General features: G+C 42.8%; 1 protein-coding gene, 1 long non-coding RNA gene and 1 other non-coding gene across 3 annotated transcripts; 1 reads left to right on the forward strand and 2 right to left on the reverse strand.

The window, feature by feature from the left end:
- Positions 1–57,968: 57,968 nt before the first annotated feature.
- On the forward strand, positions 57,969–109,821 carry SETD7 (SET domain containing 7, histone lysine methyltransferase). Its single transcript, XM_032246524.1, has 8 exons — positions 57,969–58,634; positions 67,753–67,882; positions 82,915–83,116; positions 87,395–87,584; positions 91,723–91,804; positions 94,761–94,878; positions 97,791–97,948; positions 104,009–109,821. The coding sequence occupies exons 1-8, from the start codon at positions 58,595–58,597 to the stop codon at positions 104,187–104,189; spliced, it is 1,101 nt and encodes a 366-aa protein (XP_032102415.1). The 5' UTR covers positions 57,969–58,594; the 3' UTR covers positions 104,190–109,821.
- Positions 62,123–69,808, reverse strand: LOC116529026. The gene is made up of 3 exons (XR_004259342.1): positions 69,797–69,808; positions 69,459–69,461; positions 62,123–62,207 (listed from the first exon to the last, which is right to left on the reverse strand). It is a non-coding gene; the product is annotated as an uncharacterized LOC116529026 (long non-coding RNA).
- LOC116529078 lies at positions 72,895–73,001 on the reverse strand. The gene has a single exon (XR_004259370.1). It is a non-coding gene; the product is annotated as a U6 spliceosomal RNA (small nuclear RNA).
- Positions 109,822–134,142: the final 24,321 nt, after the last annotated feature.

Below are 134,142 nucleotides of genomic sequence, written 5' to 3' on the forward strand. Positions count from 1 at the left end.
CAATTTGAAAATCCCTAGTAAAAGAATTTTTTCCCAGCCCAAATGGATATATGGGTCAAACCTTGATTGATACGATGTACAGAAAAAATACCTTCATAAAAATTATCACTATTGCCTGATTTTTTACCTTCCAAAGATAGGCACTAGCATACTAGCAAAACAGTGAATTCATGTCACTCTCTGCAAGCACAAATGCCTCTTTCACAGTTGTCACAGTCAAAAAACAATTAGTATACATGCAGCACCAAAGTTAAACATTTGGTCCTTGCAGCAAAATCTCACGTTACCGTCCTCTATTCAAGTGCCACTCAATATATCTAACTTAAGGCAGCTAAATAAAAGAAATTCTTTCTTCTCTTTTTTCCTTTCTTTTTCTTCATTTATTTTTGGCTTTTAAAATTTATTTTCTTCTTTTTTCCTTTTTTGTACCTTCCTTTCTTTTTCTTTTTCACTGCAAACATAACGACAAATTTTCTTTCTTTTTTGCACCCTTGAATTCAACAAGTAAGTATTGAGCATCACCAAGACAAGCACATTCTCTGCCCACATGGAGCTTACAATTTCAGTGAAAGAAGAAAACAAAGTAGGTAGTTAGCTGAGATATTTATATATATTTTGTTTTTATGTTTGTTTTTGTTTTGAGACCCAGTCTCACTCTGTTGCCCAAGCTGGAGTGTAGTGGTGTAATCTTGGTTCACTGCAACCTCTACCTCCCAGGTTCTAGCGATTCTCCTGCCTCAGCCTCCTGGGTATCTGGGATTATAGGCATGCACTGCCACACCCAGCTAATTTTTGTATTTTTAGCCGAGATGGATTTTCACCATGTTGGCCAGGCTAGTCTTGAACTCCTGACCTCAAGTGATCCGCCTGCTTTGGCCTCCCAAAGTGCTGGGATTACAGGCATGAGCCACTGTACCCAGCCTTTATTTTATTTTATTTTTTAGATATTTATAAGTAGATGCCAGTTTAATTCCCTCTTTTTTGTAATAATTGACATATCAAAATATCTCGAAGTGAGGCATGGTGGCTCACACCTATAATCCCAACACTTTGGGAGGCCAAGGCAGGCAGATCACCTGAGGTCAGGAGTTCAAGACAAGCCTTCACAACATGGTGAAACCCCATCTCTACTAAAAATACAAAAATCAGTGGTAGGTGCCTGTAATGCCAGCTACTCGGGAGGCTGAGGCAGGAGAATTGCTTGAACCCAGGAGACGGAGGTTGTAGTGAGCCAAGATGGCACCAGTGTACTCCAGCCTGGGTGACAGAGTGAGATTTCATCTCAGAGAGAAAAAAAAAAAACCATATATATATATATATATATATATATATATATATATGGCAGCATATATCTATATCTATCTATCTGTCTATCTATCTATCTATCAGTTCAATGCATATTTTATGTCAAGATACCAGGCATCTAAAGTGAAAACAAATACAAAACAATATTTCCCATGTATTATTATGCTTTTTCACTGGAAGAGTTTTACACAACAATCAAGACCAGAGAAGAAATATGTGTTTGGCTTTACTTTTCAGTAACTTCTCTTCTAGTTCCCTAGGTCGGTTACCTATGATTGCTTATCTTTTCTTCTTCTTTTTTGGTAGAGATGGGGGTGTCAGTATGCTGTCCGGGCTGGTCTTGAACTCTTGGCCTCAAGTGATCCTCCCACCACAGTCTCCCAAAGCACTGGGATTACAAGTGTGAGCCACCGCGCCGGATCCTGATTGTTTATCTTCCCCTTTAGTGTTATAGATAGCCTTTGGATTGAGTCCACATACACACGTAAATCAGACATACTGGAGGCGGCGGGGAGGCACATCTCTGTCTTCACCTAATGTCCAAATAATTGAGACCAAGCTGTATATTATTGGTTACAGTTTTCAGTAACTTGATAATTTAAGTTTGGGTCCTCCGCTTAATAAAAATTTCAAGGAGCCTACAGATGGTACTGTAAGTACAACATCACCCTATAAATAGTAGGTAGCAGATATTATACTGGTGTAAATTTCACTGAGAAATTTTTACAAGTGTGGAAAAATAGGAATTGGATAAGAATCCAAAAACCTCCCTCTCCTCCATCAGTCGTTGTCCAAATGCCAGGCTCCCAATGAAGCCTACGTAGTTCCACTCCCAACCCCCATTCGCCTGCTCTCTTCCTTTCTTCCCCCACTGTACTTAACACCTTCTAACATATTTTATGATTAACTTAATATGTTTATATGTTATTACGTTTACTGCATTAATATGATTAGTATGTGGATTGTTGGTTATTGTCTTGGCCCCCCACTTCATCCCCACTGGAAAGTAAACCTCCAACAGAACAGGAAGTTTATCTGTCTTCCTTATTGATGTATACCAAGCCCAGTAAATTAACACCCTTATGGATTGATTGACTGATTGATTGATTGGATAAAAGAAGACTGCATCTATTGATTGTCTAGTATGATCCACAGTGCAAAGTGAGGGCTTTGGAATCAAACTGCCTGTGTTCAGCTCCCAGCAATTCTATTTATTATAATGCCCCAATGCCCCAGTTTCCTTAACAATAAAATAGGTACAATAATGATACCTAGTTCTTAAAGATGTTGTAAGAATTAATTCAAATAATTTTCCTGACCCAGCACATAATAAATTCTCAACACATGTTAGCTGTAATTAAGTGTGTACCTGGCATCTTCACATACCTTATTTAATGCAGGATCCCAACACTGTGGCAGTGGAGTGCCCCCAAGAATTTTATAAGGACTTTTGGCTGATCTGAATAGAACTCCCAATTTGGCGATCCTTGCTAAAACCAGAATAATTAGAGTGATCTTAGAATCACATGGAATTTTACGGGAAAATAGGAGGTACTGACTTTTCTTTCCTCCAAATAGCAAAGAATGAATTCACCAATCACTTCTCCTGCATACTAACTTCCCCAAATAGGGGCTCCAAAGTGAAATTCCTGTAGAGATCAGCAAGAATAAAGTTGCGAATACAAGGATAGGCTCTCTTATAGTAAAAAATAAGATGGTCAAGAGCACATCACAGAAATATTATCCTTTCACTCTCGGTTTAGATAATTAATGAGAAAATCACAGGTAACCAGCCTTTTTCCATTGACAATGGGCCAGTACTAAGAGAACCAAATGCTAACACTGTGCCAACTATGAACACATTTGGTGTAGGGGCTGAGCGAAATGGAAAGACTGTAATCATTTGTCAACTTTTTTTTTTTTTTTTTTGAGATGGGGTTTCATTCTGTCGCCCAGGCCAGAGTGCAGTAATGGGATTTTGACTCATGGACTGTAGCCTCCACCTCTACAGAGGGTTCAAGTCATCCTCTACCTCAGCCTCCCAAGTAGCTGGGACTACAGACACATGCCACCACACCTGGCTAATTTTTAAAAACTTTTTGGAGAGACAAAGTCTCGCTATGTTGTCCAGGCTGGTCTCAAACTCCTGGCCTCAAGTGATCCTCCCACCTTGGCCTCCCAAAGTGCTGACATTGCAGGCATGCGCCACCGCGCCCAACCTACCTGCCAACATTTTATGAAAGGGGAGGATACTCACCACTATACTAATGAGGAGGGCACTTCGCCAACATTTTAAAGTGTCAGAAATAAGACTTTGTATTTTGTTTTCTGTTGCCTGTATTTAAAATAGCACATTAAACAGCCCAACTTCAGGGTTTCCAGATAAATAACCTGTTCCAATATCTTAAATTTGTGTATAAAATATGAATATAAGTCATTAATCCAGTGTTTCACTCCATGCCCTATATTTCCTTACCAAGAATTGGCACAATGAGCACGTGGAGAGGCAGACCACCTGTGTTCCCCTGGGAATATGGATTACTGTGGCTTCATCAGAGCTCACTAGGGGAGAAAAGATACACACACTTTGACCAAGAATATATTTTTCATTTTCTTTTTTTTCATACTCAATTCCCTCTTCAGAGAAGACGAGGAATTTCATTTCTAGAATTTATTCTGAATATGTAATTTAAGATAGGTCCAATAAATTACCCACAAGAATATTTACTAGAACATTATGTATTTTAATTTTAAAAATGGAGACAGCTGGGTGCAGTAGTGCACATCTGTAATCCCAGCACCTTGGGAGGCTGAAGCGGGCAGATCACTTGAGTCCAGGAGTTTGAAACCAACCTAAGCAACATGGCAAAACCCCATCTCTACAAAAAATAAAAAGCTAGCTGGGCCCGGTGACACTCACTTGTGGTCCCAGCTACTCAGAAGGCTAAGGCAGGAGAATTGTTTGAGCCTGGGAGGTCAAAGCCAAGTTCATGCCACTGCACTCCAGCCTGGGTCACAGAGTGAGACCCTGTCTCAAAAAACAAACAAACAAACGAAAACACGAGAGACAAACTGATGTTGCAAAATTGGAGATACATTGATCAGGAGTCAGAAAACTATAGCCCATGGACCCAATCCAGCCTGCCTACTAGTTTTGTAAATAAACTTTTATTGGAACACAGGCACGCCCATTCACTTATGTCCTGTCTATAGCTGCTTTTGGTACAATAGCTGAATTAAGTAGTTGTAATAGAAATCACATCTATTTGTTTCCTATTGCTGCCATAACAAAGTACAACAAACTTAGTGGCTTAAATAATACACTTTATTCTCCTAAAGTTCTGGAAGTCAGATATCAAAAAATCAAGGTGTTGACAGGGCTGCATTTCTCCTGGAGGCTCTAAGGAAAAATCCATTTTGCCTTGTCTATTATAACATCTAGAGGTCACCTGCCTTCCTTGGCTCTGGGCCCCATCCTCTATCTTCAAAGGAAGTAGCACAGAATCTTATCATTTGTCTCTCTAATCCCTCTGTGTCCCTCTTATAAGGACCCTTTCAATTACATTGCACCCACTTCAATAATCCAAGATAAAATCTCATCTCAAAATCCCTAATTTACACACATCTACAAATCCTCTTTCGCCAAGTGAAGTTACACATTCTCAGGTTCCAGTGATTAGAAGGTGGACATTTTTTGGAGGGCCCATTTTTCAGCCTGCCATACCATACAGCCCACAAAGTCTAAAACATTTACTATCTGGCTCCTTAACAAAAGTGTTTACTGGCCCTGCCTTAGACCTTGGGACTGAGGCATCAGAGCAGCAACACATGGCCTGTGGAAAGAACTGCTCTGCCACGTAAACCCGGGAGAGCTCCCCTCTAAGTCACCCTCTTTGGAAACACTTACCCATAATTAACAATGAAAAACCTCAAAAACATACATAGCACTAGAAGAAAATCTAAATTTTTGATACATAAACAGGACCTTTTTTCTTCCCTTTGGCTAAACAGTGCCCTTTTTCTTGACTTAGACATCTATTTTTTTCTTCTCGATAATATTGGCAGACATAGCTAGTAGCTTAATCAGTATCCATTTTCCCCTTCTTTCTTACCAATGCAACGTCCATTTTTAACCAGATAGCAATATGCTCAGTTAATATTCATCTCTCCAGTCTTGCTTACAATTAGAGATGGCTCTGTGACTCATTTGATCAATGAGTTAAAAGCAGAAATCTGCAGAATGGAGACTCTGGGAATACTATTGTTTTCACAGCTTTAAAAAGAAATAGTGCTGACTCACTCAGTTAGTCCCTGCTGCCCTTCACCACACTGCACAACCCCGTCCTGCTGCCTGCACTACCCGCTTCTTGCCACTTCCATTCAATGTGGTACTGTAGGTTCCAGCCAGGGGAGTTCAACAAGGAAAAAAAAAAAAAAAGCATCCAGTTAGAAAGGAAGGAATAGTTGGCCAGGCATGGTGGCTCACACCTGTAATCCCAATACTTTGAGAGGCCAAAACGGACAGATCACCTGAGGTTGGGAGTTCAAGACCAGCTTGGCCATCACCAGATGTGACGGTTAAATCACATCTCTACTAAAAATACAAAATTAGCCAGGTGTGGTGGTGCACATCTGTAATCCCAGCTACTAAGGAGGCAGAGGCAAGAGAATCTCTGGTAGATGAAGGTTGCAGTGAGGCAAGATAGCGCCATTGCTCTTCAGCCTGGGCAACAAGAGCAAAACTCTGTCTCAAAAAAAAAAAAAGAAAGAAAGAAAGAAAGAAAAGAAAAAAGAAAGGAAGAAATAGTTACCTCTATTTGCAGATGATATACTCTTGTCTACAGAAAAATCCTGAATAATCTGCAAAAAAAAAAAAATTGATTACAGCTAATAAAGGAATTTGGCAAGGTTGCAGGATACAATATGAATGTATAAAAATCAATTCTATTTCTATACACTAACAATAAACAACCCCCAAATGAGAACAAATCCATTAATAATAGCATCAAAAAGAATGCTTCTGCTTTACTTGTTTCCAAAATTCTCACCATTCCCTTTACTCTCTCTCTCTCTCTGTCTATCCCAACCCCTACCCCACAGCCTCCCAGCCCTCCACCTTCCCTGCTTTACACACACACACACACGCACACGCACACGCACACACACACACACACACACACCCTGAATTTTTATCACAGCAGCAAACAATTTATTGAAAGCGTGGATTTGGATTTGGACTGACCTAACTTTGAACCCAGGTTTCACTTTTTGTTTGCTTGTGTAATGAGGCACGCACCTAAGCTCTCTAAGCTGTTTCCTTGTCCATAGAAAGGGGATAATAAAAATACTGACCTCATGGGGGCTTTGTGATGTTTAAATTAGATGTATGTAAGATGTTTAGCCCAGAACCTGGCACATGTGTTCTCACCTAACAGTGTATAGTAGCTGTGACTGCCACAACTCTCTAACCAACAGAGATGTTTGTAAAAACAAAACGAAACAAAACACCCATCCTGAACTGGTTTCATTCTGCTGAAGATCAGAGAAGAGACCTTGGCTTACCCATAAGTTGGCAAGAATTGTATCTGTAAATAATTAATAATAACTCCTTCTTCCAGTAGAAATTTTCCTAGACATAATACTCCACTGTTAAAGTACTGACCTGTCTTTAGATGATCTTAGTAAATACATGGTTCTATCAAATCTCTTGTTTCTTTATTTTTTCGTTTTTTTTTTTTTTTTTTTTTTTTTGAGATGGAGTCTTTCTCTGTCGCCAGGCTACAGTGCAGTGGCATGATCTCAGCTCACTGCAATCTCTGCTTCCCAGTTCAAGCGATTCTCCTGCCTCAGCCTCCTAGGTAGCTGTGATTACAGGCAACCGCCACCATGCCCAGCTAATTTTTGAATTTTTGTATTTTTAGTAGAGACGGGGTTTCACCATGTTGGCCAGGCTGGTCTTGATCTCCTGACCTCATGATCTGCCCGCCTCGGCCTCCCAAAGTGCTGGAATTACAGGCGTGAGTCACCGTGCCTAGCCCAAATCTGTTGTTTCTTAATAAGGAGATTTTTTGGCTTACATATAAAATTATTAAGGGGTAGAGAAATAGATACTCTGTGAAAGAGGTAACAGAAGCAGGATATGGCTTGGAAGAAAGAAGGCAGGATATGGAAAATTAACAATGGTCTTCAATAAGGATATTACAACCTATTATGAAGAGTACAGTGGTTGGTTCTGTTCCATTTCCACTAAAACAGAAATGAATTATGAGGCTTAACTTGCCATTTAAAGTAGAGATTTAGTGAAGTCTGGATTATACGCACTTAGAAAAGGGAGTCAAAGAACGGATAATGAGGACCAGTTTATAATGTAAAACTGTGTTTGGCCTTAAAGTGAAGTCACTGACATTTATTCAATAAATGTCTTTATGAGAACAACCATATTGACTGTTTTGAAGATTTTTTTCCTGTTGTACTTGCATTCATTTATTGCACAATTGATTAGATCACTCGGTAGATCATTCTCGATAATTTTTCATGCTAAGGCATCTGGTTAAGTAGGTTTTTATCATCATTTAAAAAAAAAAAAAGAAGAAGAAGAAACAGCCCATTCTTAGACTGGTTTGCAGACCACGGTCAGCCAAGGGTCACATTCCTGTACTCATCCCAGCCTCCTGGGACCAGAACTTCCTCACTCGCCTCAAAACTGCTCCATGTAGTCTTCCAGTGAAGATTCGGGCTCTAGCTTTGATCTTTTGCCTCCTCAAGTCCCATCAGCATCTTAGGTGATCTGAAGCCCCTACCTCAAGGACCCATCACACCTGAGCTCCCCACTTCTTTGCTTTTCTTTTCCCCTTCAGCTACCTATGAGTTAAAAGCACAAATCTGCAGAATGGAGCCTCTGGGAATACTATTGTTTTTATAACTTAAAAAGAAATAGTGCTGACCGGGGGTGGCTCGCGCCTGTAATCCCAGCACGTTTGGAGGCTGAGGCGGGTTGATCACAAGGTCAGGAGTTCAAGACCAGACTGGCCAACATGGTGAAACCCCGTCTCTACTAAAAAATACAAAAAAAGAATTATAATAATTAGCTGGGCTTGGTGGCTCATGCCTGTAATCCCAGCTACTTGAGAGGCTGAGGAAGGAGAATTGCTTGAACCGGGACCCGGGAGATGGAGGTTGCAGTGAGCCGAGATCATGCCACTGCACTCCATCCTGGGCTACAGAGCAAGACTTCATCTCAAAAAAAAAGAAAGAAAGAAAGAAAGAAAGAAAAGAAATAGTGCTGACTCACCCCCTGCTGCCCTTCACCACATTGCACTACCCCGTCCTGCTGCCTGCACTTCCCCCTTCTTGCCACTTCTTCTCAATATGGTACTATAGGTTCCAGCCAGGTAAGTTCAGCAAGAAAAATGAAAAAAAAAGGCATCCAATGAACACATCTTGACCTTGTTGTCCCAGATCCACTCCTCCTCTGAAATCAGAAAACTGGAACTTCTTAACCTTCCAAGCAGGCGACTCAGTTACTTCCCAGGCAGCATCTCTTTGACCCCTGCAGCCCCATCTATTTCTTGTCAACTCTCCTGATCTTCTACTTCAAGTCTCCCCCTTCAATTCTGTCACCGCTGCCACAGCCTCCCAGCAGATCACCCCACCCCATCAGAAGGAAACAGATGCTCCCAGAAAAGAAGACATGGAACACGTGCCGTCACATCTCCACACTGCTTCCGCCTTCTCCCTTCCCTTCCGATATGAGGTCGCTCATCTATCCTAACTCCTGGATGCTGGACCGCTCCTCAACTCCCTGCCAGGGAGAGACTAGCTCCTCATGTTATCATCAGTTTCTACCTTTCTGTAGACTTCTCCCAACAGCATTTAAACACATTTATTTTTTCCCAATTGTAAAAGTAAAATCAAAGCCCCTGTCAACCCCCGCTCTGACTCCTAAGCTGTCTCTTTCCTCTCCATGGAGGGGCGTCTCTTCTGTCCCTCTGCAGCCCTCCGGAGTCCCACAGCAGCTGGGTCTTCCTCTCTCCACTGCACCCAGAGCCACCCACTGACCCAAATAAAGTTCAATACAGTGAACACTCTCTGGTTTGTATCTGTTTTACCTCCATGCAACATTTGTGGCTACAGACTACTCCATGCTCTCTTCCTTTCTGTAATCCAAGTGCCCTCTAGGGCTCAGACTTAGTCTCCCGCCTAGACGCCTCTACCCTCGAATAATGTGTTTTGTGTTTTTCTTAAGGCTGTACCCTGCGTTCTCTTCTCTTCTCACTCTTCCAGCTCTCCCTGGCTATGCTTGCTTCCTCTCGAGGCTTCATTTACTGTCTGATGTCTGACAACCTTCAGTCCTTTTTCCCTAGGATAGACTTTTCTCCAGAGCTCCATGTAGCTAACTAACTACTGAACACCTCTTTTTGAAGCCAGCTCCTTTAAACAGCTCAACTCATCCTATTCCCAACAAGATCATCCTTAGCCCTTCCTTTCTCCCAACTCAGCCCTGCAGATGCCCTCGCTCCTAGTAATAACGCCACTGTTTACCCTGTTGCTCAGGCCACGAAGTTAGGAGTTACTCCTAAAGCCTCCCTCTCTTGACTCCTCAGATCCAGTCAATCAACAAGTCTTCAGTTCTCCACTCTACATATCTAGCTAGCTATTTCTATTCCCCACCAGCCCTTGCTTACGCATAGCAAAACCCTCCTAACTGGTCTCCCTGGTTCCTGCCTGGCTCTTGCACACAGCTTTGAATCTGTAAAATGTTAATCGATTGTGTCCTGCACTCCCTCCCCTTCATCTGAAACCCTCTAAGACTTAAGGGAAAATGCAGCCTCCCAAGAGGGCTCAGAGGACTCCCAGGGCTCTGCACAATCTGGCCTCCCTTATCCAAGCACCAGCCTGGCTCCTCTGCACTCTCTGCTGCACTGCACGCCTCACTCCAGGGCCTCACTGTGCTCCCCGCTCTCGTCTGGACAATCCTCCAGTACTCCTCTCCTTTCCCCAGCTAGGCTAACCCTTACTCAGGCTTCAAGTCTCAGCTTAAATGTCACTTCCTTGTGAAGCCTTCTGTAGTGAGTGGAATGATCCCCTTACTCCGCCCCTCCACAAAAGCTATTCCACATCCAGGCTGGGCACGGTGGCCCGCGTCTATAATCCAAGGCAGGCGGATCGCTTGAGGTCAGGAGTTCAAGACCAGCCTGGCCAACACGGTGAAACCCCATCTCTACTAAAAATACACAGATTTGCCAGATGTGGTAGTGGGCACCTGTAGTCCCAGCTACTCAGGAGGCTGAGGCAGGAGAATCGCTTGAACCTGGGAGGCAGAGGTTGCAGTAAACCAAGATTGAGCCATTGCATTCAGAGTGAGGCTCTGTCTCAAAAAAATAAATAAGTAAATAAATAAAGACTGGGTGCTGTGGCCCATGTCTGTAATCCCAGCACTTTGGGAGGCCAAGGTGGGCGGATCATCTGAGGTCAGGAGTTCGAGACCAGCTTGGCCAACTTGGTGAAACCCCACCTTTAAAAAAAAAAAAGCTAGCCCACATCCTAATCCCTGGAGCCTGTGACTATCATCTGATATGGCAAAAGACATGATTAAACTAAAGATCTTGAGAGGAAAAGCTTTTCCTGGCATGTCTGGGTGGGTCCTGTCTCAGCCCGCTTTACAGAATACCACAGATAGTGTGGCTTAAACAACAGAAATTTTGTCCTCTTGTTTCTGGAGTCTGGAGGTCCAGCATCAGGGAGCTGTTGGGACTGGCTTCAGGTGAGGCCACACGTATTGGCTTACCTTTTCTCTGTCTCCTCACATGGTCTTTCCTCAGTGCGTACACAGTGGGAGGAGAGATCTCTGGTGTCTTCCTCTTCCTGTAAGGGCACCAGTCCTATTGGATTAAGGCCCCACCCTTGTGACCACGTTTTCCTCCTTGAAGGCCCTGTCTCCAACTGCAGGCACACTGGGGGTTAGGGCTTCAATGTATGGATTTGAGGGGGACGTGATTCAGTCCACAACAAGTCCTAGATACAATCCCACGTATCCTTATTGTGTAGACACATGAAGAAGAAGGCACACAGAGAAAAGGAGGCAGTGATGTGACAGCACAGGCAGAGAGTGGCATGATACAGCCACAGGGTGAGAGTGCTTGGAGCTACCCAGTAAGAGAGACGGAAGGAAACGATTCCAGGAGCCTTCCAGGGGAGTGCAGCCTGCCAACATCTTATTTCAGAATTCTGGCCTCCAGACTGTGAAAAAGTAGCTTTTTGTTGTTTTTAGCCCTCCAGTTTGTGATAATTTGGGTTTGTTTGTTTTTTGAGACAGAGTTTTGCTCTGTCGCCAGGCTGGAGTGCAGTGGCACAATCTTGACTCACTGCAACCTCTACCTCCTGGGCTCAAGCAATTCCCCTGCCTCAGCCTCCCGAGTAGCTGGGATACAGGCATGCACTCTGTGGGGTACAGGATACCGGCTAACTTTTTGTACTTTAGCACAGACAGGATTTCACCATGTTGGCCAGGATGGTCTCGATCTCCTGACCTCGTGATCCTCCCGCCTTGGCCTCCCAAAGTGCAGGGATTACAGGCATAACCCACTGCACCTGGCCATGTGATTTGTTACAGAAGCCACAGGAAGCCAACACACTTCCATGACCTCATGGACAAGATTAGGTCCCCTGCTAGCTGCTCCCAGGGTCCCAATACCGTTCTTTCCATCATCCTCATGACACTCGATGTTTAAAGTCAGTCTCAACCTCTAGACTTTAAAGGGAGGACAGGGAATTTGCCTTTTTGCCACCACTGCTTCCCCAAGGCTTGGTACATAGTAGGTGCTCAATAAATATATATGAGATAGATGAATTCATGAGCTGATATTGAGAAGTTCTTGGCTGGGAAAGTATTAAATAACTGAATAACCTATGAAAACAAGCTAGGAAAGTTCTTTCCTGTAGAAGACATGCTCAGTCCTTTGAAATAATTAGATGAGGTCTTATCTGCAGACCACAGGAATGACCATTCAGGGATTTTTCTAGTCCCTGATGCTGTGATCCTGTGGTTTTCAGTTTTCCTAGCAGCTTGAGCTTTGGTGCCCTCTGGTGACAGAAATTACTTGTCTCTTGGTCTCTTGTTCTACATCTAAGATTGACACAAATCTAATTACCTGTTGCTGTACAGAATTTTCTCATTGTGGAGAAACTGAATCGTGTCTGTACACTTACAAGAAATCTGCTAGAACTGTGTGATTAACCAGTCTGTAAAAGTTTCATAAAGCACATAACCTCCAAAGAACTTACAGATGCCCATTAGAACGTTTCCTTTTGAATATTAAGATTTTCTGGTGAAATACAATGTTTCAGATTATGTTTGCTACCATATTTTTCTCCTCCAATAGCTATGTGTTTTTATATCAAATTTAATTATCATTTAGAAAACCAGCATCGGAGTTAAGCGGCTGCTTACAATCACCGGAGGCTTACAGTGCCTTCCAATGCCTTTCAACATTTATTGTGATTGAAAAGCAATTGTGTGTGTGTGCTGTTTGTCAATGAGAAGTTATGGGTCTGGCTGCCTGTCTGTAAACAGACTTGCTTTATCTCCCGAGCTCATGCAAAGGCTGACAGCTCCACTGTCTTCTGATTTTAATTCTGTGAGTTGCGATCCAGACTGTTCCACATGGCAACTGCGGGCACAAGTGTGCTTGGCTTCACACCAAAGACGTGTGTGTTTCTCAACGTGTCATTTCAAGATGATTTGAGAGGAGGGAGTAAACACAATTTTCTTTCCTCACCGATGACGTAATCCTCTTAGCAAGAATTTACCATAATTTCTCATTGATCTTTAAAGGGACAAATTGGTTTGCAAATATTTCAGTTTGAGGGTTTTCTGACCCCAATCATTTAGTCAAATAAATAAGCTCCTATTTCCAGGAATTCAACATTGGTTTCTTTACTAAACTGAAGAATCCGTTTATAATGTAAACAACCACCCTCTCATTTTGTTTGCATATTCCCAGTTTCACTTTCTTATTTATACCGCTGTACCTACCCACAAGACACTGACGTTCCCAGTCTGCTTCTTTCAAAGAAGCAGGGCTAGGCAGGCCTCACAATGCAACTGCTTCTGGAAAATGCACCTGTATGCATGGTGAATCGTCAGCTGGTGAGTTATTACAGGCTTCTTTTTAAATTTTTCTAGAGAGAAATGGGTTAAGGACCCCGAGATGCAGATGTTGCAGTGAGCTCAGATTGTGCCACTGCACTCCAGCCTGGGTGACAGAGCGAGACTCTGTCTCAAAAAAAAATGTGTGTGTGTGTGTGTGTGTGTGCGCGTGTGCGTGTATCCTATATTATATATATATATAATCCTCCCTCAGTTACTAAACAGCCTTCCCTGGACCTGACTATCAGCAATGAGACTTGTTCTTTGCCCAATTTCTCTCCTTCTGCCTAAGCTAAGAATCACTTCTCCTGGAGAGAGATTCATTATGAAAGGACCTTAATTCTGGTCTGACAGACTGCTTGATGTCAGAGTGAATTCTCGAGGCTTATCAAATCATCTCACGGAATGACGAGTTGACTTGCACCCACTAAAATGAGGGCAAATCTCCTTCAGAAGATCATGCCAAAGACTGTCTGGAAAGGCTATGTGGCAGGGAAACGGCTTGCTCTAGCCTAGAAGCTGCAAGGTCCCCTCCGTAACCCCAGCAGCAGGCCCAAGTTCATTAAGGCCAGCAAAGCCAAATGACACCACAGAAACAGAGCTCATGGGACACCCTGTGACACGAGGTTTTCAACCTCATTGCTTCCCTCTTATGTCAAGTTTAGTTACCTGTGTGGTGCTGGACCAGCCATGGGCGTAATGAGGGAACTGGATCACTCCAGGGGAGCCCAGGTGGAATTCCTTCCTTTTTAAGTTGAAAGCCATACTTCTGAGGTATGGCTCAAGTAAAGCCATACCTCAGAAGTATGGCTTTCAACTTAAAAAGGAAGGAAAGTCTGATACATACTATATGGATGAAAATTGAGGGTACGATGCTAAGTGACAGTCACAAAAAGACAAATATTGTATGAGATTCTATTTATATGAGGTACTTAGAGTGGTCACATTTATAGAAACTGAAAGCAGAAGGGAGGATGGTTGCCAAGGGCTGGAGAATAGAGAGAATGAGGAGCTGCTGTGTAATGGGTATATTTCAGTTCTCCTAGATGAAGAAGTTCTGGAATTTAGTTACACAACAATGTGAATGCACTTACTACTAAGTTTCGGACTGAAAAATGGTTAGGATGGGCCAAGCATGGTGGCTCACGCCTGTAATCCCAACACTTTGGGAGACCAAGGTGGGCAGATCACTTGACGTCAGGAGTTCAAGACCAGCCTGGCCAACGTGATGAAACCCATCTCTACTAAAAATACAAAAAAATTAGCCAGTTGTGTGGTGCATGCCTGTAATCCCAGCTACTCGGGAGGCTGAGGAATGAGAAACACTTGAACCCAGGAGGCAGAGGTTACAGTGAACTGAAATCACGCCACTGCACTCCAGCCTGGATGGCAGAGCAAGACTCTATCTCAAAAAGAAAAAAACAAGTTAGGATGGTAAATTTAATGTTATGCGTACTTTTCCACAATTGTTAATTAATTTTTTTAAAGTGCAACTTTTGATGACACACATATCTCTCCCTCTTCTTTGTCTCCAGAACATGAGAGAGAGCAGGAGACAGCAGACAGGATGTGTCATCTTGTTGCATTTATTCCTGTAGACCACAAATTGAGGCTGTCTGACCTTCAATTATTCATTAAAAAAATATTTACTGAATTGAGTACTTACTATGTACCAAGCACTGTTGCAGAGGCTGGAGTTACAGCAGTAAACAGAAAAAGATCTCCCCAATTCCCTACCCATAGGGGTCTTACCTTCTAGCAGGTGGAGAAAAACAATAAATAAATAAGCAAGTAAGATATATGGTATCTACATGGCAATAAGAGCCATAGAAAAAAATAAAGCAAAGAAGTGGGATGAAGTGGGTTTCAGGGTTGTATTTTTAAATAAGGTGGTCAGGGAAGACCTCACTGAGAGGATGATATTTGAGTAAGACTTGAATGAGATTAGGGAGTTAGCTATGTGAGTATCGGCAGGAAGAGTGTTTCAGATAAAATAAAAAGTCAGTGCAAAGGCCCTGAGGCAGAAACATGACTTGTGTGTATAAGGAAGAGCAAAGGGGTCGTGGTGGCTGGAAATGTAAGCAGCAGGGAGACGGTTTAAGATGAGTTTAGAAACATCATAGAGGCAGCCCAGATTGTGAAGGTTGAGATGGAGCCTCGCTCCATCACCCAGGCTGGAGTGCAGTAGCACAATCTCAGCTCGCTGCAACCTCGGCCTCCCAGGTTCCAGGGATTCTCCTGCTGTGCCTCCTGAGTGGAAGGGACTATAGGTGCCTGCCACCATTCCCAGCTAGGTTATTTTTTTAATTTTTAATTTTGGCCAGGCCGGTCTCTAACTCCTAACTGCAAATGATCTGCCTGCCTTGCCCTTCCAAAGTACTGGGATCACAAGCATGAGCCACAGCGTCTGGGCCCATTGTTTGTAAGACTTTGACTCCCATTCTGAGATAGTAACTAAGGGAATGATATGATCCAACTTCCATGTTAAAAGCTGTAATCCCAGCTACTGGGGGTTGGGGGTCTGGGTGTCAAGGGCAGAGTCAGGAAGACTAGTAGGATTGCAATACTCCAGGCAAGAGATGCTGAGAGCTCAGCCCAGGCAGGTAGCAGTGGAGGAGGTAAGATGTGGGCAGATTCTGGGTATAGTTTGAAGATAGGGCCAACAGGATTTACTGAGACTGGAGGTAAGTCTCCACAGAAAGAGAAGAATAGAAACACTATTAAAGATGACCATCTCAGTTTCCTGGGGCTGCTGTAACACATCACCACAAACTCGGTGGGTTAAAACAATAAAAATTTATTTTCTCACAGTTCTAGGGCCAGGAAGTCTGAGATTAAGGGGTTCTTGCTTCCAGGGGCTCTAGAGCAGCAGACCTCGTCCTTTCCGGTACCAGGGACTGGTTTCATGAAGGCAACGTTTCCACGGGCAGGGGCAGGCGTGTTGGGGGAGAGAGGCAGCGGGGTGGTGGGTGTGTGTGTGGATGGTTTTGGGATGAAACTGTTCCACCTCAGATCATCAGGCATTAGTTAGATTCTCCTAAGAGCATGCAACCTAGATCCCCCATGTGTGTGGTCTGTAATAGGGTCCAAGTTCCTATGAGAATCGAATGGCACTGATCTGACGGGAGATGGAGCTCAGGTGGTAATGCTCACGGGGCTGCTCACCTCCTGCTGTGCAGCCCAGCTCACAACAGGCCATGGACTAGTACCATCACTGCCCAGGGCCTGGAGACCTCTGTTGTAGAGGATACTCTATTCCTTGTCTCTTCCAGCTTCTGATGGATCCAGGAGTTCCTTGGCTTGGGGTTAGATGACCCTAGTCTCTACCTTCTCCTCTTTTCTGGGTCATCTGTCTCTCGTAAGGACAACTGTCATTGGATTTAGGACCCACTCAGATAATCCAGGATGATTTCACCATGAAATACTTAACTTCATTAGATCTGCAAAGACCCCTTTTCTGCCTGGTGTGGTGGCTCACACCTGTAATCCCAGCACTTTAGGAGGCCAAGGCGGGCGGGTTATCTGAGGTCAGGAGTTCAAGACCAGCCATGGCCAACATGGCAAAACCCCGTCTCTACTAAAAATACAAAAATTAGCCGTATGTGGTGGCACGCACCTGTAATCCCAACTACTTAGAAGGCTGAGGCAGGAGAAGGCGCTTGAACCTGGGAGGTGGAGGTTGCAGTGAGCTGACATCATGCCACTGCACTCCAGACTGAGAGCCAGTGAGACTCCGTCTAAAAAAAAAAAGACCAGGCCACGCGTGGTGGCTTACGCCTGTAATCACAGCACTTTGGGAGACCGAGGCAGGTGGATCACGAGGTCAAGAGATCGAGACCATCCTGGTCAACATGGTGAAACCCCGTCTTTACTAAAAATACAAAAAATCAGCTGGGCATGGTGGTGTGTGCCTGTAATCCCAGCTACTCAGGAGGCTGAGACAGGAGAATTGCCTGAACCCAGGAGGCAGAGGTTGCGGTGAGCCGAGATCGCGCCATTGCACTCCAGCCTGGGTAACAAGAGCGAAACTCTGTCTCAAAAAAAAAAAAAAAAAACAACCATTTTTCCAAATGAGGTCACATTCTCAGGGCCTAGGGTTAGGATGTGTACATATCTTTTTGTGAGCCACCATTCAGCTCACCACAATGATCTAAGTTATCTTAATCTGAGCAGCTGTAAGGATGAACTTGCCATTAACTGACATGGGGAAGAATACTGGTTTGGGAGAGGAGTCCAGGAGCACAGTGATGGACATGTTAGGGTTGAGATGCTTGTCTGACATCCAGTGGAGCTGCTGAGTAGGCAGCTGGGTGAATAAGCCTGAAGCTCGGGACCGAGGTATAGGTTGGAGATGGAAATACGAAGGTTCCCAGATGTGGACAGCATCTAAAGCCACAGACCCATGATCTCAACCAGGGGAAGAGTGTGAACAGAGGAGAAAAGTATCAGGGAACCAGCCCCAGGGCAAGCCAGGGTTCAGAGGACCCAGGCAAGAGACTGAGAAGGAACAGCCCGAAAGAGAGGAGGCAAAACAGGAGAGGGTGAGGTCCTAGAAGGCAAGTGAGAAAACTGCTTTCAGGAGGCAGGAGCGATCAACTCACAGCTGCAAATTTTCAGATCTGGGTGTTCAGGTAAAAGTTGAAATTTCCTCTGCAGCCTCCTGTAACAAGATTGTGCACTTTTCACACCATTCCCCTCTTAGGATGTGGAAAAGCCATGACATCTGCTTAAAATCATCACTAATACCCTTATGTTATAACGAAGCATATTTTCAAAGTGTGTTATTACCTTTTCATCAGCAAAGCCTTTCCCTTGGTTCCCCGTTGTGTGTCTACGACTCAGAAGGGAAAGAAAGACACACGTCTCAACCCCACGTGGGATCAGAAGAAGCTGTGGAGACTGAGTTCTGAGCTACTGCTGCCTGGAGTCACACCATTTTCCTGATTTTTAGTTCCTTTTGTTCTTAACAGCACTGGTGGTTGTGTGAGGAAAGTCAATCAGTGAAACTGTTTTAAAAGGTTTTAAATGATTACCAGGGCATAGTATAATCACTTCAGGAACGAAGACAACAATTTGACAATTGGAAAACTCCCCAAATTCTACTGGCTTGACCGAAAGCCTGTTACAAAAAACAAACATCTGACAGATCAATCAATCTAGTTTAAACATCCAAACCAAGTGGTCTGTCACTGAGTAAGGGAGAAGCAGCACTGAGATGACCGGGTGGCATTTCTGCCACATGGATACCCAGAAAAGACAACTTAGATCTTGAGCTGTTTGGGACTTTTTTAGTGAATGGTAATGAATGGTTACAGGACTGAGTGGTAAATCCTGAATAATAAACATATCTTGTGGAAATTGTTTTTGTGTCTCTGCAGCCGAAATATCTCAGGCTTCATTAGTCCATGACCACAAATGCAACCGCCTCAATATTAATATCCAAATCTCTGACTCACAGCCTCCACCAGCTCAACTTCAAAATTCCCCTCCCTTAAGTGTATTCAGAAATCCTCAGGGTGTGTACCCTATTTATAGTGTCCCTAAGCTTGCATGCTTGGCCAAGAAGGGACTCAGCCCCAACCCCAGAGAAGCCTGTCCAAGCTGGTGGCCTCTAGTGGCCTCTCTGCCCACCTGGAGCCACGTGTCCACCTGGGCTCCCACAGGGCTTGGTCTCACACCTGATGCCTGCAGAGCTGGGATGGCTCTGAAACTCTACCTAGGAGACAAGCCTCATCTTTCTTGCGAAGTAAGAATACTTCCTGATTACTCCCAGTTGGAGGGTTAACAACGAAAGGTCTCTTGAGCCTCGAATGTCACAGCCTTAGTCACAAGCTCTTTCAATTCAGGCACAAAGCCCTTTTTTCTCCCCAGGCATGAAGTTGTGCTGCCTGGGTGGAAAGCAGGTCTGGAAATAGCCCTCTTGCAAGCCCTGCTACTTGAGTCTGCCTCATGACAGCAGGTTCCCCTCTTTCTCCAAAGACATCTTACCTCTCAGATATATCAGTAGTTGTGAATAGATTGATGAGAGGAGGCTATCACCTAACTTTACTTTCCAGTAAAAAAAAAAATGGACCCTTAACTTGACTCTCTGAGTCTCCACTGTCTCCAGCTGGGACTCTTTTTTTTTTTTTTTTTGAGACAGGGTTTTGCTCTTGTTGCCCACACTAGAGGCAGTGGGGCTCTTGGCTCACTGCAACCTCCACCTGCCGGGTTCAAGTGATTCTCCTGCCTCAGCCTCCGGAGTAGCTGGGATTACAGGCATGTGCCACCACACCCAGCTAATTTTGTATTTTTAGTAGACATGAGGTTTCTCCATGTTGGTCAGGTTGGTCTCGATCTCCCAGCCTCAGGTAATCTGCCTTTTTAGAAAGTCTTTTGTCTTTTAAAAAAAAATTTTTATTGTCATGTAATCATTGTACATATTTATGGGGTACAACACGATGTTTCAATACATGTATAAATTATGTAGTGGCCAAATCAGGATAATTAGCATATCCATAACTTTAAACATGTAACATTTCTATGTTATGAGAATATTCAAAAACCTCTTTTGTAGCTGTTTTGAAATATATAATACATTATTGTTCATTCTAGCCAACCTATTACGCAAGAAAAAATTGTATTAAGGATTGAAAATGTTCTGTCTATAATGATAGCCCAGTAGACTATTTCCAATTCCAGCAAAAGACAGAAATTGTGGGGAAACAGGAGCAGCCATCAGAGACTTTTGGAAGAGATCCTCTCTTCCTGTTCCTCTGCAGGCCTCCACGCTCTGAGGGAAAATCCATGGCTTGCTTACAGCAGAGCTGGGGACACCAGTGGAATTTTTCCAGCCTTCACCCAGTCTCCAAGAACCCAAGTAAAGACAGGGACTCCTTAAGTGGAGACCAGAAGTATTTCTTCACCCAACTCCCTCAGATACACACTATTTGGGTTATTTTGCAGAGAGGAAAGGATTCAACAATCCAGAGCTTTTCAATAATCGGTCAAATTTACAATAGTAGTGTTAATAAGAAGCAATTTAATTTCTTTGAATATTTACTATATACCAGGCACTGTGCTAAACATCACACACGCACGCACACACACACACACACATACACACACACACACACACACACACACATACACACACACACCCCCACACATCTCTCTTATTTAATCTACACACCAAGATTATGACGTAGATTTATTATCCCAATTTTGCAGGAAAGTAAATTGAAATTCAGAGAATTTTCATCATCAAGGCCACACAGCTGATAAGCTGAATTGAGAAGCTCAATCCAGTAGAACTTCAAAGCCTGATACACAATACCGTATTTGCGCTTGACATGCAGATGTAAATATCAATTCAAACTCTGGCTGGAAAAAAAAAGCCCTTCATAAAACACCATTTTATTAAAAAAAATTTTTTTTGTAGAGATAGGGTCTCACTATGTTGTCCAGGCCGGTCTCAAACTCCTGGGCTCAAGTGATCCTTCCCCACTTCACCTCCCGAAGGATTGCAAGCACATGTCTCTGACCCTATACATAAAACACAATTTTATCAAAGAGTTCCTTTGGACATTGCTGCAGTTTTGTCTATGCTCCATGAAGACTAGCATGAGTGAGAGAAAATCACCCACCCTGGGGCAGATCTTTGCATGTTGTGATGCTAGGAGGCCTTGGGAGATCTCATTTCCCTGAAGCCTCCATATCTCCAATGGCTGAAAAACGTGAAGCTGCTTGGTGTACGATTCTCTAAGGAGGGCCATGTGTGGGGCAGAGATCTTCCCCAAAGTCTGGAGGCTCTGGTTTTACTTGATTCAGTGGCTGTGTGTCCTCAGAAAAGTGTTGGCACCTCTCAGGGCTTTCTCACCCCGTAACTACAAGGTCAGCCAAGTAGCAGGCAAGGTAATGCTCCCACCGCCAGCCCCGAGGGAATGTGCAGGAGGCTGGGTAAGGCTGCTGAGAGAAGGGTTCTATATCGCCAGAGGATGATGCTTTCTGTTATTTCAGAAACCAATGAATTTTCTCTCTCAGGCTATCACTCTGGTTCTGTTCACCACCAAGTAATTTCACTAAAAATGAACTCAGAAATGAAAAATAAAATGGTCATTAAAAATTTTATTACTGTACATGCCCGGTGGCTATTTTAAAATAAAATCCCTTTGAAATTTTATTATTTACATTTTTTCCATCAAATGGTTGGGATTGATGGATTAAGTGAAACTCCGCTTTCGAATTATGTTGCTTTTTAACTGTCAAGAAAAAATGAGGTATTCGTTTTTAACTCTGCTTCTCATCCAAATGGAACATCAAATTCAAGTCCAGAGAAAAGCAATTGTGACAAGTTCCTTCTTTTCTTCAACATAATTGTATAAGCCTTTTTAATAAATCAGTTCAGTTACTAATCTTCAAGAAATGAGGCAAATAATAAAAACTAGGGTGGCGGCTCGGTGCAGTGGCTCACACCTGTAATCCCAGCACTTTCGGAAGGCTGAGGTGGGTGGATCACCTGGGGTCGGGAGTTCAAGACCAGCCTTGCCAATGTGGTGAAACCGCATCTCTACTAAAAATACAAAAATTAGCTGCGTGTGGTAGCGGGCACCTGTAATCCCAGCTACTCAGGGTGGCGGAAGTTGCAGTGAGCCAAGATTGCGCCACTGCACTTTAGCCTGGTCAACAGAGTAAGATTCCATCTCAAAAAAAAAAAAAAAAAAAAACACTAGGATGGCAACCGAGACTCACAAAAACATGGAAGGGAATCCTTGCAGGAACTGTAGGTTGAGGCTCTGTGATAAAATGCACCGAAAGAACCAATTCATTTGCATTGCATTTTATAGGATACTAAGTAGAAAAGCTGGTGTCATAATTTTATTATCTTTGTCCCTCATGTATTCTGCGATATGAATTAGTGTAGTAATGCAGCATTGAAATCAGCCTGAAAGGAGTAAATATGAAGCTCAGAGCATCCTACTCTAAGATACATCAATTCTGTCAACTAAAATTTACCGTCATTGTGTTATCTCACTCTCTTGCTGTAACCTAATGACATCAGAAGCACTGAATCTGGAAACTGAAGTGACAGGACTTGCCTCTGTGTTGCATGTAATACTTAGGAGAAGTAAACAACTGGAAAGAAAACCCGCCCCTTGGGAAATGGACAGCCAATGGGAGGTTGCTTTGGTGATGTAATGCCCTTGCTCCCTGGTGTGTCCTTGGTTAAACAGAAACAAAGATAACAGTAATGTACTCCAAGAGTTTGTGAATTCCTTCTGCCTGAGCAACTCCTGGCACTTTGCAGTCATCTCATTGGCCTCAGGAGGTGAGCATGATCACTATTTAGGGAATGGCAAGGCTTTAATACGTGGTAACAGGCGAAAGCCCAAAACGACAGATGGGCCACAGCTGCCCCAGAACAGTAACACGACGCTCTCTATCCCTAGAATGTGCCAGTCTCTCTGGGCTGGGTGGCACTACCTGCGTTTTTCAGTGATGGCGGGCAAGAACTGCTCCAGCTGATGGCAACCCTCTGAGAGTGAAGATGGGCTCCAGGGCATGGCTCTAGCAGCTGGTTGCACTGCCTCCAGTCTCTCCCACCTTAGCCAATCCAGGCTAGCTCCAATTCACAGCACTGACCACATCTCTCTCCTGCTCCAAATAAAGTTCTGGCATCACCACTGCAATCTTGTCTTTGCAAATTTAGTACCAACTACTCTCTACCCACACTCCTGCTCCAGCCCAGCCCAACTCTTCCCTCACTCACACCTGCGCTTTCCCACCTCTGAGCCTTTTTCACACTGTTCTCTCTGCCTGCAGTGCTCTTCTCTCTCATGTGTATCCATGTCCTATCCAGTTCCACGTGACACCATCTTTCATGTTTGTCCCCATCCACATTTTCCTGCGAGGGGAAAAAACCTCTCTTGAGTCTAAGAAGTAAAGAGGTGCAGTATGGTGTAGTGGTACTCAAACATTTTTGCTTGTATATTCCTCAAATAATTTTCTTGTAAGGCCAGAAATGTGTAAGGAGACCAAAATGTGTCTCCTTACACATTTTTAATTAACATAAAAATATTTTCTTTATCAGTTTAAATAGCTGCAAAATACGTAATTCTTGATGCAGTAGTTTTCAAACGTCAACGTATATCAGAATCACCTGGAGGGCTTGTTAAAGCCCACCAGTTCTCAGAGTTTCTGATTCAGTGGGTCTGGGTAGGGCCTGAGAATCTGCATTTCTATAAAGTTCCCAAGTGATGTCAAGGCTGCTGGCTCAGGGACCACACTTTGAGAACTGCTTGCCTGGTATATTGTAAATATTGACATTTTTAAAATGTCATATCACTTCTTTAAATATATCCAGTGGAATCTAAAAACCATAGGAATCTGAGAGCCACCGTGATTTATTTTTAAAAATACAAAAATTGGCTGGGTCACGCCTGTAATCCCAGCACTTTGGGAGGCCGAAGCGGGCAGATCACCTGAGGTCAGGAGTTTGAGACCAGCCTGGCCAACATGGTAAAACCCCATCTCTACTAAAAATACAAAAACTAGCATGCCTGTAATCCCGACTACTCAGGAAGCTGAGGCAGGAGAATCGCTTGAACCTGAGAGGGGGAGGTTGCAGTGAGCCGTGATTGCGCCACTGCACTCCAGCCTCGGTGATAACAGTGAGACTCAATTAATTAATTAATTAATTAAAATAAGCTCTGCTTGACAATAGAAAATTTTAATTCTTTTTTCTTTTTGAACTTTTATTTCTATTCTACTACTCCAGCAAAATGTTATGCTAATATATTTTATTCACAATTTTATCGATTGCTTTCTCACATATCTCTGCTGCAAATATGTATAGAAATTGAAATAGAAATTTATTTAAATCTCCTGTGACTATTAGGCCCTAAGTGTTTAAAAATTTTACTCTGAATTGAGTTATCATGACAATTAGTAGTAGTAGACTATTGAAAAGCTAACATAAATATAAACAAATTTTGTGAAATCATTATTTTAAAAAGTAAAATTTTATTTAAAATATATCTTAATAAGATAGGACTGGTTTTTATTCCAAATACTTCTGCTGTGCTTTGTTTGTTTGTTCATGTTTTTGGTTAATATTACTAATTACTAGAATGAGACAGGCTTCTATGTGAATGCTGTTCCTATTTTCATTTTTTTATAGACATAAGCAAAGAATATTGTTGACATAAGTAAGTAGAAATGAATTTTGTAATTGCAATTTTACTTAATTTTCTGAATCCCTTCCAAGTTCTGGATCAACAACCACAGTGATCTGATATCCAAAATTATTGTTAAAGATCTACCAGCTAAAAACTTGATGAGATTCTCCTTTAATACAGTTGAAAGCAGATAATTAGAAACCACCTGGCTTGCAAAAGATTCTGTTACCCAAACCTGTGAGTCATCCTCTATTTCACTACTACCATCATTTCAAATTGTCCTATGGTTGCTGCACTGGAGGTTTTGCTCTGTTTGTTTGCTGCTTTGGGCTTTTTGTTGTTGATGTTTGCCTTTTTAATTACACAAGACAGGGGTTAGCAAACTAAAGCCAGTTTGTGCTGATCAAAGCCTGCCTGGCCTGCTTTCACGCAGCTCTCAGGTTAAGAATGGTTTCCATATTTTTGAAAAGACTGTAAAATATGCATGCACGCCCGCCTCCCCAACACACACAGGAGACAGCATATAGCCCACAATTCTAAAATATGTACTATCTAGCCCTTTCCAGGTAAAGTTTTCTGACCCCTGATCTAGGACAAGGAAGCCTGGCAGAAGCCAGCTAGGGTGGGGACACACCTTTACTTTGAAAAATGAAAAAATAGCCTTTATGAAAGGCACTGTCTTGATCCCAGCTTCCTATCATGATCAATTTTAGAAGAGAATCTATAGAGGATTAGAATCTGGAAAACGACCACCTATCTATTGCTGCATAGCAAACAACCCCAAACTTAGTAGCCTAAAATAATCACAGTCATTTACTCTGCTCACAGTTCTATAATTTGGGCAGGGTTCAGTGAGCAAAGCCTGTCTCTGCTCCACGTGGTGTCAGCAGATGTGGCTCAACCACGGATGGGGGAGTCTGACTCCCAGGTGGCTCCATCTTACAGATGGCACATTGTTGCCTGCTGTCAACTAGGATCTCAGTCAGGATGGAGGCCAGAGACTCTGGGCCCTGTGCAGAGAAGAATTAAATAGCAAGTCTGATTGCTATCCTTAGAAAGACCTGTTTGGTCTTTGGCTGGTATTTAGGAATGGGAATCTGGGGAGGATTCGCACCAGCCTATCAGTGGTTCACTGTGCTTAAACTACTTCTACCAAAAATGTGCTAGGCAAGGAGTACCTACATGACTAGACCACAATAAGAACCTCAGGCACTGTGCCACTAAGCCCTTTCCTGATAGACAACATTTCACACATGTGGTTTTATATGGTTTCACTGTGTCCTCACCCAAATCTCATCTTGAATTGTAGCTCCCATAATTCCCACATGTTGTGGGAGAGAGCTGGTGGAAATCACAGGAGCAGTTTCCCCCATACTATTCTTGGGGTGGTGAATGAGTCTCATGAGATCTGATGGGTTTTTTTTTTTTTTTTTTTGAGACTATGGAGTCTCACCCTATCACCCAGTATCACCCAGGCTGGAATGCAGTGACTTAATCTTGGCTCACTGCAACCTCTGCAGCCTGGATTCAAGCAATTCTCCTGCCTCAGCCTCCTGAGTAGCTGGGATTACAGGCGCCTACCACTGAGCCTGGCTAACTTTTGTATTTTCAGTAGAGACGGGGTTTCACCATCTTGGCCAGACTGGTCTTGAACTCCTGACCTCATGATCCACCCACCTTGGCCTCCCAAAGTGCTGGGATTATAGGCGTGAGCCACCGCACCCGGCCAATCTGACGGTTTTATAAGGGGAAACCCCTTTCACTTGGCTCTCAATCTCTCGTCTACGACCATATCAGACGTGTCTTTCGCCTTCTGCAGTGATTGTGAGGCGTCCCCAGCTACGTGAAACTGAGTCCATTAAACCCCTTTTTCTTTATAAATTACCCAGTCTTGGGTATGTCTGTATCAGCAGCATGAAAACGGACTAATACATGGTTACAACTGGTTGCTGGAGAGATTAAATGTGTCCTCTGGGACTGCCCTGGGAAAGAGCTATTAGCTTTTGTCTTGTTTCCTCCTGACTTTGCCGTGTGCCTTTTCCCTTTGCTGATTTTCCCTTACATCATTTCACTGTAATAAATAAACCACAACCACACACTGAGTCCTGTGAGTCCCCCTAATGAATCGTCAAACCTGGAGTGGTGTTGTGGGCCCCCAACACAGGGCCTTCATGTGGGCCTCCCATGATGCCTGGGCTTCCTAAGTACAGTGTGACTGGGCTCCAAAAGCAAGCATCCTGAGAGCGAACCAGAAGCCAGGTGTATTGCCTGTATGACCTCACCTCAGAAGCCACGCAGCTCCACTCTGCCAACTCAGTTAACATGTTTCAGAGGCTCACCCAGCGTCAAGGGGAAGAGACACAGACTCCTCCTTCCAAGGGGCGAGACAAGATACCAGAAAAGCAAAAGCAAGTGGATGGGAAACAATGTTTAAGCCATGTTTGGAAGACAAAGTTGACCATATCCTTAAAACTATCTGTGCCCACATACCCTTTGAAATATCTTTGAATACATCTGGATTAGGTTCCCCAGTTTAAGAACACTGGTACAGGGACTAAAACATTGGCTTTTTTGTTTTGTTTTTGAGACGCAGTCTCACTCTGCCGCCCAGGCTAGAGTGCAGTGGTGCAATCTCAGCTCACTACAACCTCCACCTCCCAGGTTTAAGCAATTATCCTGCCTCAGCCTCCCAAATAGCTGGAATTACAAGCATGTGCCACCACACCCAGCTACTTTTTATTTTATTTCATTTTTTAACTTTTAATAGAGATGAAGTTTTGCCATGTTGGCCAGGCTGGTCTTGAACTCCTGGCCTCAGGTGATTCACCCACCTCAACCTCCCAAAGTACTGGGATACAGGCATGAGTCACCACGCCCAACCTAAAACATGGGCTTTTGAGGTGGAAATACTGGATTGGAATCCTGGCTCTGCCATTTCCTGCCTATGTGATCTGGAATGGGATGCCACTTGCTATCCCTAAACTTCAGTGTCCTTTATTATTATAAGTATCCATCTTAAGGTTGTTTGGGGAATTGCATGAAGTTATTTCTGTGAACCTGTCTATGGGGCAAGGATGAGCACAAATCAGTTTCTCTTTCCGGTTTCCCCACCCCCAGCATTCTATCTTTGTCTCTGCTGTAGCACTTATAACCCTTAACTTGGCCCTGTAGTTTTTTATATACAAGTCTAACCTTTCCTACTAGATCATTACTCCTCAAGGGCATCAGCTGGCTTTTCCATTTTCAGTCCTACCACCTGGCCCCTCCCCGCAAATACACACATACACAACTCCTAGCCCAACATCTTAGGCACTTTAATCATTTGGCAAATCTATGAGTGCAAATGCATGAACATTTTCTACTGAGCTCAGTTTAGTGTGGATCACAAAGATTGCACGATCAGTGCTTATTGCCTGGCTCATTGCTGCAAGTCCCCCCCCAAGTCACCACCTTGAATTGCACTGAGGAGAATGTCAGAGCTGCGTGCTCCCCATGAGTGCATAAGCACATGGTTGCACGCTGCACAAGCGCCCAGTAGAAAGGCCACGTGGCCCTCTGTTGTAGCCTATGACTGGGAAAAGGTAGAGTGTGTCTGCACCCCTTAGCCTGAGGGAGTACCGACTTTGGAGTCACACAGTACTTCTCTGATCACCGACTTTTCCCTTACCTACCTCTTTACCTAAATGTTCTCTTCTGCCCAGTTCCAGTCTCTGTGTCCCAATTCTCTTAATTTCCCTTACCAAAGACTTCAACTTCTCAAATACAACAAGGACACAAAGTTAGCTCACAGCCATCAAGGGCTGGTGGCCTTTCCATGGGGCCCTCTGTGAGCCCTGGATAGTAGGGCTTGGAGTAGACCAGCTAGCCAGATAGAGAAAGTGGTGAGAAGCCCACGCTTGAATTAGGACGGGACGTACAGACAAAACGTAGCCACTTTATTTTGTCTATAATTAGTCTGATCTTCTTCCAAGGCCCTGACACTGGATACGTCAGAAGAAAATCTACTTGAGTCCTACCATGTTTAAGTCTGTTTCAATCTAATCACTTTGTGGGTTAATTTGGGGCTCAATCTTTCTTGGATAAAAATGCACACTCCTTCAGGACTGACAACTGCTATAGTGGTGGAAATGTTCTACATCTTGATTGAGGTGGTGGTTACACAAGTATGTTTGCCAAAATTCAAACTATACACTTAAAATCTAAGATTTTATTGTATGTAAATATCTCAGTAATATGATTATAAAAAAGAAAAAACAAACTCTTTCAGGTAGCCCTTCCCATCCCTGTGTCTCTCCTAAAATGGCTCCTGGTGTATGGGAAAAGGGGCCTCCGTGTCCCTGGTCATCTGAAATGGGGAGTCTAGCCAGTTCTCCAACAGAAGAGGAATGAAGAATCCAGAAAGACAAGGAAATGGGTGAGATCCGTGTTTGCCTCCCCAGGAGAATTGAGATAAGATTTTCCAGCTTCGTGTGATCCAAGTAGCACAATCAGGCACGTTTCCCCTGGACTGTCCCAGTGTAGCTGGGGTCCAGAGTTCTTTCTTTGTGGTCATCCATTCCCTTATCAATGACCATCTTCACCTGTACCATGACAGGGTAACCAGCCAGTTTAGAAACTTGTTTGGCATCCTTCTGATGTGTTGATGGATGCGTGAGTATGTGTTTGACTGTTCTCATGGTGCTGGGTAGAGGGTGTGACCTTGGCTTGGTTCTTGTCTCTGGATGCAATCTGCTGGTCTCTGGACAATGCTCCCCTTCACCCTGGTGCTGCTGGCTTCCAGTGCTGAAACTGGCAACTACCAGTTCAGCAACTTCAAGGCAGGCAGTGGTGAATCATGGCAGGGGTGGGGATGGGGAATTCCTCTCTTACCAACCCTGCCTCATTTCAGTTCTTGCTGCAGAAGCTTGGACTTCTCACCACTTTCTCCATCTGGCTAGCTGGTCTGCTCTAAGCACACTGTGGGACCACTCATCCAGGGCTCACAGAAGGCCCCATGGTAAGACCAGTGGCTCTTGATGCAGCTTCTGAACAATTGGGACCTGAGGACAGCTCAGGAAACGTAACTCAGGGCCTCCTTTTTCCTTACCATACTGTTTTACTCTGCTGTGGCTGTGTAAAAGACTGAACGGGACAGAGAGAAACACCAGGAGAGAAACACCCATTAGAATTTCCCAAGTATGCACACACATTATAGGTTCTGAGGGCTTAGGAACAGTTGTTTGAGGTCCAGAGTTTGATCACGAAGCTGGAGAGTTTACTAATTGATGCATTTGTTGAATATTTAGCATCTTTTGCAAGTTGGTACTGTGTGAGTGCTACACTTGGGTCAACAATGGTGAGCAAATCTGACACAGTCCTCATGGATCTTACATAAGAGGAAAAAACTGACAACCAAATGATCACACAAATGAGTAACTACACAGCATGCAACACTCTACGAGAGGAGGGACGAGGTGCCATCTCCATGAGATTATAAGCACCACACAGTGGTTTTTTAAATTTTGTTCATTGATGTACCTAGAATGGGGCCTCACACATATTCAGTGCTAAATAAGTATTTGTTGAATGAATGAATGAATAAATGAATGCATGAAAGCTATGAGATTACTTCTGAGAGGCTGGGAATGAATTCCTGAGGAAGTGCCATTTTGGCTGATGTTAAAGAGAAAAAAAACAATTTTCTTAGTTCAAATTCTACTAGATAAATTTATATTAAGCAAACTCTCAGAGGACTAATTTATACACCGGGAAATATTTATTATTTTGTAGTGGAAGATATAGCTGATTTAATATTTCCCTAGAGAATATCCCCCCAAAGTGCCAAGGGGAACTATCTTTGGTATTATTGAAATTCTGCAGAGTTGAGCAGTACTTAGAGACCTCTCAGGAAGCCCAGTTAATTATCAGAACACTAATTTAGAAGAACTTGGAATTAGCAAAATGGTAAATAAACAGATTAAAGAGATATTCATACAAGTCATTTATATAACTGACATGAAGCCACTTTCCCACTCGGGCATTCCTGAGTCATCACAGCTCTCAGTCTTTGGGTTGTGATGGGAAATCACATTTCCTGTCCTAGATTACAAGTGAGGAACTGCATTTACACCAAATTCCAGGGCCTTATTATTTTGCTTTTGGCTGTCCATGACTTATTCTCATCAGGACAAGGCAGTTTTCTCCTTCTTGAGCTTGTGCCTATTTTACCTTTCTCCTAGTTCCTGGCATTCTTTCTTTTTTCTTTTCTCTAGACGGAGCCTTGCTCTGTCGCCCAAGCTGGAGTGCATGGCATGATCTCGGCTCACTGCAACCTCTGTCCCCTGGGTTCAAGAAGTTCCCCTGCCTCAGCCTTCCAAGTGGCTGGGATTACAGACACACGCCAGGCTAATTTTTTGTATTTTTAGTAGAGACAGGGTTTCACCATGTTGGCCAGGCTGCTCTCGAACCCCAGACCTCATGATGCACCTGCCTCAGCCTCCCAAAGTGCTGGGATTACAGGAGTGACCCGCCGTGCCCGGTCTGGCATTCTTTTAACTCAACAGCCATGAGGGCTTTCATGTGCCTACTACAGGAACACCCCCATGCATCCATCTGCTTTCTCTAGGTAATATGTCTGTTTCTCTATGGCTGTGTGTGTGTTTCTGTGTGGCTCTCTCAGCATCTGCATGAATGGGCATTTAAACATGTGGTTGTAGTCTGACCACAATGTCTTGCCCCCGCCTTTACAAGCCCATGTGAGCGTCAGTCTCACTTGTGAGGCACGTTGCCCAGAGGTGGATACGTGCAGTACACACCAGGGTGTGGAAAGTGTGCATACATGGATTCACTCTCACAGGTCCTCCAGGCACTTTGAAGGCTGCTAGCTCTCCTGAAGTGATAATCTGTTTAAACCAAATGAAAGCCAAGTCAAGAAAGAGTCTAGAAGGCTGGGCTCCAGTTGGACTCCAGAAAATCCATCATTTGCTGAGCATAGAGAAAAGAAGAGAATGAGTTAATGTGAGTGCTGGCAGATCTCAGCAGAGTATTTTGCTCACAAAAAACTGAAAATAGCATGTGGAAGTAGGACATTTGAGCTGTATGGAAAAGAATTAAAGGATATTTTGTAACAAAATGCTGTTTGGAAGGTAGGGGATCTCTACAGCAGGATCTATGCATTCTGGATCCAAAGGGTCATTTTTAGCTCATGAAACATAATAAAGCTAAATTCTTAAAAATGAAGATTGCTCCGATCTGCCTTAAAAAAAAGTTGTTAATCATCAACTTCCATATCAACAATAGAACAAATTATTTCTTTCAAGCAGCAATGCTGTGGAACTCTTATGGACACCTAGTTCCTTATAATTTCCCCCACTAGATTTGGGAAGCAAGTATCAACAGAGCAGTGAGGAAAGAGTAAGAAGTTGTGGTTGTCTCAAATGGTCCACCCTAAGGCCCGGCGTGATGGCTCACACCTGTAATCCCAGCACTTTGGGAGTCCGAGGCGGGCAGATTACTTGAGGTCAGGAGTTCAAGACCACCTTGGCCAACACGGTGAAGCCTGTTTCGTCTCTACTAAAACTATACAAATTAGCCAGGTGTGGTGGCACCCACCTGTAATCTCAGCTACTTGAAAGGCAGAGGCAAGAGAATCACTTGAACCTGGGAGGCGGAGGTTGCAGTAAGCTGAGATCACATCACTGCACTCCAGCCTGGGCAACAGAGCCAGACTCCATCTCAAAAAAAAAAGAAAGAAAAAGAAAAGGTTCACCCTAAGACCTCCAAGGTCAATGTGTTGGCTTCTCTGAACTACCACCAGTAGCACTCTCATGAGTGCTGAATTATCTTAAATTTAACATTTCATTTTTTAAAAATGCACTTTCCTCATGATGGACTGTTAAGTTTAGCCTAAACCTTCCTCCTTACATAGTCAAGTTCGGCCTAAACGTTTTTCTGTACATCGTAAACTATAACAAGTGGAGGTGTAAACGAACTATAGCCCACACCTGTGCCACTCACTGAGTTTTGGCCAATCAAATGTAACCAACTGTTCCAACTGTGTTCAAATAAGACAAACACGGAGCTAGAACCAGTCCAGCTCTTTCTGTACCTCACTTCCGTTTCCCATATGTCACTTTCCTTTTCTTCTTCCACAATGTGGCTGTGCTGGAGTCTCTTTCAGTCTGCTGTGATTCTGGGGGCTGCCTGATGAGCAGCCTGATTAGCAAATTGTTCATTGCTTAATTAAACTCCTTTAAATTTAATTCCGCTGAAGTTTTTTTCTCTTTTCTTTTTTTTTGAGACCAAGTCTTGCTCTATTGCCCAGGCTGGAGTGCAATGGGGTGATCTCAGCTCACTGCAGCCTCTGCCTCCCGGGTTCAAGAAATTCTCCTGCCTCAGCCTCCCGAGCAGCTGGGATTATAGGCACCTGCCACCGCACCTAGCTAATTTTTTGTATTTTTAGCAGAGACAGAGTTTCAACATGTTGGCCAGGCTGGTCACGAACTCCTGACCTCAGGTGATCCTCCCGCCTCTGCCTCCCAAAGTTCTGGGATTACAGGTGTGAGCCACCACCCCCGGCCAAAGTTTTTCTTTTAGCAGTGTTAGTTACCTCCTCAGAGAGAGTCATATTATATCAGGGCTGCTGCCAGGCCACATGGGACTTTTGGACAAATTAGAAGAGGTGGCCCTTACGCTTTATCTTCATCTGTTGAAAAATTGTCATAATATACTGATTCTGTTTGAGTAAGACCCTTTAGCACCATCTGCAGGAAAATCATCTGTGATGTTTAGGATGTGAATAGGGCTCTCTTAGAGTTAAAATCATGTGGCTTAGGAACCAAACAATTTGAATTCAGCCTCTAGCTCTGCATCTTCCAGCAGCTGACCTTGGGCAAATGGCTTAAGTTTTCCGAGCACCAGGTTTCCCTACTGGCAAAATGGGAATAATATATGTAACTATCAATCTTGTAATCAGAATTAAATGAGATAATGTAAAGTATTTAGCATGATGCTCATCAAATACTATGGACTGTGTAGAAAGGACAGAAATACACACATTAGCAGAGCTCATGATGTATATTAAAAATAGGGAAAATGAGCAGAGAAGTAACAGGGTGTTCATTAGGCTCTGAGGTCCCCTTATTCCTAGAGAGAGCCCCCAGCACAGGGGACAGACACACCATGGAAAGATCCCAAGAGAGGGAAACCACTTTTGTAAAAATTGTAACCTAACCAACTCCATCTTGCTTCTAACCTTTAAACTGTCCTTGTTCATCCTTGGGTGGTAGGCCGAACTAACCTTGGGAAGAAATTTAGATAATGGTTTGACTCTGAAACAAAATTGTTAATAGCCCTTTCTTCATAAGATTCCCTTCTTGCCTGGGAACTGGTCAGCCATTGTAGGACTAACAAATTAGCTACAAGATTAAAAATTGTGGTTTAGGGGTCAGGCAGCTTCTGGCTGCAAGAGTCTGAACCTCTCCCAAATTGTTCCTGGGGTATAACATCACCACTGTAAAACCTTAGATCAGTGCTTGAGATATTCTGCAGACCCTGCACTGGATGGATCCCACCCAAACTGGTAATCTGCCTCAACCAGTTCTGTGATTCCACCCAGGAACAGAAGACACAAGAAAACTTGACTTCAACCCCGCTATGATTCCATCTCCAACTTGACCAATCAGCACTCCCCATTCCCAAGGCCCTACCCGCCAAATTGTCTTTAAAAACTCTGATCCTAGAATGCTCAGGGAGAGTGGTTTGAATAATAATAAAACTCCAGTCTCCTGCACAGCTGGCTCTTCATGAATCACTCTTTCTCCATTGCAATTCCCGCCTTGATAAATTGGCTCTGTCTGGGCAGCAGGCAAAGTGAACCCCCTGGGCTGTTACAAGACGGGCAGGACCCTGTCATGCTGCACACACAGGAAGAGAAAAAAGCAGGGTGATATGGTTTAGCTGTGTCCCCACCCAAATCACCCTGAATTGTAATAACTTCACGTGTCATGGGTGAGGCCAGGTGGAGGTTACTGAATCATGGGGGGTAGTTTCCCCCATATTGTTCTCATGGTAGTGAATAAGTCTCACAAGATCTGATGGTTCCCTCTCAGATGGTTCCTGCCCAGCCTCAGCGGTTCACGCCTGTAATCTCAGCACTTTGGGAGGCTGAGGGGAGCAGATCAATTGAGGTCAGGAGTTCAAGACCAGCCTGGCCAACATGGTGAAACCCCATCTCTGCTAAAAATACAAAAATTAGCTGGGCACAGTAGCACACACCCATGATCCCAGCTACTCAGGAGGCTGAAACACAAGAATCACTTGAACTCAGAAACAGAGGTTACAACCAATCTGATGGGAAGTTCCCCTGCACAAGCTCTCTTGCCTGCCACCAGGTAAGACATGACTTTGCTTCTCATTCACCTTCTGCCATGATTGTGAGGTCTCCCCAGCCATGTGGAACTGTGAGTCAATTACACCTCTTTCCTTTATAAATTACCTGGTCTAGGGTATGTCTTTATTAGCAGCGTGAGAACTAATACTCAGATGACCATCTAGCTAACGCTGTAGTGCTAGAGCTTCTCAAGCCAGGAAACAGCCTTGGTAGAAAGGATAGGCTGCAGAGCTCAGTCTCTGCCATCAGCTTCTTTGTCCCTTTAGCTAACCCAGGCAAGATGCCACCAAAGGGGAGGAAATGAGCCCCTAATGCCATGTGGATTTTTCTCTCCTCTGTGAGAGTCACAAAAGAAAACGTGAGGAAATGGAAGCATTTGCTCACCCACAGCATGGGTTGAACTCAGCTTCACCGGTTTTCTATGGCCATGCTGCCTCAACTAACAAGTCAGCCTAGAAATCATTAAACCAGTTTAATTGAAATTAGTTCAAAATCCCCTAGAGTCATAAATTGAAAAGGACTTCAGAGATAATGAAGTTCAAGCCTACATTTGTAAACAAAAGTGAGACTCAAAGTGGGTTATGTATTTGGTTACCAGCGCAAAGTGGCAGAGTCAGGACTTGAACTTTTATCTTCCAAATTCCATTTCCTCCTAAATTGCAGTGAAGTACAATTAAACACAAAAGTCACAGAGATCCTGTTAAAGGGCTTTATAGCTTTAATCTACAAACCTCTTAGGAAACGAAAGTAGCTTCCAGAGCAAACCAAGAGAGCATGGGAATCTCAAGATGATTGATTAATTTTGTTTAAAACCTTTGACTGCTGCTCAGCCTCAGCGGTTCACGCCTGTAATCCCAGCACTTTGGGAGGCTGAGGCGAGCAGATCATCTGAGGTCAGGAGTTCAAGACCAGCCTGGCCAACATGGTGAAACCCCATCTCTGCTAAAAATACAAAAATTAGCTGGGCACAGTAGCACACACCCATGATCCCAGCTACTCAGGAGGCTGAAACACAAGAATCACTTGAACTCAGAAACAGAGGTTGCAATGAGCTGAGATCATGCCACTGCACTCTAGCCTGGGTGACAGAGAGCGACTCTGTCTAAACAAATAAATAAATGAAACCTTGACTTCCATAAATAACAGGGAAAAGCTAGATAATTTAGCAAGTAATGATAAGGAAAACACTACTTATTAAACCTTATGAGATGTAGTCAAATATTCGGTCAAAGAAAAAGTCACAACCTTAAAATCACTTTAGCTTAAGTGCAATGAAGGTGAAGGAAGTAATTATTCAACTCAAGAAAACAGAAAAATATTTTTTAAAATATAAGGAAAGTAAAAGGAAGAAACTAAAAATGAAAGAATATAATTGGTTTGAAAACAGTGTCCAAGACCAGCCTTAGGCAACATGGTAAGACCCCTATGTCTACAGAAAAATTTAAAAAGTTAGCCAGGCATGGTGGCATGTGCCCATAGCCCTAGCTACTCAGGAGGCTGAGGCAGGAGGATCACTGAAGCCCAGGAGTTCAAGGCTGCAGTGAGCTAGGACTGCACCACACTCAGGCTGAGCAACAGAATGAGATCCAGAAAGAAAAAGAAGGAAGGAAGGAAGGAGGAAGTAGAAAGGAAGGAAAGAAAAAGGAAGAAAGAGAGACAAAATCAGTGGGATTGATTGTTGGGAGACAGTTCTCCAGCATCTCTTGGTTCCTGCATACCTCAGGACAGGGGCAGGGGCAGAGGCACTGGCTGCCTTTCTTGTGGACCATTTTTTCAGGGAGGTTTGTATAGCAGACAAACAGCTTTGCAAGACAAAGAGAGTGTCTTTACCCAGAACGAAGCACCCAGCTTACTGTCTAGTATAAAAGATTCCAGTTCCCTAAATTTAGGACTTAAATTCCTCTCCTGTACCTCACTACGTGTGCAGACATCATGAGACTTTCGTGGTGGTAGGTGGAACTGGGGTTAGGGAACTGGCACAAACCTCTCACCTAGGAGATCACTGGCAGACTAACTTGTTAGCTTGCAAGTAGGAGAAAAAAAAATCTGGGGTCCTTTGCAGTTCTTCATATGGATAAAGAAATCCAAGAGCTGGTTCACTGAGGTGAAAAAAAAACAACCAGCAACAATAATAAATAATCCATTAGCTGGTCTTGAACAGTGCAAGAAAATAGCTTCAACTCCCTGTGGTTTCATCTCTGACCTGACTCCCCACTCCCCAACCACCAAATTTTCCTTAAAAACTCTGATCTTCGAATGCTCAGGGAGACTGATTTGAGTAATAATAAAACAACTCTGGCCAGGCATGATGGCTCATGCCTGTAATCCCAGCACTTTGGGAGGCCAAGGCAGGCAGATCACGAGGTCAGGAGATCGAGACCATCCTGGCCAACATGGTGAAATCCGATCTCTACTAAAATACAAAAAATTAGCCAGGTGTGGTGGTGGGCGCCTGTAGTCCCAGCTACTCAGGAGGCTGAGACAGGGGAATTGTTTGAACCAAGAGGCAGAGGTTGCAGTGAGCCGAGATCAGGCCACTGCACTCCAGCCTGGCGATCGAGCAAAACTCCATCTCAAAAAATAAAAAATAAAGCAAAATAAAACAACTCCGCTCTCCCACACAGCCGGTTCTGTGTTAATTACTCTTTCTCTATTGCAATTCCCCTGTCTTGATAAATCAACTCTGTCTAGGTAGTGGGCAAAGTGAAACTGTTGGCTGGTTACAGTCTAATTTTTTAAAATAGGGGGAAATACAAATAGATTAACCTATATACAGGAAACTATAATTCTTATAAAAGAATTATTTGCACAACTATAGTTTAAAAATCAGAGTCAAATGGACAATTTTTGAGGAATATGTAAAATATCAAAATTCGATCTAAAAGAAAAACCTGAACCAAAGGTTTTTCTGAACAGGCCAACCTCATGCAAGAAACTGAGAAGTCAAAGCTAAGGTCTTGGTCTACTCAGCAGATAAGCCACATTCTTCCAGGGCGCACCCGCTTGCTTTCCCCTGGCTCTTAATCAAAGACCGAGGCAGCCTCATTAGCCCTGAGACTCATGCTAGACTCTGCTGGGAGTTGAAAGAGGAGGTCAAGTTTGCCAGCCTTGACTCCAAACACTATAATGTCATCAAATGATCAAATTAACTGCATTTTTCACTGGAGCAAGAAGAAAGATAAATAAAAATAGTTTTTATTAAATTATGTGGATATATATTCCTTATGAGTCCTAACCTTTACATTTTGTGAAGTTTTCTTTATTTATAAAATGAGGGCTTTGCCCTGGAAATGCTGGCCCAAAAACAAGTGATTTTGATTTGACAGTCAGTAAGATCACCAGAGTCTTTTGGTGCATGTCAATGCATTCTTTTGGTTCAATCTGCTGCTATATACAACGACTCTTCCCCGTACAATCCACTCGTTAAAATAGAGCGGTGGGCCAGGCGAGGTGGCTCATACCTGTAATTCCAGCACTTTGGGAGGTGAGGCGGGCAGATCACCTGAGGTCAGGAGTTTGAGACCAGCCTGACCAACATGGAGAAACCTCATCTCCACTAAAAATACAAAAAAATCAGCCGGGCATGGTGGCATGTGCCTGTAATCCCAGCCACTTGAAAGATTGAGATAGGAGAATCACTTGAATTCAGGAGGCAGAGGTTGCAATGAGCCAAGATTGCCCCACTGCACCCCAGCCTGGGTGACAGAGCGAGATCCTGTCACAAAAGAAAAAAAAGAGCAGCAGTTCTTAAAGTATGGTCTCTGAACAAGCAACATCAGCACATTTTGGGGCCATTCACTGCTGTATTGGACTGAATGTCTGTGTCTCCCACAAAGATAATTTTCATGATTATCTTACCCCAAGTTCACCCTGTTCATCTCCTTAAGCTGATGATGGTACTAGGAGGTGGGGCCTTTTCAAGGTGATTGGTTCACGAGGACAGATTTCTCATGAATAGGATCAGTGCCCTTGTAAAAGAAGCCCTAGGGAGCTCTCACACCCCTTCTGCCATGCGAGAACATAGTGAGGAAGGCATTGTCTATAAACCAAAAACAGGCCCTCATCAAACAGCAAATCTGCCAGCGTCTTGATCTTGGGCATCTCAACCTCCTGAACTGTGCGAAATAAATGTTTGTTGTTTAAGTCACCTGGTCTGTGGTACTTTGTTTTAGTAGCCCAAACTAAGATACACAGTGAATCAGGAACTCTGGGGGTGGGGCCACACCATCTGTCTTTCAGCAAGCACCCCCAGGTGATTCTGAAGCACGCTGGAGTATGAGAGGTACTGTCATAGGCTATATATATCCATGTGATCTCCTTTAGTATCCATCAGAGCCCACTTCCTGTTGGTTGCATCCACCCTACTCAGAAGGAAAAAATTCCATTCCTTCGCAGCCCCCCACCCGCTATAAATAGTGAACACTTGCTCACCAGCAGCTGGAGTTCCGGCCCATCCTTGCTGGAGCTCTCCAGGCTCTGTGAGGCAGCTGCTGCAGAATACCAATCGCTGAAAGAACAAGGATATTCACATGTGCTGAAAATTTGACAATCTCTTAGGCCTTGCTCAGTAGAGTTATAGTTTTGCCTTATAGGAAAGCAAGTATTCCCCCACCTCTTTTTTTTTTTTTTTTCAAGTGATGGAGCCAATTCACACCTATGGCTCCCAATTCTAGCTAAATGTGGGATTTAAAGAGGCAGCAAGATCCGTAGCTGAGGCAACAAAACTAGAAGGAACAGAAACCAGAATCCTTTCTCTGTCTCTGTTTCTAATTCACCATATGACCTTGGGAACATTAGTTAAGCTTTTAATTGTTTAATATTCCTGTATGTGAAATATGAGAGATAATAACCCCTTTTTCCTTTACCACGGACTGGTATTTAGATTCATTACATGATCTAGAAAAACAGGTTTTAAAAAGAGCCATGGGCAGCACTGGCCCTAAAGTACCTTGGTGTAGTCTCTACCCACCTGCTCCCAAACTCAGGAAAAGACTGGAAGGGGCTGGTATTTTAAAGACTCCCTCACTCATACACACGCACGCATGACATGCACTGTTAACCCAGCACCAAAGTCACCATCAAGACATAGTGGGCCCTGGCGTGTCCCTCTGATGTCAGGGGTATGAGGGAGGTATAGGATGCATTTTCACGATTATCTAACCCCATGTTCACCCTGATCAAAATTTTTGAGCCCAAAATAGGGGCACATAGCCTAACAAATGGAGGCTACCTATGGAGAAACTAGGCAGGATTTTTTAAATCAAAGGGCATAGATTGCAATCCTCTCACCTGGAAAAATCTCCCAGCACTCATCCTTCCAAGAGGTCTTGTGGTCTGCCTCCACCTGCCTTGCCTTGGGAGCACTTTCAGAACTGAGTCTTTTCTTCACTGTTTGTTCATGCATTCTGGGTGCTCAGTACGTGTTTGCTGAGTGAAAAGAGTGTCTGGATGGATTCTTGCCCTCTGAGGGAGCACTTGATGCACATGTTAGCCACTTTCACTTGCTTTTTACAGCTGGCTGCACACTGCTCTGTGTTAATCCCCAACCACAGACACCTGGGGCCATTGCTTCTCAAGATGTAGGGTTTGATGACAATCAGAAGCCTTAGCTGTTGCTCCTACAACCTTCTTTCACATGATAAACCAAGGCTTAGAGAAAAGAAATGACCTGGATTTATACTTTGTCTAGAAATCTCATTGTTAATGCATTAAGTTATTGGGTGACAATCATTGTATCAAAAACTTGGAAAGCTTCAGAAGCTATTAATGGATTTGGGATATAAAGGACATCTGGATGTTGTCTTTGAGGGATGAGGAACATACTCACATGCAATTCTGCACTTACCCTCACTGCACTACAACTCAACTAATTCAGCTACAATCACAAAGAGCAAAAGATAACGCTTTTGAAAGTAGGGCTGATGCAGTTTGGATCCCACAGACCTGCCTGAGTCCTTTCCAGGATTACAGACTGCCCCTTCCAAAGCTCCAGGCAAGAGGGAATGTGCCCTCAAAGGTTTCTTAATATGTCCCTCAAGGAACACATTCAAGACTTTTATAGTTGCTCTTGATCTATTGCTTACGTGTTCCAATCAGTTTATGCGGGGGGGGGGCCTGGGTTTTAAGCATCTTTGTGTTGAAGAAGCAGGCACTTGGAGAGGAGCTTCCTGCCAGAGTAGAGGAATCATAATTAGGGAAGGAATTCAAAGTTTAAAATGAAGGGCTGGGCGCAGTGGCTCACGTCTGTAATCCCAGCACTTTGGGAGGCTGAGGAAGGCGGATCATAAGGTCGGGAGTTTGAGACCAGCCTGGCCAGCCCCATCTCTACTAAAAATACAAAAATTAGCCAGGCGTGGTAGCTGGCACCTGTAATCCCAGGTATTCAGGAGGAGGGAGAATCACTTGAACCTGGAAGGTGGAGGTTGCAGTGAGCCAAGATCACGCCACTGCACTCTAGCCTGGGCGACAGAGCGAGACTCCATCTCAAAAAAAAATGTTTAAATAAAGTTTAAAATGAAGTCTACCCAGTAGGGCAGGCCTGGGCGGAATTTTAAGAGGCAGGAGACAGCCCTGTCTTCAGCATCTCCGCCGTCCTCTGCTCATGCTTGCTCTGCTTCCTTCATGGAGGCTGTCTCCTCCACCTCAAGCCTGCCTAACACCTCAGTGTCCCCCTGGCCCCACCACCTCTGGCCTGACACCAGGGTCGTCTCCAGACCCACTCCTGCCTTTGCACTCCAAGCCCTAAACTTAACGTTCTCTCCCAAAGGAAAGTTGCTTCTCTTCTGCATTGATCTCATTTGTGCATAGTAATGTGTTGCTATTTCAGATCAGAAAGGCGGATAGATAGCCAGAGACAATACCTCCTCCTTTGACAGCAAAGTCAATACCTCCTCCTTTGACACTTCTGTGTGTTTAAGACCCAAAGGCCACATTCAAATTATACCTTTTTCTCTGCTGATATGAGATAAAGGCCCACTGTTCTGACCTTGGAAGGATATGTACAGAAGGCCTCAAACAAGTGATAGAAAAGGTCCCACAAATTTCCCCAAACGTTATTCTCCCATGATAATAGCACCACGATTTGCAGACTGACTACCAGGCATTAGGCACTCCAGACCTCACCACCAGCCCACGAGGTGTTATCTATCACCCTCATGTTACAGTTGAGACAACTGAGGCTGAGACATTAGCATACTAACTGGCTGTCGGTGACAGAGCTTGAATCTGAACCCAGGTCTGCTTGACTTCAACGAGTAAAACAGGACCTTGCTGTCTGGTGAAGGCCAGAAACCATGAGGATAAATTCTGATGTCCCTTTGAAATCAAGACCCAGTGAGAGGCTCTGCTGCCAGCAAGAGCGGCCAGGAGCGTTGTCTTGTGCTTGTGTGGGTGGAAGGCAGTGAAGAGTTCACTGGAAATGAGACAGTTTGTAACATGTTCTTGACAGAGTCCTGCCTGAAAGAATGCTTCCCTCTTTAAACAAAGCAAAGAATTTGTTTTCAAGTTTACTCACAAACAACCAACTTGAGTTTAAGTTTTTGTATCCAAACATTCTTGATAAGCAATAAACTCTGATCATAACATCTGGCAGGGAAGAGACTTTAGATAGCAAAATGTAAAACACTTTTCTTACTTTGGAGAAAGTTTGAGAAAAAGAATTGTTACTGTTATGGGTTCAATGGTGTCCAAACCCTAACCCCAAAACCTCGGAATGTGATCTCATTTAGAAATACAGGCTTTGGCCAAGCACAATGGCTCATGCTTATAATCTGAGGTGGGAGGACTGCTTGAAGCCAGGAGTTCGAGACCAGCCTGGGCAACATGGTGAAACCCCATCTCTAGGAAAAAAAAAAGAAATAAAAATTAGCCAGGCATGGTGGTGTTGCATTGGAGTGAGCACAGAAAATCAACACCAAGACAAAAGTATGCCAAATTGCAGGGTCTTTATTGCCAGCAGCCACGGAGGACTCATGTGTCTTCAACCTGTGGCCCTGAGTTCAGGGGCAGCAAAGCATTTAAGCTGCAAAACCACATCCTTGTTCAGGGGGGCACAGGGGTGTGCAAGGCAAGCTGTCTGTACAGAAGCTAAAGTCAGCGGTTTGTTGTAAGGGGAGGGGGGTAGCAGCGGAAATTTTTACCCTTAACACTTCTGAGAATTGGTGTACATTAACAGTTCTGAGAACTACACCTCTGCCCAGGGCCCAAGTGGCTTCTCTATAAGATGGCAGTGCTTAGGCTTCTGTGTTAGCCCCTATCTCAGTGGCATATGCATTTAGTCCCAGCTACTTGAGAGGCTGAGATGGGAGGATTGCTTAAGCCCAGGAGACTGAGGCTGCAGTGAGCCAATATCGTGCCATTTAACCTTGAACAAAGGAAGGAAGGAAGGAAGGAAGGAAGGAAGGAAGGAAGGAAGGAAGGAGGGAGGGAGGGAGGGAAGGAGAGAAAGGAAGAAAGAAAGAAAGAAAGACAAGCTATCCAGAGGTAATCAAATTGAAATCAGGTGATTAGGCTGGGCCCTAATCCAATATGATTAGTGTCATATTGAGGAAAGTTAGACACAGAGACAGGTGTGCACACAAGGATGGTGATGTGAAGACACAGGAAGAAGATGACCATGTGCCACCGGGCGTGCTGGCTCACGCCTGTAATCCCATCACTTTGGGAGGCAAAGGCAGTTGATCACTTGAAGTCAAGAGTTCAAGGCCAGCCTGGCCAACATGATGAAACCTATCTCTATTAAAAATACAAAAAAATTAGCCAGACGTGGTGGTGCATGCCTGTAATTCCAACTACTGGGAGGATGAGGCACGAGAATCGCTTGAACCCAGGAGGAGGAGGTTGCAGTGAGCCGAGATAGCACCACTGCACTCCAGCTTGGGCGACGGAGCGTGACTCTGCTTCAAAAAAAGAAAAAAGAAAGAAAAAAAAGAAGATGGCCACGTGACTAGAGTGTGGCATCTGCAAGCTGAGGAAATGCTGGAAACTTAGAAGAAGCAAGAAAGGATTCCCTGTTACCCGTTTCAATGGGAGCACGGCCCTGCTGACACCTTGATTTCAGACCTCCAGCCTCTTGACCTGCAAGATAATACTTTTCTGCTATTTAAGTGACTCAGTTTGTGGTGCTTTCTCTAGATGCAATCACCAACCTAGATTTTAAAATAATAACAACAACAACAGAAGCAATAATGGCGTGCAGTAACACATGTCCTGATTTAATCCTCTCTTTAAGTAAACCAAGGAAGTAGGTATTATTATTTTCCCCATTTTAGAAAGAGGCAGGCAGGCACAGCTAAGGAAGGTTGAGAAATGTGCTAAAAAGGGATGGAGCTTTGATTTGACCCTGGGCCACCTGGCCTGGAAGCCTTCTATGTCGTACTCCTGCTGACACTACAGGTTCTTTGGAAAACCCCAACTGCCTTCAAAGGAAACCCACACAACCCCCAACCAGGGAGGCCAATATTTATGGCCTTGTCTTATTATTACAGTTAAAGTAAAATTGTAAGTAGCCACAAGATGTAAGTGCTCCAAACACATTACTAAGTAAAATAAAGTGGTTTTAAATTAGTAATCATTTGGGATTATCCAGACCCTGCTTCCCACTATTAGTATAAATTAGTCATTAATTGAGTCTCTGTATTTATAATAGAGATAATAAAAGAAGTATGTAAGAAGTGTGACTGTTTCCATTTTTTTTCCGTTTGATAAAACTGAAATGTGGAGAGACAACTGACTTGTCCAGAGGACGTGGCTCCAACAATAAATCCAGAACTAGAGCCTGGATCTTCTTATCGTACTACTCTTTTTTTTTTTTTTTTTTTTTTTTGAGATGGAGTCCCGTTCTGTCACCAGGGCTGGAGTGCAGAGGTACCATTTCGACTCACCACAACCTCTGCCTCCCGGGTTTAAGCAATGTTCCTGTCTCAGCCTCCTGAGTAGCTGGGATTACAGGTGCACACCACATCACCCGGCTAATTTCCATATTTTTTGTAGAGTCAGGGTTTCATCATGTTGGCCAGGCCAGTCTTGAAATCCTGACCTCAAGTGACCTGCCTGCCTCAGTATCCCAAAGTGCTGGGATTACAGGTGTAAGCCACCACAGCAGGCTTTGTCATACTTAGTCCAGTATGCGCTGCCTCTTTTAGAAGCAAACTTGTACTGATGCAGTCCACGTAGGCCTGAAGACAAATAGGGGACATATGTAATTCGATGCTTCTTTTTCCAATGAGATTCCCCCTTCCCCCAAATTAGCCTAACTGGATATATAAACTATTAGGATGTAGAAAAGATTTACATATCTATAATATTTCAGAGATTAATTTGGTTGCACACATATATTACTTTATTTTTAATTGACACATAATTGTATATATTTATGAGGGACAGAACGATACTCTAATACACATATACCACGTACAATAATCAATTCAGGTTAATTAGCATACCATCACCTCAAATATTTATCATTTATTTGTGTTGGGAACATTCAAAATCTCTCTTATAGTCATTTGAAAATATGTAGCACATTACTGCAAACTATAATCCTAAAATGCTATAAAATAGTAGAGCTTATTCTTCCTCTCTAGCTGTAATTTTCTTTCTTTCTTTTTTTTTTTTTTTTTTGAGACAGGGTCTCATTCTGTTGCTCAGGTTGGAGTGCAGTGGCACGATCTCAGCTCACAGCAACTTCTGCCTGCCGGGTTCAAGCGATTCTCCTGCCTCAGCGTCCCAGGTAGTTGGGATTACAAGTGTGTGTCATCAAACTTGGCTAATTTTTGTATTTTCAGTAGAGATGGGGTTTCGCCATGTTGGCCAGGCTGGTCTCGAACTCCTGACCTTAAGTGATCCACCCACCTTGGCCTTCCAAAGTGCTGGGGTTACAGGTGTGAGCCATCTCGCCTGACCTCTAGCTGTAATTTTGTATGTTAATCAATCTCTCCCTATTCTCCCACTATTCTACTCTTTGCTTCTGTGAGCTTATAGGAGTGAGAGCATGTAATCTTTATCCTTCTGTGGTTGCACATATATTTAAATGGCACATTACATAAAACAATACCTTAAGAAATACAGCTTTTTAGGCCGGGCACGGTGACTCATGCCTGTAATGCCAGCACTTTGGGAAATCAAGGCAGGCAGATCACCTGAGGTCAGGAGTTCCAGACCAGCCTGGCCAACATGGCAAAACCCCATCTCTACTAAAAATACAAAAATTAGCTGGATGTGGTGATGTGTCCCTGTAATCTCAGCTACTCAAGAGGCTGAGGCAGGAGAATCGCTTGAACCCAGGAGGTGGAGGTTGCAGTGAGCGGAGATCTTGCCATTGCACTCCAGCCTGGGCGCCGCAGTTAAGGCACCGTCTCAAAAAAAAGAAAAAGAAAAAAGAAAAGAAATATAGCTTTTTAAACATTTGTATAAATTTATGAGGTACAAGTGTAATTTTGTTACATGCATAGAAATATTGCTATCTCCAATCTCACATTTCATGAAATAATTTTGTTCAAACTCTTCACATACATCTTTGACATTAATGTCTTCCTCATCACTAGAGCCCCTTCTGGAATCATCCCGTATAATTTTCAAGAGCATACTCTTTTTTCTGCCTAAGCACTTAAAATTTCCTAAGAACTCTTGTTGGAAATGTTACCCCATTTTGTAATTTGTCCTCTAAATTTAGATTTGACATCTAAAATATAACTATTTACTGCTATTGCTTTTAAGTGGTCTTTAGGAGTTCATTTACTTGACATAAAACATTTAACAACTGTGAAGTACTCTTTGCAAGAGTAATTCCTGTGTCTTCAATTTCTTTGCTTCCTTCTTTACCAGTTCTGCTGGGGTACTCTTTCCACAAGCATCCAAAATTAGGCTCGATTTCGGGATAACGGGTCTTTCCCAAATAGAATACTTTCTTATTCAAAATAGGAGAAATTTCGAATTCTGGAAGCACATGAGAAGACCTCCCCTATAAGGAAATGGCCCCTACTTTCGGGGAGCCTCAAAGTAGCAGCACAAAGATCAAATATGAGGGGGGGAATGTCTGAAATTACCTTGTAGTAAACACCTATTAAACCAAAACTGAGCACATTATTTTTTTAAGATGTAGTATCATGTTTATACTCACATCGCCCAGGAGGCAGAAGCTCTCCGAGGAACTCCATGAGGCCCGGGAGCCACCCCTGTCATATACTCCAATTTTGGCTTCATGGAAGAATTCCTATAGGTTGACTCCAGCCTCCAGAATTCACTGGGGAGAAGTGTCTGCGTCAGCCCCGCCTGCCCTCTGTGTGGTGTGGATCTGCAGGAATCTGCAGGAGTGCCCAGACCGGCCCAGGCCCAGCTGCTCCAGGACAAGCTCGGCTTGGGTCCACAGCCCTGTCTGATGTAGAGCTGCAGCTTGGCCATAATGGCTGGGCTTCCACTCTGCTCCCGGAATCTTCCACACCCCTGACCTCTGCTGCTTCACTCTTCTTTGTTGGAAGCTGCTTTTCACCAAGCACTAATACTCAGCATAAACACTTAAACCCTTAAATTGTATTTCTTCCTCATTTTCCCTGTTGTATTTCCTAGAATTTCAGTGCATTTTGTTTTCTACTTAGCATAGTGGGTTAAATAGGCTTTTGTGGGCTAGTCTGGGAACATTGTTTCCAGTGAAAAATGCATTCTGTGTTGGAAACAAACAACATACACAAAGAAACTTTCCGAACACAACCTCTTTGTAGAGTGGGGCCTGCCTGTCCTGCCTCCTATATCAGAATTCAAGCCTGCAAAGGTTCTCTTTTCAAATCTGGGCAGCCTTAAAAACAACAACAAATGCAATCTGGGATGGAAAGGTAAGAATCCAGCCACATCCGAAGGCTCATGAGAAACAGATGATTTTTTTTTTTTTTTGTTTTGAGACGAAGTCTTGCTCTGTTGCCCAGGCTGGAGTGCAATGGCATGCTCTCAGCTCACTGCAACCTCCACCTCCCCGTTTCAAGCGATTCTCCTGCCTCAGCCTCCTGAGTAGCTGATGTTACAGGCACCTGCTACCAGACCTGGCTAATTTCTGTATTTTTAGTAGAAATGGGGTTTCACCATGTTTGCCGGGCTGTTCTCGAACTCCTGACCTCAGGTGATCTGCCCGCCTCAGCCTCCCAAAGTGCTGGGATTACAGGTGTGAGCCACCATGCCTAGCCTTCTTTTTCCTTTTTAAATCATCCTTTTTCTAATTGGGGATAGTGGTGGAGGGTGGAGTCTGTAGAAATAAAGTGACATAATTGCCCTCTGCCTCCTTAGAAAAACACCAGCCCTCTACGAAGGTGGTGGGAGGTGATTAAACCGTTCAGTCACTTGACAAAGATAATCTAATTAATTAACTAAAGGATTTAACACCTATGTCTGGAGCATCTGCAATGTGCTAGACATGGTTCTGGATGTGCCCAGACAGCTCTGACATGACAAACAAGGTCTGTGGAGAAATGGAGACTACGTAACAGAATAAAACAGGTAAACAAGAACGTGTAAGGTGGTGACAAACGCTATGATGAAAATTAAGCAAGGGAAGTATTAAACCAGAGAAGTATTCAATAAAAGTGCGTCTGGATAGCTACCCTTGGTTGGGTGGTCAGGGAAGGCGTCTTTGAGGAGGTGACTTTTATGCTAAGACCAAAAAACAGCTAACAGAAGATAGGGGGAGGGAATCCCAGGTAAGGTGGAATGGCGAGTGCAAAGGCCCTGAGGTAGGATAGAACAAAGCAGCCTCACAAAGTGCTAGGATTACAGGTGTGAGCCACCTCGCCTGGCTACGCTGCAAGGCTTTAAGCAGGGCAAAGCCTTAATGTGATCTGACTTGAATTCCCAGCACTTTGGGATTCAAGGCCCAGGCAGGGGGTCACCTGAGGTCAGGAGTTTGAGACCAGCCTGGCCAATGTGATGAAACCTCATCACTACTAAAAATACAAAAAAAAAAAAAAAAAAAAAAATCAGCCGGGCATGGTGGCAGACATCTGTAATCCCAGCTACTTGGGAGGCTGAGGCAGGAAAATCACTTGAACCTGGGAGGCAGACATTGCAGTGAGCCAAGACCTCACCATTGCACTCCATCCTTGGCAACAAGAGCAAGTTCTGTCTCAAAAATAAATAAAAATTAATGAAGTTCTTGCAAAAAGCATCTTTCCATGTCCACAGCTCAAAAGTCATCTGTCAGCTGTAACTAGCTCCTAAGATGGTCACCCTTAGCCATGGCCAGCCAGCCTGCTCACAATGGCTTGTCTGCAGTGTGCCCCCAATGGTAAAACAGTTATTCCTGGCAATATGCTTGCCAAATCTCCTGGACACCTGTACGTCCAGCAGCATGCTAGGCACTGTGAAGGATAGCACATCTGCTGCAGAAGGAATCTCTACCCTCCACTCAGCCGCCAGAACCAGAAAAACAAACAACTGGGCAACTTGAACAAAGGAAGTATATCATCTCTTATATGGGGGGGGTCACTTGGGACACGTCCACAAGAGCATACCCCTAGAGACAAGGCCAAAGCTCTCTTCTGCCATTAGAGGCCAGCCATGTATATGCTTTTGTGATTTTGTCATTTCCCCTATGGTGTAGTCCCCTCCCAAATCTCAGGTTGAAATATAACCCCCAATATTGGAGGTGGGGTCTGGTGGGAAGTGGTTGACTCATGGGGGTGGATTTCTTATGAATGGTTTAGCACCATCCCCTTGGTGCTAATTGTGGTGCTGTCCTCAAGATAGTGAGTTTTCAAGAGATGTGGTCGTGGCTGGGCGCAGTGGCTCATGCCTGTAATCTCAGCACTTTGGGAGGCCAAGGCAGGCGGATCACAAGGTCAAGAGATCAAGATCATCCTGGCCAACACAGTGAAACACTGTATCTATTAAAAATACAAAAAATTAACTGGGTGTGGTGGAATACACCTGTAGTACCAGCTGCTTGGAAAGCTGAGAACCCGGGAGGCAGAGGTTACAGTGAGTGATCGTGCCACTGCACTCTAGCCTGGTGACAGAGCAAGGCTCTGTCTCAAAAAAAAAAAATAAATAAATAAAAGATGTGGTCGTTTCAAAGTGTCTGGCACCTTCTGCTTCTCTCTTGTTCCTGCTCTGTCCATGTGACTGCCTGCTCCTCCTTCACCTTCTGCCATGATTGTAAGTTTTCTGAGGCCTCCCCAGAAGCTGAACAGATGCCATCATGCTCACTGTACAACCTGCAGAACCGTGAGCCAATTAAATCTCTTTTCTTTCTAAATTACCTGGTCTTGGGTATTTCTTTATAGCAATGTGAGAACGGGTTAATACACCCCATAAGTCCATCTTGTATGGCACCATAAAATTGATGTAGAACTTCTTTAAGAACCGTTCCTTTACTCAATAATCTTCTAGAATTGTTTCTCCACAGCTGTCCTGTTACAGTACTTCCATTTCCTCTATCTGTGCCTTTTCATGGTTTGTGCGGCTCTGATTTCAATCCCACTCTCACTAGTTATGTGACTCCAGACAAGTTATTTGAACTCACAGTCTTGGATTCCCTCATCTATAAATGGAGATCATATTCCATAAGGTCATTTTCAGGATGAAATACAATGATATGACTCAGTCTCCTGGGAAACAGCAGACTGTCTCTAAATGCCACCTCTTGTCATTTCACCCCTGGCCTCTGCTGTCCACCCTCTGAAGAGTCTTGCTGTTCTGCATGAAGTGTGAGGTATGGCCGAAGACCCGATAGGTCCTGATTTGAGCCTCATTTGGCCATATTTCAGCTGCGGGATCCTGGGTGAGTCCTTAAATGTCTCTGGTCTTGTGAATGAATTATTGCGAGATGCTAATGAGATCAGAGATGCCAAACTACTTTCCATTCAGAATAAACCTTTGCAAATACTTGAAAGGTATATGACAGCAATAAAAATAGCCCCTTAGATGCAAATGAGCCTATAAACTAGATGATTGTACTTGGATATAACCAACCTCACAATTCTCAATGTACATTTTCAGAAGGACTATTAGGAAATATTAAGGAAAGTTAGTTGCAGATATTTCAAATTCTATAGGATTGGTGGGAAGGGAGAGAGAATTGACTTGCCCCTCTCTCTTACCTCGTCTACAACTGAAAGTGGACCTGACATGGTTCAAATCACAACCTTTGCCACACCCTCTTGGGGGAGAGCACAGGGGAGGGTGCACAGGCCAGGTGGAGGTGCCAAGACTTTATAGCTGAGTAGTAATCAGGCTTCCTGCTCTGCTGAAGAACTCATGCTATCTCAGACTTGATGCATTCCTCACGTGCCAGGTTGGGAAGTGACGCTTAAAACTTGCAGAAGACCTACTCTCACTGCAGGGCTGTTCAACTGGCATTTTTCTCCAAGGAGACGGTATAAGGCTTACCATAGGGCTGCTTTTAGTTCCTCTATCTTGAGCACTGGAGCATTTGAGCAGGGCTCTTTAAAGTTGTCTGAAAGACATTCCAAAAGTTGGCCACAGCATCTTTTCCTAGGAATTAATCTATGGACTCAGCAAGGAGGATCAATAAGACCTTGAATGACCTAAAAGGACACTTCAGATCCAAAGAGTCTGACTGCAAGACAGGGTTCCAGCAAATACATAGAGAAAGGGATGGCTTAGCATCATGCCCCTCCAGGTGAGGGCTGCCTGTAGATCGAGGGCTGTCATTTCAACGCCAGCTCCCAGAAACACTTTAATCAACCTGTCTTTGTTTGTGACTGAGTCAGGAGGACCACATGGATATTTTCATTTCTGGATATTGGATTCAAATTCAGTGTCTCATTTGGACAATGAAGAGGACACTTTGCACCTTCCATCTATGTTATAGTAGATGGCATCTGTATCCTCAAGGTGCCATTCCATTGCCTAAGTCATCACAGCAAAGAACTAACCTCTCCACTCCTGCACAGAAGAAAAATATCTTTGAGGTTGAGTGCCCAGGGAAATGTGGACGGCTCTATCACAGGACAGGCCACATGGGTCTTAATATGTCTGGTTTATTTTTCAGAAATCCGTGGTAGCCTAAGAAGGTTAGGCCACTGTTGATGGTTCATGAAGCAGAAATGAGGTGCTTCCCCAAGAACCTGAGAACCAGGTTGTGCTCAGAAGTTAGATTACCAAAATCTGCATACCCAATGGATTTGGCTAAAGTTCAGTGGGCATAAATCAACAGAGTGACCCAATGTGTGACTGAAAAGTTTGAGGATTACCTCAAATTCCCATTAAAGTGACTTGGCTGTAATGCCAGGAAGATAGAGAATGCGATTATGACTTAGAAAGTGTAAATCCGCCTAGGGGGCTGTATAGGACGCTGTGTGGAGAAACAGGTTTGAAGAAACTAGAGCACAGAGAAAGAAGCTTGAAGCCTCAGAAGCCACAGGGTCATCTATGCAGGGGCGAGTGGATGGGTGGCAGCCTCATTCTTTCAGAACACTGTGTCAGGAGTATTTGTCTTGTGGACCACACAACTGTCATTCATTCTACTCCAGTTAACTAAGCAAACTTTTGGATGGAATTTGTCTTCTCAAGTGCATTTATTTACGCAGAGAGACCTTTTGCCCCGACATTGTGAATATTCTAATCTGTCCATCATAATTCAGGCATACACCTCAGTCTCTGGGGGTCTGGTTAATGTGAGTCCCTTTGAGGAAGGTCAAGAGCTGACCTTTGACGAATGTTGTGGCATTTGTAGTAAATTGGTCAGCTGGAAACACTCCTCTGTTCATCTTGGGTATGGTAGTGTCAAAACAGTATACCATGCACCTGTCCTCTGCAATGTCTTTTTTGCAGAGGACCAATTACAGAACCCAATAATCTTAATTATAGCCCAGTAAAATAAATTTTCAAAACCAATTAAAGAAAATAATATCGAAGAAAACACATTTGGTTTTGTTGGTGGTTGTCTTTATTTTTCAAATTTCTGCAATGCTATTGTTTTTCTGAAGTAATTTCTAAAACAGACGCCCCTTTGAAAACTATTTCCAATTTTTCTTTCTTTTTTTTTCTTTTTTTCTTTTTTCTTTGAGTGGAGTCTTACTCTGTGGCCCAGGTTGGAGTGCAGTGATGTGATCTCGGCTCATTGCAACCTTCGCCTTCTGGATTTAAGTGATTCTCCTCCCTCAGCCTCCCGAGTAACTAGAACTACAGGTGTGCAACACCAATTTTTGTATTTTTTAATTTCTGTATTTTTAGTAGAGACGGCATTTCATCATGTTGGCCAGGCTGGTATCGAACTCCTGACCTCAGGTGATCCACTCGCCTTGGTCTCCCAAAGTGCTGGGATTACAGACAGGCATGCGCCACTATGCCTGGCCTCATTTTTTTTTTTTAATCATTTCACTCAGCAGCTTCACCAGGCCCAAGCCTGACATAAGAGTTTTCATATCCCATAAGGCAAAAAACCCCAAGCACTTTGTGAAGGAACAGTATTGGGCCAGAGTCGACCCAAACAGGGAGATCTGGGCTGCATCTTCCCTTCCCCCTGCCCCAGAAAGTCTAAATTTAGTTTATCTGGATATACTGCAATGACATTAACATGTTGCAAGAACAAGAATCAAGCGAAAGAGGAAGCTTAATGCGCCATGAGGTATTTTAATACCATGGCAACTGTGGTGTCTTCTCTATTATTTAATTTACTTCCTTAGGTCAGGTTATTCTGCCCTCTCTCTCCTGCACTTCCCGTTGCTGTAATCAAATCAGGTCACCCTGAATCCGTAAGTCTTCTTCCTGACTGCAGTCATGTCTATTTCCAGCAGAATAAATTTTCTCCATTTCTTTCTTTGCTCCCTGGACCTTTATTTGGTGCCCTTGATGTCCCTGCTCTTCCCAATGCTCCACAAGCTGCAAACGCTTCCCTTTCATCCTCATCTCCTCCCCCACCCGTCTCCTCCTCGATACTCCTCTCCCAGTCCCTCCCACCAGCTTCTGCAATTGTCACTAACACAGTTAGCCACTTGATTAGTGACTCAGTGATTCAGAATCCAGGAACTTTGGTTCTCCTAAAACTTCCATGCTTCCCTTCCTGATGTCAAGATAAAGGTTCTCCCCTCAACCCCCCTGCCCAGATAGAGCCATTACGGTGAGAGGACTTGAATACTCAGTTCGCTAGAGTTGCCCTGGCTGCTTCTTCCCATTTCCTTTTTCTGTGCCTTTCCCTGGGACTCCTCAGGCTCTATTTACCTTTTCCCCAGAAAAGGTGGACAGAGAAGGTTTGAGGTTTGAATTTATGTAGCCCAACTCCTTATTTACAGATGGGAAAACGAAGGCCCCCGAGAACTGAATTGCCCAGTTGCTTGGCTAGCTCTTGGTGGAACCAAAACAAAGTGAAAACTCAATCAAACTGGCTAATTTGGTGGGGAAAAAAAATCTTGTTAAGGAGTGAGCAGTGCCAAAATGAGACTTGATGATTATTTAAGAGTTCCTTCATTCTATGCTTGTCTTCCTGCCCGCGATATAAGCAAGTGGTGGAAAACAGAGCTAGGCCACCAACCATAAAGCCACCAGGGCACCTGGAGAGGCTCTGATGCGACTTCCTACCACTGAGGTCTTAGAGGCTCCTCCCTCCCAAACACATTGAGACCCAGAAGACTGTTGGGCCCCTCCATTCCCTGCCAGCGGGCAGGATGAGGAATCAGTAACAGCCAACAGTAGTGAATCCCACACAAGTTCCACATTCACTACTTGCTTCACAATTTGCTTAGCATGCAAAGCAGCGAATTGACAGAATTGTTTCCCCTAAATGTAGGAAGGTGCATAAAATACAAGAAGCTTGTAAAAATATATTTATTGCAAAAGTTATATCAGTCTTGTATGTAAGCACCAGCCTTCTCCCGGGAAAGACAGGGGTGGTAGAATGAATAAAATTAACTCAGTATTTTGACTGCTTGCTGCAGTGGAAGAGGGACTTATGTTTCCCAAGCTGGGTATGAAGAGAAGGAATATAGCCATGGAGACAATGGAAACTAAGCCAGAGCAGCTTAGAAAAGTCGCCCGAGGCCGGGCACAGTGGCTCATGCCTGTGTAATGCAGCACTTTGGGAGGCTGAGACAGGTGGATCGCAAGGTCAGATGGAGGCCATCCTGGCTAACACGGTGAAACTCCGTCTCTACCAAAAATACAAAAATTAGCTAGACATGGTGGCAAGTGCCTGTAGTCGCAGCTACTTGGGAGGCTGAGGCAGGAGAATCACTTGAACCTGGGAGGCGGAGGTTGCAGTGAGTCAAGCTCGAGCCATTGTACTTCAGCCTGGGCGACAGAGCAAGACTTGGTCTCAAAAAAAAAAAAAAAAAAAAAAAAGGTCATCCCTCCTCCTGATTCAAGACCAGAGAAGCAGAGATAGGAAATATAAAAGTCACTCCTCAGTGTGAACATGAAAGCAAATCTCACCCGGCCTAGATGCTGGATGTCCTGTGCAGTCGCATTCCTCCCTGGTAGAGCTTGTTCCGCCTCACTGGGATCTGCCAAGTTAGGAGCTGAGCCACAGTGCTGCTGCTGCTGCTGCTGCACATTGTTTGTGATTAAGAGTTGTATTGATTTTCTAGCCCACGACCACATTGGTGGGGAAAGAGTATGACAGGGGAAACTGGTAGAGAGCCAAGTAGAAAGAGGGTTTATGAAATCAGCTCTCAATGAAGCAAACTGTGGGAAAGAATGTGATGGAAGCAGATTTGGGGCCAGTCGATGTGGGAAAGTGGAACAACTCAAAAATGCTCTTCAGATTTGAACTGAAACAAAGCACTTTGCCAAAACACAGGAGAAGAATCCAGTCTGTGAGAAATACTCAGCACTGTTTATATAAAACAGAATATTCCTATCTGCAAAATCATTGCTGACAATGCTTAACCCACATTCTGTACCAGGCACTGTGTTGTGTTCTAGGACCATAAATAAGAATCAGTCGGTCTAGAGAAGGAGACTCGAAACATACACAACGTGATTTGTAAAGACACAAGTGGATCTTAAGAAAGTCATAAAAACATTTTGCCCCAGCTTTGGGCCCAGAGCCAGCAGGAATGAATGATGGGGGAAAAGGGATGGGACTGTGTCCCTGCTGCCGCCTGCCTCATGTGCAGATCTGGTGAAGGTTCTCTGGTAGTTTTCACCCCTCATCACTACTGAGTCTGCTAGAAAGACCATGCTCATTTCCTGTCCCTGCCTCCTGCAAGTCCAGAGGACCCCTGCTTCACCAATGGGGGCCATGGGCAGGGTTTCAGGTGTTCTCAAGGTAGTAGGTAGAAAGGGAGTGCTTGACAGTTTGGGTGCTTAGTACAGGCTGGGAAAACCTCGCAGCACTAAGGGGGCAGGTAGACACTTGCAACTTGATTCCTCCCCTCTCCCTCACCCCTCCTCATACCCACCCACTATGAACCTGTGTCTTCCATCTGTCTTGAGAGGAGATTTCTTCCAGCCTCCCAGCCCTACCTCACTCCTCTTGAGTAAGAGAATAAAGTCTTGTTGCCGCTTCCTTGAGCTTTCAGCATCGTTTTTGCCCCTGAACATCAACTGGAAACTGGGGAAGATGAGTACTTGGTATGTTCTAGTGCACCAGTATAATATGCAAAGGAGGAAGTGATATGTAAAAAGGGAAAATAAGAAAAAAAATCATATAATTCAAAACCAGCGAGTGACTGAGCTCAGTAAATGATGGCTTTTAAAAAATCAGATATGAAATCCTGTTTCCGTGGTTCGTGTTTGAAAATGATGTAACCTAAAGTGGCTCTTTCATCATCCACTGCAGGAACACCTCCGTTTAGCCTTGGACTCCCAGTATCTGCGCTGGAGGACTTTAAGGAAGTCAGACCTAAGCCAGGAGACTTCAGAGAGGTCTAGACTAAGCTAGAGGGTGTCTTGCTTGAACCAGAAAAGCCTCAGAGTGGTCTAGCCTAAGCCCCAAGGACCTTATGTCAACAGCCTAAACCTCTAATCTGGAGGAATTCAGGCTGCCTGGCTAAGCTCCCAAGACACCTCTGCAGGTGAGTAGCGCCAGGACTCAAGTCTCCTAACTTCTGGTCCAGGGCTCTCCCATCTAAAACAATCAAAGGGGCTGACATTCCTGGAAGTATGTGGGTCTAATGTCCCTAGAATCGTTCTCTTTTTCATAGAGGAAAAGCTGACTTTAAAAAAGAAGCCGGCAATACTTCATAAAAATATCTACTGTTTAAGCACAGAGCCAAAAGCAAGGAGTAGTCTCCCGGGCGCTGGAAGTATTTTGAAATCCCCAAAGTCTCATTCATTGTTCAGAAAACAAAATGGAACTACTTTTTTTTGTTTTGCTCCATCCTCCCCTCCATGCAGTAGCTGTTCTTGGCAGGTGCCCAGAGCGGCACCGGTAATTCCACGGTACATTGTGTACATTTGCATCTGTTTAATCGGCTATTTACAGGCGCCCTTTACCGCCACCTGTAAGAGGCAGCGCCATCATGACACTAAGTGGCTGGGCCGGAAGCCGGGTGCCCAGTGGTTTTCTCCACTTGACGACGCCTGAATCTGTGAAGTGGCTGGCACTTGGAGAAACAGGGAGACAGCTGGGGACATCACACGTAGAGGGCGGGAGGCGCTGGAAGGAGGCGCGCCAGACGGAGGGTCCTTCCTTCCTAGTTAGCTCCACTCGGCGGCTCCTTTTCCACGACCACAGCCGCGAGGAGGGACCTGCCGAGCCTTCGGTGCGGTTTGTTTCCTGCCTGACAAAGAGCCCGCTGCCATTTGGATCTGATGAATTTCTGAATCACCCGAGAGCCTGGCGACCCGAAGGAGGGAGGGGACTGGGGGCGCTGTGGTGGACCCGTCACCCTGCGGAATCCGGGCCAGAGAACAGCTCCCGAGCCTGGGAAATCGTCTTGCGGATGTGATGCGGGACCGCGAGGACACCTGCGCTCCTGTGCGTGCCGCACTCGTGCAGCTCCCGGTGGCGAACGGGGTGAAGCGAGGGCGAGGGTGAGAGGAAGTCCAGGCGCCAGAGCGGCAGAAACGCTTCCTTAGTTTCCCTGCCACTTTGGAGGTTGTGGGGCACGGACAGTGCACGGCGGACTTTCAAGTTGCTCCCGGCACAACCGGAGATCGGGAGCTGGGAGCCCCCATGGGCGGTCCAAGTGTCCGCGAGAAGCCCGCGGCGCCCAGGACCGCGTGGCGCGCTCGGGGCGAGCCAACCCGCACCTAAGCAAACGAGAAACGCTGACCGGCCGGAGGGGGGTTGGCCAGGACGCGGAATACGCGCGGCCTCGGAGCGCCTTTCGTTTTAAGGAGCCTTACTTCAGGAAAGGGACAGGGAACTGTCAATCAGCGAGGGAGGGAGCGCACCGGCGCTGGGTGATGTCAGCGGATCAGCTGCTCGATAACAAAGAGGGGGTATTACAGGAGAAAGTTGCAGCGGCGGCGGCGGCCAAGGCGGCACCCCAGAGCCTCCGAGGCGAGGGGCAAGTGGGCGAAGGGAGGGGGGACGGCTGCTGCCGCAGAAGCTGAAGGCCAAGGAATTGAAAGGGTTGTAGGGGGAGGCAGCGCGAGCCAGCCCCGACTGCTCCTCCTCTTCCTCCTCCTCCAAACTCGCGAGCCCCAGAGCTCGCTCAGCCGCCGGGAGCACCCGGAGGGACGGGAGGCAGCCGCGCAGCCCCGAGCTGGGCAGGTTCCCCAGCCGCCATGGATAGCGACGACGAGATGGTGGAGGAGGCGGTGGAAGGTACAAGCATTTCTCTGGGGCCCGGGGAGGGTGTGCAGAGGGCCCGGAGCGCGGAAGGAGTGGCGGGCAGCGAGCGGCGCGGCGCCGGGCCCCGAGGCCGCCACTGTCCCCTACACGGGTGGCCGGCTGCCCGGCTAGAGCGGGGGCCCGACAGCCACGGTCACGCCGCCGGGAGCGCGCACTGCGCGGCGGGGCGCAGGCCGAGAATGGGGCTCCGCCAGGCTGGGGGCGCTGGAAAGGCACGGCCGCCCCATCCCGCCCGGCCACTGCCTGCATCCGCCCTCGGAGTTGCGAAACCTGCCCTGAGCTCTGGCCTTTCCCCTTTCGGGCGCGGAGGGTGGGTGCAGTCCGCAGGGCAGCCCTTTGAGGCCGGCGGACTCCACGGAGCAATCCCCTAGCCCAGTTCGGCCACCCGGATCCCCTCTCCGGCCGCCAGCCCTTCCCTTCCGCTGCTTCTGCGCCCGCGGCCGCGTCCGGGTAGGTCCCCGGGCGCAGCGCACGGGGCCGGACCAGGCACTTGGCAGCTGCGGCCCAAGACGGTCGCTATTCGGAAAAGATGAAATCATTGCCGGGCGACGGACGAGGCTCCCGACCCGGGACTCGAACGCGCGTCATCCGAGAAGCGGGCGGCCCTCCCCTCCGCTGCCCCCGAGCGAACTCAGTCAGGCCGTTCCCCTCCCCCTTCCGGCATCCAAGCCGGGGTGCCGCCGCCACGCTGTGCAGGCGCGCCGCGAGCCCGCACCGAAATTGCTTGGTGACACTTAACTTTCTGAATTCCATGCCGTGGCTGTGGGTGATATCACCGCCTCGGTGTCGTGTTTCTCCGCCCCTTCTCTTCTAGCGCCCCTCCTCTTCTAGCGCCCCTCCTCTTCTAGCGCCCCTCCCCCGACTTTTCTTGCCACTTTGTTTTGCTGAGTTTCTCCACCTCTTTTTTTTTTTTTTTTTTTTTTTTCTCCCCAGTTCTAAAAAAACGATGTGGGGACGTTATACAATCTCGCTGTTTGTATCATGGGATATTATGATTTTGTAACAGCGAATACTAATACCCTTTGGCGTATTTATCTGGTTCCATTACACATAGTACGTCGTGATGTTTTTCAGTGTGGTGTGGTATGATACCGGAATGTTTTAAACCAAGCATGTATAAGTAAATAATTTTTAGCTGTTGGTTGAATCTGGTTTCTGTCTGATTTGTATAAACACAAGTTCTGACGAAGGGTAAAGAAAAAAAAGTGGGGACACTACAAATGCATAAGGATACATGGTTCTTGTAACATTGGGAAAAAACAGTTTTAATGTTTTCATAAACATAACTCTCTTTACAGTGCTTCTGAGGTCTTAAGGGGAGATTAAGCAGACTAATATTTCTGAACTCTTGAAAAATATCCAATGTAATGTCAATATTAAAACTTATTTCTTCGTCTAACTTCGAAGCCAATTAAAGAATGTGTGGTTTTTGTTAAGAAAATTTTCAGCATGTTGTGAACTCACAGAGCTATTTGTCTCTCTATAAAGCCAATGTTGGGGCTTACTGGGGCCCCGATACATTGATTGAATTGATCCACAGGAAACCTTCTAAGAAGTTAAAAGTTAGTGACTTCTGCCTCCGTGTTGTGAAACAAAAAGGAAAAATGACCTCGGATTGTCAGGGCTTGCTCTCTTTCTTCAACACTGACTTTTACTTGTAAAAATTAAATACAAATCCTTGATAGCTGGTAGTGTTCTCTGTGTTAAACCACATTCATTCCCTTTTGATGCTGTTTACAAACATACATCCAGTTGTCTATGGTCCTCAGGCTCCTTTGCAGACTGTGACTAAGAGCTTTAGAAATGTATCAGTATTGTTTTTTGAGACAGTCCACTGGATTTGAAACAGGGAAGTTTATATAAAGAGGGATGGTTTTGTTTTATACGGTGATCATCTATATTATTGTCCAAAATCAGTACCCCCTTGAGAATGAAAGGGCACACTGTTAATAATGATGCTGGGACAAGTAGCTTAAGGCTTGAGTGTCTGGGACAATCTGGGACACATGGTCACTCAGCTTTAGCTAACTAAACAATTAGAGCAGCACGGAATCTTTAAAAGCCCCTAGAAGCACCTCAGGCTCAAACTTGCACAGTGCTGGGAATGTGTGTGTGCACATGCAGTCAGCTGTACCTGTGTGTGTGCTATTCTCCAGCCATTCTTGGCCTTTTCAGTGCTGTTTGCAATGGTCTTTACATAACATCTAACACTGGCATGGGAGACTGGTATAAACTGCTTCTGCTCTTTCCCAAAGAGAAGCTAGTCTGAATATCTTGGTGTTTAAGTACCAACTAATCTACCTCTTTCCATAAACAGAGCCTCTGTTCTCAGTAGTTTCATTGTCATAGCTATTATTATCATTGCTATAATTGTTTAGTTCTTATTAAGTGCAGGCTCTGTGCTGAGTGTTTCACAGACATTATCCATTCAGTCTTATGCAGTCTGATGAGGTGGGTACTAATATTATCCTAATTTTACAGAGGCGGGAACTGAGGCCTACAGAAGTTAAGAACTAATCCAAGAACACTCAGTGAGGGTGGAGAGACTGGCTTGGGCTTCCAGAGTCCCCTCCACCAGACCAAACTGTCTTCCCACATTTTTTATTTTTAATGAGTTAGTCAAATTTATGAAACACTTGATAACTGAGTTTGGAAGCAACAGTTAAATGTTATGTCAGTGCCATTTTTAATCAGTGTAACTCTGTAGAGGTTGGTTCTGCTAGAGTTCAGTAACTTTCAGAAAAACGTATTTGGGGAAAAAGAATTTAACCTGTGTCTTCTGCAATAGATAATCTTTTTTCTTCTTCGTTAGAGATTTACTCTGGGGAAGAAATGAATCTCTTCAGGACTTGAGTTTAAATGTCTGATATATCATGTACATTTGGTTATCTCTCAGGGTATGATTGTAACTCTGGGGGAGTTCTGAACTCAGGGTGGACAAATCCCTGAGGTGAGGGGAGTGGCTGAGGTATGTCAGGAGAAAGTGTTCTGTGTACTGTGTTGGCTGGGCTCCTGTGGGAATGCAGCAAGCCCTGGGCCTCAGAGGGCCTCAGAGCTCCACCTGAGCTCTGGGGTGGCTTTTGGAAAATACTTTAAGACACACTGGTTCAGTGGAGAGTGATGTTTAGTTTTCCAGTGTTATTCCTCTGGGCTTCTGGAAAAATAAGTTTATTACAGCTTCTGTTTCTTTGTCTACCCATGGATACAAAGATGAATATGATGTGGTCTCTAATATAATTTCAAATAAATATATTTATACAGATGAATTGTGATGGTTGAAAGGAACTAAAAATTACTTCCAGCTTAGGAAAGTCAAAGGGGAAAGATTTTTCCAGAAGGGGTGCCATAGAGCTGAGTCAGGTTGAGAGGGGAACTTTGAGTGAAGACACGGAGGCATGGAATTCTGCAGGTGCAGAAAACAGTCATTTGCTTTTGCTGCAACATAGAGCTTACAAGGAGAAAAGTGGAGGGCGAGACAGGGAAGGGAGGCTGGGTGGCAGGCTGAGAGCATGAACTGTGTGCTGGAAGCCATGGAAGCCGTGGGAGCTCTTTAGAGAAGGGAATGACAGGATCAGAGCTCTGCTCTGGGAAGAAGAACATGCAGTGGCCAGCAGGATAGTCAGAGGGGCTGACGCAGCAGGTGAGGTACCTTAAGGTCTCTTTGCAGTAGTTCAGATGTGCAGTTGTGAGGGCAGGAAAAACAGAAGGACCTGGAAATGTGTAGGAGACATGGAGGAAGAATGTTCAAAAAGGAGAAATATCGGAACAGGGGGCCAGAATGAAAATAAGCAGCTCAGTGTGCCACTGCCACAACCCCCTCAAAATATTAAGAATATTTTTTAACACTCTCCCGAATATCAGATTCTGCCTGTCTCTAATAAGATTGCTCATGTCCTGTATCTAGGAAAAATGCATACAAAGTGTATTGTTAGCACCCTTTCTGTGTGGGCCACACATTAAAATTATGACCCTCACAACTAATAGTTGAGTCCTTGCAAACAATTACCCTTAAAAATAAAAGTATCCAGGTAACAAACTTGCAAGTGTACCCCTGAATCTAAAATAAAAGTTGAAATAATTTTTTGAAAACCTAAAACAAATTAAAAAATTTTAAGAAGACCAAAACATCAAGCTATGTATTTAACAGTCAGTGATTAATGCATCACCAGGAGGGCACGTTTGCATTAAACAGAATAAGCTTGCCTTTTATCATTACTGGATTTTTGTTTTTCCATTTGTTTATTTATTTTCTTTTTTTATGAGATGAGGTCTCACTGTGTTGCCCAGGCTGATTTCCTGGGCTCAAGAGATCCACCTACCTTGGCCTCCCAAAGTGCTGGGATTACAGGCATGAGCCACCACACCCAGCCTATTACTGTTGTTTTTTAAAGCAATGTTCTAGTCTACAAGACCAACAGTATGTGTGTAAGGGTCTCTGGTTGTAAGGGAAATACTTGGACGCCACTCTCAGATCTCTTGTGAGCAAGCCTGAGGTGTTTAGCAGCTGGGTGTCTAATCCAGAGGGCATTTACTTTGCTGAGACTGAGATGTACATTGCTGCTTAGAATATCGGCCTGGCTCTTAGATTCAGGAAGAAGCTCCTTCAGAAGTAACTGGAGGGGAAAATTTTAACTTTGTATCTGTTCAGTAGATGATAATCTTAGAACAAAGTGACAAAGTAGACTTGTGAACTGATACTTTTTTTCCTGTAACTTCTGTAAGTATTTAAAATCATGCTACAGACAGATACACAGAACATTAGTTCGGGGAAGCTTGTAAACACAGAGCAGTCATTCAAGTTAATTTTCCCTGTTGCTTGGGCCTGGTATTCACCCTCTGTTTAGCGGGAACTTGCCTGGAAGGCTGTTGGCTGACTTGGCGAATTTTACAAATTGACCTCAAGTAGAGCAAGGAGGTCTAGTGTTTCCCTTCAAGTTAGGTAACACTTGGAAGAGATAGGACTTTGCAACCAGGATATGCTGTTGGAAATCTGATGCTTCTATGTGAATGACCTTAACCAGAAAGCCTTCCACTTCCCTGCCAGCGACCTGGGAGTTCTTGCCTTTTTAGAGGTACCTTCTTACCATCAGCAAGGAAGAGTGAGTTTGCCAGTGTCTAGAGTGGGAATTAAAGGATTTGGAGAAGGAGCTTTCAGTATTCATCAGCACACTCAGAGTGGTAATGTCTTTCGGGCAAGTCTTATAAAGCACTGGTGTCCTCATCTGTAAGATGAGAATATGGGAGACTGTTTTGAGCCTTAAATTTGATAACAGGAAAGCATATAACCTAATGCCAGGTCATAGTAGGTTCATACACCTTTTTTTCGCCGCTGTGCTGTTTTTCAGTACACCTGTGCATTAAATTGACTTACTCACATGACAAAGTATTACATGATGTTATTGTCCAAAGAGTACATGATCTTATCGGCGTTTGAAAAAAGAGTTATGTCAGACCCTAACACTAATGTTGAAACAGGATGTGAGTGCTCTGCAACCTGTCTCTTTCTTTCTTATGGAAAATCTCTGCTATTGTTTTGGTTGTAGCTGCTGTTTTAGATATAAAGTTCTACTACGAGGGAAACTACTCCGGGATATTGAACATTCAGAGTGGAAGTCTCAAATGATCACAACCCTTAATCGTTAGTTCTTTTAATTATAACACTAGAAGGATGTAAAGAAAACAAAATGAGCCAGGAAGGGGCCCCTGCTGTGGTCTGATAGATTTCAGAACTCTCTCAAAACCAGCAACCTAAAAGCCTTTAGAATGACAAGAAGGGGTCACATGTCCAAGCACCTCCTTAATGTGCAAGGTCACCTGAGTAATGGCCATCATTTGGTAGCTCTCCCCCGTCCCTGTTTCTCCCAAGAGCTTAAGAGGGTAATAGGGCTCTTCATTATCTGCCTGTTGAAAGGCATTGAGGCCAGGTGTGGTGGCTCATGCCTGTAATTCCAGCACCCAAAGTGGGTGGATGGCTTAAGCCCTGGAGCTTGAGACCAGCCTGGGCAACACAGTGAGACCCTGTCTCTACAAATTTTTTTTTTTTTTTAGCTAGTTGTGGTCGTATGACCTCTAGTCCCAGCTACATGGGAGGGTGAGGCAGAAGGATCACTTGAGCCCACGAATTTGAGGTTACAATGAGCTTTGGTCTTATCACTGCACTCCAGCCTGAGTAAAAGTGAGACCCTGTCTCTGCAAAAGAAAGGAAGGAGGAAGAGAAGGAGGGAAGGAGGGAGTGAGGTAAGGAAGGAAAAAAAGGAAGGAGGGAGAAAGGGAGGGAGGGAGGAAGGAAAGGAGGAAGGAAGGAAGGAAGGAAGGAAAGGAAGGAAGGAAGGAAGGAAGGAAGGAAGGATCAATCCTTCATGGAATACAGTTGACAACTGGGATCAGTACTATCCTCCAAGGGCTTATAGTATGTTATATGACACTTTCAATTTTCCCTCATATCTAAATTCCATTGCTGAGGGTGCACTGTCAGTGTTTTATTCAGAAATAGGACAGGGTTGAAGAAAGGTGAAAGTTAATTTATATTGGAAAATTGTTTTCCCTAGTGTTCAGATTTATGGTAATTTCTCTCAGTCTAAAGTGGAATAACAAATTTTATCAAACACAAGCTTTTAAAACTCTGAAATATGTGAACTGTTTTCTATGATGAAAGCATTTTCAGCAAGTTAGTAAATACTCTAGTTTGAGGCTAAACTGATTATTTGGTTATTAATACCCAAATCAAAAAAGTAGGACACTGAATTTATATGCCTAAATTTAACTTGATCACAACAACATTTCACTAAAAAAAAAAGCTCTTAGCAATACACTGAGTGGCTTTTATTTAATGAAAAGAAAAAAAGCAAATTTATTTCAATGAGAGAAATGGTATCAGATATTTAGAAAATAAGTGATTTCATATAACTCAGATGTCATTGCATTATGTCATGTTCAGTTAGTTTTTGGGCAAGAGGAAAACAATTACGGCCTCATTCCCTTCTGACCATTAATTTCCTGGTCCTTTCCTCTTTTGTGTTAAGAGAAAGGAATCCATATTGATTATGATTTTTTTTTTTTTTTTGAGACGGAGTTTCACTCATGTTACCCAGGCTGGAGTGCAATCGCGCGATCTCCACTCACCGCAACCTCTGCTTCCTGGGTTCAGGCAATTCTCCTGCCTCAGCCTCCTGGGTAGCTTGGATTACAGGCACGCACCACCATGCCCAGCTAATTTTTTGTATTTTTAGTAGAGACGGGGTTTCACCATGTTGACCAGGATGGTCTCGATCTCTTGACCTCGTGATCCACCCGCCTCGGCCTCCCAAAGTGCTGGGATTACAGGCTTAAGCCACCGCGCCCGGCCTGATTATGATTTATTTATTTAAGTAGATGTGTTTTATTGTAAGATGTTCTAGGTAACCCATTGAATACAGAGTCAGATGTAGCAATAAAACACTGTATTTGTTTACAGTTATTTTATGTTTATGTAAATATAAATGCAAATAAAGAGCATTTTTTTTTTTTTGAGATGCAGTTTTGCTCTTGTTGCCCACACTGGAGTGCAGTGGTGCAATCTCGGCTCACCGCCACAACCTCTGTCTCCCAGGTTCAAGAGATTCTCCTGCCTCAGCCTCCTGAGTAGCTGGGATTAAAGGTGCCCACCACCATGCCCGGCTATTTTTTTTTTTTTTTTTTTGTATTTTTAGTAAAGATGGGGTTTCACTGTGTTGGCGAGGCTGGTCTCAAACTCCTGACCTCAGGTGATCCGCCTCCTTTAGCCTCCCAAAGCGGTGGGATTACAGGTGTGAACCACTGCACCCGCCCGCATATCTATTCTTTATAAGAGTGTGTATTTACCATGTCTTCCAAGGACTAATATTATTTTATCATGTTAGAATAAATTATTTTAGGAGACTGAAGCTTTCATTGTGGTAGTATGGTTTGTGTTTCCTTTTATGTCTGTGAGCCTTCTGGAAGCTACATTTCAATGTTTAATGTCCCTGCATTAGACACAGTGTTTAATATTTTCATACCTTTTTTATCCATGACCCAGGTTGTTACCTCAGGGAAAATGCCAGTAGAATAACTACTGCCTTCATTTGACCATTCTGGTGAGCTTTGCAAAATCAGCTCACCAGAATGATTGGGAAGATACCAATAAGGTGATTCCTGGGTTTTGTAAAACATGTAGATAGTAATAAAAAGCCTAAACATTGGCTTTAAATATCAACATTAGACTATACCAGCATTTGACCTCGGAAGAACCAGTGACTTAAAGGTCCATGTAATAACTTCTGCTGATGTTCTCTTTACCTCTGGCTCCAGATAAAATACAAGCCCTTGACACACAATGGCAGAGGGTAGATGATAAGCTTATTTCTAAACATTCACAGCTGAAAGATTTTGTAAGTAAAGCAATAGGTTTAAGGTTAAACTTCAGTTTAAGGGGAGAAGGACTCTGGGTTTCTGTGTTTGTACAATGAGATGTATAAATCTTAGGGTTGTTTTAAAGACATGGCTATGTCCCTCATGCAAATATAACAATCACAGCGAGATTTTCAGACTGGCTAGCAGTCCTCCACATCATATTACAGAATGATGTATAAAATCATATTGCATGCTTAATATTCTAGAATTAGATAATTTATTGCAAAGACCATGTATGTGGCAATTGACTATGGAACAGTGGAATCTCAACTACACTTCAGTTAAGCATGAGAGACCGGAGGCATCAATTCCGGATATGAGAAGGACTATAAGGGGAGCACTTGGTAGATTGTGACATGCCCTGCAGAGGATATGACTGATAGTGAGTCTCAGTTCCAGGTAAAAAGCAAGCTTATGTAAAATTCACATTCTGGAATGTGTCTAAGAATGTGTTCTGGACCTGTCAGTTCACAAAGTGTATGTAAAATCAATTTGGTACTGCTGGCGCCAATGAGGTGAGAAACCTTTGCATGCTGACTATCCCTTCATGCCAGGGAGGGGACTCTTTGGCAGCTGGAGGGGAGTTGAGGGGGGACTTGTCTGGCAGCATCTGAGTGCTTAGGCATCAGATGGGAGGAGCACTGAAGATGTTAAGGTTTGCCTTGTGGTTCCCTTTCTGCAGGGCACCTGGATGATGACGGATTACCACACGGGTTCTGCACAGTCACCTACTCCTCCACAGACAGATTTGAGGGGAACTTTGTTCATGGAGAAAAGAACGGACGGGGAAAGTTCTTCTTCTTTGATGGCAGGTAGCACTCACAGTTTTATTTTGTTCTTTGGGGGTACTGAATTATTTTATGTAAAGGATAATACAAATGAAAGAACTCAAGTGGAAGTTTTTCTACAGTTTATACAATGGGTATAATTAACCCCTACCTGTAGTCACTGCTTTGGTGACTGGGGAAGTCACCCTGTGGTTATGGGGAAGCCAGCCTAAGGCTTAGATCTTATCATCACTGTCTCCCAGAGTGTGCTTGGCCAAAAGATACTAGATTCGGGGTCCCCCATCTTGCATAAGTTGGTTACATGGTCACCCAGTTCTTTAAGGGATTTCACTTGATCATTCCGGTATAGTTTCTCACTAAAGTCACACAAGTGGGGATAGTTTTTGTCAGTGGCCAGTTTGCACAGTTCCGGTAGAGTCAGGTCCATGCCTTTTTCCAAGGGTCACACACACTCCATTGCGTTCAGCATCCTTTCCCAGTTGTCACTGTCTGGCTTCTTAGCACCCTCAAGGAAGATTCTGCCACCTTGTTGGTTTTTCTGCTTCATCGGTTTCTCAGCCTATTGCCTCTCCTCATGAGACTTATGAAAAAATACTTGGCAAAGTTCTTCAAAGCCACATTATTGCAGTCTCAGTAATAAGACATAAACAGGTACACGCAGGAGGAGACTTCAGTTTTTCACATGCCTGTCTTTGAGATAATTGGTCTTTTTGTGTGATAATTTAACACTAATGTCAGAACTATGATTTTCCACAGTCTACCTCTAGTTAAAGTATTTTTCACATCAGGATTTCTTTTTTTTTTTTTTAAGACAGAATTTCACTCTTGTTGCCCAGGCTGGAGTGTAGTGGCGCTATCTCGGCTCACTGCAGCCTCCAACTTCAGGGTTCAAGCAATTCTCCTGCCTCAGCTGGGATTATAGGCATAAGCCACCACACCTGGCTAATTTTGTATTTTTAGTAGAGATGGGGTTTCTCCATGTTGGTCAGGTTAGTCTTGAACTCCTGATCTCAGATGATCCGCCTGCCTCAGCCTCCCAAAGTGCTGGGATTACAGGTGTGAGCCACCGCGCCTGGCCAGGATTTCTTTTATTTTACTCTCATCCCCATCTGAGGACGCTGAGAGGCAGAGGCTCCTTACCTGCTTGTGATAGATAGGAATGACTGTAGGACATTTTTCTTTCAAGGAGAGATGGGGTTGCCCTGGCCCAGCTTGCCAACAGTGACTTTTAAGCCCTGTCAGCTTCAGGAACAAAGAGTGACCACGTGAATTTCTCAAGCGTTCAGTGGAATTCAGAGCCACAAAAGGGCCAGCTATTTTCAGACCTGTTGATCAGGTAAAACAAAAACGGACTTTACCAAAGCAGGCTAGAGATTCTGTGGGATATACACACCACTTACTAAACTCCAGACATTGGTAATAGGCCAAAGGTTCCTTTGGGAAAGAAACTGTCTAAGCTGACAACTAAAGGGTGATCACAGGGACGGGTTTGTGACCTAGAATCTCTTTTCTGTAGGCGAAGTGGGTTGTTTTAAAGGGGGTAACATTTCTCAGGCTCTCAGTGATCTGATACAATGAAGGGTGAGAAAAGCAATAAAACCCACTAAATAACTTTTGTAAAACTGCATTTGAATTATGATTCCAGCCTTCTTTTTCCCATTACCCCTAACTCCACCTTTTTGTAAAGCAGAGTTTTGCTTACAAACTGTAAATTTTAAATTGTCAGATATTTTACTTCCTTTCTTTTGCCTGGGTGGATACTTGAGAGCCATAGAGGCCCCTTTCAATATGTTGGTATTGGCCTGGGCATGTTGGCTCACGTCTGTAATCCCAGCACTTCGGCAGGCTGAGGTAGGAGGATTGCTTGAGCCCGGGAGTTTGAGAACTGGCCAAGGCAACATAGTGAGACCCTGTCTCTACCACCAGATGTAGAGACACTGGGACCTGTGGTCGCAGCTGCTGGGGAGGCTGAGGCGGGATGATCGCTTGAGCACACCAGCCTGGATTACAGAGCAAGACACTGTTTCCAAAAAAAAAAAAATGTTGTTATCAGTGCTTTCCTCTCCTATGACTCCTTTAACCTATCCAGAGGAAAACTCTCCCTGCCCCATTTCCACTGCAATTTTTATAGCTCTTTTTTTCTGAAAAGTGTCACTTTTAACCTGATTCTGCAAATTTTTTAAAATTCATTCAACAGGTACATATTTATGTTAATGTCTCCTTCATCTTCAAGGGCAGAGGTTTCCTTGAGGGCAAATTCTGTGTCTGTTACATCTTTTATGCTTCACAGCACTTTGTCTTAATTTGATGCTAAAAAGAAGTCCTTGCTAAAGGAGAGTGGGAGCTGAAAGGGAGGGTAGAATTCACCCAAAACACCCCCCCCCCCCCACACACACACACACACACACACACACTTTGAATCTGGTATTTTGATGACAATAGCCAGTAACTGATGGACTCTTTGGGAAAACAGTCCAGCAGATTTGTTTGAATTTGGTGTTGGTTACCTGCTTGCTTCATGGGGCTGATACACAGAGTACTGATGAGCTAGACTAAGCCTCTGAACTAGTGTGCCGAGAATGTTAGCTCCAAGATGCTGATCCCCTCAGCCCTAGGGTAAGATAGCCAAGTGGAGCCTGAGACTTCCTGAGCACCTGTCTTCACATGTCCAGCTAGTCACTTCTAGCCCCAAAGAGCTTCATCTGCTTACCCCAGTGTGTCATACAAAGGCATTAATTTGCAGGTGTGTCATGACATGAACAAACTGAACCACCAGGCCAAGTTGAAGCACTAGCCCGGTAACTATCTATAGGCTAGAAATACATTCATTGATTTTTTTTTCCTTTTGAGGCACTAATTCACTAATTTTCTTTTAATTTTTTTAAGATGGGGTCTCACTCCATTGCCCAGGCTGGAGTGTAGTGCCGTGATCATGGCTCACTGCAGCCTCAACCTCCCTGGGCTCCGGTGGTCCTCCTACCTCAGCTTCCTGAGTAGCTGTGACTACAGGTGCATGCCACCATGCCAGGCTAATTTGTTTTGTATTTTTTGTAGAGATGGGGTTTTGCCATGTTGCCCAGGCTGATCTCAAACTCCTGAACTCAAGCGATCCACCCTCCTCAGCCTCCCAAGTGCTGGAGTTACAGGTGTAAGCTATTGTGCCCAGTCTAATCAATTCATTGATTTTTATATCTACCACTCAAACACCTGTGGAGATGTTGATTAAATAGTAGAATCAAGGAATGATAGTGTTAGCAAGGACCTCGAGAGACTATCTTGGTTATCTTCATATAGATGGGAGTTAATACCTTGGGGGAAAATTTCAGTATCATTGGTTTTATTACACATGATAGAGCAGTGTGGTGACAGGATCTCAAAAGGTCATCATCATCTTTCTTAAACCCAAATACTGATCATGTTACAAGACATCTGCTAAAAGGATTTGCTGTAAAAATTAGGGAGATAGTCTTGTAACTGATAAAAAGGCCAAGAATAACTTATAACTAAAAAAAAGGGCCAGGAATCTACCAGGGCTTTCTAAGGGAGATGTGGGATTTGATTATGGAGAAGGCAGTTGTTTCTACGCGAGCAGATTTTTTTGTTTGTTTTTTGTTTTTTGTTTTCCATTTATTTATTTTATTGCATTTTAGGTTTTGGGGTACATGTGAAGAACATACAAGATTGTTGCATAGGTACACATGTGGCAGTGTGATTTGCTGCCTTCCGCCCCATCACCTACATCTGGCATCTCTCCCCTTGCTATCTCTCCCCAACTCCCCACCCCCCACCATCCCTCCCCTATTTCCCCCAACTGACCCCAGTGTGTAGTACTCCCCTCCCTGTGTCCATGTGTTCTCATTGTTCAACACCCGCCTATGAGTGAGAACATGCGGTGTTTGATCTGCTCTTCTGTCAGTTTGCTGAGAATGATGGTTTCCAGGTTCATCCATGTCCCTACAAAGGACACAAACTCATCGTTTTTGATGGCTGCATAATATTCCATGGTTTATATGTGCCACATTTTCCCTATACAGTCTATCGTCGATGGGCATTTGGGTTGATTCCAGGTCTTTGCTATTGTAAACAGTGCTGCAATGAACATTCGTGTGCACGTGTCCTTATAGTAGAACGATTTGTAATCCTTTGGATATATACCCAGTAATGGGATTGCTGGGTCAAATGGAATTTCTATATCTAGGTCCTTGAGGAATGGCCACACTGTCTTCCACAATGGTTGAACTAATTTACACTCCCACCAACAGTGTAAAAGTGTTCCTATTCCTCCACATCCTCTCCAGCATCTGTTGTCTCCAGATTTTTTAATGATCACCATTCTAACTGGCATGAGATGGTATCTCAATGTAGTTTTGATTTGCATTTCTCTGATGACCAGTGATGATGAGCATTTTTTCATATGTTTGTTGGCCTCATGTATGCCTTCTTTTTTAAAGTATCTGTTCATATCCTTTGCCCACTTTTGAATGGGCTTGTTTGTTTTTTTCTTGTAAATCTGTTTTAGTTCTTTGTAAATTCTGGAAACCAGCCCTTTGTCAGATGGGTAAACTGCAAAAATTTTTTCCCATTCTGTTGGTTGCCGATTCACTCTAATGACTGTTTCTTTTGCCGTGCAGAAGCTGTGGAGTTTGATTAGGTTCCATTTGTCTATTTTGGCTTTTGTTGTCAATGCTTTTTGGTGTTTTGGTCATGAAGTCCTTGCTTACACCTATGTCCTGAATGGTTTTGCCTAGATTTTCTTCTAGGGTTTTTATGGTGTTAGGTCTTAAGTTTAAGTCTTTAATCCATCTGGAGTTAATTTTAGTGTAAGGTGTCAGGAAGAGGTCCAGTTTCTGCTTTCTGCACATGGCTAGCCAGTTTTCCCAACACTATTAAACAGGGAATCCTTTCCCCATTGCTTGTCTTTGTCTGGTTTGTCAAAGATCAGATGACTGTAGATATGTTGTGTTGCCTCCGAGACCTCTGTTCTGTTCCATTGGTCTATATCTCTGTTTTGGTACCAGTACCATGCTGTTTTGATTAAAAATATGGAACGCTTCACGAATTGGCGTGTCATCCTTGTGCAGGGGCCATGCTAATCTTCTCCGTATCATTCCAATTTTAGCATATGTGCTGCCGAAGCGAGCTCGCGAAGCAGTTTTTATTTGTATTTGTCTACTGGTTTTTCTCCCTGTTCCCACCCCAGGTTTTTAGAGTGTGATGTATTAGGTAAAATTAAGTGGGAACCCTTTGACTTTACAGTCACCAACCTTTGGTCTGCAAAAATTCCTTAAAAACGGCTGACATTAGGTTTTGAAATAACAAGCAAGGAGAGACACAAACTTGTTATTGAAGAAAGTTGCTGAAACCTGTTATGCTGGTTTATGTCCCCATCAAAGAGTTCATCTGCAGTTGCAGAAACCCATGTTTGGAAAGAGACAAGGAAAATCACAGTGTAGTAACAGAAGACTTGGCCCAGCGTTTTCTAATCTTATATGAAAACTGAGCCCCAGTATATGATTTATGAGAAGTATCCAAACAAGTATAAACGTATTAAGAAAACTCTAAAATCAGTTTTTCCCTGGACAGCGAATGAGATAAATCTGAATAAAAATTTCAAATATCCAGATAACCAGGAAAAATGGCCCTGTGAAATTTTAAAACCAAATTCGTAAATAGAAGCAAAATATTTTATTTTATTTTTTAAATTGCGAGCATAACAAATGCTTAGTGGAATTTTAAAAATTCAAGAAATACCGAAATGCAAAAACTGGAAGTGCTCCCCCACTCTTTTTTTAAACCCCAACCCATGCCATAGAAGTAATTACTGTTGGCAGAGAATGTGTGCATCTTAACTAAGTATATTCAAGGTAAAATACAGAAATGGGTATTTTTAAAAAGTTTTAATTTAATTGACACATAATAATTGTACATTTTTCTGGGGTAAAGTGTGATGTTTTGATACATAAATACATTCGTTATGTAATGATAAATCAGGGTAATTAGCATATCCATCACCTCAAAGATTAATCATTTCTTTGTGATGAGAACATTCAAAATCCCCTCTTCTAGCTATTTTGAAGTATACAATACATTGTTGTTGACTATAGTCACCCTATTATGTAATAGAACACCAGAACTTATTCCTGCTATCTAACTGTAACTTTGTACCTGTTGTCCAACCTCTCCCCATCCTTCCCTCCTGCCTTCTTTTCCCCCAGCCTCTGTTAACCACTGTTCTATTCTCTACTTCTGTAAGATCAACTTTTTCAGATTCCCCACATACAAGTGAGATCATGCAGTGTTTGTCCTTTTGTGCTTGGCTTATTTGACTTTACACGATGTTCTCTAGGATCATTCATATTGTCACAAATGACAGGATTTGATTTTGTTTTTATGCTGAATCGTATACCATTGTGTTTGTATATGCCACATTTTCTTTATCCATTCATCCGTTAATGGAAACCTGGGTGGAGTTCATATCTTGGCTATTGTGAATAGTGCTGCAGTAAACATGGGAGTGCAGATACCTCTTCAACATACGGAAGAAATAGCTATTTCTAAATCAGTGTAAATAGCCAAAATGTACATTGTTTACCTGTTCACAACTGTCTCAGATTCAGAATGTTGGCTAGTTTTGAGATCGTAATAGAGACTTAAGTCATTTCTTCATTATATGACAAAATGCGGAACAGAAAATCTAGGTTACTACAACCAGCTTATTAAATCAGAAACCTAAAGTCAGAATTCTCATGCTTTACCAGATGGTTTACCCTACAAATGAGGAATGAATGAGAATATAACCTTGTTTTAAAATATTGTTCTTTAAGCAGTTATTGTGTCCATTCCCCGCCTCCTCTATTAAAAGGGAAGAAGAAAATTATCCTGAGCTTCAGTAACTGGGACTGCTTAACGTCCACTCTGGGCCCGAGATAAAGGAATTTATGCAGCATCGGGACAGGAATCTTGAGGCTTTATTGGTGTGGATCTGGAATCTGTCTGGCACCAGTGGATTTGCTGGAGTACCATGGGTGTGTTGAAAACATGCAGTGTTCAAAATATTTTGATATGCACATCTCTAATTTTTATACTAATCTTCAATTCTGGATGTTTATTTTCAGATATTTTTTCTTAATTGTTCTTATTTTGACCATGATTTATGGACCTAAAGGCAAGACTTTTCTCAATCCTAGAATGGTAACAAGAAAGAGAGATTTCTTCAGATTGGCTTTGTAGGGGCTGTGGAATATTAGGGTCATGTGGTTTTTAATCTAATTATGGAATGGAGATGAGGTGATTCATTGAGATGTGTTTGTTTATATTGTTGATACCTCTTCTTCACATGCCAATTAGATTTTAAAGGATTTGCTACTCTATGGCTTCATTCTCCTATGCCCAAGTCTTTTCTGATGTTGCTTGGCTACATTGGCCAAGAGGGCTTCTTGTGGTTTATAACTGGCCAAATAACCTAAGCAAGGTCATCCATCTGATGAGCCACTGAAAAAGGATGGCATTCTCCAGGTGTCAAGTCTATGAAGGATTTCTCAGTTTCAGTTTTCAGAAAGTGCTTGATTGCAATTCACAGAAATTGGAGTTGCACTGGACTTCTGAAGTCATGTATTCCAACGTCCCACACGAGGCAAAAGTTCCTTTCATGTCCCTCACAGTCCTCTAGCTTTTGTTGGAACCAGACTTGGCAAATACATTCATCTGTATTCCAACAAACAGTTCTGATTGAGGCAAAAAAAAAAAAAATTGTGACATGCAAGAAGAAAGAGAGTGGAAACGAAATGTGTAATGCTGAATATCTACCATTTGTTCAACACTGGACACATGGTCTTCCTAACAATCTGGGAGGTTGGTTTTATAATCCCATTTGACATATGAAGAAACTAAGGCACAGAGTGACTGAGTGACTTGCCCCAGGTGACCTAGTTAAAAATGATTGGAGTTGAGACTCACACCAAGTAGAATTCAATTCTAGATCCAACCTTCTTTTTCACTACATCTGCTACCACCTTCCAACTGGAGGCAGGGAATAGCTGTGGGCCTGACTGCCTTTCTTCCACGCTTTAATTTTCCTTGAAGTTACTCATCAGCTATAGTTGCGAAATGTTAAAAGGAATCCTGGGGTGAATTCAGTTATGCTCTTGTAGGGCCCTTACAACTTGAGAGGAGCTTGGAAGATTGACAGAAGGGTTTCCTGGGGAATGAATTCTTAGAAGAATTCTGTTCTAGCTATTTGGTCTTCCCGAACTTCTGTTTTCTTATTTGAAAAATGGAGATCATTATACCTGCTTTTCAGGATTGTTGTGATTGAATGAGAAATTCTGTTAAGACCCTTAAAGTGTGGGACGCTTAGTAGGTGCTTGGGAAAGAATGGATTATTATTATCTTTTATCATTATTCTTACTATTATTATTAATTAATAATTATTAGGAGAGTGTCTGAGTCAGTTTGGGCTTCTATAACAAATTCCATAGACTGGGTGGCTTACATAACAGAAATTTATTTCTCACAGTTCTGGAGGCTGGGAAGTCCAAGATCAGGGTACCGGTACATTTTGTGTCTGTTGAGGGCCCGCTTCCTGGTTTGCAGATGTCCATCTTCTCATGATATCATCACATGGTGGAGAGTAAAAGGAGAGAAAACAAGCTTTCTGATGTATTTTTGTAAGGGCATTAATACCATCCAAGAGGGCTCTGCCCTTGGGACCAAATCACCTCCCAAATGCCCCATCTCTGAATGTCATCTCATTGGGTGTTAGGATTTCAACATAGGAATTTGGGAGGGACACAAACATTTAGTCCATAGTGGAAAGTTTTCTTGAGGTTTATTTTTAGAAAGCAAAAGTAAATTTCATTATTTGCTCTTCAAATGTTTTACTGTTATATAGAGGCTTTGTAATAATTGGGTCTATAGTAGACTCATAGATCTTCTCTTAAAGGGTTAAAAAAAAAAAAAGAAAACCTTAAAAGATAGACAGTGCATTATATTATATGGAAGCATTAGAGTTCTCCATCAAACTTGCTTCAATACCTTGGAAGAAGTTGAAGTTTCTAGCCAGAAATAGCTCTTGCAGATGGGTTGGATCTCCTTGTTGCTGTTTGCAGTGTTTAAAGATAATATATGTTGTCATATAGAAGAATTCCTAAAATAATGTTTTAATACTAAGGGTCACAATTCAATTTGGTTAGAGATGGGAATTTAAGAAGTGATGATTCATTTTTTAAATTCCCTCTTGGTTATTGTATTGCAATGGCTGACAAAAGGAAGGGAACACAGTGGAAGGAAGGGAACATAATTTAGGCCCCAGAGGTGGAAAGTTCAAAACCTTCTAGACTCCAGAACCGTGAAGAAAAGCCAACACTATGAAGTCTCTAAGAACACTTTTCTATATTCAGATATTAGCAGGAAGTTTTAATGAAAATACAGAAATATTTGAATAAAATGCAGATGTGTCTAAGAAAACAATTATAAAATTTCTCCATTTCTTTGTAAGTTAGATTTCTTAATTTAATTGATTTCTCAGAATTTAACTCTTAACTACAAGAGCTTTGATAAAAACAGCCAAAATTGGTCTATTTGCAGGAAAGAAATTTAATTAAAATTTATGTTTTAATTTTCTCAACATTTTCCAGTTGTTTGATTCAGATGATGGTACCAGAAAAATCAAACAACTGAAAGACCATTTTTGTAATTTCTTCACATATTAAAGAATCTGCCAAGATGTTGAGAGGAACTTTAAGAAAATACAAGTTAAGCAGGTTAATAACATTATGTATAGTATGATTCCATTTTTATTAAAATAACAAAAACAAAAGGTAGGAAAATGCATGGTATAGAGGAAAAAGGGGCCTGGCATGGTGGCTCACACCTGTAATCCCAGCACTTTGGGAGGCTGAGGCAGGTATGTTACTTGAGGTCAGGAGTTCAAGACCAGCTTGGCCAACATGGTGAAACCCCATCTCTACTAAAAATACAAAAATTAACCAGGCATGGTTAATTACACCTGTAATTCCAGCTACTCGGGAGGCTGAGACAGGAGAAATGCTTGAACCCAGGAGGCAGAGGTTGCAGTGAGCTGAGATCACCTCACTGCATTCCAGCCTAGGCAACAGAGTGAGGCTCCATCTTAAAAAAAAGAAATGAAAAAAGTCTTAAATACTGTGTGTCAAATTTGGGAAAAGGACTGAGAATTTCTACTTTCTGCATCTTAGTACTGGCTTGAGTTGCTTTTTCTGTGTTTGTTTTACAATGAATACATATTACTTTTTTTTAACTTAAAGAGGCATTTATTTCATTCTTCTTCCAGTCAATTGAATCACTCATAAATTATTGCAGGTAGAAATCTTTCTTGCTTGTTCTTTTTTTTTTTCTTTTTTGTTTCTTTTTTTTTTTTTTTTTTGAGATGGTTTCGCTCTTGTTGCCCAGGCTGGAGTGCAATGACTCAATCTCAGCTCACCGCAATCTCTGCCTCCTGAATTCAAGCGATTCTCCTGCCTCAGCCTCCTGAATAGCTGGGATTACAGGCTTGCTTGTTCTTTAAAAATAGATTTAATGCAGTTTTACAAATTTCTTTCTCTATTTCAGTGTTTCATAACTGTTTCTTTGATGATGCTTTTTAAATCCAGTTTTTTAGTGGAAAGCTTGCCATCATACACATGAATATGCATGTTTAATAATAATAGCTGTTCTTCATTTAAGCAGTCACTTTGTGCCAGACCATATTCTAAGCATTTGATATATATTAGCCCACTTAACCCTTAAGACAACCCTCTGAGTAGCCCCGTTTTACAAATGAAGAAATGAAGCGTAGAAAGTTTAAGAAACTTTCCTAACAGCATATATGCATATCTAATTCATATAAAGAATACTCCCTGCACTTGAATAACAAACACTGTTATGTTCCTTCTCAATCTTCTCTTCTCAATGCAGAATGATCTCAGTTCCATTTCTATTCTTTTGCTTAGGAATTATCAACGTGAAGTTTCTATGTTAGGGGAGGGATACGTGGATGCATATTTCCTAATTTGTTCCCATAAGGGCTTACAGTCTAGTTAGAGAAACAGGACACGTAAATTTAACATCAATAAAGACATGGAGTGTTCTGTAATAGTACATGCCTAGGCTCTGATGAGTAATGTACACGGCAGGGCTGCCAAGATCAGGACAGATTTACTTTACAGGAAAATGAGACTCCCCGCGGACAATGAGTAGGCTCTGTTTAAGACAGTGACCAGCAGACTTGCTCCGAAACCCAGCTCTCAATCTAGTTTCAGCAAGAAAGATTAGAAGGCTATTTCTATGTACCCACTTTTCAAATATAACCAGATATTAATATTTTAATGGATACAAAATAATGTCATTTTCCTATGGCTGCTTTCTTTTCTTTTTTCTTTTTTTTGAGATGAAGTCTCACTCTGTTACCCAGGCTAGAGTACAGTGGTGTGATATCGGCTCACTGCAACCTCTGTTCCTGGACTCAAGCGATTCTTGTGCCTCAGCCTTTCAAGTAGCTTGGATTACAGGCACCTGCCACTATGCCTGGCTAATTTTTGTATTTTTAGTAGAGATGAGGTTTCGTCATGTTGGCCAGGATGGTTTCAAACTCCTGACCTCAGGTCATCCTCCTGCCTCAGCCTCCAAAGGACTGGGATTACAAGTGTGAACCACCATGCCTGGTCTGTTTTTTTTGTTTTGGTTTGGTTTTTGTTTTTTGAGTCAGAGTCTGGCTCTGTCACCCAGGCTGGAGTGCAGTGGCACGATTTCAGCTCACCACAACCTCTGCCTCCTGGGTTCAAGAGATTCTCGTGCCTCACCCTTCCGAGTAGCTGGGATTACAAGCATGCACTATCACCCCCCGGCTAATTTTTATATATTTAGTAGAGCTGGGGTTTCACCATATTGTCCAGGCTAGTCTTAAACTCCTGGCCTCAAGTGATTCACCTCCCTCAGCCTCCCAATGTGCTGGGATTACAGGCATAAGCCACCATGCCGGGTGGCTTCTTTCTTTTTTGAATAGAAAAATGCCAGAGATTTCAGAATATTCATTATTATCCCACAATTATTTTTGTTTTCAACGAAGAAAAAATAAAAGAAAAAAAGTAATAACTTTTTTTTCCCCTGGCTGATCTTAAGGATTTAAAAAGCTTGCTCACTTATGTTTTACAGAAACCAAGGAAAACTATAGTGTGGAAGCTAAGCTATATAAAGGTCAGTGAGTAAATTTTCAATATGAGCAGAGCTTTTTAGAGCAGGGATCAGCAAACTTTTTCTTTATGTGGTGAGAGTAAAATCAAGGCTCTGTGGGCCACATACGGTCTCTGCTGTAGTGATTCAACACTGCTGTTGTAGTAGGAAAGCAGCCATAGATGATATAGAAAGGAACATGCATGGCTTTGTTCCAGTAAAACTTTATTTACAAAAACACTCAGCAGGCCATGGTTTGCCAGCCTCCTCTGGAAGAAGCACTTACAGAGAAAGGTAGTGTCTTGAATGCCATTCTAATAAACTTATATTTTATTTCCCCAATGACTGAGGATTTTAAAGACATCACTGTTATCACCCTGGAGAACCCAGTTTATGTGTATAATATGCCCCCTTTTGTCATCAGATTTCATCCAAGTTGCTATTAAAAGTTGCCAAGAAAGCTAAGCTGTGGCCTCAGGCAGATGGCTGAAAAAACACAGTAAGATTTGCTTTCCAATGCCTTAAGAATTTGCATTTGTGTACCTTGAGTCAGTTGGGCTAAGAGGGGAATAGCAGTTTGTCCCTAGTACTCTGATAGATATATGAAGATGGGCTCTATGGGTAAAGGAGAATAGGACAAGCCACAGAATACAGTTGGGGGAAGTATGTGCAAGTCCATATTGTTTTTTGTCTGATTTGCAAGACCTGTGCCTTGTAGATTTGATCATAACCCCGAGAAATATTGGCAGACTAATCTGTCAGGACTAATGCTACCCAAACACACACAGGAACATTTTGAATGCTGCTGTGAAGCCAAAGTCAATAGGGTTGCCAGGATAAGCAAATAAAAACCTAGTTAAATCCAGGACACCCAGTTAAATTGGAATTTGCTCAACAAAAAGTAAGTATAATTATGTCCCATTCAATATTTGGGACACACATAAACTAAAAAATTATTTATTGTTTATCTGAAATTCAAACTTAGCTGGCATCCTGTATTTTACCTGGCAATCCTAAAAATGAAGATAAATGAATAGTCTTTTTGCACTAAACTATATCATTATGTCACTCGATTTGCACCCTTCACCAAGGATTTTTTTTAATTGAAAGAGTCTAATGACATTTGAATCTCATTACTTCCAACCTCACTGTTTTAGAATTTTGACTTATTTGTGTAAGAGCTATGCTAAAGTCCACTTTATTCTCTTCATGAATTTAGGAAATCTATTTGTCATCGATAGTACAAACAAAACTGAAAGAAATTTATTTATCTCCTTGGGAGACTACAAATAGTGTAATTACCATGTAACCAGAAGCTATTGTTATTTAGAATGTGCTTTTCATTTAATAATTATAGATCATTCACCATTATTCATTAAAATAAGTCAAGACTTGACCAGGCAGATTCAGGTGCAGCCACCTAAGTCCCCATGGCCCACTTTGCCTCCATCTGCTCCAGTTTACAGTCTGTCTTGCCAGTGTCTCCTATACCATTGTGTTTGTTTTGTTCATCATCCCCTCTAAAGCCTCACACAATGCTTACTACTGAGAAGGCACACTAAAATGTTGAGTAGTTGTGACTGGGTGTGGTGGCTCACACCTGAAATCCCAGCACTTTGGGAGGCCTTGAGCCCAGGAGTTCAAGACCACCCTAAATAACATGACAAAGCCTCATCTCTACAAAAAATACAAAAATTAACCAGGTGTGGTGGTACATAACTGTGGTCCCAGCTACTCTGGAGACTGAGGTGGGACGATGGCTTGAGCCCCAGGAGGTCGAGGCTGCAGTGAGCCTTGATTATGCAACTACACTCCAGCCTGGGTGACAGAGTAAAATCCTGAATAAATGCTGTCTGCATATGTTAAAATAATCAAGCTGTCTTTGTTTCTAAATTTTCTTACATTTTAAATTTTTTTTAAAATCGAGTTGGTCTCTCCCTATTCCAAATTTTAGTACTTAAGGGGGATTTGGGGTAAAGTTAGTTTCATTGCATAGGGCTTTTCAGAGGCTAACAATGAAAACACGTTCCTGAACTTCCAAATGTGTACTATGAGGAGAGAGAGGGAGAGACACTGGTAAAATCACCACAAGCACCCCTGTGAGCAGCTTTCTTCTGGTGTGGGACCATGGGTCTCAATCTATCAGGGTGCTAATGATATTAGCAGGATTGAGCCTGCAGTCTTCCTTACTTGCCCCTACTGGCCATGATCATGTAGGTATGTATATGTATACACACACACACATATATATACACATATACATACATAGATATACATACATACATAGAACTACTTAAATAAATCCCCATATGTCTTCCGAGGAGATGGAAGAAATTTCATTTGGATACCAATTATGACTGTCGCTGATAAACAATACATTCGTGATTTGAAACAAATATGTAGACATTCACATACTTTAAGCCACATTTGTACCATTAGAGATTAATATATACAAGCCATCTGAAAGACCCTTGAGAACTACCAGTGAATTCTGGACCTCTCTTGAGGGAAATTAGACATGAATGGTTTGTGTGTGGAACGAGTAACACCAGAATTTCTGTTGACTGGAAACATATTCAAGTGAACTTGTTCTCAGTTTCCATCAGTAGCTTTTTTCTTCTCTGTTTTCCCCAGCAGAGTAAAAGGATTTCTGGGAACTGTGAGATTAGGTATTAAATCTCCGTCTTTCTCCTCAGTCTTTCTGCGTCCCTGAAGCATCTTTTCCTAGCGGTCGATGGTAATTCAGGAGGATGCACTGAATCCATGTCAGGGTTAACACAGCTGGGCATCAGTTCCTTGGATATGAGCCTTTCTTTTAAGAGACTCAGTCATGGTCTGACTATTCCTTTTTGTTCTTCCTTTCCTCACAGCACCCTGGAGGGGTATTATGTGGATGATGCCCTGCAGGGCCAGGGAGTTTACACTTATGAAGATGGGGGCGTTCTCCAGGGCACGTATGTAGACGGAGAGCTGAACGGTCCAGCCCAGGAATACGACACGGATGGGAGACTGATCTTCAAGGGGCAGTATAAAGATAACATTCGGCATGGAGTGTGCTGGATATATTACCCAGTAAGTCTTGTGACTGTTCACTCTGCTGGAAAGTAACATATTGTGACTCTTCACAATGAAGAGTAAAATGTATTCTGTGTTAGAACTTGTGAGCTGTGAAACCTGAGAGTCACCATAGCTGATGCCAAGAGTTTATAAGGCATGCCCTCTCACTGTTACTTAGATTGTAACAATCTAATTGGCTTAGATTGTTGGCTCTTGAATTCATTATTAATTATTTTTCACTGTTGTTTTGGAAAGGAGTAATTAATCATGATTAAAACAAATTGGGGCAAATTGGTTTTATTGTATCGCTAATAAAGGCAAAATGTATTGCTTTAAATTCTTTTGGCACATAGGAGATGGAGAAAATTTCATTGTTGCTATTAGTTTTATTCCTTGTTTCTCATATGCAAAAACCAGTCCAGCAATGTTTAATGTGTGGGAGCTTACTGAATTGTGTTACTTGATTTTACAATTCCACTAACTACTTTTTAAGGTGGTTTATGGTTTACATTGCTTAAATTGAAGTGGTTAAAATTAACTTACCATTGAGTATTTAACAGCATTTTATGATATTTCTGGAGTCTATTAAGGTAAAAAGATATGGCAGAACCCGTGGTTAGAAACTAATGCTCTAATGCTTGTTTGCGTTTCAAATGTCTCATTTATTGTTAGTGAATTTCCAGAAAATGTTTCAGAAAATAAACATTAGAAAACATTTCTATTTTTATTTTATTTTGTTTGTTTGTTTGTTTGTTTACTGAGACAGGGTCTTGCTCTGTTGCCAGGCTGGAGTGCAGTGACATGATCTTGGCTCACTACAAGCTCCGCCTCCCAGACTCAAGCCATCTTCCCACTTCGGCCTCCTGAGTAGCTGGGATTACAGGCATGTGCCACCACACCTGGCTGATGTTCTTTTGTGTGTTTTTTTTTTTTTTTTAGAGACACAGTTCCTCCATATTGCCCAGGCTGGTCTTAAACTCCTGGGCTCAAGCAATCCACCTGCCTTGGCCTCCTGAAATGCTGAAATTACAGGCATGAGCTACTGTGCCTGGCCAGAAAGTATTTTACTTAGTATTTTATTTTGTTCATAACTTAAGTCAAAATACTTTTTTGTTTTGTTTTGTTTTGTTTTGAGACGAAGTCTTACTCTGTTGCCCAGGATGGAGTGCAGTGGTGCCATCTCAGCTCACTGCAGCCTCCGCCACCTGGTTTCAAGTGATTCTCCTGCCTCAGCCTCCCAAGTAGCTGAGATTACAGGAACACACCACCATGCCCAGCTAATTTTTTGTATTTTTAGTTGAGATGGAGTTTCACCATTTTGGCCAGGCTGATCTCAAACTCCTGACCTCAGGTGATTTCCCTGCCTCGGCTCCCAAAGTGCTGGGATTACATGCATGAGCCACCACGCCTGGCCAAAATACATTTTTTTTTACTCCAAAACCTTATGATTAAAAAGTGCTAATAAAAATAAATGATCAATTCCATATATAACAGGAAAAGTAACCCCACCTAAATTCACTTACACATTATTGTTCTTAAAAAATAAGTTATAATCTAGGAATAGGGCATAAGAAAAGAATATTGTAAAACATTTTCTGAGAATTGCTAAAGCATTTAAATGTCCTCTTGGTGGGATCTGGGATAGATCAAAAGTGGTAACGTACTGCATAGGAGAAGACGAGCAGAAGGATGGGAAGTGGTGGAGATGCTGCCCAGGTTTCAGGAGGACTGAAACCTGGCCTTGTGAGTAGCCAGGGTGAGCAGCTTGCTGCCCAGTGCTGGGGCGCTGCTCACGTGACAGTGTATCTTGAAGTCAGGAGAAGTGGAACTCCCTACATAGAGATGGGTATAGGAAAGAGGCAAAGGGGTGGATTACCAGATTCTCCTACTACCTATCATTTTACTTGTGACTATAGTCAATGAAAGTCCCTAGATGGGATAAAAGATGCACTGAGATTGGTGAATGGATTGGCCTCACTCAATGTGTTTGCATTTTGAAAACCAAAAATATACCTACATTTTCATCTTTAGCCTTGATTATCTTATTAAATCCCAAAGAAAACTCTGCCTTAGGAAGGAGAATTGGTGAGCAAAAAAAGCAGTCTTTGTCCTCTCAACCCCCACCCAGTAGAGAAATGGGTGTCAGTAAGTGTCAGACCCTGGCTGCTCACCATTCAAATGAATGATTTCTCTCCCCACGGGGAGGAACCAGTCAGCAGAGGAGAGAAAGCCATTTCTCCCCCACACTCCCTGATACAGCAGATGAGGAAATTTCTGTAACAGCCTAAAGCAGAAACAAGGGGAGAAAAAAAATGATGATTTTCCCTGTATTCTGTATTTGTAAGCTCACTCTAAGAACAGATTATTTCTTTCAAAAATTTACCTTGAAAAAGTTTTTTATATAAAGTTTTTAATTAAAATATATAACTCCTTTTGGAAATAAATGAAGAATTTCTACTTTATCATTCTGGACAAATAAATCCACTCCCTCTGAAACCAGAAATTTAAACATTTAAGGGGAAAGGTGTGAGACCCTAGAAAGACAGACTTTTGTTTTAAATAAATAGTAATGTTGGCTTATGTTAGTCATGGCATATAAGAAGCACAAATGCTCTTTCACCCTTCCACTGAATAATCATCACTAAAAGCCTGAAGGCAGATCTTGCAGGAGGTATCATCTCCATTTATACTCAATTATTAAGAATTAGCTTGAAGAGAAGAAAGCAATGAATATATCCCTAGTGCACTTTTTTTTTTTTTTTTTTGAGACAGAGTCTTGCTCTTTAACGAGGCGCCAGGTTGGAGTGCAGTGGTGCGATCTCGGCTCACTGCAACCTCCGACTCCCAGATTCAAGCAATTCTCCTGCCTCAGCCTCCCAAGTAACTGGGACTACAGATGCGCGCCACCACGCCCAACTAATTTTTATATTTTAGTAGAGATGGTGTTTCACTATGTTGGCCAGGATGGTCTCAATCTCTTGACCTCATGATCTGCCCTCCTCGGCCTCCCAAAGTGCTGGGACTACAGGCGTGAGCCACCGGGCCCTGATCCCTAGGGCACTTTCTAATCATGAAAAATGCTTCTAAGTATTTTTCTATCTATGCAAGTGCCATGATTCATTTTTTAATTTATAGCCCTTTTCCTCCAAAGGCAAAAAAAAAAAAAAAAAAGGCAGCTTTTGGGATCACTCAAAAGTCATCCTACATGACTGACTTTCAGTGGCTAGCTGTTCCTAGATCTTTGAGTTGGGGAAATTAACTAAACTGTTAAAAGATGTCACAGCATTACTGTTGTTGTATCAAACCCACAGAGGTCTTAAATTTTCAGAGTTCTACCATGAGGACCTTCTGGATGGAAAAATAAAGAAACATTTCTGCCATCCTAGATGAAATTATTCATTACTTTTTGGTAATCCAGTTCAATCTAAAAAGCATTTATGAATCACCTACTGTGTCCCTACCACTTATCAAGATACAGGATTATATAATAGCCTCTTCCCTAAAATACTCAATGACCCTTAGGAATGAAGTAAATGAAAGTGTTAAGCATGAAACTAAGTGGGCCTCTCTGCTAAAAGGAGGCAAAAGGGAACAGGAAATAGAGTGGGAAGAAAGAATTGAGATGGGAGTGGAATTTAGTTGCTCTTTTTACACTTTTCCTTCTAATTCCAAAAAAGATGATAGTATAAGAGTCTCAGAAAGTCAGTGTCCAGACGTCCTTTGTTTGTCTCTAATAAAGTGCAGTCAGCCCTCTTTACTCGTGTAAACTAAATTAATTCTTAAGCACATTTGAACTGAAGATTTTCTTAACACACTAGAAATCCAAAATTTAACAATAAGAAGGGAAATCATATGAATAATGGGTAAGAGTGTCTTGCAACAGATCTTCATCATATTTGATTTTGGCCAAAAATAACATTTAGTTACATTTCCTTTAAATGTTGGTAACTGATGTTACAAATATCAAAGAAACTTTGTTTCTTAGAGGGCAAACCAAGATAGAGTATCAATAACTTGTCCTGGATTACAAACTGCAACTGAATCTCCCACTCTGTAAATCAGGCCTACCTGCCCCAAATGCATATGACTTTCTAGCAATATATTTGTATGAAGCTGGATGAGGAGCTGTGCATCATGTTTTTCTTACCCATGTGAAAAGCCCTGGGTTCCTAAACTGTTAATATCCCTATTGGTGCTGTATTAATAATGGGAGTGCAAAAGAGAAATTTCTTGGAACTCATGTCCTAGACATACTATATATAATATTTTCTGGTTTTTGGTTTCTCCCATCAGGATGGAGGAAGCCTGGTAGGAGAAGTAAATGAAGATGGGGAGATGACTGGAGAGAAGATAGCCTATGTGTACCCTGATGAGAGGACCGCACTTTATGGGAAATTTATTGATGGAGAGATGATAGAAGGCAAATTGGCCACCCTTATGTCCACTGAAGAAGGGAGACCTCACTTTGAACTGATGCCTGGAAGTAAGTTGAATCTGCTTCAGATGGGTTGCTCCAATTCCAAAGCAGGTTGTTAGGGCTGATTTGAAAGAAGCTTCTTTTCTTTTCCTCTCTGTATAGTTCTCTTTAATCATGTATTAGTCAGATTTTATTGCATAGCAGACACTGCAACTTCCCAGTGGTTTACAACAGCAACCACAGCTCTGCTGAGCAGCTGTGCCCCAGCTGGCTGAGGCTGGGCTTGGGGGGCTAGACTGGACTTGAGGCTTCTGGTCAGGTTGGAGTCAGCTCTCTCTGTCTTAATTCTGGAGCCTAGTCTGAAGGGACAGTGGCAATGTGGGGCAAGATTTTCCCACAGTGGATCATAGAAGTGTAAGAGCATAAGCTGATAACTGTATGCCTTTTGAAACCTCACCTTGGAACTGACATGGTGCCACTTTCACCCGCTTTTCACTCGTCAAAGCAAGTCACGTGGCCAAGCCAGACATCAGTGAGACAGAGAAATTACACGATACACATTAGTGGGAGATATTGGAAAGTCACGTCACAAAGGGCATAGGTATATAATTCTCATATAGGGAGGGAATAAAGAAATGATGGCAGTAATTCAATTGATTTCAAATGATTCTCTCTCCAAAAAACTGCACTGTGATAATAAAGAACCAAATCAAGTAGATCTGTAAACTGTAAACTTGACAAGCCTGAGCTGTGACTGGAAAATATAAATGCATATTACTGGCATCTCTGCAGAGCCCAACATCTTCCATGGAGCACATACTCTGTGTTATGATTGAACCCAATGGAATCCATATTTTAAAAAGGATTTTTTTTTTCTTTTTAGAAGTACAACATGTCACACTAAACATTTTTTCTGAATATAAAATTACTAAGTATAGAAAATCTGGAAAAAACAGGAAAACATACAAAGAAAAATCAAGAGTTTGCATTTTGAGTGGCACAGCTTAAGAAAGCTATTTGAATTGGTCTGATTCCTTGAAAACAATATATGCATGTATTTCTGATCCAGGTTTTGTTACAGGGAGAAAAAAAAAAGAAAAGATAATAAATCTAGATATTAATAGGCTTAAATAGTATTTAGTTATTTGGGATCTGAAGAAGAATCTCCAAAGGAAGGTTGTCCAAAAGTGGAAAATTTAGCATTTATATTTAGGTCCAATTTGGGTTGCTTTAAATGTCTTTTTTGTTTTTTTAAGTTAAAAATGGAGACAGTCTAAATGCAATGTGGGATTCTGGATTGGATCCTGGAAGAGAAAAAGGACATTAGTGGAAAAACTGGTAAAATCTAAATTAAGTCTAGAGTTTAGTACATAGTAATGTATCTGTGTTGGCTTCTTAATTTTGAGAAATGTACCATGCACTGTAAGAAGTTAACATTAGGATAAACAGTGAGAATCCTCCTTGCTGTCTTTGTGACTTTTCTGTATACAGTCATAGGCCCATAACAACTGTGGTATCATAAGATTAAACCATATTTTTGTTTTTATTTTATTTTATTTTTAAGAGACAGGATCTCACTCTGTTGCCTGGACTGGAGTGTACTGGTGTTATCATAGCTCACTGCAGCCTTCAGCTCCTGGGCTCAAGCAATCCTCCTGCCTCAGCCTCTCCAGTAGCTAAGACTACAGGCACGCACCACAATGCCCAGCTAAATATTTATAATTTTTTTTTTCTGTAGAAACAGGGTCTTGCTGTGTTGCTCAGGCTGGTTTCAAACTCCTGGCCCAAGCAATCCTCCTCTCTCAGAGTTGCATAGCACTGGGATTACAGCCATAAACTACTGCACCCAGCTAAGATTATACTATATTTTTACTGTATCTTTTCTATGGATAGATATGTGTAGATACTCAAATCCTTACCATTAGGTTACTGTTGCCTACAGTATTCCCTATAGTAACATGCTGTACAGGTTTGGAGCCTAGGAGCAATAGGCTCTAGCATTTATTAATAGCCTAGGTGTGTAGTAGGCTATACCATCTAAGTTTGTGTGAGTACACTCTATGATGTTCGCATAATGACCAACTCGCTTCATGACACATCTCAGAATATGTCCCCATCAGGAAGTGATGCATGTCTTGTATTTGAAATTATTCCAAAATGAAAAGTTTATTAAAAAAAAAAAAGGGAAGCACTAATCTTTGAACTACAAACTCTGATATCTATACCCTTAATCTATGTTCTGAAAGGAGACACTGTTATAATTTTTAGAAATGAGATTAAGAACAGGGGAGGATCCCAATTGGTGATGACAATTTTAAAACTTGAGAAGTGTCAGCATTTTTAGTGGCAGGTGCCTGAATTTAAGAATCACCTAATTTCAGACCTAGCTCTAACATTTACTATATTATCCTTGGGGAAGTTATTTATTCTTTCAGAACCTGTTTCTTCATTATCAAATATGGATATGAGCACCTACCATAAAATACCATAATGAAAGTTACTGTTATTACATTCTTCCTGCTATAAATAAGAAACAGTAGGCCGGTCCTGGTGCCTCATGACTATAATCCCAGCACTTTGGGAGGCCAAGGCGGGTGGATCACTTGAGGTCAGGAGTTTGAGACCAGCCTAGCCAACATGGGGAAACCCCATTTCTACTGAAAATACAAAAATTAGTCGGGCATGGTGGTGGGCACCTGTAATCCCAGCTGCTCAGGAGGCTGAGGCAGGAGAATCGCTTGAACCCGGGAGGCGGAGGTTGCAGTGAGCTGAGATCATGCCATTGCACTCCAGCCTGGGTGACAGAGCAAGACTATCTCAAAAGAAAAAAGAAGTAGCGGCGGATTCTTTAAATTCTTTCATGGATTACATGGTCGTCTGTTAACACTTGGCTCTCAGATCCAATCCATTCCTCTTTCTTTCACTGTCCGTTATTATTACAAGAGTCTGCTGCCTCTTGGGGCCTGCATTTTCCAGGCTCCTGTGCCTCTGACTTCTGTCTGAATTTGCCCAAAGGGAGGCCTGGGGACAAAGCAGGAGAAGGCAGTAGGAAGAAGCCCTCTCTGTGTCAACCAGCGTCTCCAGCAGAGGTCCCATCACCTCCTGATTCCATCTCCCATGACGAAGGCCCAGGTTCATTCCAGCCACCCCAGCTCCAGAGCTCCAGGAACACCACTGTGCCCTCTGTCCCTCCAGCCTCCAGTGGCAGCTTCCCGCTCTTGCCAATGTCTGGGCTCCTCATGGCTCCATCTGGCTTGTCAGCATTCCATCCCCCTGTGTGACCAATTCCCAGAACTGAATTATCTTTGAAACACTCAAATGGTGTATTTCTGTTGTAGACACTCACTGATTTGGATTTGTTTCTGACTTTTAGTTTGAGGTGTTCATTGGGTTTTGGGTGTACAAAAAAAGCCACTCACAAACAAACAGAAAGAGGACCTAGTAACCATTGGTAACTACTGAAGAATTGTTTAATGGGATTATGAGTCGTCCCTTAGTGTATACAATCATTTGCTTTGCAGGAGTAAGCCCTCTGGTTCTAAATCTTGTTTCCTTACCTATCAGCCTTCAGAGCATGTGTCTTCAGTGCGCTCTGTCAGGATTCTCTAAGGCTAATCCTTCACAGAGAGCCAGTGTTCGTTCTAGCGCGGTTGTGTGCCTTAGTTTCTAGACTAAATTGCTAATTGGCTTCTGAACCACTGTAATAGAAATGAGATTACTTTGTTAATGCTTTATCAAAAGCAGTACTGTTCTCCTTAATTCCAGTGAGAGAGAATTGTATTCTTCTTGAAGGTGAGAACTGCCAGGGTTCAGGTGTTGGGTTCTGCAAACTGTACCTGTAATGAAGAAAACCACCAGAAATTTTAAAACCATCATCCAATTTGATCTGACCAGAGAGATCTCAAAATTTCATGACAAAGCATTTTTGATTCCCAAGCATACTTTAAATCATTTTAATAAGGAAAATTCAGAGCAGATTGGGATGTTAAGATATGCTCTGATGGCTATTCATGAAGGCCTAAAAATAAAACTGAAGCGTAATCTAAAATGTATCCATTTAAATTGAAGAATTGCATTCTAGTTGGTATAACTTGAATAAGATTTTTGGTTTTTTAACTCTGCGTTGTCCCATGAATAGAGAGAAGTATTATAAATGCCCTTCCCTAACTCTGCACCTGTACTGATATATTTGTTTGCTTTTCAGATTCAGTGTACCACTTTGATAAGTCAACTTCATCTTGCATTTCTACCAATGCTCTGCTTCCAGATCCTTATGAATCAGAAAGGTAACTTCCTCCTTGTGGTTTCAATCACACTGTTTATGTGAAGTTAAATAAGCCTAGTGGTGGGAACTCATGCGCCTCTGCGGCTCACTGCCCAGGCTGGGTTCCAGCTCAGACCAAGCTCCTCATTAAAGTGTCCTTTTCCTTTGCAAATTCTCAAACAAATGTTTCTGTATTCTGGGGAAGAGCGTTTTTATTCTTCTGTAGAATCTGACCCTGTAAGAGAGTTTCCCCACCCATATATCACAGAACAGCTTGTGTGTCAGTCCTAGAGTAAAACCTCCAGGTAGAAAGAGCAGTTGAGGCCCAGCACGGTGGCTCATGCTTATAATCCCAGCACTTTGGGAGGCCAAGGCAGCTGGATCACTTGATGTCAGGAGTTCAAGACCAGCTTGGCTAACATGGTGAAACCCTGTCTCTACTAACAATACAAAATTAGCCGAGCATCATGGCACGTGCCTGTAATCCCAGCTACTCAGGAGGCTGAGGCACAAGAATTGCTTCAACCCGAGAGGCAGAGGTGCGGTGAGCCAAGATCTTACCACTGCACTCCAGCCTGGGTGACAGAGCGAGACTCCATCTAAAAAAAAAAAAAAAAAAAAAAAAAAAAAAGAGAGAGAGAGCAGTTGGGCCAAGCAGCCAGTATGTCCTGGCCAAGCATCCCCTTTCTTAAGCTCTGTGCTGTAGTCACATGCTGGCCCTCTAAGGGAGCATTTCATGCTCTTTAAAGCTGTAGCCTGGGCACACAGGGTGCCTCCATTTCTTCTCAGTCCAGCTGAGGTGTTCTGGCACACAAGACCATTTATTTTTTTCACTAAAAGAAGACAAGAGTGAAACAAAGAAAGTAAAAGAGGCATAAAAACATCCAGCTTATAAATGACAAGTTTCTGGTTTGTAAGCCCACTCCCAGAGGGTCACGTCCTGTTCCGCTTCATGTCTTATTTATGAGGATGCCTAAACTCTAGCTCTTGAGTCTTGGTGTGGCTTTCTCTGGTACCCGCTCTGGGATTCTTCTTATCCCTTAGCAACAGATCTGTTTATGAGTAAGCATACTATCTGAAATTGTTTTTCTCTTTGCCTCACTTTTTGTAAGCATGGCTTACCTCCCATTCAGTTTCTGTTCCCATCTGAGAAATAGGCCTCTTCCCCGATTCAACTGACAGGGCTGACCCCACAATGTCACAATGATGAATGGACTCTTTTTTGACATGAGGCTCTGGCCCACTTACAAAGGGAAGGGTTTAGCCTCTTTGTTAGCTCCGAAACACAAGACCGCAGCCATACGTGTTAGTCTTTTCTGTTATCATTGTTGTGATGGTGCTGCATACTGATGCCCACAGAACTCTCAGTGGTTTACAGAATCACACATTTTGTTTTACACTCATAGTTCTGTAGGTTGGCTGAGGTTCAGCCACTTTTGACTGGAATCAGCTAAGCTCGGCTGGCCTAGGCTAGACTCCAGGTTTCAGGTTGGGTTCAGGTCTGTTTCACATGTTTTCTTTACGAGAGAAACAGGGAGCAACAGCCCCCTAGAGCATACTCTCCTAGTGGAGACGGTGGAAAGTCTGGAGGAGGCCAGCAGAAACTTACCCGGCTCTTCACACCTGAGACCTGCCTGCAGCCTCTTCTGCCCGTGTTCTACCAGCCAAGCAGATCACATGGCCAAGCGAGAAGTCAATAGGGCAGGATATATCCTCCACCCACCCTGAGGGAGGCACCACAAGGTCACATGGAAAAATGGCAGGATGTATATAATTCTATCACAGGGAAGAAGTAGAGCTGAAAACAATAAATCAGTCTTCCAGTTCTTGACTAAGCATAAGAGCCATGTAACTAAAGTTACAGATGATCAGTTTCTGCAGGGTCATTCCATCCCAGTGTCTGATTAAATCCAGTTCCATAATTATGAGTGCCGTTTTCTTATAAACCGGTGGTTGGCAAACTTTTTCTGTGAAGGGCCACAAAGTAAATATTTCAGGCTTTGCCAGCCAGATGATATCTGTTGCAGCTACTCAATTCTGCCTTTGTAGAGCTAAAGCAGTCATAGGCAATACTAAACAAATGGGTGCAGCTGTGTCCCAATAAAACTTGACTTACAAAAATGAAGAGCAGCCAGATTGGACCCTTAGGCCATAGTTAACTGACCCCTGTTATGAACCCTTTTGCTGGGAAATGCTTTATTGGGTATATCTTATTGTTTGTCATGCTTTCATATAAAAGATTCATCTTGAGGCTTAACTAAAGCAGCCCCCTTTCCCTCCTATCTGACATTGGAAAACTTACGTATAGCTTTAATTAACTTTGAAAAAATGTTTACTTGTCCAGTAAGACAGAAAAATGGTCATCAACTAAAAACATAAAATTCTACCAAAAAGGCTGGGCACAGTGGCTCATGCCTGTAATCCCAGCACTCTAGGAGGCCGAAGTGGGCAGATATCCTGAGGTCAGGAGTTTGAGACCAGTCTGACCAACAGGGAGAAACCCTGCCTATACTAAAAATACAAAATTAGCTGGGTGTGATGGTGCGTGCCTGTAATCCCAGCTACTTGGGAAGGCTGAGGCAGGAGAATTGCTTGAATGAGGAGGCTAAAGTTGCTGTGAGCCAAGATCGAGCCATTGCACTCCTGCCTGGGCAACAAGAGCAAAACTCTGCCAAAAAAGAAAAAAAAAATCCACCAAAAAAGACTTCTTATCAGGCACTATCTTTATGAAAATATAATAATAATTTATATATTAGCAGGCAAATTTTAAACACCACTCTTAAAAGAGACATAACTACCATTTGTTTAATTTCCAATGCCAAAATATTATGGTTTAACTTTTTCTTCCTCCTTCACTTCTTAGTTGAGTTATAAATTGGCATTTTGGATTCAGCAGCTATAACGATATTTTGGCAGTTGATGAAAGGAATGGCATATCAAACTGAAAAGGTCACTATTCAACTCTGTTTTCAATTTAGGGTATATGTTGCTGAATCTCTGATTTCCAGTGCTGGAGAAGGACTTTTTTCAAAGGTAGCAGTGGGACCTAATACTGTTATGTCTTTTTATAATGGAGTTCGGATTACACACCAAGAGGTGAGTGGGGGTGACAGTGGAAAGCGTTGGTTAAAGGGCTTTGCTTCCAACCAAATCCCTTTACGTTATAGTATTCACTAGGAATTTAAAGAGACAGATTGGCTTATTTGTAAAATTGATTGGACATTTTCCTCCTCTTCATTTTAAGCCTTATTATGATTTTTTTAAAGTTCTACAGCTGTTTTATAGAGAGTAGGGTGATATCATCAAGACAGTAATTGGCATATTGGACTATAGCAGAGTCTAAAAAAGTGAGATCCAGTCAGACTCTGCAAATAATTAACTTATGGCCTTGGCTGGGGTGCTTTATAGGAAGGCTCCCTACATCTTTCTGTGCAAAAACCATACTATAGCCTGCATTTTATCAGGAAGAGTTATTTTGCCAAAAGAATTAAAAATAAAACATTAAAGAGTTGAATCACCTCCTGCCTTTAAGATATAATCTTTTATATGTTTCAAAGACTTCATATATGTTTTTTGTTTTTGTTTCTTCACTTTACAATTAATTTCCCTAAGTGTCTGCCTAAGGGCAAAAGTTTGATGTTTTTTCCACGGCCTATGCACCTTCCTGACTTCTATTACATGTATGGGACTTAAGCTTATGGCTAATATTCCACATTTATGTCTTCATGTTTGCGTTTATTCCTATGGAACAGTAAGAGGGAAAATGCTGTGAAATTAACAGAGGGAAAATGCTGTGAAATAATAAAGTTATTACACTTTCTTTTTTTTTTTTTTTTTTTTTTTTTTTGAGACAGAGTTTCACTCTTATTGCCAGGCTGGAGTGCAATGGCGCGATCTCGGGTCACTGCAACTTCCACCTCCCAGGTTCAAGCAATTCCCCTGTCTTAGCCTCCCGAGTAGCTGGGAATACAGGCATGAGCCACCATGCCCAGCTAATTTTGTATTTTTAGTAGAGATAGCATTTCTCCATGTTGGTCAGGCTAGTCTTGAATTCCCAACCTCAGGTGATCTGCCCGCCTCGACCTCCCAAAGTGCTGGGATTACAGGCATGAGCCACCGTGCCCAGCCAGGTTATTATACTTTCAAAGCAGTTGCACAGGCACACCCAGCAGATGATGGTGATGTATTCAAACTGCACTGTGGTCTGTCAGACTGTGTCCCATGCAAAGACCAGACCTCTGTCATCAATCCAGAGAAATTCAGCACATGAAAGGTAACTTTAGGATATGGATATATTATTTACTTACTCATTTTACTTCATATAGAGAAACAGAAGCCTAGAGAGATTATACAACTTGCTTAAGATCAAAAATACAGCAAATAGCAGAGTTCAAGTAGGATTTCAAAGAGCTGAATCTGGCTTTGTGCTGAACCTCACTATGCTCTATTGCATAAATGAACATGACACCCTTCTTGCCCTGATGAAATTTATATTCTGTTGGAAGATAAGAAAAATACACAACTAATGGCAGCATGAGGTCAATGGTACCAAGTGCCACACATCAGTATCATATGACTGGTTTTGGAATATTAAGATCCATGACGGTTTTTTCCACTTTTGATCACTGTTGTATCCCCTGCACCTAGAATAGTGCCTGGCACATGATACTGCTTAGTAAACATCTTTTGAGGGAATATCATATATGAATAAAGGCACAATTACAATTTAGCTGTGGAGGAAATGGTATACCTTGAAAGTCAACAGTTTTGTATGAAAATGTCATCCTGTTGGCTCCAAAAGGCTGGACTGCTGTCATCAGTAGCTCCTGGGGTGAGTCAGTCAGGAATGGTTTGGAGAAGGGACGAATGAGAGTTACACTGTTAGTAAGCCCTGTCGTGGGTAATTGATGGCTGCCTGCTGATCACAGTGATTTCCCACCTGTAACAAAGGCAGAGGACCTCCCTACAGTACATTCTTGCATCCCTTAACGTTTCTGGTTCCATTTGTGTTCTTCGTTTTTTCTTTTGCCTCCTCTTTTTTTTTTTTTTTTTTTTGAGACGGAGTCTGGCTCTGTTGCTCAGGCTAGACTGCAGTGGGGCTCTAGAGTGCAGTCGGCTCACTGGAACCCCCACCTCCTGGGTTCAAGCAATTCTCCTGCCTCAGCCTCTCAAGTAGCTGGGATTACAGGCGCCCGCCACTGCTCCTGGCTAAATTTTGTATTTTGTTTTTTCTTTTTATGTATATTCTTCTCTAAACTGGTTTAAATTTTGTATTTTTAGTAGAGACGGGTTTTCACCATATTGGCCAGGCTGGTGTTGAACTCCTGACCTCGTGATCCACCTGCCTTGGCCTCCCAAAGTGCTAGGATTACAGGAATGAGCCACCGAGCACTGCCTTGCCTCCTCATCTTTATCTACATTTAATTAAAGTTATCTAGTTATGTGTGTATCTATCAGGGATTTTAAATCCCTTTTTTTTCCATATAGAACATGGAATAATTAATAAATAGTAGAGCTGCCTGGCACTAACCACACATGTCCTTTGCACACACAAAGTGTGTGCAGAGATACCTTGTTTTGTTTTGTTTTTTCATTTTGTACTGCTCAAACCTTGAAGTTTTCACTGAGTGTGGTGGCTCACACCTGTAATCCCAACACTTTGGAAGGCTGAGGTGGGCAGATCACCTGAGATCAGGAGTTCGAGACCAACCTGGCCAACATGGTGAAACCCCGTCTCTACTAAAAATACGAAAACTAGCCAGGCGTGGTGGTACACACCAGTAGTTCCAGCTACTTGGAAGGGTGAGGCACAAGAATCACTTAAACACAGGAGGCAGGGATTGCGGTGAGCCTAGATCACGCTACTGCACTCCAGCCTGGGAGAGGAGTGAGACTCTGTCTCAAAAAGAAAAAAATTTTAAAAAAGATAAATGAGTTAATATCTCAGATGTCCTTTGAACTTTGGGGAGAAAGTTCCTCTCTAAAGCTAGCTTTCTTGTTTTCTGCAGGTTGACAGCAGAGACTGGGCCCTTAATGGGAACACCCTCTCCCTGGATGAAGAAACGGTCATTGATGTGCCTGAGCCCTATAACCACGTATCCAAGTACTGTGCCTCCTTGGGACACAAGGCAAATCACTCCTTCACTCCAAACTGCATCTATGATATGTGAGTATTATCCCAAGCAGGTGGGAGAAATCTATGCCTCAGGGCCCTGAGACTTAGGAGGGCAGTAGAAGGTGTTATTTTTGTCTCAGATAAAGGCTGCTTCATCCGAATAACCATGGGTCCTCGCCATTGGCCTCAGGGTTATGACTTGAAACTCAAAATCTAAACAGCTTCACTCTATGGCTTTGGCAATCTAAGAAATGGAAAGTGCTTTGAAAAGGATTGAAATGCTATGGAAATAGTATCCCTAGTGGTTGCTGTTTTATAGCTGCTTAATTTGTCCTTCAGTTTTCTCATTATGGACAGTTAAAGATAGTGTTATTTGAAATGACAGTAAAAATTGAAATTACTCTGCACAATGGAGAAGATGAGGGAGCCCTTTTTTTTTTTTTTTCTTTGAGATGGATTTTCCCTCTTGATGCCCAGGCTGGAGTGCAATAGCACAATCTCAGCTCACTGCAACCTCCGCCTCCCAGGTTCAAGTGGTTATCCGGCCTCAGCCTCCCAAGTAGCTGGGATTACAGGCATGCACCATCGCACCCAGCAAATTTTTTTGTATTTTTACTAGAGATGGGTTTTCACCATGTTAGGCTGGTCTCAAACTCCTGACCTCAGGTGATTCACCCACCTTGGCCCCCCAAAGTGCTGGGATTACAGGTGTGAGCCACCACACCCGCCCAGGAGCTCTTTTCTGATGTGAAAGGAAGAAGTAAAATGAAGTCCTAAGCCTAGGGCATGACATCTCAGTGTTGGAAGAGACCTATAAAATCAGAGTCCCTATTATTTGATAATAAAAAGGAATGAAGTACTGATATATGCTACAACATGGATGAGAATTGTAGACACTATTCTAAGTGAAAGAACATATGATCCCATTTATATGAAATGTCCAAAATGCAGGAAATCCATAGAGATAGAAAGTATATGAGTGGTTCCCTAGGGCTGGGGAGGGTGATGACGAGTGTCTGCTGATGGGTATGAGATCTCATTGTGGTGTGATGAAAATGTTCTAAGGTGAGTGTCCTAAAATTAGATGATGGCGATGGTTGCAGAATTTTTTGTATATTTGTGATATTCAGTGGCTGAAAGGCCACTGAATTATCTGCTTCAAAAGGGTAAATATATATAAAGGAGTACATATGTTAATACTCTGTATATAAATGATATATTAACAAAGCTGTTATTTTTTTAAAAAATCAAATAATCCTCTTAGAATTTGAGCCTCCTCTTCCATCTGCTCATTGAACCTCTTCTTGGAAACCTCCATTGGTGTCGAGCTTACATTATCCACAAAGGTAGCTGTCCAGACAAATGAAACAGATGTTACAAAATTAGCTTCTGGGCTCTGATGACTAGAAAGTTCTTTTTTTTTTTTGGAGATGGAGTCTTGCTCAGTCGCCCAGGCTGGAGTACAATGGTGTGATCTTGGCTCACTGCAACTCCTGGGTTCAAGCGATTCTCCCGCCTCAGCCTCCTGAGTAGCTGATAGTACAGGCACCTGCCATCATGCCTGGCTAATTTTTGTATTTTTGTAGAGCTGGGGTTTTACCATGTTGGCCAGGCTAGTTTTGAACTCCTGACCTCAGGTGATCTGCCCACCTTGGCCTCCCAAAATGTTAGGATTACAGGCGTGAGCCACCGTGCCCAGCCCAGAAAGTTCTTTATATTGAGCCCAAACGGGTTTCCCTGTATTCAGCCCTTGGCCCTAATTGTCTGCCTTTCTTTCCTGTGTCCCATGTCAGCCTCTGTTTTACATGGTAGCCCTACAGACACTTTAGTAGTCTTTACATGACCCCTGAATGTGTTCTTCCCAAAGCCAAACATCTCTGACTATTCTCTAGATGATGTAATTGGGATTTTTTGTACCATCATAATTGCTCTCCTTAGATTGGTCTGAGAATGCCAGCTCTTCTTGGGAGCGGTAAGCTGTATGCAGCCTTTTCTGCTCAGTTGTAGCTTGCAGTCCCTCAGTCATCTTGCTTGTTAGCATAAGCAGAATCAGATCATGTTCATTTCATCTGTAGGAAAATTGCCAGGATTTGGAGGTTCCTCAAGAATGTCCCTTCCTGCATCCGTGAAATGGCTTAAAAATTTTCCTGGCAGCGATTTGGTCTCCTTGGCAGCCCGTAACAAGCACTGAAGCTGCAACTTCTGTTTAAAGGACGGGTGGAAATGGCAAAGGACATGTGTCATGTGAAATGAAACTGACACTGTGATTAACGCCAAGGCTTTCATGGCCAGGGTGAATTAGGCCAAAGCGTCATTCCAAGCTGCACACAGCTTAACAACAACCCTTTAAAGCGGTGGTAACAATCATAAATGCTACTTAAGACTACTCCTTTAAAATAAACCAGGTTGTTGGTTTCATTGCAAGGACATGATTTTTCTCACCAAAAGGAAGGAGACAAAACAAGGTTTCATTTGTACAAAATCAAGTCCCTGTACTCTGCAGGTTTTCATTTTGTTTATTGCTGTTTTGACTTTGTTTGCAAGCCCAGGGTGACCAAATCTTAGTTATTTGGTATGATGAGAAGACTACTCGAATAATAACCAAATATAAAATTCAGATAATTCATGGGGCTTTCATTTGTTTCAAAAATCATTGGTATTGATATGTACATTTTTTTTTTCTTGAGGTGGAGTTTCGCTCTTGTTGCCCCGGCTGGAGTGCAATGGTGTGATCTTGGCTCACTGCAACTTCCGCCTTCCAGGTTCAAGCAGTTATCCTGCCTCAGCCTCCCAAGTAGCTGGGATTACAGGCATACACCACCACACCTGACTAATTTTTGTACCTTTAGTAGAGACAGGTTTTTACCATGTTGATCAGGCTGGTCGTGAACACCTGACCTCAGGTGATCCACCTGCCTTGGCCTCCCAAAGTGCTGGGATTACAGGTGTAAGCCTCCACGCCTCTACCTGGTATGCACACTTTAACATAAACAAAACACTTCCATAAGCTGTTTTAACTGCCTTCTAGTACAAAGTGCCAAATGGACAAATAGATAAGAACTGCTTTCCTAAGCAACCTGTAGACAAGGGGCTAAACCAGTTTGGCACAGAGGTTCGGTTTAACTGCTAATTGTGTAGCTATGGTTTACAGACCACTTACTCCAGGCTGGTACTGTGCTAGATGCTCTTTATGCATTCTCTTATTCAGTCCTCCTAGAAATTCAGTGAGGCCACTGCCATCACCATCTGGAATCAGACAGGAAAAGCAGGTCTCTGAGGCAGAGAGGTTAAGTGCTCTTAACCGCTGTGTCTTCAGGCCATCTTTAACAATCAACACCTGAAATGATTCTTTCTTTTCAGTATGCCTGTTAGCCACACTCTGAAAATGATGATGATAGTGAGCAGGAACATGAAAATAAAAGAGGATTATAAGAGAAGCTTTAGGTCTGGAAATTAAACACAGGGTCTGTTTTTTGTTTTTGTTTTTCAGTGTACCAGAGCTGTATTTTAGGAACTTTTTTTTAGTGAAATATGTTAATTTTTTTTTTTTTTCCCGAGCCAGGGTCTCTGTCATCCAGGTTGGAGTGCAGTGGCCCGATATCAGCTCACTGCAACCTCTGCCTCTCAGGCTCAAACGATCCTCCCACCTCAGCCTCCCAAGTAGCTGGTACCAACAGGTGCACACCACCACCCCCAGGCTAATGTTTTGTATTTTTGATAGAGACAGAGTTTTACCATGTTGCCTAGGCTAGTCTTGAACTCCCAAACTCAGGTGTCTGCCCGCCTCAGCCTCCCAAAGTGGTGGGATTACAGGCATGAGCCGTGCACCCAACCAAATGAAATATTTCAACTTAAGCAGAGTTGTGATTTTCATAAGGAATTCTTGAATCCACAGTCCATGCATCTTGTTTGTGGTGGAGTGCAGGTTGATAATTCTGCTGACTTGTGTGCTCACATAGGCAAAACATGCATGCTCGCGGGCAGGCAGTAGCCAGTATTAGTGGAATCCTACTTTGTGCCAGGCACCGCATAAGGTGCTTTCTGTATGTGGGCCCATTTTGTCATGACAAAGACCCTGTGGGATAACTGTTACTAGTATTATCATGATTTTACAAATGAGGAAAGTGAGATTCAGAGATATGAGGTGGACTTTTCAAGAGGATGCAGTAAAAATGTGTGGCATCAGGACTCACACCAGAGTCTTCTTACACCAAGTTAGGTGTCCTTTCCACGGCCTCCCAAAGTGCTGGGATTACAGGCATGAGCCACCATGCCCGGTCACCAAGCACCAATCTAATTTAGGGCCTGGAACCTTCTCCTTTGCTGTCTCGCCAACCTTTGTCCAAAATATGACTATAAACTGGGTGCAGTGGCTTACACCTGTAATCCTAGCACTTTGGGAGGCCAAGGTGGGCCGATGACTTGAGGCCAGGAGTTCAAGACCAGCCTGGCCAACATGGCAAAACCCCGTCTCTACTAAAAATACAAAAAAATCAGCCAGGCATGGTAGTGCACACCTGTAATCCCAGCTACTCCGGAGTCTGAGACATGAGAATCGCTGGAACCTGGAAGGTGGAGGTTGCAGTGAGACGAGATCGTGCCACTGCACTCCAGCCTTCACAACAGAGCAAGACTCTGTCTCAAAAAAAAAAAAAAGACTATAAATGAATAAGATTGATTTGACTAGACACATATAAAAACCTTCCTGGCCGGGCACGGTGGCTCAAGCCTGTAATCCCAGCACTTTGGGAGGCCGCGGCGGGTGGATCACGAGGTCAAGAGATTGAGACCATCCTGGTCAACATGGTGAAACCCCGTATCTACTAAAAATACAAAAAACATTAGCTGGGCATGGTGGCGTGTGCCTATAATCCCAGCTACTCAGGAGGTTGAGGCAGGAGAATTGCCTGAACCCAGGAGGCGGAGGTTGCGGTGAGCCGAGATCACGCCATTGCACTCCAGCCTGGATAACAAGAGCAAAACTCCGTCTCCAAAAAAAAAAAATCTTCCTGGCCAGGCCTTACATATATCCCTTTCAGCAGCTGTTAGGTGAGCTAAGTCTACTTACTGCGTATTTATCTGCCTGTTCTGCAGGGAGCTGTGCAGTTGAACAGGGCTGGGAGCCTTTGGCAAATGAACATAGCCATAGTGTTAGCCTCGTTTCTGGTCCCGAGAGGACTTGTTATAGGGAGGAGATACTGCTCCCTTCACAGGATGCTTCACAGGAAAATACTAAATAAGCACGTTCGAAGAGAGGTCTAGACTTCCCTCTTGGGAAGAAGTCTTCATCTACTTTCATGCTAGAATGAATAGGGTGGAATACAGAGTTTTTGTCTTTGAAAATCCACAGGGCTGCCGGGTGCAGTGGCTCACCCCTGTAATCCCAGAACTTCAGGAGGCCAAGGTGGGCGGATCATGAGGTCAGGAGATCAAGACCATCTGGCTAACACAGTGAAACCCTGTCTCTACTAAAAATAATTTTTAAAAAATTAGCTGGGCATGGTGGTGGGCACCTGTAGTCCCAGCTACTTGGAAGGCTGAGGCAGGAGAATCGCTTGAAGGTTGCAGTGAGCCAAGATCGTGCCACTGCACTCCAGCCTGGGCCACAGTGAGACTCTGTCTTAAAAAAAAAAAAAATCCTCAGGACTTTTTCTTACAACTCCAAAAGCACTCTGGTGAAGCCTACTGCCTGAGGTACAGCCAGGTAATCTGATGCTGCTGGCCAGACAAGCGCAAATGCTGGCAGGCTACACTGGATCTGATTTCTCATTAAGGACAGATTTTTGTTGTAATCATGATTGTTGGTTTATAAATGCAAGGTGGTAAATATGCTTTAAAAAAAAAAAAAAGAGCAGTTCTTTTCAAACTTTAATATACCAGTGGATCACCTGGGGGTGTCGCTAAAATGCATATTCCAATCCAGCAGGTCTGGGATGGGGCCGAGATGCTTCATCTCGGGTGAAACTGATGCTGGGTGACCACACTTTGGGCACTTACCAGGCAAGCTGGGGAAGAGCGCCTGGGGGTGATTCCTGTATCAGCCTCTCCCTAGCCTTTGCTTCCAACCTCCTCATCTGGCCCAGGAATGACTGTATGCATCTTGATGTTTAGGTTTGTCCACCCCCGTTTTGGGCCCATCAAATGCATCCGCACCCTGAAAGCAGTGGAGGCCGATGAGGAGCTCACCGTTGCCTATGGCTATGACCACAGCCCCCCCGGGAAGAGTGGGCCTGAAGCCCCTGAGTGGTACCAGGTGGAGCTGAAGGCCTTCCAGGCCACCCAGCAAAAGTGAAAGGCCTGGCTTTGGGGTTCAGAGACCCGGAATAGAACCTTGGATCTATGCACTACGTTTATCCGACAACGGACAACCAGGGACTGCTCATGCTGTGATGTCACATCCTCTCACCATGCGTTAGCAACGACTTTCTCGCATACTAACTAGGTTTGACTGTATTACTCATACCAGATTTAAAATTAGCTAGCCTTGCAACAACGTCCTACTGAGAGGTATTGTCGAGCATTTGACATAGACAGCGTGATGTTCTTTGGTGGCTCAAGTCTAAATCTGTACCACATTCAGAGATGCCAAATGATTAGGCTGAAACAGGGAAATGGGGTATTTCAGTCATTTTTAGTCAGTGGTTTTTCCATAGTGTTTTTTTCCTATGGCCAGTGCAAACTGTGTTATCACACTTGCATATGTGCCGTATTGAGGGTTGAGAATTACTACATCTTTATTCTCTAAATGTAGTATAATTTGCCTTTTAACCTTTGATCTGTATCTTGCAATAGAATGGCTTTGTTTTTTTCCTAGTGAATAGAAGCCCACTTCTAAAGTCATTTCACCCCTCAGTCCTATTCTCTATCTTAGATAGCCTTTACAAGAGAAAACTTCCAAATGGATTTTTGCATCAGTAGCAGTGTGTAGGTCTCTCTGGTTCTTTCTATATCATCATTTTATCATTATGTCCTAATATAAAGTACTGGCTCATAGGGCCAGGGTATTATTATAGAATATTATTCTCGCATGTAAACAAAGATATCTTTGCTTTAAGATGTGAGAAGAAATGAATTTACTTTGTTTGCATTAAGTTATGGAAGAGTTGTAATATATACTTTAAGAAAGAAGAGAAGAAAATTAGTATTTCTAAGCGGTAACTGTGGCAATTTTGCAATATTTTCAATAGTGCTAGTAATTTTTTTCTCCTTGAGTACACATTAAATGTACATAACATAGCGCAGTCAGGTTTGTGGCACAGTGCATTGAATTCAAAAGTCAAATAAGAAACTTGAATTCTAACAGAATTCAAAAAAATTATTTTTACTCAGTACTACTAAGGCAGACATACTGATTACTAAGTACAAATCAAACCTTGATGCAAAAACTCTTCATCATTGTAATTTCAAAGCACTTACCTGCTTCAAAACATTGTAAACTAAGACTGAACACCTGTATAGTTTAAAAGCAACACTATCAATAGCATTTCAGCCATTTTGCCAGCCATGTGTCATCACAACTGCAGAAATAAGGAGAAAACCCCTGTTTTTTAGTTTAGCTAATTAGATCTGTAACATCACTGGGATGGCTCTGAATGAATTCTGAGAGTTTTGTTTTTCATAAGCACCCTCACCACATGCCATAGCCGTGTCTCCTTTAGACACCTCGATGCGGTGGCTGGAAGGACTGGAGAGCAGCCGTTGCTCTGATCTGCAGCTGTCAGCTGTGGTTCCTGTCACCTGAGTCAGTGTGGTCTGGAAAGCTAAGGCCTTCCAAGCTGTAGCAGATAGTGAGCTCTGGCTGATGAGAGAAGGTTTGCAGCGGGAGAAGAGTAAAGACATAGGCAGAAGGAAGTTTGCTATTTCTTGTCAGTTGCACATTGCTTTATGAAGACTACAACAAAAGTACTTGATCCCAGACTGCTCATGACTTTCAGTTCAGATGACCCCTGGGCACACTGACAGAGTTGCCCTTCCCTTCTTTGCTAGGCCAAGCTTCATAGAGCACTCGGTTGCATGCTTTGCAGCTAGGTGGCAATGGCTTCAGGGAGATCAAGTTGGATTCCTGCTTGAACGCTTAAGCCGATGGTTCACCCATTAGAGGAAGTTGTCAGTGCTTTCAGAAAAATTGCCCACCAAAGGAAACCGAATAGAGCTTTTAGATTTAAAGGCACCAGGATAGGGTCACTGTTGTTCTGTAGAAAGAGACCGTGTTCTACACTGTGACAGATGGGCCAGGGCCTCTGGACTTGTATTCTGATAGGTGCTTTAATTTAAATGTGTCCCAAAGGGAGTGGCTGTCTTCAGGAGAAAGGTGGTTTGCATTCACCTCACTCAGGTGGGTTGTGCATCCAGGGCAGAGAATGCGGTCAGGGAGAGGATGGTGCCAGTCACATCCCCCATAAAGCTATGCTCTGAATGATTTCATTCCTGAGGATGATAGCATTCTGGTCCTGGCTGTGGTGGGGTACAATTTCTGTCCTAAGGCCTACTCTAATTATCCCATTCAAATGGAATTTTTTCAAAATTGGATAAAAGGAACTGAAGAGTTGTAAGTAGTGATTAGTCAGCTAATCAGTTTTTCAGATGAGATTTTGAATGGTAACACTCTGAGCTTAAAACTCAGCAGTATGTCTGTGACCTCCACACAAATCAGAGGAAGCAACGCACCCATGCTGAGCCTGACTGTGTCTTCCTCCCAACTGTCTTCATACTTTCTGTGTCTTCCAGCTCTTCTTTCTCCTTTGGGCTCTCTTTCCTCTTCTCTCTGATACGTGAGAACGCCTGGGTGTCCAGCCCCAGCTGCCCTCTCCTATTCCCTGTTCCAAGTCCTCTGTGCTGTCCTCTTGTGGGTCTCTCTGGCTGTGGGTATGTCCTTGGGACCCTCCCCATCTGGCTTTCCCTCTGTGTGTCCCTCGCTCCGTTTGCTTGTGTCTCTGGCTCTGTCTCCCCCATCCCTCCCCTCACACACACATACTCCCAAATATAAGGCTCCGTTGCAGGTTGGAATCAGAGTGTTGCTTGAGATTCACTGAGTTCTGTAGGTAGGGAAAGAAGTCAAGGGAGTGGAGGTTCTATAAGGAATTAACAGCTGAGAACAGGAGGGTTTGTTCCTTGTTTGAACCTAAGCACAAGTGGAAAAGAATACTCAGAATGCATGTTTTTTATGTTACATCCGCTGGGGAAGGAACTATGTCAGGAAGCCACGCATCTGGTCATTTCATCAGCATCAGAATCACAGCAGACGTGGAAGATTCCATGTAGTGGGGAATAAAGAAATAACTTCTTGCTCTCCTGAAAAACAGCAGGAGCCTGTGCATGTGTGTGTGAGAGAGACACTGTAATCTCAAGGGGATTCACTCAGAGCTGTCTCAGTCCAACTCCTGCATGATCAGATCTTCCCTTAGCATCTTTTCTGTGATGAAATATTATCTTGTGTTAGAGTTAGGAATAGGAACTAACCTGTAGGAGCATGTCCCCAAATGGACATTTGAATGGACTAACAAAAACAACTGGAAAGATTGAATTTCCGACACAAAGGAATGATGAGATCAAAAAGAAAGCAGTGAGGAGGACTTGAGTCTTGTAGTACCTATTCTTATTTTAACTTGCTTCATCCCTGATCTACCTGAGACACTAAGAAGGAAATTAGTTTTCCAAGACCTCTTTGAACCTGTCTGGGACTGTAGTTAAATCTATTTGCCCTATGGGGGTTCTTCACACTTGAAAAACTCTTTCCTTATCACCAACAACCCAGAAAGGCCAATGAGGCCAGTGTAACCATTTTTAACATTTAAATGTAACTATTAAAATTGCATTAATTGTAAACAGTGAATTAAAGGTTTGTCTTCTCTGGGAGACAGTATGTGGCACTTTTAGTAAATTTCATTTAATATATGAAAATTTAAATCACTCACTGCAACATGCATGTAAAATCTTCCAAGAAGGTAGAGGTATCCTGTTCTGTTTTGCTTTGTTTTAAAACAGTTGCCTCAAGCTTCTGTCTTAAGAGTAGTTACTTAGAATCCAGATATCTTTTGTTTTAGAAAAACAAGCAAAACTATGTTGCAAGACTGACAGTTGTAATGTTTACTTGCCACAGATCAAAGGTTCACAAAATATATCAAATTTACATCTACTTGGGGTACCTTGATAGATTATTATTGTTTTTCTTTTATCTTTCCCTTCAGGAATTTGGAATCTTGATGTCACTTTTTTTAATTTTAAAAATACTAAATTTTAATAGTTTTCTTTTGCCAAATGTGTGCATACATATTCAAAGCAATGAAACTATTTCAAGCCATACAACCACAGGGATGGGAACCCTTTTCAGAAATTTTAATGTGTTTGTATGTAAATAGATGTTTGTATGAAATATTTTCATGATAGAATGAATATATTTAAATGAAGTTGAATTATTCCAGTGCTACTTAAACACATTACACAAATTTTGGTGAGAATTATCTGAGTCTATTGAGATGTAATGCAGATCAATTTTGATTTTTAAAAATCAAAAGCCTACAATAACTCTGACTCACAGCAACTTCCTCGGCGTTGTTGCACCTGACGTGGAGAGAGCTTGTAGGCTTCCCCAGTGCCTCAGCCGCTTCCTGGTGGAAGTTAGGTGCTAATGGAGGTGTGTTCACCTTTTTAGTGATATCACTGCAGGCCTTTGAGGGGCCTGAGAGTGAATCAGAGGCATTAGAGACACCGGTGCAGTTATCTGGAGCACAATTTCTTTGCAGGGCAGCAGAATCAGAAGCCAGACTTGGCCATGTGAACCTCGGAACTGGGTTTCCCGGCCACCATCAACCGCCACCCTTACTGCCTAGTCACACATGTCAGGGAGGCTGCCCTCAGTGGAGTTGGGGTTCAGACCCCAGGGTGGGACTTCACGGTTTTGCCAGCAATCTCTACCTTCTGACTTCCGCCTCGCAGAGAGGAAGGAGAAGGGAGCAGCTGGCAAGGGGCCCATTTCTCAGCACAGTACATTTCCTGTCTCAGCTCTGGAAGACTATGCACCCAAGCACCAAACTTCCAACCAGAGAGACAGACGTCCTCCGATAACAAAAATCCTTGCTTCCTCTGTCTGTGACTTTACACACAGTTGTTCAAAGTTGTTTAATACCAAGACCAATCACATCCCTAGGACATACCTCCCAACTCTCCTGACTCTTATGTTACTGAAAAAAACAAAATCAAACAAACAAAAAAAACTCCTTTATGATGATTCAACTTAACTGGGGTTTTTTGTTGTTTTTTTTTCCACTTTGGTCCTGGATATAATGAAATGATTCATATTAAGACAAATTTGCACTGTGTATAGTAGCAATACGAACACACATGCCAATGTATCTTAACATATCTATTTGGTTACATTTTGGATTACAATAATTAACCTTGATTCATATATTAGGAAGCTATAGGGACTATGTAATGCCTGCTTATCATATTGGAAAATTATGTCCATGATTCTGAGCTCCCTTCTTCAAAAGTTTCCTCCTGGGTTTTCTATGTTCCCTTTTTATTCTGAAATACATTTATTAGGTTGTGAGGTATGTTTAAGGGTAGAAGCCAGGGGTATGCTTTCAGCATTTATTGCAACCAAAAGTTAACCCCATCACAGTTAATGAGCACCTTTGGTCTCTTGCGGAATTTGAACTAAATCTATGAGCCTTATTCAATATCTATAATTCTATGATTTTTTTAAATTATGGGAAATTAATGAAAGATGTTTACATGAATAATGTTTGCCCTTACTGTGTTATGAATGAGTTTTTTGTAGTGTGTCTGGGTGCATGATGCAAGAGAGTAGGAAAAATGTTTCTGAAACAAAACTTGACAAATATTTGTTATGAAAGTAAATTTAAAGACTGCTATAATTGCGCTATAGAAACAATGCAAGTATTAAACAAAATATACAATCATCTGTCGTTGTCTTCCTTTGGTCATCCAGGTTAAAAAAGCAGTAATGGTTTTCGTATAATGTGTCTATCTGTATATTTAAGTTACTAAGTGAACTTCCCATTTTAAGTTTTTTTAAAATATTATTATCCATTTATCATTTTCAGAGCATTCTATTAAGAGCTGAGGGTGAGTCTGAAAAGCTTGGAGCTTGCTATGCATTTGATATGACTCCACATACACCCATAAATCCAGAAGGATTAGCCACACCAACAGAAAGTGTTTGACTAAATTCATACGTGTTAGGGGTATGGATTGCAAATGAGATGATCAGGGAAAATAGCTGAAATACAGGAAATTTCAATCCATGATTTAAAGAAAATAGATTTTGTTACACGTTGTGGTAGATTTTGGCAGTCTGAGCGTGAGTCTGAGCTTAGGACCCCGGCAATCCTTATTCCTGCCCTAATCACAGTCAACAGTTTTTTTTTGTTTTGTTTTGTTGTTTTGTTTTGTTTTGTTTTGTTTTGTTTTGTTTTGTTTGAGATAGAGTTTTGCTCTTGTTTCCCAGGTTGGAGTGCAATGACACAATCTCAGCTCACTGCAACCTCTGCCTCCCAGGTTCAAGCAATTCTCCTGCCTCAGCCTCCTAAGTAGCTGGGATTACTGTTACGCGCCACCACACCGGCTAATTTTGTATTTCTAGTAGCGATGGGATTTCTCCATGTTTACCTCAAACTCCCGACCTGAGGTTATCCACCCGCCTCGGCCTCCCAAAGTTCTGGGATTACAGGCGTGGGCCACCGCGCCTGGCAATTTTTTTTTTTTTTTTTTTAATCTGAGATGAAGACTCATTCTGTTGCCCAGGCTGGAGTGCAGTGGTGCAATCTTGGTTCACTGCAGCCTCCACCTCTGAAATTCAAATGATTCTCCTGCCTCAGCCTACCAAGTAGCTAGGATTACAGGGGCATACACCCAGCTAATTTTTGTATTAGTAAAGACGGGGGTTTCACCATGTTGGCAAGGGTGGTCTCAAACTCCTGACCTCAAATGAACCACTCATCTTGGTCTCCCGCATCCTGTAATAGACATGAGCCACCGCACCCAGCCAGTATACATTTCTAAAGCACAAAAGCCAATGACAAAGGGAGTCAGCATAGTACCTCATTATTAGCTGGGCCTTCTGCCCAGGACCCCAAAGCAGTGAACTCTAGGAAGTTTGGCAGGGCTACACAAGGCACAGTTAGGCCTCAAACTGAAGCAGGCCATGAGATCTCCTGCTTTATTTTACCTCCCTGAGTTGCCCAGTCCTTGATTTTATTATGCTGCCTTCAATGGATGGAAGGAAACAGAAACGAATGAGTTGACTGAGTCCAAACTGATGTCGGATTACCTTTTGCACCTGCACAGGCACATCCACATGCTAGATCTTTCAGGCAGGGCTTCACCCTCTAATACATATGGGTCACATCACAATATGAATATTCTTCCTCCTTGTGGGAAAGGGGAATACAGGATTAAAGTTTTAATACAAATTGAGGTAAGCTTAAGAGGCTAGCCTTGAAAGTGAAAGATTGGGCAACTTCATGGGTTAAGATGATTGATTTGGGCCCAAGGGTTGTAGAATGAAGTAATGCGAAAATCAAGATCAAACTATGTTAGACAAAATTAGTAACCATTCCGTTAGTATAAATGGGATGGTTACTAATGTCTGCCTTTGGGTTTAAATGTTCGGAATCATTCAGCCTGCTAGTTTATATTAAATGTGAAATTATTTCAGCAGTCATGTCTAGAACTAGGTAACAGCCATCAGAAGGATGGTATGCTATAGTTTCATTTCGTTTCAACTCAGCATCAGTGATTTGGGGTTGCTCAATTAAAAGGCTCTCTTTGAAAAATGAGAGAAAGAAGAAAAAATTCTGTTCCTCTTCTTGAAGCTAAGAAAAAAGAAAAAACAGAAAAGATGGTTCTGCTCCGAAAGTGTTTCAGAAAATGACTGTTACCCTGCATATATATATATATATATATATATAATGATAAATATAATTCCCCCGCAACATAGCAGTATGCTCGGTAAATGTGTTTTTCCTTCAGTTTTGTTTATTTGCAAAAACCAAAGCCAGGGTTTTGAATTTAGAGTTTCACTTCTTATAATATATGTAGAAAAAAATTAATGGATCCATCTAGATTGCTACCAAATTTTTACTTCTGTAAGTATCAGAATGCTTCCAGCTTCAAGAAACATCAAAGCCCAACTAAATACGGCCTAAGGAACAAAGAAGGTTTACTGTCTCACATAACAAGAAGTGCTGGGTGGCCCTACAGTTAATTCAGCGGCTCCACTAAGTTCTTCCTGCCTTTCTGCTCTGCCATTCTCAGCTTGTCTGCTTTGCCTTCCACGGCTAGCTCACCTCACAGCCACAACATGGCTGCCTGGGTTTCAGACATCACAGCCAGATTTGGCAGCATCCAATGGATGAAAAGGAAAGTCTCTTCTATGGCCTCTATCATTGAGGAAACCTAAGCCAATCACTGGCAATGGCTATAGGGGCACTATGATTATATGAGTGAAGCATATGGCTGTGTGGCCTGAACCAGTTTGGGGCTCTCCCAGCAAGTAGGAAAGGGAAGTGATAGTTGGGCTGACCACCCACAGCGTCTGCCTGAGCTGCGTCATGGGTTTTATTTTCTTATTTTCCTCGGAGAAGAATGAAGGTTAGCCTCTTCAAAGAAATTAAATAAATGGATTTTTAAAAATAATTCACATCAATTTAGAGAATTTATCAGCAGGGACTGTGGAGGAGTGTCTACAAAAAGTTATTTTTCTAGAATTTATCAGGCAGTTTTAAGTGTTTATTCATTTAATCTTTTCAGCAACCATATGATATAGATACTGTTATCACACCATTTTACAGAAAGAAAAACTGGCCAGGCACAGTGGCTCATGCCTATAATCCCAGCACTTTGGGAGGCCAAGGTGGGCAGATCACGAGGTCAAGAGATTGAAACCAAACTAACCAACATGGTGAAACCCTGTTTCTAAGACAAATACCAAAATTAGCCAGGCATGGTGGTGCAAGCCTGTAGTCCCAGCTCTTGGGAGGCTGAAGCAGGAGAATCGCTTGAACCTGGAGGTGGAGATTACAGTGAGCCAAGATTGTGCCACTGCACTCCAGCCTAGTGACAGAGCGAGACTCTGTCAAAGAAGGAAGGAGGGAGGGAAGGAAGGCAGGAAGGCAGGAAGGCAGGCAGGCAGGCAGGCAGGCAGGCAGGAAGCAAGGAAGGTGGGCAGGAAGGAAGACAGGAAGGAAGGGCAGCTAGGCTCTCGGCTGCTCTCCTAACCATACTTATGGGAGCACTCTCTCCTCCTGCCCTTCCCTCCTCTTGCTCTCCATGGGTTTAGGCCAACCTTTAATATCCTGTGTCTTCCTTTCCCTTGATCATCATCCACTTAGCCTGCCAATCCACTGATCTCTGTAATTGGGTCCCTCTTTGATCCAATCCATGCAACACACAGACCAGCTTCTTATAATTTTATTCTCAGCCAATTTCTATCCTGCCCCCAAACTTCCACCTCCTCTGCCGGGGTTTCCAGCATAGCCTCTCCGTCCCATCTTATTTCTCACTGTTTCCCTCCACCACGTGAAGCATCCCCTGTGATGAAGTTTCACTCTGCCCACCTCTGCTTCTCTCTTCCTGCCTCTCTGCAGTGGCAGAGGGAAGGTTGTGTGGTGGAAAGGACTTGGGATCTGGAGTCAAACTGGTTTCACTTGGCTTTGCCACTGTCTGTGTGACACTGGGCTTTCAGCTGCTCTCTGGCAAACAAGGATTACACTTGCTGCACAGGATGCTGTGGCGTTCAGAAGACTGAGTGTCTGCATGCCCTCTCTCCCTCTTCCTTCCTGTGCTCCAGCGACACCCATCCCCTTGCAGTCCAGGAGAGCCAGGCTTGCTCCCCTCCCAGGTGTGTCTTTCTCCCAGAGAGCCACAGGCTCTGCCCTTGTGCCCTTCGAGTCTTTGCTGCAGGAGGACTTCACTGACCACCCCACTTAAAAAGTGCAACATTCTCCTCCCCGAGCATTCTGAGTCCACTTCACCTTCCTTTGTTTTTCACCATGCTTTTCATTACCTTCTAGCATACTGTAGAACTTGGTTATATTATGTTTATTACTTACTGTCTTTCTCCTCCCTCTAGAATAGACAGGGATTTTAGTTTGTTTCATTCACTAACATATCCTTAACATGTGGTACACAGTAAGCACTCAATAAATACTTGTAGACTGAATGCTTGAATGGGAGTCAGTAGATTGTAATGATTAGGAGAATTCTGGCAACCATCTTAGGTTGAAATCCCAGCCTTGCAATTTTTAGCTGTGTGACATAACTTTCTGGTGCCTCAGTTTTTCTATTTGCAAAATTAAACTATAATGATAACTAGGGGGAAGAAAGATTGAGTTTTGACCCATGGAGTGAGCTCACTAACTTTGTCCCACCTGCTCTGGGATGCCACCTTTCCAGGCATAGCCTCCTTCCAAGAAGTTCCCCATGAAAACCCCCTGCCCCAGGAAGCCTGGCCTGACTCTTCGGGACCTGCCCTGTCCCACTTGCTCTGCAACACATGGATGGACACTGCCAGGCCATTATTATGTGTTCTTGATTGTTTAATGAATGAAGCACCTAATTTGCCTCTCTCTTAGATGATATGCTTTGTGGGTATTACTAAGCATATCTTCCTGGATGCACACAAGCACTCTACAAGCATGTAATGTGGGAACTGAGCTAGAGCCTTCCCCTCCCTTCCTCTCCCCTCCCCTCTTCTCCCCTCTTTCCTTCAGTCTCCCAGGCTGGAGTACAGTGGTATGATCTAAGCTCACTGCAACCTCTGCCTCCCAGGTTCAAGCGATTCTCCTGCCTCAGTCTCCTGAGTAGCTGGGATTGCAGACACGTGCCACGAAGCACGGCTAATTTTTGTATTTTTAGTAGAGATGGGGTTTCACCATGTTGGCCAGGCTGGTCTTGAACTCCTGACCTCGTGATCCACCCACCTCGGCCTCCCAAAGTGCTGGGATTACAGGTGTGAGCCACCATGCCTGGCCTGGAGTACCTTTTTATTTAAAAAAAAAAAATTATTTCAATAGCTTTTAGGGTACAAGTGGTGAATTTTTAGTGCACCTATCTATCACCTATGTAATGTACATTGCACCTAATACGTAGATTTTTATCCCTAGATCCTGCCACCCTCCCCCTTCTGAGTCTCTGAAGTCCATTCTATCACTCAGGCTGCCTCTGTGTACTAATAGCTTAACTCCCACTTGTAAGTGAAAACATAACGGGTTTTAGTTTTTCACTCCTGAGTTACTTCACTTAGAATAATGGCCTCCAGCTTTATCCAAATTCAGCACATATTTCTTAAGCTTTACCATATAGCAGACCCTCTTCTGGGCCATTAGCAAATTAGCAGTGAATAAAAACAAAATTCCTGCCTTTGTGGAGCTTGCATTTTAGTGGCAGAAACTGATAAGAAGCAAGTAAATGACTGTATGTGCTCGGGTAAGTGGTATGGGGCAAATAGAGGGGAATAAGGAGGGTGGGAAGGTGTACAGGGCCAAGAGGGGTGCTATTTTTTTGTTGGGGAAGTTCAGGGAAGATTTCACTTCCTGAGAAAGTGAACAGATTATGGGGATTCTGGGAAAAACATTTCAGGCTGAATTAGGCCGCAGAGAGCCACCACCTGAGGTGGGTGGGAATGCCCAGGGAAGCTCAGGAGGCCAGGGGATTGGCCAATGGGGAAAGCAGAGAATCAAATTCTACATGAGGCCCGAACATCATTCTAAGGACTTTGTTTTAAACTCAGAAGTGAGAGGGGAAGCCAACTAGTGAAGTAAAAATACTTTTCTTTGTTTTTAAGAACACTGACCAGGTGCAGTGGCTCATACCTGTAATCACAGCACTTTGGGAGACTAAGGCAGGCAGATTGCCTGTGGTCAGGAGTTCGAGACCAGGCTTACCAACATGGCCAAACCTAGTCTCTACTAAAAATACAAAAATTAGCCAGGTGTGGTGGCATACTCCTGTAATCCCTGCTACTCAGGAGGCTGAGACAGAGTCGCTTAAACCTGGGAGGCAGAGGTTGCAGTGAGCTGAGATCGCACCACAGCACTCCAGCCTGGGTGACAGAGCACAACTCCATCTCAAAAGAACAAAACAAAGCAAAACAAAAAACATCAGCTTTGTTTACTGCAGTTTCTGAAAATACTTTTGAAATTTTAATTGCTATTAGTTCTTTCATTGGAGGGATCTAAAGAGAAGAGTAACAAAATCTTCCTCGCATGTGTAAGAGGATCACTCAGACTGTTGCGCTGAGAATAGGCTGGAGTGGGAGTAGGGACCCAGGTCAAAGCCGGGGGTTCATGATGACGGTGGGCAGGACAGAGGGGCCAAGGTGAGGAGAAGGGGTTGAATTGGGGTGCATCCTAGGAAGGAACAATAGAATGTGCTGAGGTGTGGCATTAGGCATTTCAATTATTATTTAGGTGTGGTAAGGCCAACAGATTAGGAGACAAATGCCGCTGAAAAATAGTGTAGACCGGTTGCAGTGGCTCACGCCTGTAATCCCAGCACTTTGGGAGACCGAGGTGGGTGGATCATGAGGTCAGGAGTTCAAGACCATCCTGACCAAGATGGATGAAACCCTGTCTCCACTAAAAATACAAAAATTAGCCGGGCGTGGTGGGGGGGCGCCTGTAACCCCAGCTACTCGGGAGACTGAGGTAGAGTTACTTGAACCGGGAGGTGGAGGTTGCAGTGAGCCGAGATTTCGTCACTGCACTCCAGTTTGGGTGACAGAGGAGACTACTCCATCTCAGAAAAAAAAAAAGAAAGAAAAATAGGGCAAAATTCCCTTTGGCCCTCTGAAACTTGCTGAAAAATAAACTCGAAATCAAAAGGCAGACTAATTGGAGAAAAAACACACATTTATTTAATGTGTATACACAGGAGCCTTTAGAATGAAGATGCAAAGATACAGGGGAAATTGGCCATTTTTATGCTTAGGTTCAATGAAGTATGACATACCATTGGACAAAAAGGATAGGATTTAATGCTAACAGACTGAGTGGGGAAACCTAGCAAAGCGTCTCTGTCTAGGTTCTTCTTGGCCTCTCTAAGCAGGCATTCCTTGCTGCTGGGTATGGGGCAGGGTTACCACAACCCGATGGGTTCTTCTTGCCCACTGTCCTGAAAAAAACAATGCACTGAGAACAGCAGATGTTGCAGCAAAGAAAGAATTTAATTATCACAGGGCCAGCCAAGCAGGAGGAAAGGAGACATTTCTCAAATCTGCCTCCCCAAGAATTCAAAGGCTAGGGTTTTTCAGGGTACTTTGACGGGAAGGGGGCTGGTGAACCGAAAGGCTTGACTGGCTGTGGATAAATTCACAGGTGTGTCTAAACTGTCTTCATGCAGCTGAATCAGTTCCTGGAGAGGGGTGATCTTTGAACCAAGTGGCATCTCTTGATCTGCTGAATTGCTAAATCTGAAAAATATCTCAAAGACCAGTTCTTCCGGTTTCACAGTAGTAATGTTATTTATAGAAGTAGTTGGGGAAGTTATAAATCTTGTGATTCTGGGGCAGTGAGCAACTTATAGAAGTGGTCATTTTTATAACCTAACTTATAGAAAAACAAGCTTGACAAGAGCAGGTTATTGTTTAACTCAGCCTATTCTTTAGCAAAGTTCAAGCCTGTACCATAATTCTAACCTCGTGTCTGTTCGTTAGTCTTTACAAATTAGATTTCCATTTTTAAACAAGGAGGGGACCAGTTCAAGGAAAGGACTTTTATGGCCTCCACACAAGAATGAGCAAAAGCAGGTTATCCTGGTAGAAGCAAGATAGTTATGTCAGATTTCCCTGACTATAATTTTCACAAAGGCAACTTCCGGGGGTCTTCTGACTATAGTCAAACAAGGTAGGTCAGATAATTTCTTTCCTTCTTCTTCTTTTCTTTTCTTTTCTTTTTTTTTTTTTTTTTTTTTTTTTTGAGATGGCGTCTTGCTTTGTTACTCAGGCTGGAGTGCAGTGGCACAATCATGGCTCACAGCAACCTCCAACTCCCGGGTTCAAATAATTATCGTGCCTAATTTTTGTATTTGTAGTAGAAATGGGATTTCGCCATGTTGGCCAGGCTGGTTGGAACTCCTGGCTAAAGCGATCCACCCACCTTGACCTCCAAAAGTGCTGGGATTACAGACGTGAGAGAATTTATTTATGGTCAGTTTCTACACAGAAAGGCAGAAGGAAAGTTAGAGTACTATTTTTAGGTTTTACAGCTGGCTTTGGGGAAAAATCGTTCTGGTTGCCATGACCTGCCATGGGGTCTATAGGCAGCCTCTGGGAAGGATGGGACTCAGAGACAGGAGAGTAGGAAAAAGTCAGAGAAAAACTTTTGCTCCTGAGGCTGCCTCTGAGGCCTTCATTTTTGGGTATTATTTTCTTTTTATTTTTCCCCATTTATTTATTTTTATTGCCTTTTAGGTTTTGGGGTACATGTGAAGAACATGCAAGATTGTTGCATAGGTACACACGTGGCAGTGTGATTTGCTGCCTTCCTCCCCTTCACCTACATCTGGCATCTCTCCCCTTGCTCTCTCTCCCCAAGCTCCCCACCTCCCACCGTCCCTCCCCCATTTCCCCCCAACTGACCCCAGTGTGTAGTGCTCCCCTGCCTGCATCCATGTGTTCTCATTGTTCAACACCCGCCTATGAGTGAGAACATGTGGTGTTTGATCTTCTGCTCTTCTGTCAGTTTGCTGAGAATGATGGTTTCCAGGTTCATCCATGTCCCTACAAAGGACACAAACTCATCGTTTTTGATGGCTGCATAATATTCCATGGTGTATATATGCCACATTTTCCCTGTCCAGTCTATCATCAATGGGCATTTGGGTTGGTTCCAGGTCTTTGCTATTGTAAACAGTGCTGCAATGAACATTCGTATGCACGTGTCCCTATAGTAGAACGATTTATAACCCTTTGGATATATACCCAGTAATGGGATTGCTGGGTCAAATGGAATTTCTATTTCTAGGTCCTTGAGGAATCGCCACACTGTCTTTCACAATGGTTGAACTAATTTGCACTCCCACCAACAGTGTAAAAGTGTTCCTATTTCTCCACATCCTCTCCAGCATCTGTTGTCTCCAGATTTTTTAATGATCGTCGTTCTAACTGGCGTGAGATGGTATCTCAATGTTTTTCATTGAGACAACATTGGGTATTGTTTTCTGAACCCCAACATAGTTTGTTACTCACAGTTCCCAAAAGGAAGGGGCACACCATGTTACAGGGCCACATGGAGCGGCACCAGGATCAGGTAGGAGGTAGATGGAGTGAAGAGAAGACATGGGCAAGAGCCTGCATTGTGGTGTCTGCTGGAAGGAACGGAGAGGCAGAGCCAGCAGGCCTGGGATTGGCCAGCTTGAATAACTTCAGTAGACTCTGGGGTGTACAGGCTATCTTTAGCTGTCTGGTACTTGGGCCTGGGGTGATGGTGGCATGGAATGGAAGAGGCCTAGGAAGGAAGTGGTTGCAGGCGCAGAGGCTGATTTGGTTAGGTTGCGCGTGAAAGGCACTAGGCCTTTGCTATCTCCAGGAATCAGTTAGTCCCTCCAGAGTCCGCAAGACCCTAGATGTCAATGCGTCAGCATTAAAAGACAAGCTTAATATAACAGGAAGTAAGGAATCAAGGATGAACTCCACAGTTTTGGTCTGAGTAACTGAAAGAATGAAGTCATCACTCAGTGCAAATAACTGTCAGCACTGATGATACTGGTGATCTTACCGTAAATCTCCTGCACTTTCCCAGTTTTTATTTCTATTTCCAAAACAATCCATTAATTTCTTCATGGTCCAGCTCCCTCTTGTGGTGAGGATTTATTCTCATACTGTTTCTGACATGCTGTAAGACAAAGAACTCCAGGGAAAGGATGACAACACTTTGAAAAAACAAACATGAAAACTCAGCTGATGTTCTTTCCTATCATCAGTTGAACTTTGATTAACTAAATTAATACACCATTTCTAGGGATTTCTATTTTTTTTTCTATTTATTTATTTATTTGAGATAGAGTTTCTCTTTTGTTGCCCAGGCTGGAGTGCAATGGCATGCTCTGGACTCATCACAACCTCCGCCTCCCAGTTGTTCAAGCAATTCTCCTGCCTCAGCCTCCTGAGTAGCTGAGATTACAGGCATGTGCCACCATGCCAGCTAAGTTTGCATTTTTAGTAGAGAGAAGTTTCCTCCATGTTGGTCAGGCTGGTCTCGAACTCCCGACCTCAGATGATCCACCTGCCTCTGCCTCCCAAAGTGTTGGGATTACAAGCGCAAGCCGCTGCACCTGTTCTTTATTTTTAAATAAGCTCAAATTGTAAGAGGCCTAATAGCACTTCTAGAGCCTGCCGTAAACGAAGTTGAACAAAACTGGTTTATCTTTTAAAACAAACAGAAGCATTTTTGTGTCATATAGTTCTTTATAATCTCTCTGCCTGGAGCACAGTTGTCTGTAAAACATGGGTTACAAAATCATTAGTACTGGTCAGGTGCGGTGGCTCACACCTGTAATCCCAGCGCTTTGGGAGGCTGAGGCAGATGGATCACCTCAGGTGAGGAGTTCGAGACCAGCCTGGCCAGCATCGTGAAACCCTGTCTCTACTCAAAATTTTCCAGGCATGGTGGCAGGCACCTGTAATCCCAGCTACCCAGGAGACTGGTGCAAGAGGATTACTTGAACCCAGGAGGTGGAGGTTGCAGTGAGCCGAGATGGCGCCACTGCGCTCCAGCCTGGGCAACGAGAGAAAGACTCCTTCTCAAAAAAAAAAAAAAAAAATTATTACTACTAAATTAATCTAATTGTGTATTCTGACCTATCACATTTTTCCTCATTTATTTATATATTTTGAGATGGTGTCTTGCTATGTTATCCAAGTTGGTCTCAAACTCCTGGCCTCAAGTCATTCTCATGCCTCATTTTCCTGAGTAGATGGGATTACAGGCATGCAGGACTGCACGTGGCTGTTCCATGTTTTAAAATGTCAACCATGGTGTAGTGAAAGTGTTGAGGCTCCTCGGGGGAAGTTACCGTCTAGTTAATCATTTGCACAAAGTATACAGAATTAAATCAAGTATGTGGATGACTTTACCCACCAGCTAGCTGAGTTTCTTTTTAGACTCTAGAGTCCAACTCCTATCTGGAACAGATAAATAAAGTTTCTCCAAAACAGAGAAGTCTTAAGTACCTTAAAATGGAACCTGAAATTAAAAATGGGTTCATATTCAAGCTTACCATGTGAGTGGGACATATACTGGGGAAGATGTGTCCACCCCATACTGACTGATGTTGACCCCTAACAGGATACTAACTCTTATCCCAATAGAATGGAGATACTAGAAACATTTCTTGAAATTTATTTTTTTCTTCTCTTTTCTTAAGAGACAAGGTCTTGCTCTGTCGTCCAGGCTGGAGTGCAGTGGCATGATCATAACTCATGGCAACCTCCACCTCTTAGGCTCAAGGGATCCTCCTGTCTCAGCCTGCTAAGTAGCAAGGACTACAGGTGCATGCCACCGTGCCTGGCTATTTTTTTTTTTTTTTTTTTTTTTTTTTTTAGAGATAGGGCCTTGCCATGGTTCCCAGGCTTGTCTTGAACTCCTGGCCTCAAGTGATCCTCCCACCTCAGCTCCCAAAGTGCTGGGATTATAGGCCACTGTGCTTGGCCTCTGACATTTTTTTACACATTAGAATTATTAGAATTATTATAGTACTCTCTCTCTCCCCCCACCCCGTGTGTGTGTGTGTGTAAAGGAACACAACTTAACTAGGTAAGATTTACAGAACCCACAGCTATGTGGAACACAGCCAGAAACCTGAAATTGAGTGACTTCCGAGCAGTCAATAGCTATTTCAGTTCATGCACTTTACTCTGTAGAAGAACAGCCATAACACAGTCCACGTGGAACATCAGGTTCCAACCTTAGAGCCTCTGACCCAGTGAAAAGTCAGAGCCAGCAAAAGAGAGTGGGTGGAGAAGATTTAGAAAAATGCAGTTGGGTTTCTAAAAGTCTCTTTTATGGCTTTTCAACATCATGGCTTGAGATCTATGTACCTTAATAATCTCTGAAAACATTCTCAGCCAATTGCCTCTCCAACTTCAGTGCCCAGAAGAATCACCTGGGAATGTGTAAAAGATGCAGATTTTCAGGTCTGAATCAGATGAGAAAAAAATAAAAATAAATTTTTTTTAAAATGCAGATTTTTGGGCTCTACTCCCAAAGATCCCACATTTGGATCAAGAGCTCTGGGCAGAACACAGAAAAGCTGGCATCCTTCTTTACAGTGCAGTTCAAGGGCTGAGGCCCATAATGATGTTCCTGAGTAATTAAGAAAAGATAAGAGTGAATGGAATGCACTCTGCCTAATGATAATGGTAATTGTCAGACACGGGCTTCCCCCAAGAACTCAAAATCACACTCTGGGAGCCATTTTAAGATCTGAAAAGAGATACCTAATAAATCGCAAGAGAGAAATCAATAAATAAAGTCATCAGAGGAGGGAAACTGACTCTCAAACCAGCAGGACTTGATTAGATAAAAATATCTTTAAAAACAATCAGGATATTTGGAATTTTCTTCAGACTAATATGGGAGGTGAGGGAAGTGAAGCGTGGGCGTAGATAAAACCAGACTTACTATATGTGGTTAAGGGTTTCAGCTGGGTAATGAGTACAAGGGAGTTTATGATCTTATACGTGTGTTTTTATGTTTTTGAAATCTCCACAATAAAAAATTACAAAAAAAAATTTAAACCCAGGTTATTAGGTATAAATATACCAAAAAACAGTGTCACAGAGGCAAGCATTACCTAACTCTGCCCAAGCAATCACCCTCCTTGAATTTTCTGGCCCCACCATCAACTAATCTTTGTTATAAAGTGGATATATCAGAGATCATTAAACATTACATTTATATAAGTAAAAACTCCCTGATATGGTTTGGATCAGTGTCCCCACCCAAATCTCATCTTGGATTGTAATCCCCACATGGTGGGAGGGATCTGAGGAGAGATAACTGGATCATGAGGGCAGTTTCTCCCATGCTATTCTCATGATAGGGAGTTCTCATGTGATCTGATGGTTTAAAAGTAGCAGTTTCCCCTGCTCTCTCTCTCTCCCACTGCCTTGTGAAGAAGGTGTCTTCTTCCCCTTTGCCTTCCACCATGATTGTAAGTTTCCTGAGGCTTCCCCAGCCATGCAGAACTGTGAGTAAATTAAGTATCTTTTGTTTATAAATTACCCAGTCTCTGGTAGTATCTTTATAGCAGTGTGGAAATGGACTAATACACTGCCCCTGGTTCTGATTTCTTACTCACCAAGTACTTCTCTGATTGCAGAGGAAAATTTTCCAAGGTAATGAACGTGTCCTGATGTAACCTCGAAAGAAGACAGCCAGTTGAATAAATACCCCATCAGCTTGTGGTTGCCTTCCTTGAATTTCTGGAGAAACAATAGCTATAACTGATTGAACGCTTACTCTGTAGCAAGCACTGAACTGGGTACTTTTTATTAATTAATTCATTTTATTTTCACAGTAGAAATGGTATTACTTGGAAAGATTCTCATCCAAACTGTTTAAAAGAAAAAATGTACAAAAGAATGAATGAAAGAGATTGTGCATTAATCTGGAAAAATATATCCATTTTGGATACTTATAATCTATAACATCATATTCTGGCTATAGTGCCGTTATATATAACATTTACATATATATCTTACACGATTAAATATTGTTTTTCTAAGTAGAATTTCCTATGCATTCTCCAGCTCATTACAAAGAATTATAGTTTGCCATTTAAGATGATGTTATGGTAAATCCACTTAACCAAGCTCTTCATAAACTCATATTGTCATAATCCATGAAAGTGAGTGAACAGTGAGGATGCTGCTGTTAACCTCTCCATGCTGTAATATCAGAATTCCTGAATTTCATAGGTGTAAGGTATGTGCCCATCCAACATCCAGTGTCAATTTATGTATAAGACATTAATAATATTGAATGTGTCTATGTTAATATCATCTCTATCCTTACACAGAATTCTAACACTTTTCCCATACTCCAGTGGAATGTCTTTCATATCCCCTGGGGTACATGCTCCACATTTTATCATTCTGCTTGGTGGAACAATATTTCCTAGTGTAACAGAAGACTGTTTATTGATTTACTTTTTTTTCCCATATTTTAGAAGGCTCCTGTCCATTCTAAAGTTAGGATCAATAACCCAGCGTCCTCCCAGTGCCCATTCAGTCATAACAATTGCTCAGGTATGCTGGATATTGAAGACAGAGTTGAAAGAATGGTTCACCAGTAGACAAGGCAGGACATGTGTGACCAGAATCAGCTCATTGCGGGGCCTGGAGTTAATGAAAGGTAGTGAGAGAGTACATTGAATTTGAGATGAAAAGATCTGGACTCAAGCCCTTGCTCTATTACCTATGAGCTTTGTACTCTAACCATCTTCCCTCTTTATAAATTAATCAAATAAGAATTGCTTCATCTATTTCACAGGGTTGTTTTAGATACAGTGCAGATGACCCTAGTGGCAGATACTGTGGATTGCCTACCCAAAAGACATTCACAAGCCATTTTCCCTTTGTCTTCCTGTGCCTAAAATAGTTATATTCCAAGGACCTCTTGCAGCTAAGGTTGGCCACCAGATTCAGTTTTGGCCAACGAGAGGTCAGGCAAGGGAGGCAGACGGTCACTGAGTGAGCCTCCAGAAAAGCTATGTGCAAGAAATAGACTTCATTGGCATGCTGCCCTCATTGCTTACCCTCCAACCCACTTTTCACAAAGCAACCAAAGTAATGTAAAACAGTAAAGGAGCCCACGACAGTGGCTTACACCTATAATTTCAGCACTCTGGGAGGCCAAGGCCAGGTAGATCACTTGAGCCCAGAATTTTGAGACCAGCCTGGGAAACATAGCAAAACACCATCTCTACAAGAAATACAAAAATTAGCCAGGCATGGTGCCACACGCCGTAGTCCCAGCTACTGGGGAGGCTGAGGTGGGAGGATCACTTGAGCGCAGGAAGCCAAGGCTGCAGTGAGCTGTGATTGTGCCACTGCACTCCAGCCTTGGGCAACAAAGTGAGACCCTATCTCAAAAAGAAAAAAAGTAAAGCGCATTGTGCCATCACCCTGCTGAAACTCTTCAATGGCTTTCCATTACAGCTAGAATAAAATTGAAACCATTTACAATGGACTGGCTCCTGCCCCCTCACCAGTATGATTCAATCAGTTCTCCCCCACCCATTGTGCTCCAGCCAGACCTTCTGTTCCTCAAACTTGCCAAGCGTTTTCCTGGCTCCAGGCCTTTATACCTGCTGATTCCTCTGCCAAGTGTTTGCCTCTAGCTCTTTCCATGGCTTCTGTCTCTTGACCTTCAGCCCTTGACTTACACAGCCCTCATCAGAGATGCCTTCCCTGACCTTCATGTCTCAGAAGCCCTCCTTGACTTACCTGCTGTCTTACCTCTCAGTTTGTTTCACTGTTATCCCTAATCCATTGCTATCCCTAAATATTTTGTGTATTTGTTATTTGTCTGTCTTCTAACACTAGAATATAAGCATCACTGGGGAACAGGCTTTGTCTGTCTTGTTTATTGCTACATCCTTAGACCCTTGCACAGTGCCTGAAACATAGGGAATGCTCGTTTAATATCTGTAAAATAAAAGAATGAAGCTTCCCTCTGAATCTCCATCCCTTATTGATTCCTCTTCATCAAAGGAAATATAAGGCTAAACAAGAGTGCGTAATGGGAATAACAAGTGTTAACACAGGACTTGCGGGATGGGTGGATGACTTCAAGGAAAAAGCAATCAGAGGAACCAATTTGGTGGCAAAAAAGGAAGGAAGGAAGGAAGGGAGGAAGGGAGGAAGGGAGGGTGGGAGGGAGGGAGGATGGCAGGGGAGCAATCGTGATTGGATGAGAGCAGAAAGTAGTGGAAAATGCTGATTACCAGCCAATAGCTATTTGGATTGTCACAGCTACAGACACCTCAGCAGGTTTTGGAAAAAGACATTTGGAGGAGAAGGCAGTCTAGTCAAGGTGACATGCCTGCTTCCTGCAAATTCAAAATCACATGCCAGGGGTGAGGTTGACGCTCACCGTCCATTTGAATTTCCATTTCTTTTCACTTCTTTACCTACCTTCTCTATCCTATCTCCAGCTGCTCTCATTCATCTCCTTTAAGGTTGCCTGTACTGGATAAATTATAACCCAAGGATTAGGCAGCAAAGTTTTCTGGGAAGAGCAGAGGCTGCAGAATCAGACAAGCCTAGCTCTAAATCCTTGCTGTATTCAATTGCTCTATTCCTTCTAGCAATATTATTTTAGTAAAGTTACTTAACTTCTCTAACAGAAGCAATAATACCTGTCTCATAAAAGTTATTGTGAAGATTAAATGAGATGCTATATAAGGCACCTGCCCCACTATGGAGCAGAGTAATAAAGTTATATAACTTCAAAACAAGCAGAGTGAGGCTAGGGAGAAGAGGGGTGGTTAATAAGAAAAAGGAAAAAACAGTGTTTGTTAAAAACCCACAGCAGACCTCATTTTTAATAGTGAAATGTCAAAAGCATTCTACTTTAGATAAAGAACAAGACATGGATGTCAGCTGTCACCCCTCTTATTTAATAATATGCTGGACATCTTGCCCAGTGCAATAAAACAAGAGAAATGTAAAAAAATTGATAGGAGTTGGAAAGAATGAAAATAAAATTTTATTTGAAGGTGATATAATTTTTATAGAACACCAAAAAGAATCTCCAAGTAAATAATTAGAATTATTAAATGTTTCACTTGGTTCTTCAATACAAAATTAATATATAAAAATTGGCCAGGCATGGCGGCTCACACCTATAATCCCAGCACTTTGGGAGGCCAAGGCAGAAGGATTACTTGAGGCCAGGAGTTCTAGACCAGCCTGGCCAACATGGTGAAACTTTGTCTCTACTAAAAACACAAAAATTAGCTGGACGTTGTGGCACACACCTGTAATCTCAGCTACTCGGGAGGCTGAGGCATGACAATCACTTGATTCCAGGAGGCAGAGGTTGCAGTGAAATGAGGTGAGATCACACCACTGCACTCTAGCCTGGGCAATAGAGTGAGACTGTCTCAAATAATTAATAATAATAATAATTCAATCACACCCTTTAAAAAGAAAATTAGAAAATTATAAAACCTTAGTGAAAGATATTAAAGAGGCAGGGGTTAGTGGCTCATACCTCTAACCCCAACACTTTGGGAGGTGGAGGTGGGAGGTTTGCTTGAGCCCAGGAGTTCGCAACCAGCCTGAGCAATATAGCAACAGCCTGTCTCTACAAAAAGTAAAACAGGCCGGGCGCGGTGGCTCACGCCTGTAATCCCAGCACTTTGGGAGGCCGAGGCGGGTGGATCACGAGGTCAAGAGATCGAGACCATCCTGGTCAACACGGTGAAACCTCGTCTCTACTAAAAATACAAAAAATTAGCTGGGCATGGTGGCACGTGCCTGTAATCCCAGTTACTCAGGAGGCTGAGGCAGGAGAATTGCCTGAACCCAGGAGGCGGAGGTTGCGGTGAGCCGAGATCACGCCATTGCACTCCAGCCTGGGTAACAAGAGCGAAACTCCGTCTCAAAAAAAAAAAAAAAAAAAAAAGTAAAACAATTAGCCAGTCATGGTGGGGTGCGCCGATAGTCCTAGCTACTTGGAAAGCTAAACCAGGAAGATTACTTGAGCCCAGGAGTTCAGGTCTGCAATAAGCTATGATTAGACCACTGCACTCAACAGAGTGAGATCCTCTCTTACAAAGAAAGAAAGAAAGACTTAAAGAAAACCTGCATAAATGGAAAGATTTACCATATTCTTGGCCAGGAAAACTCAATATTGTTAAGATACTGATTCTGCTAGGTGGACTGATAAATTTAAAGTGTTCCAACCAAATCTCAACATTTATTTTTATAAAATTTGACAAGTTGAATCTAAAATTTAGGTTAAAAAACTGAGACCCAAGAATTATCAAAACTGTGGATGAAGAGCAAGATGTGGGACTTGACCTACCAAATATCAAGACAGAAAGCTTTAGGAATGAAGGATGTGTGGTATTGGCCCAGAAAAAGACAAATAGGCCAATGAAATGAAATAGCCCAGGAACAAACGCAGGCATATATGGAGCCTTCATTGATGATAGAGTGGTCACTATCGTTCAATAGGAAAAGAGTAGGTGACTTAATAAATGGTACTAGGACAATTAGATATTCATATAAGAAAATACAAAATTAGATCCTTAATTCATACTATAAAAAATCAATTATAGGTGGATTAAAGACTTTAATGTGAAAAATACAGCCATAAGACATTTAGAATAACATATAAATAGAGCAGTTTTTTTTTTTTAAGTGAATAAGAGGTTCTTATGTTGCCCAGTCTGGCCTCGAACGCGTAGCGTTTCCTCAGGCACCAGGACAACTGACCTGAGCCATGGTGGCTCCCAAATGGAGCAGTTTTTTACTTCAGAGTAAGAAAAATGTTATTAAACAAGACACAAAAACACACACCAGAAATAAAATTATCAATAAATTCAGTTGTATTAAAATTAAGAACATCTGTTCTGGCCAGGCACGGTGTCTCACACCTGTAAACCCAGCACTTTGGAAGCTGAGGTGAGTGGATCACCTGAGGTCAGGAGTTTGAGACCAGCCTGGGCAACATGGAGAAACCTCATCTCTTCTACTAAAAATACAAAAATTAGCCAGGTGTGGGATTACAGGTAGCACCTGTAATCCCAGCTACTTGGGAGGCTTAGGCAGGAAAATTGCTTGAACCCAGGAGGCAGACGTTGCAGTGAGCCAAAATTACCCCACTACAACACTCCACCCTGGGGGACAGATGAGAATCCTATCTAAAAAAAAAAACAAAAAAAAAACAAAAAAAAAACACTGTAAAAAGAGTGAAGAGACAACCTATAAACAGAGAGAAGATATTTGCCTCACGTATGATCAGCAAAGGAATCATATCAGAACATACAGAACTTGTACAAATCAGTAAGAAAAAGACAAAGAACCCAACAGAAAAATAAAAGACCTGACAAGAATTTCAAGAAAACAAAGACATGACAAGAATTTAACAAATAAATGAAAAGTTGTTCGTTAGTAAATAGAAAAGTACAAACTAAAATCATTAGAATCCATTCTACTCTCACCAGATTAACAAAACATCATTTAGTTGGATAATATCAAGTGTTATGTCCTGCCTCAGGACCTTTGCACATGCTTTCTTTCTGAACCTGGAATACTCTTCCTTCAAATCTTCATGGGGCTTGTTCCTTCACTTCATTCAGATCTGGTTCAGTTGTTGCCCCTCTAAGAAGCTTTTCCTGACCATGCTATCCAAATAATCCCCCTTCAGCCTCCAACATTCTGTAGCCTGTAACCTGCTTCATTATTGTTTTCAAAGCACTTGTTAACATTTTGCCACATTTATTCTGTGTGTGTGTGTGTATGTGTAGTACAGTATATGTACACATACAGGATTCACACATACATTTGTTATTATCATTTTGCAGAACCTTTTGAAAGTAGGTAGCTGACATACTAAGTGATTTTCAGATGGCAAACACTTTGGGGGAAAGGAGATTGTGTAGAAAAAGAGTAACACTCAAATAGAACATGCTGACTCTGAAGAGGTAGAAATTATTATAAATATTCAAGGCTACTATAAGCAGAATTAAGGAAACTAGTTCCCCCTCACTGTATAGTTGTTATTTTGCAGAACATTCTGAAAGCAGATTGTTGACATCAGGACACTTCACCCCAAGTACTTCCACATGTATCTTCTAAGATTCTCCCACTTAACCTCAATACTGTTATCACAAGTAGGACAATTGACAATCATTCCCTAATACCATCTAACCCATAGCCTGTATTCAAATTTCCAAGTACTCCTTCTTTTAAAGGTCGTAATCATAGCAACTATATTGAAATACAACCACGGGTACACTAAGGTTTTTCTAAAAATTTTTTTTTAAATGCTTCTGGAATGATATAAGCAATCCTTTAATTTGTAATCTGTTATAGTTTCTCAGCAAGCATAATACATGCTTGAAAACTTTTTTGAAGGAAAATAATCTAATCCACTAATTGTTTTCAAGTGTAATTACTATTATATTTTTAGGAATACTAACATTTTATCAACTACTAATGTCAGCATTAATTTTTAGTTTACAGACATTTAATTAAATGCTCTTTAATTCTGTTTTATTCACTTTTATTTTCATATTTTGGGATCAATTCTTTTTTTTTTTTTTTTCAGGTCTCAAGAATTTTTATAGGCCATCTGAAAATTCCTTGATCCTAGGCATGGTACAGAAGCTGCCTGTTAGATGAAGAGACCTTGCCGAGGGCAGGAGATAGCTTTCAGTGGGTGGCGTTTGAATAGAAACTGACTTCAGCTCAAAACTTTCTCCCCACTAAGGCAGCTGCCGTGGTCCAAGTTCTAAAAACTGGATGGCAGTGAGACTTCCTGAGGCTCAGAGGGGAAGAAAGAGAGAAAGGTAAAAGTGGCTTCTGGAGACATTGCTTTTCTGCCTGTGTAGCTTTAATGTGTCACCCATAGTAGAAATTGTCTTTGAGAAGGTAGCAGAACATCTTCTGAGCAAAACTGGTCAGAAACTCCTGATTGAGGCACATAGTTTGGAGCATCTGCTGCCTTATGTTTGTTTTGTTTCTGCTAAGTAGTATATTTGAAATTGAGAGTATTTAATTAGAACTCATTCAAGGCCATATAAGGTTCTGGCTGCAGTAAATTGAGGATAATGAGAGATAATACATAATACAATAGAAAGTACAGAAGTTTGTATTAGAAACTAGTTTGTCAGTTGCAGAATAATGAAGTCCTACTTATTTTTCTAAGAGGATTTAATTAGTATAAGTCAAGCTGGTAATAAATGTCTTAAAGCTTAAAAGGGGGCAGGTATTGTTATCATCCCCACTTTGCAGGTGGGAAAACGGGCTGAGCAAGAGTTGCAGCTGTTTGCAGGAGTCTTGGCTGAGACACAGCTGGCAGAACTAGGTCTTGTTTCCTATCCTGATACAAGAGAAGAGATGTGGAATTAAGATTTTTTGTTTTTTGTTTGTTTGTTTGTTTTTTGAGATGGAGTCTCTCTGTCGCCCAGGATAGAGTGCAGTGATGTGATCTTGGCTCACTGCAATCTCCGCCTCCCAGGTTCAAGCAATTCTCTGCCTCAGCCTCCCAAGTAGCTGGGATTACAGGCGCTTGCCACCACTCTCAGCTAATTTTTGTATTTTTAGTAGAGATGAGGTTTCACCATCTTGGCCAAGCTGGTCTTGAACTCCTTAATCTCGTGATCCACCCACCTTGGCCTCACAAAGTGCTAGCATTATAGGCGTGAAGCACCGAGCTTGGCCAGAATTCAGTATTTTAAGTTCATTGTATTTTTTAAATCCAGAAATGCAGCTTTGTTTTCTTAAGCTTAGCAGAGACGTTACAAGCAAGGTAACTTTTAATTTTTTTACAATCATGTAACAAAACTCTCAGAAGACACGTATTCCAGGCAAAGTCTTAGTGCCATTTGGACATACATCATGCTAGGCATAAATTGCTCATTTTCACAAACCATGACTCACCCATCAATCATGTCAGGAACATTTTCCTCCTGTAAAGCTCTTGGAGCCAAATGGTTAAAGAATCAAGAGGAATCCCTTCAGGATATGAGTGATTTTTCTTTCTTTCTTTCTTTCTTTTTGGATTGGAAGTTCATATTTTATTTCTCTAGTGACATATTTACAGTTCAATATAGATTAAAGTCCTGCTTGTACACTAAACCCAAGTCCCTTGGGTGGTTCAGTCAAAGAGATAAGACCTCCAGCTGGCTCACAAGCGAAGCATTCCAGATTTGGGGATTTTGCCAGCCTTGAGCTCATCAACAATTTCTTCAATATCCGTAGGTGTCAAATCCTCACAGTAGTTATTTATTTGAACCATTGGTGCGCTCACACAGGCTCCTAAACATTCCAATGTTTTTTGTTTTTTGGTTTTTTTTTTTTTGAGACGGAGTCTTGCTCTGTCACCTAGGCTGGAATGCAGTGGGGCGATCTCAGCTCACTGCAACCTCCACCTCCCGGGTTCGAGTGATTCCCCTGCCTCAGCCTCCCCAGTAGCGAGAACTACGGGCACGTACCACCACGCCCAGCTAATTTTTGTGTTTTTAGTACAGACAGGGTTTCACCATGTTGGCCAGGATGATCTCGAGCTCTTGACCTCATGATCCGCCTCGGCCTCCCAAGGTGTTGCGATTACAGGCGTGAGCCACAGCGCCCGGCTACCCCCAAATGATTTTCAAATGGCAAACACTTTGGGGAAGAGAATGATTGTGTAGGAAACAAGTGACATTCAGTTACAAGATATTGACCACAAAGATGTGGAGACTATTTAACCTAATGAAGGCTACTATAAGCAGAATTAACGAAGCTAGGTGCTCCTTTTCCCCACCAGAATACTCTAAGGGAATTGGGGCAAAGGGAAGATACTTAGTATTATACATCCTCAAGCAGTGGCTCCTGGTTCTGCCTCTTCACACGCAGCAAAGAGGCCATGAAGCCATGGAGCCACGAAGCTGAAGAGGACACAACTGCCCCCTGCAAAGGGCTGTCGTACAGACCACTGACACTCTTTAGATCACACTCTTGTCAGAAAGTTTTTGAGCAAGAAATTCCAATTCATGTTCCTTGGTTCACCTAAAATTATAATCAGAAACCGTACTAGCTAGTAGATTAAAAAACATTTACAAAATAGAAATTTAAAAGGATAAAAAGATGAAATGAATACTTTTTTTAAAATAATTTGTATTTCTTTTCACTGACCAGTCTAAAAAATAAAACCTGTTTATTCACAGATACACCAGCCTATTTTGTTGATAATATTTTTCTTTTTCTTTTCTTTTCTTTTTTTTTTTTTTGTAGGGGAGGACAGAGTGTCAGTCTGCTGCCCAGGCTGGAGTGCAGGGCATTATCTCAGCTCACTGCAACCTCTGCTTTCCAGGTTCAAGCAATTCTTCTGCCTCATCCTCTGGAGTAGCTGTGATTACTGGTGTGTGCCACCACGCCTGGTCTTGAACTCCCAACCTCAGGTGGTCCGCCCTCCTTGGCCTCCCAAAGTGGGATGACAGGTGTGAGCCTCTGCACCTCTGCACCTGGCCGATAATATTTTTCAAAGTCAATTTTTGAAATTAAATATGCTTCATTATTTTGAAATTTTTGATTTACTACTTCATGATGAAGCAAGGGGAAGGTTTGTTTTTAAATGCATTATGTTGATGCTGGCATTTAGTAATGATCAATGATGAGAACAAATTAGCTTACAAAGATCCTCAGATCCAAATAGAAGAAAAGCATCATCAGCCAGGCTTGTTGAACCCTGATCCAGAGTTTTCAATTCCACCTGCCAGCTATGCAGAGGTTTCTATTGGAATTCACTTACTAGATTGCCATCTCCCCAAATTGTTCTTGCAAATCAATTAAGCATTATATTTATATTTTTAACAAAAAGATCCAAAGCCTAGTATTAGTTTAAAAGAATTTTAAACAGGATGGAAAATGCTAACTCTTAAAATGCTTGAGTAGGAGAATTTTTGTAGGTGACACAGACTTTAGAAAAAAAAAAACACCCACATCAGATGGAAATATTTTCAAACATCCACTAGAAAGAGATAGATTGTTTATCTAAAAATAACTATTAAGATAGCATATTCCTTAGCATGAAATACATTTCCAACACTTGCCATTACAGAAATGGCCAACAATTTGAATCAGGTCTCTGTGGAAAAAAAAAAATGTATAGCACATTTTTCAGTTTAATAAGTCTTTTAATTTCTCTATCATGAGATAAATGGAACCATCCAAATAGTACAAAACATTTTCATAGTCACTCTCTGTGATTGTTTGTAGAAAGGTACACAGGTTTTCTGATGGGCTTCTCATTCACAGAGTTTTCATCTCCTCCCCTTAAACCAAGCAGGATTTTGTGATTGCTGTTCTACATGGATACAGAGTGACCTTTGAGCAAAGTTAGAAAAGGGTCCAGGGCTTTCGCAGGTTTATCTTGGGCCAGTTGGTCTGGGTGTTTGCAGCCGCCATGTAAGAAGTCCTGCTACCTTGAGGCTGCCATACGGAGCAGCACACAGAGAGAGAGAGAGAGAGAGAGAGAGAGAGAGAGAGAGAGAGAGAGAGA

Source organism: Sapajus apella, unplaced genomic scaffold (genome assembly GCF_009761245.1).
Source record: "Sapajus apella isolate SASKATOON/1434 unplaced genomic scaffold, GSC_monkey_1.0 scaffold61, whole genome shotgun sequence".
NCBI lineage: Eukaryota > Metazoa > Chordata > Mammalia > Primates > Cebidae > Sapajus > Sapajus apella.

Bases quoted from the DNA above. Each gene is read 5' to 3' on its own strand.
- SETD7 (XM_032246524.1), top strand. From the start codon at position 58,595: ATGGATAGCGACGACGAGATGGTGGAGGAGGCGGTGGAAG. The intron at 58,635-67,752 runs GTACAAGCATTT...CCCTTTCTGCAG, and splicing joins GGTGGAGGAGGCGGTGGAAG to GGCACCTGGATGATGACGGA. The intron at 94,879-97,790 runs GTGAGTGGGGGT...TGTTTTCTGCAG, and splicing joins TTCGGATTACACACCAAGAG to GTTGACAGCAGAGACTGGGC.